Here is a 115,275-nt window from a genome sequence, read left to right on the forward strand (position 1 = left end):
GGTTTCAGGGCAAAGAACACAAAATTAGACATTCATAATTGCTTTGTTCTAATCTAACCAGTAACGTGAAATTAGTTTTGTTTTTTCATGCCTTTGCAAAGTATTACTGCAGCCAGAATATTACATTGATTCATTTATAAAATCTTCTCAGGGCACAGGTTAGAAGATTGAGATTAGAAGATGACATTCTGCAAGAGTTACAAAGTTAAGTCCTTTCTAAACTAGAACAGGAATGGTAGTCAGAAGCTTTGACAGATGTACACAATACACTCAAACAAATTGCTGGGGAAACAACAGGTCTGGCAGCATCTGTGTAAAGAAAACACAGCCAACAGAGTTCACTGACCCTTCAGAACGTTCTTCAGCTTCCTCTGTTCAGACCGGTCACTGGACTCAAAAGGTTGGTTCTGTTTTTATTGATTTCACATTACTGGCATCACACTTCCTGTAGCCATGACAGACCACAGCTGCATCCATTGGTTCCCTACTGGGGACAGCGAAGTCGCTACAGCCTCTTTCTTACCTTAAGGTTTTAAGGGGATCTTCAGCAGTAGCCTTCTCCAATTAACTTTACCTCCTCCCACCCCGCGAGACTTCCCGTCATCTTTGATGAATGCACTAACCACTAATTTGAAAGTGCAGCTGAAGCAAAATAAAAACCCCAAAAACTCTACTTTCCACCGTAACGAAATACTCGATGGAAGTAGGCAGTTTATAAACGCAAGTGCACCTCAGGAAATTTTAGAATTACAGAAGTCATGATGTTTAGGACAGACAGCGAAATCAAGCTTCATGTTTATAATCTTCCTCAAGTGTACTGATGAAGGCTACAGTTCCAAAACACTTGCAGAAATCTCCCCTTTTTACGATGTAGGGTGAACTCTATAGACCAACATTTTGTAGCTGCTACACTAATAAACCGACTTTCAAGCAAAAACTGGAGTCTGATTATGTCGCTGTTATCGCACAGGGGAATTCTACACATTCGCAATTTACTCTTCCAGACTGGATCAGATGCACGGTTATGAAAGTTGCAATATTTATCTTTATGTTTAAGTTTTGAAAACGCTTCAAATTTTAATTTAATACAAGATTAAACATAATCCCACACCCAGACAGAATAAAAACCATACTCACTCAATACAACGGCAATCAGCGCCGTGACCACAACAATGAACGTTGAGACTAAAATCGCTGCAAGTATTTTTAAAGTTCTAGTAGTCGGTATCAATGTCTTGACTTTCTCAGGTCGCGGAGCTTCTATATTCGTAATAATCATCTTCGCTGTGGGGAACAAATTCTGAGCGAAGACCCAAATATACTTTTAGGCGTTTTCAATGTAACTGCTCCTCTCAATGGAGAACGATCCCTACAGATGCTGCATAGGTCTTATTTATAAAGCCTGGAATTGCCTCTAGCTGTAGGTCACGTTGTGAAACTTCATGTTGAACGTAGTTTCCGGTTCGGACTTTGCCTGTTAAGTTTCAAAGCATCAACAGGTTTGTTATCACGAAAGAAATAAAAGCTGGTAGAACAAGTTAGGCTTTTTAAAAAATGAAGTATAATAATGCACCAGAACTCACATTGCCAGTACTTTAAGGGGAAGTATTGTCTGAAAATGACACGAAACTGCGTGTTACCAATTAAAACCGAGAATGTGGTTCGATACTCGATATAATGAGGGGCATAAAACAAATCCCATTTTTATTTCAAGTTATAACAACTTGAACATCATTAGAGATAGGATATTTTTAAAGCGTGTAATGAATTTGATTCAGAGATGGTAGGAACTGCAGATGCTGGAGAATCTGAGATAACAAGGTGTAGAGCTGGATGAACACAGCAGGCCAGGCAGCATCAGAGGAGCAGGAAAGCTGGCATTTTGGGTCCAGACCCTTCTGCAGAACGTTTCTGATTTTCTGAAGAAGGGTCTAGGCCCGAAATGTCAGCTTTCCTGCTCCTCTGATGCTGCTTGGCCCGTAATGAATTTGAATTAGTTACAGAATTGCGCGTGGAAGTTACACTTAATACGGAAATAGCAAAAACAAAACACGGCTGCTGGGAATCTAAAACAAAAATAGTGTGATTTGCTTCTTTGAATGAATCTACTGAATTTATGGTCTTCAGCGTGGTCTCCTCGATATTGTGGAGAGCGCGTATGGACTGAATCATTGTTTCGTGGAACACATTCAGCAAACAAGAATAACCCTGAGCCTCTGGCTCCTTGCCATCTCCCTATACTCTCTTGGTCTCACGATCGCATTTCTGTCTTATGTCTGTTTTAGTTAAGCCCAACACAACATAGTTTTCCAAATAGAAACTTTCCAGTATTCTGGATTCAGCATTAGGTCAACAATTTCAGACGACGAAATCTGTCCTCTAATTTGATATGTAGCTCCTCAGTGTTTGTATACTGTTTTCATGTTTTGCTTTTAATCAGGGCCGAACTTTATTCTACTAGTAACACCTATGTATGTCTATGAATTTTCTCTTTACTAAAGTCACGATTACCCTCTTTGCCTTTTGCTCTGTGACACCTTCAATCTCTCATTTCTGTCACTCTAACGTTTCCTTGACCATCGATTCTGTTCCACTTACTTTGATCTTATTGGTTAACAGCATAAAACCCAATACATTTCTATCGCTAAATGAAAAAGTTGCATTGAATTTGAAATTCACTCTCCACGGATGCTGCCACACGGGCTGAGCTTTTCCAGTGCTTTCCATTTTTAGTTTTAACACTAAATGAATTTGTGAGGGAGAGTGTGAATGGTTGTTGATTCAAACTCATTTTGAATATCTCAGCAAGGAACTAAATCGAAAACAAGTCATTGAGTTGAGAAATATAACCTTACCTAAAAAAGTCGCAGGTGTCCAGACCTTTTATGAAAGCTCTAGGATGCACATTCAAGCAAATCTGAGTGGACAGTTTACAATTTCTAGTCAATTTGCTATAAGTCTATTTATAGAAGTTAACAACATGTAGACAAGATTGATTCCAGACATCCAGGAGAAAATCATGCCCATAAAGACATATTACTAAGAGAACCCTTATTTGAGACACTTACGTCATGTACAGAAGTCTATCCAAAAATATTTCAAAATGTGAATATCACTGTTCTAGAGTAAAAGCTAGATATATGTAGCTTAACTAAAGAGAGGACAATATATTGACATAATTACTTACAGGTATGGCACAACTATGCCTTGTCCAAAGATAGCACAGGTATCTTCTGCTTCTCCTAATGGTTACACGTGTGTGCAGAATTAAATTCTGAATAGAACTGAAAATAAATTTCATCTTTCTGAGAACTCAGTGTCTACTTTAAAATGACAATCAGCTATAAATCATCCAAGAGATTATTCATGATTTGATCAATCTGATGAATTTATAAAGTACATTAATTCCTCATTCAATCTTGTAGTTGAGCACCTGAAAAGTGCAAAAGTTAAACAATGTTAAAAACTCAGATGTTCCTTTTACGACCAATGTAAAATGTGCATTTAGGCCCTGTGAGACCTTTCTCAGAAAAGTAAAACATTAAAACATTTATACTCTAAGTTGAAATACTGTACACTTATAAATTGCTAGATTAAATAATTTATGAAGTAAATCTGCAAATATAAAAGATTCCAAACTCATTCTACTCACCTCCAACTCACCATCCTTTTCTTCAACCTTCCTGCTCACCATCTCTCCTTCTCTCTCACAACTCCTCCAGCTCTCTTATTCTCCTGCTCACCTCCCATTCCCTTGCAATTCCTCTTGCTTGCTCACCAACTTTTCTGCTGCCTTGAAATCCCCTTCCCTATTCTCTTGGTCACCAGCACTTCTGTTCTCTAACCCCTTAACTCATCAACCCTCCAATTCACCCAAATTCCCTCTGACTCCCTCTTTCACTCCACGATATTCCTGCTCATTGTCCCATCTATGTGCTGTCTCCCACGCTTGTCACTTTCTGTTGCTGCTTCCACTGTCTTGCCACTTCCTTGGGCCTACACGAGGTATGGTGAGAAAGCCGAAGTAGATGATGGAGTGTGAATGGGAGAGTTGGAGAGGGAAGCGGTGGGGAGGAGAGTCAGCGAGTGGGGAAAAATGACAAGTGGGAGGGTTAGAGATCAAGAGGGACAGTGAACAGGAAAATAAGTAAGTGGGAGTAGCGCTGAAAGGGAGGGGCTGCAATTGGAAGTACCAAGTTGAATGGGATTGTGAGAGGGATATAAACAAAGAGAGAGAGCAAGGACTGCAGATGCTGGAGTCAGAGTCAACACAGTGTGGAGCTGGAGGAACAAAGCGGGTCAGGCAGTGGAATAGGAAAGCCGATGTTTTGGGTCAGGATCCTTCTTCAGAACTGGGGGGCGGGGGGGGGGGGGTTAGTCCCTTTTCCATTGTTAAACAGACACTATCCCCAACCTCTTCTCCTGTTCTATTGATGACTGTATTGGCACTGCCACGTGCTCCCATGAGGAGATTGAACAGTTCATCAACTTTACTGACACCTTTCACCCCAACCTCAAATTCACCTGGACTATCTCCGATACCTCCCTCCCCTTCCTGGAGCTCTCTATCTCCATCTCTCATAACCGATGTCAACACTAACATCTATTTCAAACCCACTGGCTCCCATAGCTAGCTTGACGACACCTCTCACCACCTTCCTGCTGGAATGCGATCCCTTACTCCCTATTCTCCCGCCTCCGCCACATCTGCTCCCAAGTTGGAGTGTTGCACTCCTGGACATCCCAGATGTCCACCTATTTCAAGGATTGCAACAACCCAATCCGGTGATCAAAAATGCCCTCATCCGCATCCCTTGCATTTTCCACACTTCTGCCCTCAAACCCTCTCCCACCAACAAAAAAAGACAGAATTCCCCTGGTCCTCGCATAATACCAACCTGCACATCCAGCGTATCATTCTCCACCATTTCCACCACCTACAATCCAGCCCCACAGCCAAAGAGATATTTCCCTCCCCTGCCTATCTGCCTTTCATAAGGACTGCTCACTCCATGACTCCCTTGTCTGCTTCACAGTCCCCATTAACCCCACTACACCTCAGCACCTTTCCCTGCAACCGCAGGAATTGCTACACCTGCCCCTACACCTCTATACAATGCCCAAAAGAAGCTTTTCACACCTGACAGGGGTTTATCTGTACATCCTCCAACCTAGTCTACTGTACCTGTTCCTCTAGATGTGGCCTCCTGTACATTGGTGAGACCAAATGCCGACTTGAAGACTGTTTCGTGGAGCCTCTGTGCTCTGTACATGATAATCAACAATGCCTTCCAGTCATTAACCATTTCAACTCTCCCTCCCACTCCCACATCCTTGATGACCTGTCCATCCTGGGTCTCCTGCAGTGTCACAATGATGCCACATGCAAATTGGAGGAGCAATCCCTCATATTCTGTCTCGGGAGCCTACAGCCCGATGGCCTTAAGATAGAATTCACCAGTTTTAAAATCTCCCCTACCCAGGCCTCATCCCATTTCCAACCGTCCCTCTCACCCCTGCCTCCTTGACCTGACTCAACCTGTCCATCTTCTCTCCCACCTAACCGCTCCTCTCACCTCACTGACTCCACCACTGCCTACCTGCACACACCTATCACTATCCCACCCAACTTTCCCAGCCCCACCCCTCCTCTCACTATTTATTTCTGAGACCCCTTCCCCCTCCCCATTTCTGAAAAACGGTCTCGACCTGAAATATCGACAATTCTGTTCCTCTGACGCTGCCTGGCCTGCTGTGTTCCTCCAGCTCCATACTGCAATGACTATAAACAGAGAGATATCGATAGGTTAAGTAAGTGGGCAAAAACTTGGGAAATGTGCAGTTGTGCAATTTGGAAAGGCCAACAAAAGAGCAGTATCATTTAAATGGAGAAAAACTGCAGAAAGTTATAACACAAAGGAGCCTGCGATGTTCGTTCATGAAGTGCAGGGAGCTAGCATGCAGGGGCAGCAGGTAATCAGGAAGGCTACTGGAATGCTAAAGGATAAAGGAAACCTGCCCTGAAGTCGCCCTGAGGCTGTCAAAGCAAGGATTTCTGGACCGGACCCACTGTGCTGCCACTGCTGAAGCGGACACTGAAGCCACTGCGTCCCGCCATAGTAAGGGCAGACAGACTGGACCGACCGAGTCACCGATGCTAAAACCATTGCCACTTCACTCACCACCCAAAGCTGCCACTTTGCTACTGTAGCCACAAGGAATGAACCGGACCCGCCATGCCACCACCGCTCAATAACTGACCAGATACACCACACTGCTGCCACTGCAGCAATTACCTTCCTCCACCACAGCTGCTGAAAGGGGAACTTCGATACAAAAGAGAAATAGAGTCATAAGGATGGACAGCATGGAAACAGACCCTTTGGTCCAACTTGACCAAGCCAACCAGAGATCCTGAATTGATCCAGTCCAATTTGCCAGCATTTTAGCCCTTATCCCGCTAAACCTTCCCTATTCATACACCCATTCAGATGTCTTTTAGATGTTGTTATTGTACCAGCTCCCACCACTTCCTCTGGCAGTTTGTTCCATATCCATACTACCCTCTGCGTGATAAAGTTGCCCCTTAATTCCCTTTTAAATCTTTCCCCTCTCACCTTAAACCCATGTCCTCTAGTTTGGACTCCCCTACCCTGGGGGAAAAGATGTTGACTATTCACTCTCTCCATGCCCCTCATGATTTTATAAACTTCTTTGAGGTCACCTCTCATCCTCCGATGCTCCAGGGAAAGTAGCCCCAACCTATTGAGCCTTATCCTTTAGTTCAAGCCTCCAAACCTGGCAAAATCCTCATAAATCTTTTCTGAACCTTTTCAAGTTTAACAACATCCTTCTTATAGCAGGGTCACCAGAATTACATGCAATACTGCAAAAGTAGCGGAAGCAATGTCTGCACAGCTGCAACATGCCCTCCCAACTCATATATTGAATGCACTGATCAATAAAGGCAAGCATACCAAACAACAGATGAAGAAACAAAACACAAAAAAGGCTATGTCCATTATTTCAAGAGGGTTGGAGTGTAAGAGTAAGGAAATCTTACTGCAACTGTACAAGGTGCTAGTGAGACCATATCTAGAGTACTGTGAGCAATTTTGGTCCCCTTAGTAAAGGAAAGATGCCCTGTCATTGGAGACAGTTCAGAGAAGATTGGCTTGGATGATCCCCATTGTGGAGAAATTGTCTTATAAGCAAAGTCTAAACAGGTTGTGACTCTACTCAGCGGAATTTAGAAGAATGAGAGGTGATCTCTTTAAGACACAAATGATTTTTGAGGGACTTGACAGTTTAAATGCTAAGAGGATGTTTCTCCTCATGGAAAAGTCTGGTACCAGAGGCTGTACTCTCAGAATAAAAGGGCCCAAATATAAGACTGAGATGAGAAGGAAATTTTTCTCTCGGAGGGTTGTGAGTCCTTGGAACGTCTTGCCACAGAGAGCTGTGGAGACAGAGTCCTTGTATATTTTTAAGGCTAAGATAAGTAGCTTCTTAATCAGGAGGGGAATCAAGGGTTATTGGGAATATGCAGGAAAGTTAAGTTGAGGAATTTCAAATCAGCCATGATCCTATAGAATGATGGAGCAGTCTCAGGGGCTGAATGGCCTATGTCTGTTCCTTTTTCTTGTAGTCATATGGTCTATGGGACAGGGTTGGTGAGTGGGAAATGCTTCTCAAAAATAGCAGAGACCCAGTTCTTTGAAGTTATCTAGACCCCACCTTGAAATAATGCTGAAGTACAAATTCCATGTTTTGTGAGCAAACCGGTTGAATTATAGATATATTTTAATCAACAAGTTCAGAAATGTTATGACATATGTCTGAACCAGGTTGGACTTAAATCCAGGTCTCCTGGCTCAGAGGTAGGCACACTGTCACTGAACCACAAGAGCCCATTATTTGCCCAATTATAACATGAGTCTAAATGAGAATGATATAACCCTGGCATGAATATACTTTTTTGAAAATAAAAATCAAGCATCTTTTAGATTTTTGCAAGTAATCAAGTCAGATCTCAGAACGAAACCTCGCTTGGTAGTTTTTTTTAGTTTGGTCAGTCAACTTGTTGGCTGATGTATGAGGTGGTAGATTTTCTTTAACAACAAACAGAATTTGATTCTGCAAAAGAGATGAAGAGAACCATCTAAACATAAACAAGAGTAAAAATGATCTAAAACACACTGATAAACAATGTTTCAATCTATATGTCAACATTATCAATTACAGAGACTCAAGTCTGAGAGAAACACTCCTCATATGTTAGCTCCTTGAGGATTCTGTTTAATGAACACTACCTGGGTTGTGAAGACAACTTGAGGAGTCCTATCCAAGTCTACTGACATGAACATTTCCACAAACGTAAGTGTATAAACTTTCTCAGTTCTAATTACATACAGATTTCTACCAAACATTGCTGGTGAAAGTATCAGAAGCTAAACCTTTCTAGTGAGGTAGCTTCTTCCCTGAACTGCTTCAAGACACAAAAAAAGTGGTTTCTAAACTAACACTGGTGTCTTTTGAACTGAACTGAAAAGCTTACTTCTGAACTAAATTTTAAAACAATTCTGTCTCATCCTATATCCCTCTAAATTTCAAACAAAGCTGCTGATTTTACATATCTACCTATTGTAAATCCTACAGTGTAAACATTTTTCTATGAACATCACGGGAGTTGGTAGTTTTCTGCTCTTTGACATACCATGGATTAAATCACAAGATCATAGGATTGTTACAAGGCAGGAGGAGACTGCTTAGCTCATTTAGACAACTGAAGGAACCAACATCACCTGTATCTATTTTGAAATAAATATTCCAGATATTGTATTTATAGATATAAATTATATACCTTACATCAAACATTCATAAATGCAGGTATCCAAAGTGTATAATTATTGTCTCTTTAATATTTTCCAAATGTAATTCTAACTTAAGTTTTGTTAAATATAGAAAGAAATATCTAGTATCAGAAACACCCAGATGAAGCTTAATTACTCCTTCAGGCTCTCAAAGCTAAAAAAAGCTTCTTCTGCTCTTCCGGTCAATTTCGCAACTTCTGCACAAATAAATTCATACTACATCAAATCTATGCCTGGAAGTTCACCTACACGAAATATTGCTGCCAACTCTGTCCTTGCTAACATCCTGTTATTCCCCATTTACAAACATGCCTAATTTCAACATCTTTCCTGCGCAGCTTTGAACTCCTCTACCTCTGTGTCCTCCTATAGCTTTGCAGGACAATTCACTCTGACTGTTCTTCTAAAACCAGCCTGCTGAACATCCCCACCATTTGGCCTCAGGACAAGCAAAGACAATCCTGGTGTTACACTTTGGAACTCTACAGTAAATGACATCACCTCCATTCTTTATAATCCTTGGACTGTTTTTAATAAATGGACTACAAACCAATGCAATGAAAATGCATGTGATCTGAAGCCATCAACATGCTGACTCCACCAACAAATTGCTTGGAAGTACAGGGCTTTCCACGTAAACTTAGGGACTATATTGAGCAATCTGTTATCAGCCATCATTATTGCTGGCTTTAACTCAAGTGGAGATTGCTTCGGGTAACCAAGGTGAGATTTATAAATCAATAAATGTTGAACAACTTTTTATGCTCCCAAAAATCAGCAATTGTCATGAGTGGAATGACCTCTTCGAATAATGTGTCTGCATTATCTCAGGAGCAGCTCTTGTAATGGCCATATATGGCCGTTGGTGGAAGAAATGATTATCACCTCACACATTCATTGATAGTTGCACCAAAAGTCACTGAGCCTGTATAATCTCCATTTGCTATTCTAAATGCAATACTTTCTGTTAGGCTACTGCTACGTTTTCAAGACAGTACCTCACAACTACATTAAAATAAGTTGGACAAGCATGTTGGTGTCCACAACCAGATCTGCTGAATGACATGCTTCAGCATAATCGTGGATACCAGGAAGACAAAACATAATCTAGACCCATTGAATCACATAATCATAATAGCATAGATTGAGGTCATTGGGGCTGTCCAGCAATGCTGACTCACTTCAGAGTGATTCAGTCAATCCCATATTCCCACCCTATCCCCATAGCCCTCAAAGTTTGTTTTCCACAACTGTTTATTCAATTTTGTTTTAAAATGATCATTTCTTCTTCAACTACTCTTGTAGTCAGTAAGTTTCATATCTTAACCCTGTCAAACAGTAAAAGACACATCCTCACATCCTTCTGCATCTCTTGCCCAAAATCTTAAATTTGCATCCTCACTTCCTTGTACTTTTGAAGAATGGGACCAGCTTTTCTTTGTGTCCTTTACCTGAACCTGCCATCATCACGTATTTGTCTGTCAAATCTCCACTGAATCTCCTGTGCTTCAAGTAGAAGGCTTTAGTTTAATAACCATAGTTTCAAAACCTAACCTTAATGTGAGCATGAGAGTGAGACAGGAAAGATTAATTGGATTCTGGATTATTTGGAATTTAAAAACACTTAAGATCAATAGACTTTTTTTAGCAATCAGGGGATGTGAAACAAAGATGGATAAATGGAGTGTCAGCATAGATCAGCTATCATCTGTTGAACGGTTGGATAAACTTGGCCTTCACCTGCTCCTAAGTTTCTACACACAATGGTTAGTTGTTTCTTTGTATTCTCAGTCAATGCCTTCATGCCCACTGACTTCCATCCTTATATCACTCCTGTTGTGATTAGAAGGTAAAGTGGCCATAACTAAAAATGGCTTTTAATTTGTATTATCTGAATAACCCACTTTAAACATTCCAGTAGATATCTATTTGGGTATAGTCTATATGCTGTGGTACTGTAGGTATCACAAAAACTGCAAAGTTCAACCTTCCAGTCATGTACTTCTGAAAGGACCTAATACTGACATTCTGTGATTTTTAGAGATAATGGGAACTGCAGATGCTGGAGAATCCAAGATAACAAAGTGTGAAGCTGGATGAACACAGCAGGCCAAGCAGCATCTCAGGAGCACAAAATGCTGCTTGGCCTGCTGTGTTCATCCAGCTTCACACTTTGTTTTCTGTGATTTTTAGATGATTTGTATTCATTCAGCGCTGCCCTCATTTATGAGGCATATGACTTGTAGCATTTGAATTCTTACGGGGATGACAAACTACAGAGAGGTCGTAATGGACAAATTGTTTTAATGTGAAGTGGGCAATAATGTAAAACTGGGGCATCCTAAAATGTGGGTTGCAATCATCAATGGAGTTTGAGTCACATGCTCCCCATCATCTAAGGCAGCAAGGATCAACGTGTAAACAAAACTGGGTCTTTGAGCAGTAAAGAAGTAGAGTTTCTTCAGAAAGGTAGAATTGAGACCAAAATGAGATTAAACACAATTTTATTGAATGGTGGAACTAGTTTGAAGGCCCATCTCTGCTTCTAGGCCATATGTTCCTATTTTTCTGAAGTGAATTCAGGTAATATGATGGAAGGGTTAAAAATTTTAAGATGGGATTGTACAGAATAGATAGAGAGAAAAGAATGACCTCATTACTTGAGCAGTCGAAAAACAGAGAACTCAGATTTAAGGTGATTGACAAAGGGACACAAAATGACACAATGGAAATGTTTCTCAGCTAGTGAGTCGATAGGATCTGAATGCAGAGAGAAGGCAGTATAGGGAGATTTAATCAAGACTTTCAAATGGAAATTGGATAAGAACCTACATAGAATAGATTTAAGGGATACAGGAAAGGGCGGAAGATTGTGACGAGAATAAATTGTTCTTGAAGAGAGCTGGGATGGACTTGTTGGGTACAATGGCCCTTTTTTCTGCACTGAAGTGATTTTGTGTTTTGCTATAAATTAATTGCAGGAAATTTAAGCAAACATAAAATATATTTAGCTTCCAAATGACGCATGAGCATTAAAAATATCAATTACTGTTCTCTTGAATGACTCACCATCAACACCTCTATTGTTCAATTTTTTTTCCTGCGTTCTTGCCATTGCTCTTCAGAAACTCACCCAACTTGCTATCCTTCAAGTGAGCCTCAATAGTGAGTATGCCCTGACTACCTAACTAGTGTGAGGCTTAACACACAAGGTACAAATTATAAAAGCACCTGATTTTATTTTTATATAATGTGACATGTAAATTTATTGAAGTTCACTGGTCAAATGATGAGTCATCCATTGTTTCTTTCATTCTTGATGTCTCTGGCTGACTTTACTTGTTTTCAAGTCAACAGGCTGACTACTGATTGTGAGGTTTGGTGGAGTTTCTGGAATAACTTCCTTTAGTGTAGGGAAGAGCAGCTAAATAATTTGTAGATAACTTATAAATGATTGTTCACTGACAGTTTTTCCTCACATTGCTCTTTCTTCATTTGCATATCACTTTAAATCTATACCCTCTCATTCCTGTATCTTCTACAAAGCACGAACAGCTTCACCTCATCTACTCTGTCGAACCCACCTCATGACTTTGAAAACCTCAATCAAATCTCCTCTTGATCTTCTCTCCAGAGCGAACAGTTCCAGCCTCTTCAACCTATCTTCACAACTGAAGTTTCTCTTCCTAGAAGCATTCTAGTAAACCACTTCTGCACTCTCTCCAATGCATTTGTATAGTTCCAAAATGTTGTACACACAACTGTATACAATACTGCAGCTGAAGTCTAACAAGTGTCTTGTACAAGTCCAACATCACCTCCTTATTCTTGTACTCTAAGCCCCTATTAATAAAATCAAGAATTTTGTTTGCTTTTATTTGCAGCGCTCTATCTCTGTCCTGCCACCTTTAACGATCTATGCACATATACACAGAGGTCCCTCTGCTCCTGTACTCTCTTTAGAATTGTAACCCTTATATTTTCTTGCCTTTCAGTATTCTTCTGACCAAAATTCAGCACATCACACTTCTCTGCATTGAACCTCATCTGCCACCTTATCCGCCCATTTCACCAAGTTGTCAATGTCCTTTTGGATTCCACATTATTCTCTCCACAATTTACAATTCTTTCAGTTTATTGTCAGCTGCAAACTTGGAAATTGTCCCCTGCACAACAAGATCCAACTCATTAATGTGCAATAGGAAAAGTAATATCAAGCCCTGGAAAACTCATCTGACCCGTTGCTTTCTACTTCCTTTCACTCAGCCACTTTTGTATCCACATTGCCGCAGTTCGTCTTATACAAGTTCCATCACAAGTCTGTTATTCTGGAAATTCACGTATACCTTTAAGCATTAAGCACTTTCCTTATCAACCCTTTCTGCCACCTCTTCAGAAAACTCCAAGTTAGTTAAATACAATTTCGCCTTTTGAAATCTGTGCTGAATCTTCCTGATCAATCCTCTTTTTCCACGTGACTACTGATTCTGTCTTGAATAATTGTTTCCAATGGTTTGACCACTACTAAACTTAAACTAACTGGTCTATAGTTGCTGGAGTACAATCTTTCTTCAATAAGGTATTGTTTGCATTATCATGTTTGCAATTGTCCAGTCTCTTCTGACACCTCCCCGAAGTCCAGGGAAGACTGAAGGATTCTGGCCAGTGCCTCCATAATTCCTAGCCTCTCTATCTTCAAAATCCTTGGAAGCATTTCAGCTGTTCCTGGTTCCTCATTAACTTTGAGTACAAAAAAATCAATCCAGACTTCTTCCTTATTAATTTTCAACCCTCATAGTGACAGAATTATCTCCTATTTCACCATTACCTGGGCTGTGTCCTCCTCTTTTCTGAAGACTAAGAATTATTTAATAGCTCAGCCATGTCCCCTGTCACCACCTGTAAATCCCTTTTTAGGTCTCTAATAAGCCCTACACTGCCTTTAACCACTCCTTTGCTGTTTAAATGCTATCAGAAGATTTGGGATTCTATTCTACTCTAGCTGTTGTGTTTATGTGGCATCCTGTTTTACTGTAAATGTGGCAAACAAGTTGAGCATAGGAAGCTGCCAAAAGTAACAATGTGGTAATTATGATTAAGACAAATACTGGAAATACTTCATGGGTCAGGGAGCATTTGTGGGGACAAGTAGAGTTAATGTTTAATTTTAAGACAACCTTAAACATAATTGAAGAATGATAGAAATGAAACAGTGTTCAAAACAGATGGGAACACCCATGGGATTGGATTATGATATACGGGGACCTCAAGACATTTGAAGCTTAACAGGCCCTACAGTATGAGATAAAGCAGTATTATTGAGGTTGTAGACTTGCTCGTCGAGCTGACGTGTTTGATTGCAGACATTTTATCACCCTGTTAGGTAACATCATCAGTGCGCCTCTGGTGAAGCATTTTGGTGTTCTACCCCACTTGTTATTTATATACCTTGGTTTGCTGGGGTGGTTGGCATCACATCCGGTTCTGTTTCTCAGTGGTTTGTATATCTGGTCCAGTTCAATGTGTTTTTTTGATGGGTTCCAGTTGGAATGCCAGGTCTTGAGGAATTCCCTGGCATGTTTCTGTTTGGCTCATGCTACTATGGATGTATTGTCCCAGTCGAGCTACAAATCTTCCCAAAAACTTTAAACAGTATTTTTCTAACAGAAAAATCAATTAAATTTGGGGCAGCACAGTGGCTCATTGGTTAGCACCTCACAGTGCCAGGGACCCAAGTTTGATTCCATCCTCGGGTAACTGTCTGTGGGGACTTTGCAAGTTCTCCTCATGTCTGCGTGGGTTTTCACTGGGTGCTCTGGTTTCTTTCCACAGTCCAGAGACATGTAGATGAGTTGGATCGGACATACTAAATTGCCCATAGTGTCCAGGGATATGTAGGCTAGGTGGATTAGCTATGAGAGATGCAAGGTTGCAGAGGTAGGGTGAGATTCTCTTCAGTGGGTCAGTGTAGATTTGTTGGGCTGAATGGCCTGTTTCCACACTGTAGGAACTTGTGAAAAAAAATTCTGAAAAAATAGAAATACAGAAACTTTCTAAATGTATACAGATGAAGTTGTGACAAAAACTAGCAATCTAACAAACATAAATCTTGCAAAAGGTCTATTTGCATTAAATACTTTAAAAAAAGATTTTATGATTACTTAATTAGAATATATGAAATTTATTCTACATTTTAATTGGCAATAACAGAAGAATATTGATACAGTTCAGCACATACGAAATAGAATCATTTAGTTAACAGGGTGTTTGTCTGGGCATGACTCCTGACAGGGTTCCTGTTTTAACTGGTTTGGAGTCTAAGCCAGGATGTGTTCACTGGGTCAGAATATCGATTTAAAAGCTATGCCATTGACCAACATTCTAAGCCAATGTGAACTAAGGAGAAGCAGAGTATAGTTTAGAGAAGAAACTGAAAACCCATATGAACTGGTCAGAAACAGGTCATTCCACTGTCACGTTAACTCCATCTTTGATCTCCTCCCTCAGTAACCAGCCCTTTTACAGAGCCTGTGGGTGGCTTCGATGAGCAGTTTGGAGAATAGATTTACACCTTGAACTGGATTAGCAGCACTCTCAATAAATGGATATGAAGGGTTTAGAAGGATATGGGTCAAGTGCAGGGAAATGGTGTTAGTAAGGATGGACATTTTGGCCAGCACGGACCAGTTTGTGCCAAAGGCCCTGTCTTCCTGTTGTAGGACTCTGTGACTCTATGACTCTTAGTGGAAGATTACCTCTCTCAGTATCTTTTCTCTCATTGCAACTTCCAATCCATCAGCTATCCCTCTGGGGATATCAGGGTAACAGTTCCAAGTTCTGCAGTGATTCCTTATCTCTACTGGAACTCATTTCAGTCTTAACTCTCAAGTCATGAGCAAAGGCATTGGGAGCAATTGCAACAGTTTTTCAAAGAAATCCAAGAACCACAAGACTGGTCGGATCATGTGCTGATTGGAACTTTAAACCCTATCCCTGAATGATCACTTAATACATCAGTCTTAATAATCTCCGTAAACATCCACAACTGCTTTTCTCTAATCATACCTTTAAATATATTTATCTCAGTAAATTTAAGGCAACTATTGACTTCAAACTTTTGTAATTGGCTTTATTTAAGTTTAAGACACTAGTTTAGGATTCACATTTCTTGCTGTCAAACTGACTGTAAAATTATCTCATGTTATGGTCATTCTTACTGAAGTGTCCTTTACAATGAGGACACTTGTAATAATCATTAATAAATCCTACCATGTCTAACTTAGCTTCCTTTGCAGCTGTGTAGTTGGTCACATAGTGTATTATACCACTGTCCTGAATATATTCCATAAACTCAACTTCTAGCTACCTTTATAACAAAGTGTGAAGCTGGATGAACCAGCTAGAAACTGATGTCCATTTCAAGCCCACCGACTCCCACAGCTACCTAGAATACACCTCCTCCCACCCACCCTCCTGCAAAAATTCCATCCCCTATTCCCAATTTCTTTGCTTCCACCGCATCTACTCCCAGGATGAGGCATTCCACTCCCGCACATCCCAGATGTCTGCGTTCTTCAAGGACCGCAACATCCCCCCTGCAGTGGTTGAGAACCCCCTTGACCGTGTCTCCTGCATTTTCCGCAACACATCCCTCACACCCCGCCCCCGCCACAACCGCCCAAAGAGAATCCCCTCAGTCCTCACATACCACCCCAACAACCTCCGGATACAACGCATCATCCTCCGACACTTCCGCCAACAACAATCCGACCCCACCATCCAAGACAATTTTCCATCCCCACTGTTGTGAGGAAGTGCTACACTTGCCCCCACACCACTTCCCTCACCCCCATCCCAGGCCCCAAGATGACTTTCCATATTAAGCAGATGTTCACCTGCACATCTGCCAATGTGGTATACTGTATCCAATGTACCCGGTGTGGCTTCCTCTACATTGGGGAAACCAACCGGAGGCTTGGGGACCGCTTTGCAGAACACCTCCGCTCCGTTCGCAATAAACAACTGCACCTCCCAGTCGTGAACCATTTTAACTCCCCCTCCCATTCCTTAGACAACATGTCCATCATGGGCCTCCTGCAGTGCCACAATGATGCCACCTGAAGGTTGCAGGAACAGCAACTCATATTCCGCTTGAGAACCCTGCAGCCCAATGGTATCAATGTGGACTTCACAAGTTTCAAATCTCCCCTTCCCCCACTGCATCCCAAAACCAGCCCCGCTCATCCCCTCCCCCCACCGCATCAATAAACCAGCCCAGCTCGTCGCCGCCTCCCTAACCTGTTCTTCCTCTCACCTATCCCCTCCTCCCATCTCAAGCCGCACCTCCATTTCCCACCTACTAACCTCATCCCACCTCCTTGACCTGTCCGTCCTCTCTGGACTGACCTATCCGCTCCCTACCTCCCCCCCATACTCTCCTCTCCACCTATCTTCTCCTCTATTCATCTTCGGTCTGCCTCCCCCTCTCTCCCTATTTATTTCAGAACCCTCTCCCCATCCACCTCTCTGATGAAGGGTCTAGGCTCGAAACATCAGCTTTTGTGCTCCTGAGATGCTGCTTGGCCTGCTGTGTTCATCCAGTTCCAGATTTTGTTATCTTGGATTCTCCAGCATCGGCAGTTCCCATTATCTCTCTGCCAGCTATCTTTGCCAATTTGATTTCATATGAAAATTAAAACTGCTAATAATTATTGCAGTGCCTTTCTTACAAGTTCCCATTAATTCTCAATTTACAGCTCACAGTGTGGTCTGGGAGAAAGTAGCAAGGTGAAAGCTGAAGTCTGTGAAACACCATCAAGAGAGGGAATCCTTAGTAGAAGTAAAAGGATTGAATTTAACTATTGGAAGCATTTATATGGAAAGTGATATCATTGGAAGAGATGCAGTTGAGAGGGAGAAAATGGGTGAATGAAATAAAGGCTTTTTCTTTATTCATTCAGAGGATATGGGCTTCACTAGCTGGGTGAGCATTTATAATCCCTCCCTGGTTATCCTTGAGAAGGTGTTCGTGAGCTGCATTCTTGATCCGCTGCAGGCCATTTGATTTAGATGCCCCCATAGTGCTGTTAAGGAGGGTGTTCCAAGATTTTTACCTAGTGTCAATGAAGCACTATATCTCCGAGTAGGATAGTGAGTAATTGGGAAGGGAACTTGCAGGTGCTGGTGTTCCCATGCATCTGTTTGCTTTGTCCATCTCGATGGTAGTAGTTGTAGGTTTGGAAGGTGCTTCGAAGGACAGGAAATGGAATCGAAGTGTAGCTATGAGATTCAGTGGGTTTAAAGTTGACATTAGTCGAGAGCCTGTCCCCAGAAATAGAAAGAGGGAAGGCAAGAAAGTAGAAAGAGAAGTCTAAAAAGGACTTTGTGAAGGTGATGATTTGGTGGAATTTGGAAGCAAGATCGATAAAATAAATTTCTGTGCAGAAAGAGCTAGAAACATCATTCATATAGAAATGAGTCATTTTATTCATACCAACCATCACTCCATTTTAAAATGGTTGAAACTTTCAAAAACAATTATAAAACATATAAACATTCAGATATTGTCATAAACGTTTAAATACATTCAATGCTTTTAAATACTTTAGCAAACTTTGACTGCCCAGTGACTGCTCAGGGGAATATCTTGGACAAACTGCTTTGATTTCCAGTAGGAGCTGGGAGCCAATAGTGAACTTTAGAAATTAGAATACTTAGAACAGTCAGAGAAAAGAGTAAGTGAAATCAGACTTCATCTTACATGAGTAGCACATTAATGTTCTTCCCTCTCACCTAGCCTGGGACTGTGCTTAAACCTTGCAGATTGTGACATGACTATGGCTTTAAGAGGTGTATTTTTTCTTGTTTCTTTTGAAGAGGTTTTAAGACAGAGGGACTGAGCAGTCTCCTGAGAGCTACCAGAATTAGAAATTTATGAGGCCTGTGATTTCGGTTTAAAATTGGAACAATAGAAGCCTGGGGTGGGGGTCAAGGACCCAGAGATTCGGGATTTTTAGTTTTAGTTTTTCAGTAGAAACTACTGGTGTCTTAAAGCTGGATGTGGAAGCTGTGTTTCCTCTTTCAGTTATAGCTAAAAGCTGGGGGTTCGTCCCTGCTGTTGGAGTTGAATGTGAGACAGTCTGTTTTTTTCTGAATTTACGTCTGTCAAGGATGTGTTTATGGGATGTTACTGTATTGGAACAGTGTCTGTTTAGTAGTTAAATAAAGTATTATTCAGAGACAGTAGGAACTGCAGATGCTGGAGAGTCCGAGATAACAAGATGTGGAGCTGGATGAAGACAGCAGGCCAAGCAGCATCTTAGGAGCAAGAAAGCTGATGTTTTGTGCCTAGACCCTTCATCAGAAATGGGGGAGGGGAAGAGGGTTCTGAAATAAATAGGGAGAGGGGGAGGCAGATTAAGGATGGGTAGAGGAGAAGATGGTGGAGAGGAGACAGGCAAGTCAAACAGGCGGGGATGGAGCCAGTAAAGGTGAGTGTAGTTGGGGAGGTAGGGAGGGGATAGGTCAGTCCAGGGAGGATGGACAGGTCAAGGGGGCGGGATGAGGTTAGTAGGTAGGAAATGGGCATGCGGCTTGAGGTGGGAGGATTGGATAGATGAGAGAAAGAACAGGTTAGGGAGGCGGGGACAAGCTGGGCTGGTTTTGGGATGCATGGGGGGAGGGGAGGGGTGCAGTGTAACACGTTAGCAGATGTGCAAGTGAACCTCTGCTTGATGTGGAAAGTCTTCTTGGGGCCTGGGATGGGGGTGAGGGAGGAGGTGTGGGGGCAGGTGTAGCACTTCCTGTGGTTGCAGGGAAAAGTAACGGCTGTGGTGGGGCTGGAGGGGAGTGTGGAGCAGACAAGGGAGTCCCGGAGAGAGTGGTCCCTCCAGAAAACAGACAAGTGTGGGGATGGAAAAATGTCTTTGGTAGTGGGGTCGGATTGCAGATGGCGGAAGTGTCGGAGGATGATGCATTGGATCCAGAGGTTGGTGGGTGATATGTGAGGACTAGGGGGATTCTCTTTTGGTTGTTGTTGCGGGGACGGGTGTGAGGGTTGAGTTGCGGGAAATGCGGGAGACACAGTCAAGGGCGTTCTTGACCATTGTCGGGTGGAAGTTGCCGTCCTTGAAAAACAAAGACATTTGAGATGTATGGGAGTGGAATGCCTCATTCTGGGAGCCAATGTGGTGGAGGCAAAGGAATTGGGAATAGGGGATGGAATTTTTACAGGAAGGTAGGTGGGAGGAGGTGTATTCTAGGTAGCTGTGGGAGTTGGTGGGCTTGAAATGGATATTGGTTTCTAGGTAGTTGCTTGAGATGGAGACAGAGAGGTCCAGGAACGTGAGGAAGGTGTTAGAGATAGTCCAGGTGAACTTGAGGTTGGGGTGGAAGGTGTTGGTGAAGTGGATGAACTGTTTGAGCTCCTCGTGGGAGCACGAGGCGGCGCCAATACAGTCATCAATGTAACGGAGGCAGAGGTGGGGTTTATGGCCAGTGTAGGTGTGGAAGAGGGACTGTTCCACATAACCTACAAAGAGCAGGCATAACTTGGGCCCATGCGGGTACCCATGGCCATCCCCTTTGTCTGTAGGAAATGGGAGAAATTGAAAGAAGTTGTTGGGGGTGAGGGTGAGTTCGGCTCAGCAGAGGGGTTTGTTAGTGGAGGGGGATTGGTCAGGCCTGCGGGACAGGAAGAAGCAGAGGGCCTTTAGGCCATCTGCATGGGGAATGCAGATGTACAGGGACTGGATGTCCATAGTAAAAATAAGGTGTTGGGACGGGGAATTGGAAGTTCTGGAGCAGGTGGAAGGCTTGGGTGGTGTCATGGAGATAGGAAGGGAGTTCCTGGACCAAGGGGGAGAAAATGAAGTCCAGATAGGTGGAAATGAGTTTGGTGGGGCAGGAGCAGGCAGAGACAATGGGTTGAACAGGACAGGCTGGTTTGTGGATTTTGGGAAGGAGATAGAGTGGGCGGTCCAGTATTGGGGAACAATGAGGTTGGGGGCTGTGGGTGGGAGGTCACCTGAGGTGATGAAGTTGTGGATGGTTTGAGAGATGATGGTTTGGTGCTCGGGGGTGGGGTCATGATCCGGGGATGGTAGGAAGAGGTGTCGGAGAGTTGGCATCTGGCCTCGGCGATGTAGAGGTTAGTGCGCCATACTACAACTGTGCCTCCCTTGTCTGCGGGTTTTATGGTGAGTTTGGGATTGGAGCGGAGGGCTGCACATTCTGCGGGGGAGAGTTTGGAGCGGGTGAGAGGGGTGGGGAGGTTGAGGTGATTGATGTTTTTAGAAGTTTTTATAAGTCACTTCAAACACTGCATGCAGTCACCAAACGCCAACTCTCTGACACCACCTCCTACCGCCCCCTCGATCATGACCCCACACCCGAGCACCAAACCATCATCTCCAACACTATTCATGACCTCATCACCTCAGGGGACCTCCCACCCACAGCCTCCAACCTCATTGTTCCCCAACCCCGCACGGCCCGTTTCTATCTCCTTCCCAAAATCCACAAACCTGCCTGCCCTGGTCGACCCATTGTCTCAGCCTGTTCCTGCCCAACCGAACTCATCTCCACCTATCTGGACTCCATTTTCTCCCCTTTGGTCCAGGAACTCCCCACCTACGTCCGTTACACCACCCACGCCCTCCACCTCCTCCAGGACTTCCAATTCCCTGGCCCCCAACACCTCATTTTCACCATGGACATCCAGTCCCTATACACCTGTATTCCGCATGCAGATGGCCTCAAGGCCCTCCGCTTCTTCCTGTCCCGCAGGCCCGACCAGTCCCCCTCCACCGACACCCTCATCCGCCTAGCCGAACTCGTCCTCACCCTCAACAACTTCTCTTTTGATTCCTCCCACTTCCTACAGACAAAGGGGGTGGCCATGGGCACCCGCATGGTCCCCAGCTATGACTGCCTCTTTGTAGGTTACGTGGAACAGTTCCTCTTCCGCACCTACACAGGCCCCAAACCCCACCTCTTCCTCCGTTACATTGATGACTGTATCGGCGCCACCTCTTGCTCCCCAGAGGGGCTCGAACAGTTCATCCACTTCACCAACACCTTCCACCCCAACCTTCAGTTCACCTGGGCCATCTCCAGCACATCCCTCACCTTCCGGGACCTCTCAGTCTCCATCTCAGGTAACCAGCTTGTAACTGATGTCCATTTCAAGCCCACTGACTCCCACAGCTACCCAGAATACACCTCCTCCCACCCACCCTCCTGCAAAAATTCCATCCCCTATTCCCAATTCCTCCGCCTCCGCCGCATCTGCTCCCACGATGAGGCATTCCACTCCCGCACATCACAGATGTCCAAGTTCTTCAAGGACCGCAACTTTCCCCCCACAGTGGTCGAGAACACCCTTGACCGCATCTCCCGCATTTCCCGCAACACATCCCACACACCCCGCCCCCGCCACAACCGCCCAAAGAGGATCCCCCTCGTTCTCACACTCCACCCCACCAACCTCTGGATACAACGCATCATCCTCCGACACTTCTGCCATCTACAATCCGACCCCACCACCCAAGACATTTTTCCATCCCCACCCTTGTCTGCTTTCCGGAGAGACCACTCTCTCCGTGACTCCCTTGTTCACTCCACACTGCCCTCCAACCCCACCACACCTGGCACCTTCCCCTGCAACCGCAGGAAATGCCACACTTGCACCCACACCTCCTCCCTCACCCCTATCCCAGGCCCCAAGATGACTTACCATATTAAGCAGAGGTTCACCTGCACATCTGCCAATGTGGTATACTGCATCCATTGTAGCCGGTGTGGCTTCCTCTACATTTGGGGAAACCAAGCAGAGGCTTGGGGACCGCTTTGCAGAACACCTCCGCTCGGTTCGCAATAAACAACTGCAGCTCCCAGTCGCAAACCATTTCCACTCCCCCTCCCATTCCTCAGACAACATGTCCATCATGGGCCTCCTGCAGTGCCACAATCATGCCACCTGAAGGTTGCAGGAATAGCAACTCATATTCCGCTTGGGAACCCTGCAGCCCAATGGCATCAATGTGGACTTCACCAGCTTCAAAATCTCCCCTTCCCCCCACCGCATCCCAAAACCAGCCCAGCTCGTCCCCTCCCCCCACTGCACCACACAACCAGCCCAGCTCTTCCCCTCCACCCACTGCATCCCAAAACCAGCCCAGCCTGTCTCTGCCTCCCTAACCTGTTCTTCCTCTCACCCATCCCTTCCTCCCACCTCAAGCCGCACCTCCATCTCCTACCTACTAACCTCATCCCGCCTCCTTGACCTGTCCGTCTTCCCTGGGCTGACCTATCCCCTCACTACCTCCCTACCTATACTCTCTCCACCTATCTCCTTTTCTCTCCATCTTCGTTCCGCCTCCCCCTCTCTCCCTATTTATTCCAGTTCCCTCCCCCCATCCCCCTCTCTGTTGAAGGGTCTAGACCGGAAACATCAGTTTTGTGCTCCTGAGATGCTGCTTGGCCTTCTGTGTTCATCCAGCCTCACATTTTATTATCATGCAGTCACCCAGCCTGGGTGTGACACTGTAGGTGTAAATAAATGTGGAGCTGGAAATGCACAGTACACGAGGAGCAGGAAGTCGATGTTTTGGATCAAAATCCTTGGGCAGGACTCAAGATTTTGTCTGACACCCCAGGGTCAATGGACAATTCTGGAAGGGATGTTTGGGGTGGGGGCGGCGACAATGGGGGCAGGGCTTGGGTTGACACTGGGGGTGGTGCCCCGTGAGTGACAATGGGGGGCGGTCCTGTGGGAGTGACAACGGGGCGTTCTGCTGCGAAGAGTGACATGTGGGCCGTGGCGGGGAGAGTGGCAATAGGGGGCGCTGCTGGGGACGGGGGGAAATCGTTGACAATGGGGGGCGGGGCCGAGTGAGGGACCGTCGCGCGGGGATGAGGTTGGCGGCGGGTCACGTGCCCATTGTTGGGGAACGTGGTGGGTGCTGACGTTGCTCTGCCCGGTGAATGGGAATGTCCGAGGTTCCGGGAATCGAACTGATCCTAAACCGGGAGGCGGAGGCCTGGGCACCCCACTGTCCGCATGGTAAGGAGGGACGGCGGAGCAGTGCGACAACGTTCCGCAAACTTGGTCTGATGATTCTATGCACGCTGCAGGCCGCGGAACTGCTGTGACAAATGACGAGTAAAACGCGACATACCCTTAAGCGAAAAGTTACAGAGACAGTTGTGTATTGCTAATTAGGTCAGGTAGCATCTGTCGAGTTAACTGCTGTGATCTTTGGTCAGACTGGCAGCCTGTTATGAATTGAACTGCTGCCTTTACTTTCTGTACTCTGCACAAAAGTTGCCTGAGCTACTGAGTAGCATTTTGTCTTCAGTTAGAAACAGCAGCCTCAGTTTGTAAAAGTGAAATTTTCAATGTGTGACTGACATAATGTACATATATAGAATCATAGTGTGGAAACAGGCCATTCAGTCTATCAAGTCCACAGCAACTCCGACCCTTCCTCCATATTCTTCATGGCTAACCCACTGAGCTTGTACATCCGTGGAAACTGATTTACCCTAACCTCCACATCTTTGGGCTGTGGGATGAAACCCACACAGACATAGGGAAACTCCACATATACAGTTGCCCAAGGCTTGGATCAAACCTGGGTCCCTGGCATTGTGAGGCGGCAGTGCTAACTACTGAGCCGCCATGCTGCTTTTTAAGGCAGCCCTCTCTACAACAGAATGGCAAGAGATAAGGTGTAGAACTGGATGAACACAGCAGGCCACGCAGCATCAGAGGAGCAGGAAGGTTGATGTTTCGGGCCTAGACCTTCCTTCAGAAAAACTGTGTTTATGTGAAGCTTCAATAACAATCAAGTTGACTGTAGTTCAGTTGGTCATTCAGTTGAAGTGAAATGGTTTTGGGTTCAATTCTTGACTTAAATTCAAAATTAAGGTTAGCACGTGATATCACTATTGAGGTAATGGAGCACCATTGGAAGTGCTTTCTTGTGGATCATAAACCTGTCCCTCTGGTGGATGTAAAAGTTCCCATATAATTATTTTGAAGAGGGGCAGAGCAGTGACCCTTTCTGATCTGAATAGTATTGACCCCTCAGTTAGAATTGCAGAAACAGATCAAGTTATTGCTGTTAGTGGATATTTTTTGTATTGGCCGTTGTGTTTTGTATAGTATAGCAGTGACTACACTTCTAAGGTACACCAGTGGCTGGAAAGTACTTTGAGATATCCACTGCAAAATGTAAGTTTCCTTTTTAAATTATTTTTCTTTTTTTAAGACTAAGTTGAATGAAGCTCATTGCCAGTGACAGGTGTCAAAACAGTGGAAAATATCTCTGTTTAGGTGAACTTTGTACTTTATCCACACATGTCAAACCCACACTAAGCTGCTAAATTCTTGAATTAATTTTTGATAGACAATTCAGTAGTTTATTTAATTCATTTATGGGATATAGACATTGTTGGTGTGGCCAACGTTTATTGCCCATTCCTAGTTGCCAAGAGAAAATGGTGGTCTGTCTTTTTGAACTGCTACAGTCCATTTGATGTAGATAGACCCACAATGTTGTTAGGGAGGAAGTTCCAGGATATTGACTCAACAACACTGATGGAACAACGATATATCTATTAGTCAGGTCATTAGTGGCTTGGAGGGAAACTTGCAGGTGGTGGTGTTCCCATGTATCTGCTGCCCGTGTCATTCTCGATGGAAATGATGTGGGCTTGAAAGCTACTGTCTAAGAATCTTTGGCGAATTTCTGAGTTGTCTCCTGTGGATAGTACTGCTGCTACTGACCACTAGTGATAGATGCTTGTGAATGTGGTGGCAAGCAAGTGGCTGCTCTGACCTGTGAAACTTCTTGACTATTGTTGAAGCTGCTCCCATCCAAGTAAGTGGGGTGTATATTATCACACGACTCATTTGTGCCTTGTCCATGGAGAACAAGCACTGGGGAGTCAGCGCAGTTTAGTGATGGTAGCACCACTAAATGGGTAAAGGTTGGATTCTCTGTTGTTGGAAATAGTCATTGCCTGGTACCTGTATGGCATGAATGTTACTTACCACTTGTCAATGGTGGCTCAGTGGTTGGCACTGCTGCCTCACAGCACCAGGGGCCTGGGTTCAATTCCCCTTCAGGCACCTGTCTCTGTGGAGTTTGCACGTTCTCCCTGTGTCTGTGTGGGTGTGCTCTGGTTTCCTCCCACAGCCCAAAGATGTGTGGGCTAGGTGAATTGGCCATGCTAAATTGCCCGTAGTGTTCAGGGATGTGTAGATTAGGTGGTTCTGAGGAAGGGTCACCAGACCTGAAACATTAACTCTGTTACTTCCTTCACAGATGCTGCCAGATCTGCTGAGCTTTTCCAGCGACTTTGTTTTTGTTGTTATATATTGGGTGGGTTTAGAGAATGGGGCTGGTGGGATGTTCTGAGGCTTGGTGTGGACAACTTCAGTATTTGAGGAGTTGTGAATGGTGCTGAAGATTGTGTGCAATTATAAGCTGAGTCCATCAGGAAGGTTGCAAGCCCGAGAGCAGTGACTCTCCCAGGCAGTGGAGGACTGCAGGTCAAAGCCTCCCCTGTACGTGGATGACATCACTGTTTTCTGCTTGGATCCACTGTCAGTGAACAGACTTGTGAGCATCAGTGACCAGTTCGAACTGGCCTTGGGAGTCAGAGTAAATGGAAGCGAGAGCGAGGCCATGATCTTTGGGAACTGTGCCCACTGATTCTTTATCCCCTTCACTGTCAGGACAGATTACCTGAAATTGATGGGAATATGGTTGATGGGAAGGTGTTTGGGCAAATAATTGGGAGGAGTGTCTCGCTAAGGTGAGGCAGTAACTGGGTTTTTGGGAGCACTGCTGCCTCTCCATTGTGGATAGAACCCTTGTCAGGTGTGAGGCACTGTTGGTTTTGCTGGGTGTGGTGCCGTTCTGGCCCATTTCCCGACACTGCGCACGGCAGTCACTGAGCCATCTTCCACTTATCTGGAGGTCAAAGCTGGACCATGTCTGCAGGGAAACATTGCAGACAGCTCTGGATAGGGGGAGGGAAGACATACCCAACTCTGGTCTCATCCTGATGGCTATCTTTGTATGTGGCTGCATCAAGCCGTGTGAAGACCCTCAGTACGCAAACACCAAGTGTCACAATGTGGTGGTTTCTGCCTGTCCCTAGTGTTGTGAAGGATGGAACTGGCCTTGGCACCGCAGAACACTCCAAGTTGTTGGACTGTTCCGTTTCACCTGTCCTTCATGAAAAGTTTGTCAAGGCATACATATCTATGGGGCCAAATGTTGGAATACGGCATTGGAATAGTTAGTGGTTGTTTTTGACCAGCACAGCCAGTTTATTGAAGGGCCTTTTCCTGTGCTGTGGACCTTTATAACTCTGGGTCCAGTGGCATCGGTGAATGATAAGCTAAGTTAATGTTTTGGATTGGTGATCCTCTCTTGGGCTCAGTGTGTTTGTTTCAGCATAGGAATTTGCATGAACAAACTGAGTAACTTGTTAATTGATCTTATTGTTGTGACATGTACCAAATATTGTAACAAGTCTTGTTAAGCATTTATACAGGCAGATTGTGCTCTCTAAACTACATCAAGGTAGTGGAACAGAGCACAGAAGCAGCTGTAGAGAAGACGCTCTCTCACGCACTCGTTCTCGCATGCACTCGCACTCACTCTCTCTCACGCACTCGCACTCGCACAGACCTGATAACATCAGGGAAGAAGCTGTTCTGGAATCTATTTGTAAGTGTATTCAAATTTTTATATCTTCTGCCTGACGGTAAAGGGTGCAAGTGAGTATAACTGGAGTGGGAAGGGTTCTGATGATGTTGGGTCTTTGGTTATGTTAGTTGCTTTTGTGAAGCAGTGGGAAGTATAGATGGAGTCAGTGGATGGGAGGCTGGTTTGTGTGATGGACTGGACTGTGTTCACAACTCTCTGTAGTGTCTTGCAGTTTAGGGAAGAGCAGTTGCCAAACCATGCCATGATGCATCCAGTTAGAATGTTTTCTATGGTGCATCTATAAAAGTTGGTAAGAGTTCTTGTAGACATGCTGAATTTCTTTAGCCTCCTGAGGAAGGAGAGATGTTGTGCTTTCTTGACTATTGCGTTGATGTGGTGATCTGAAATATAAATTATGGACTGGGTATCCAAAGAATTAACAGTTAACCCTAACTGAAATAATGCTCACTGGAGAAAGTGCCTACTATATTCATTTATCTGTCAGGATTAGACACATGCTCATTTGTTAAGATTGTAGCTAGATTTAATCTATATACAGACAAAAATGTGGAACACACTGTGTTATTACTTTGGATAAGCAAAAGCATAGCCAAGTTAAAAGAGATTGTTATAACTTGGACACAACTGGTAGCTGTAGTTCATTGTGGAAAAGTGAATTCTTCCTTTTGGATTAAATTGGAATTTGGACGAAAAGATAATGTTTTCCAAATGGTGAGAATCATGAACCGTGTTTAGTTGTCCATTTACCGAACTCAAAGCAAACTGGTAACGGTAACATACAAAAGAAATTAAATGTTAATTGAATGCGTGCTTCCATCTCAAGGAAGCTGGAACACTAAGGGATGTGGTAGATTTCATGTTAAATTGGATTAAGCTCTACTTAGACTGAAGGCCTATCTCCGTATTCAGTTCACCCATGAGAAGGATATTTGGGCCCCAAAGGGGATAAGGCACTGATCCACAGATTGTTACCATAGTGAACTTAAGGGGTATGGACCTAAGGCAGGTCAATGGAGTTGAATTGTCAACTGCAGTGGCTAGTGAACCAGCTGAGTTTTCCGAAGAGCACAACAGCTTCACAGTCACTTTTACCCTTTGCAGCGTTGTATTTTCAGATAAAGATTCTCAAATTTTCAGAATCCTTTACTTTTATAGTTAATATGGTATCGATGTCACTGCCGAAACTGTAATTTATTGCCCAGTCCTGATTCCCTTTAACTAAGTGGTGTGCTCGTTCATGTTAGAAACCTTTGGTTTCTTTCCCGATCTTGTCTTCTTTTAGGGTCACTCAGATTATGTGACCCTCTGTTGCGCTTGTCTGCTATCCCTTATATGCCAATCATATTAACAACAGAATGGGGACGTTGAATATTTTTCACTTTGCTAACTAAAGAAAACTGTTTTATGAAAAATAAAACAAAATAATAACCACTGATAAACTTGAATCACAGGAAATGGGCTTAAACTGAATTTTTTGAACACTGCATTCATTCCAAAAACAAATCCTGGAGATGATGAAAATCTGGAATAGAACAGGAAATAGCATATGAGGAGAGAGAAACGGAGTTAAAGTTTCAGCTTGATGACTTTCCATCAGAAGTGAACTTTTTCCCTCCAGATTAGCTTGCATTTATTGTCATAAGCAATTAACGTATTTGAATTCAAAATACTTTATTTAAAGCCAGCTTGTGAATGTTAAAATTGCGCAAACCTGTGATGATACCACTAGATTTGATTCAGTTGGCCTCTGTTTTACTTGTTCTCATTTTTTAATAGGTGGAATCTGGGCAGAATACTTGCTACATTTGACATGTACTGGGAAAAACCCGTAAAGTGTTTGACATTTTTCAGATGCTGTTGGACTTGTTGTCGATGCACAGCCTTAGGTGTACACGTAGATTTCTGGTATTCACTGTTTGTTTTCATAGTCTTGTTTTATTGCTTAATACTGATTATTTGCTGCTTTGCAGGACCTATCCCTTTAGCTAGACAAAGCTATGCTCAACGGTTTTTGAAGTACAATGTTAAGCTGTCAGACTGCTATAATTCCTAGGGTGTGTTTAAATGTTACTCCCTGTTATTCATTCATCTTACTGTAAATGTACTTTCCCAAACCAGTAGGTAGACAAAACAATTCAATGTATGTCATGAATAATATTCAAATATTCAATTGTTCGCTGTTGCCTTTCCCTTCACCAATAGATTGTGACAATTTATATGCGGCAGTTGTTTAATATCTTTAAAGGAAGCTGCTTATGACTTTGTTTACAACATAATGTGAAAATGCACATTTGATTTATTTCATAAATTGTTGGATTTCTGAAACATCTCAAAGCACCTCACATATAGTGAACTGTGAAGTATACTGACATTTTTCATTAGTGGTGAACCAGGGAAACTCCCCATTTTCGAATTCGATTTTCATCCCGACAGTTCTGAAACCTGGAGACCTACCCTGTGTCTAAATAACGGAAGAGCACGTTTAGCAAAAGCAGCTCAGGAGGAGAACCTTTTGTAACCCACTACCCACAAAACCATGCTGAGAAACTGCCATTTACTCCTATTAACATACCTTTAGTCCATACACTTTGATATTGCACCAAAAAAAAATTCTAACAATCTCAGGCTTGAAAATTTCACTTTTGACTCAATCTGCTGACAGTCTTCTGGAGAAGCCTGTACCTGATTTCACTACTTTGAAAGTCATGTTGGCTGCTTCCAATTATTTTAGTTTCATCTTATTGCAAGCTAAAATGATAGCTTTCATTTATCTCTCTCCTAATTTAAACACACGTGTTTTTAAATTTGAAAGCCAATCCACTGCATTGTGCTTAAATATTTGTGTCAGTTGTATACAATTATGTAGATTGTTAAGAAATTAAGGAAAACAAAGTTAAATTGCGTAAGCCAAGAATGTTAAAAAGTGTAAAATCTATTCCGAAACACAATATTTGAACTTGAAATCTGAGCACACAATTGCAGACTAAAAGTAGAGGTAGGCAAATTTGGTCAAAAACTATTTCATGGGAAAATGAGAGCTTATGGCTGGTATTCTGGTCTGGATGGAAGCTTTTTCAGGCTTTTGGTTCACATCAGAGACAATGTGCAAAAATGTGGCAAAGTTTATAGGCCCCTTTTCTTCAGGTAACACTGTAGAAGTTTTGAGGCTTTTTATGTTGAATTCTTTACTTGCTTGCAGGGAGGTGTGTACATCTCACAACTTGGCAAACAGGTTTCAAAGCTAAGCAAGGAAATGGAGAGTAAACAAAAGCTGGGATTGGAATGGGAGGGCAAGAGTGAATTTCATGGAAATGTATTTATTTGATGACATGATTAGTTGTGGTTTAACTGAAAAAGCCAGTGTTTAGTTTTGCTTTTCTAAAATCCCTTACCTCCTGAAAGACTCGTTGACATTTACAGCACAGAAGAGACATTTGGCCAGTCATGTCCAAGCTGGGTCTGACTGCATTAATCATTTTCTGCTGTTCACCCATATGTGGTAACCTGTGTGAATATCTAAGTTCTGCTTAAATATTATAAGAGTTTTTAATTTAACCACGCTTTCGGCCAGTGACTTTCAGATGTCCACCACCTCTGAGTGGTGGGGAAACAAGTCTCCTCTATTCCTCTCTTAGTCTCTTCTACCCTTACTTTAAATCTACACTCCCTGCCTACTGTCTCAATGATGAAGTGCTAAGTCTCGCTTTTATTTCTCAAGTAATTTGAACTGGTTTCTTGGACTGTTTTGATTAGGCTGTCAGTCTGTTACATGGTGCATTATTTTACTAATATTAGCCTTCAAACTGTCATAGATGCACTTTTCTCATTTGTACGTTTCACTGTGGGAGACGTGAGTGTCAAACTTGCACTTACAAAGTACATATTTACTGTTACTTTGAGTGTTTGTCCTCTGATTTGTTCCAGGTCCAACTTTGTTGTTTGTGAAGGTAACTCGCAAGAAACGGGAATCCAGGAGGTTTTATGCCTGCGCAGCTTGTAGAGATCGCAAAGACTGTAACTTCTTCCAGTGGGAAGATGAGAAGGTATGAAGATTCATTAATAAACTGTAAAACAACAGCGTTGTCTTGGTTATTGTAGAATTAATTCACATTCCTTAACCCAGTAAGATGGAATGCCTTGTTTTCCGCCTTACCAAAAGTCCGTCGACATGAGAACCCAAAATTGAGCCATCTGGAATGCACTAAGATGGGAGGTTGAATTGTCAACCAGATATTTCGCACAAGAAGACGACAGGGGTTTGGCGGGAGAGGATCAAAGTTGTTCTTGTGTACCTCCTGCTTCTAGCTGCTGAACTTTGACAGCCATAAACCAGAGAAACCATGTTCATTTGTAAGTAATGTATTACTTAGCGATTTCAAGTTTTCCTTGTTCCTACATAGCTCAGTGTTTTGTTGTTGACAAGTTTGAACATATTCTCTCTTCTGAGCGGAATCCTTCTCCACTCCTTGCTTTTGTGGCCTCTCTGTTTCCTCTGTCTGTGATTGGATGAGCTATGCTTTCTATTCTATTTACGAGAATAGCTTTAATTTGTTTGGTCATTCCTCCGAGTTAGTTTTTCTGGGTGATATTTTCTGGGATTTAGAGATATATTCATCTGATTCCCTGTTTATTTTTAAAAGAATTTTTGTCCTATACCGAGTCCCATCTTCTTATTATGCTGGCTTCACAATCCAAATTTGTTTTTAAAAATCCCAGCCTCAAATTTGTTATGGTCTTTGTCAATCTCTGTAACCTCCTCCAGCCTTTTATCTCCTCCTGAATGATTCAGTACTCCTTTTGATCTTTGATGTATCTTCTGCCTCTTCTTGATTAATTCGAAGGCAGAATCTCCAGGTGCCTTAGCCTAACTCTCGCAGTTCCCTTCCTTAGACTGCCAGCTTGGAGTACCCACATGCTCATCTGCTTGCTTCTGAGTCAGAAAGTTGTGGCTCCCTTTCCATGGCTTTGGGGATAAACCTTAAGTTGACACTTTAGTTCAGGACTGAAGGAGCTTGGTATTGGAGCGGTGTTAAGCCGAGGACCCATCTCTCCTCTCAGATGAAAGTAAAAATCCCATTGTGTTTATTTAAAGAAAGTAGACAATTTCTCTCCCATTCTTAATCCTCATCCAAAAAAAAAGTCGCAATAGCCATATTACTGTTTGTAGGAGCTGGCTGTGTGCAAATTGTCTGCCATGTTTTCTGTATTTCAAATGATTGCACTCCAGAATTTCTTCAACATTGCTATAAAAAGTGCTATACTCTGTTTCGTAAAACTCTCGCTTCCATCTCTCCTCCCGGGGTCTAGATTGCTCACTTGGTTAGATGTGTAATGCTCATTTATGTGTGTTACCGACCATCATTAATAAAAGCCTCTGCTCAGAGTTGGGTGAATTCTGCAAATGTGGTTGCTGGCTGAACTCATTGATGGTTGGAAATCAGTGAGAGTGGACTTTACTGCACAGAAGCAAGGAGGTGCATCTGTAGCAGCAACATTGTACACAAAATTCCACATGTCTCACTATTGCTCTGTATAAATAAGGTATAACCTGCTTACTTTTGCGTTCAGTTTCTCTCATCATAAACAGTAATGTTCCAGCTGAACCTCAGTACCAACCTTTTCCAATTTGTGCATGAGGACACCCAGGTCCCTCTACCTCTCAGAGCTCTGTAACTCTCACCGTTTAGACAGTATGCTTTTTTTATTTTTTCACTTAACGTGGATAAGTTGATATGGATAAGATATTTTCCCATGTTATACAACGTCTACGAGATTTTAGCTGAGTTACTTAATTCATTTTTATGCTTTTGTAGTCTTTTAATCTCTTCACAATTTACTTCCCTACCTGTCTCCTTATCATCAATGAATTTAGACGGTTGGATATAAGAACAGAGTTAAATCATTCGGTCCTTCAAACCTGCTCCACCATTCACTCATGGCTGATATGTTTCTCAATCCCATGATTCTTGATCCCCTTACTAATCAGGAGCCTATCTATCTCTGTCCTAAATACACTCAATGACTCAGCCTCCATAATCTTTTGTGACAATGGGTTCCACAGATTCACCACACTCTGAAGAAATTCCTCCTGACCTCAGTTATAAAAGTTCGTCCCTTCACCCTGTGGTTGTGCCCTTGGGTCCTAGTCGCTTCAAAAAAAAAGGAAGCATCTTCTCCACACCCATTAGATCCAGACATCTCAAAATTTTGTAACTTTCGATGAGATCTCCTTCATCCTTCTAGATTCCATTGAACATAGACCCTGTCCTCATATGACAAGCCCTACATCCCTGGGATCATCCTTGTAAACTTCCTATGGACCCCTCCAATGCTAGTACATCCTTCCTTAGATATGGGTCCAAAACTGTTCACAATACCCCAAATGCGGCCTGACTGGCGCCTCATTTCCCTTATATTCCAGCCCTCTTGAAATGGATGCTAATTGCATTGCCTTCCTAACTGCTGACTGAACCTGCATGTTAACCTTAAAAGAACCCTAAACCAAGACTGTCCAGTTCCTTTGTTCTTCAGATTTCTGAAGCCTTATCATATTTAGAAAATTCTCTACGTCTCAACTCTTCCTACCAAAGTGCATGGCCTAATAATTTTCCACATTATATTCGATTTGCCACTTCTTTGCCTACTCTGCTAACCTTTCCAAGTCTTCACCAGCCTCCCTGCTTCCTAAACATGACCTACCCCTCCACCTTTCTTTGTGTCATCTGCAAATATAGAGCAGTAATGTCCTCACTTCCTTTGCCCAGACTGATAATGCATAATTTTGCAACCTTAACTCAGTTTTGTTCCCTTCATTCAAGCCATTTATACAAATTGTAGGATGTTGAGGCCATGTGGTGCATTACTCATTATATCTTGCCAACCCGAAAATAAGTCACTTATGGCTTCCTGTTAGCCAACCAGTCTTCTCTCCATACGATGCGTTACTCCTTACACCGTAAGTTTTCGTTGTCTGTAATATCTTTAGTATTTGATAGGGTATCACATCAATGGGGAAATCAAAGTACAGTATTGATTCCCATTTATCTATAAATTTTGCTTCTTTGATGCTATCCTCAACTTTTCAAACAAACCACAGATAGTGGATCAATTTGGAATATTTCTTTCTTATTGGAATGTATCAATCTGTATATCCTTAAGTATCCCCTTAAATGTTTGCCACAGTATTTCTGTTATCTGAGGACTCGCAAATGGACCTGAATATGGTGTAAGAACCAGTAAACTTCCTACATTTTGACCTTCAATTGGAAGGAATATTATTGCTCAAGCAGCTGAGGATGGTTGGGCCTAGGACACTAGCCTGAGGATCTCCTGCAGTGATATCTTGGGGATAGGCGACGTTTGGCCTCCGTCAACCATAACCAGCCTGCTTTGTGCCATAGGTGCACTCCAGCATGTGGAGAGCTTTTCCATTGATTCCAATTGACTCAGTTTTGCCAGATTCCTTAACGCTACACTTTTATCAATGTTTAACTGTTGCTGTACCTGTTGAATTCCAATTCTTTTGTCTGTGTATGGATTATGGCTGTCATGAAATAGTTGCTAAGTGGTGCCAGTGAACTGAGCATCAGTGAGTAGATCTAGCAATATCTGTGAAGAAAAATCAGAGTTAATGTTTTGCGTCCGGTGACGCTTAGCCCAAAACAATTGCTTTGCTGGCAGTTTCTGTTTTTGTTTCTAATTTACAGCATCCAAAGTTCTTATGGTTTTTATCAGTGAGCAGGTTAGTGCTGAGCCGATGCTGCTTGATGGCACAGGTGACAACACTTTCCACTACCATGAAATGTTCTATTATTGTCTCTCAGTAGGTTGGAAAGCCAGCAACATTGCAGATGTTGCTCCCCATATTGAAGTTGAGCCACACCATGACAAAGGAGTCTGGCTGGGCTTTGGGTCTGAACATGATTGAAGCAGCAGCTATTGAGCTGATGCTCAGCCTGACTTGTAATTGGCTTCACTTTCAATGTTTTCAAATCAGAAAAACAAATCAACCCTGCTGAGTCTGGTTCTTTGTCCATTTTTCTTTTGAGCAGGTTACCAGATTCACAGGTTGTGAGTGTGCATGCCTGAATTGACTGACCTTTCTTCTTTCTCCCTAGTTTTTCACTTTGCTGGACAGTGATGAAACATTGACTTCTGGCGTGTAGCTTGAATAAGAGTGGTTCATCTATTGCTTCATGTGTGATATTAACCACTGCTTGTGTCTCACTACCATTACCAGGTGTCAGAGGCCCGGCAGTTAGCAAGAGAAGAATTGAATCGAAGACGACAGCCACAGTTTACTCATCAGCAATATGTGGAGAGGTAATGAGCCAGTACTGTATGCTAGTCAGCTACATGGTAGAGAAGCTGTAGATTACTTTATTTAATCATAACCATTCTGAAGGAGAGTATAGTAAGTTGAGGATCCAAATGAGTATATTGGCTGATCCAAAATGCGGACAAGCTAATGATGTGGAGGTGCCTGTGTTGGTCTGTGGTGAACAAAGTCAGAAATCGCACGCCCACCAGGTTTATAGTCCAACAGGTTTATTTGAAATCGCAAGCTGACGGAACGCTGCTCCTTCAACAAGTTGGACTATAACCTGGTATAGCGTGACTTCCAGCAAGCTAATAAACTAGCCACTGCAACAGCTGAAAGAAGAAACTTTGTTGAAACCTTTTGTCTTGCACTCATCAGGATAATGCACAAGAAACATCAATGTAAAGGTAAAAAAGCACTTAAGCTATGTGAGAGGAAAGTCCTGATTAATTAGCAAAAGCTCTTTGATATGCAGAGATGCTTCCATGGAGAAGGCACCAGTTTGATGATGCCTGATAGCTAAATACCAAGCTTTGTTTAAAATTTGAGTAATAGGTGAAAGTAGCTGTTGCATGCAGCTGCCATGCTGTGGCAACAAGAATGCTGTTTTTCACAAACAGGATGCTGTAGTCAAGCCAAAAAGACATGATGAGTCACACAAATGAGTTACGTGGTTTGAGTTTCACTGTTGGTGTGATGCACTTTATGTAGGCAGTATACCCAAAGACTAGCAGATTGTGTCAAATAGTACATCCATTTGGCTATTTGTTACAAGTGAGGTGCTGATTGTTCAACCAGTCCATGCTTATAAAAGTGTCCAAAGTGAAAATAAATATGTTTCCATGATTGAATAGCCTTTGCTAAATAATCCCAAGTGTGTTAATAGTTAGTGATAATGGGAACTGCAGATGCTGGAGAATTGCTCTCTGATGAAGGGTCTAGGCCCGAAACGTCAGCTTTTGTGCTCCTGAGATGCTGCTGGGCCTGCTGTGTTCATCCAGCCTCGCATTTCATTACCTGGGTTAATAGTTACGCTGGTCATCAATTTAGCATTGTCACTGGGCTTGCTGAGTGGCATTCTTGCCCTTAATAGAAGTTGCACAGGCTCTGTTCTTTGCAGACTGAAGTAACATGTAAATAAATAACATCATGTACAACTCAACAAAACAGGTGACAGTCAGTCTCTGGTTCATTCCTCATAGGAATGCTTTGAAGGATTGGAGTCATCTGCCTGGTTCAAAATTTAAACGAAGCTTAGCAGCTGACTGTCAATCTCTAACTGGTGCATTCTCCATGGCATTGCCTCTGCCAGCCCACTTGCCAAGCAATCATCACTCTCCTCTTATACAATCTAACTGTTGTTTTCCCTGTACATTGGTATTTTTTGTGAAGTATTGTGACGAGAGCCTAAAACATTTAACAAAATATCTTTTTATTCCTGGCAGTATTTGACTTTTGTGCTACCCACCACTATTTAACCACTGTTAGATCTGCCCTTGACTGTTAATCACCATGACAGTTCACCCTGCTGGAATTGAGAGAGGGGTGGAGAGCAGGAATGTAGCTCCATCTACAGGGTATCTGGGACTTGAGTGTTCAGGAAAAGCAAGTTTAGATATCTTAGGATTGTGAAGGGAGTTAGATACATTAAACAAAAACAGTTGCTGGAAAAGCTCAGCAGGTCTGGCAGCATCTGTGGAGGAGAAAACAGAGTTAACATTTCGGGTCTGGTGACCCTGCCTCAACTCCAGTTCTCCTGCAGTTCTTCCAGCTATTACTTAGATACGTGAAAGTTGTTCTTATCTTTTATCCTGATTCAAACCTGATCTTTCTCAAATTGAGAAAATAAGATGTCAAGAGAGAAGGCAGGAGTGACAAATTGAGGGTAAAGCAATTCAAGACTTGAATTGCAGACATGGAGAGGAAGACCGAGAGACATTTTGAGTCTAGATGACTCTTCCTCCGCGCTCTGATGAAGCGCCATCTAGGCTTGAAATGTTAGCTTGCTTTCTGTCCATAGATGCTGCCTTACCCAATGTGATCTTCACATTTGTTTTCAGAACAGATTCCAGCATTTGCAATAATTTGCTCCTACAGAGATTTTTATTTTGTGAAGAAATCTTTAAGAGGCAAGAGATAGTAGAAACTAATTTCTGAAGAAGAGTCCAACCCGAAATGTCAGCTTTCCTACTCCTCTCATGCTGCTTGGCCTGCTTGTTCATCTAGCTCTACACATTGTTATCTCCTATTTTAAGAGGCAAGACTTTTTATTTCCTCCTAAGCCTATTTTGAACTATTTTTGAGTCAGCTACGCAAATGGCAATACCTCTGTTCTGGCTGTCTCTGTACATTCAATGTGACTGAAGTTGGGGTAGATGCCCCTAAAGAGGACATGGGTTATTGTTTATGCAGATGAGAAACATTATGCACTTAGTGTGTTGGAGACTAAAAGAAAGCAAGTAGAAAACACCATGTTTGTTGAGTATAAGGGGAGCTTTGAAACTCGGCAGAGATAGTAGGAACTGCTGATGCTGGAGTCAAGAGATTAACACAGCGTGCAGCTGGAGGAACACAGGACACGCAGCATCAGAGAAGTAGGAAAGTTGACGTTTTGGGTCGGGACCCTTTAGCTTCAGCTCTACACTGTGTGTTATATTTGAAACTTGGCAATTGTGCATTTGGAGTCAGTGACTGAACTAAGCAGGGATGGGATGAGTGGCAAAAGTTTTGTGTATCTAGTTAACATGTAAAACCTAGGTTATGTTTGGTAAAAAAAATCTTCAATGGTAAATTGCAGATTAGCAATCTCACTGGGGAGAAGCAGGATCTCTCTTGCAATGAACGGTGTGAGTTGGAGAGTTGGCTTACTGTCAGCCATCTTATACCTGTCTCCAGGTTTGGCTTGACCGCAGGTTTGGGGAGAGAGAATTCCTGATGCAGTGAGGAGAAACTTTTCTTTATCGTCACTGAACTCTTCACTGCCGCTGAGTGGATTTACAGTTTGGCACTTTTACCTTTTGTAATACATATTTTTTATTTGGCCCTCAGTCACTCTACAGTCATGTGCCCTGTGGGACTTTGGAAGAAATAAGGGTGGAGTATTCAGCCTCTCAAGCCTGCTGTCCCACCCTCACCCTGCAGGCCCAGTGCAATGGAGGCAATACGGGTTCTCCCAGCAGAAAAGATTCGTATTTCAGGCATTAAATTCTGCCATCTGTGTGAGGGGGCGGGGGGTGGGGGGGAAATTTGCTACCTGCCATCCCTCTCTGATGAAGGGTCTAGGCCTGAAACGTCAGCTTTTGTGCTCCTGTGATGCTGCTTGGCCTGCTGTGTTCATCGAGCTTCACACTTAGTTATCCCTAAACAGCCTTACTTTCATCATAAGGCTATGACTCCTTTTTTTTAATTGGATATTCCACCACAGAGGATAGTTTCCTACTGCTCACAATATCATCTTCACTAGTCATCTTAAACACCTCAATAATATATTTTCTTATTTATTCATGGGATGTGGGCATTGCTGGCATAGGTCAACATTTATTGTTCATCCCGAATTGCTCAGAGCGCGTTTAAGGTCAAGTGATTACAAGACTTGACTGTGAAATCAATCCTGACAATGTACTGGATGGGATTGTATGTCAAACCAATAGTTTTACGGTTACTGTTTATTCCAGATTTATTAATTAAATTTAACTAGTTGAAAATTCCCTCACCTGGTTTGAAATAATGTCTGTAGATTATTGTCCAAAAGTCTGGATTCCCAGACTAGTAATGTTGTGCTGCAGTTTCAAAGTAGAATCAGTCAGTCCTTTTCAAAGGGAAAATTGTATTATGAAGGGATTTGCAGAATTATTGGGAAGAGCTCCAATGTCTTGAGAGAAAAACCACCAGTAAGTGTTTGATAAACTGAGTGGGCTCTTCCTTTGCAACTAAATTACAGTAATTTTATTCACGACAAGTGGCATCAAATGCAAAAGCAGCAATGCAATATTTTATATGAATTCTACAGGGTTTTTAATTTACCACTTTAAAGGTTACCAGTTTGAATGGGGGATGTCTTCAGCAAAGTTCTGAGGTAGGGGCAGTTTCTATAAGACCATGTACATTTGATTTCAAATTTTGAGTGATTCTAACTTGATAGAGTTCAAACGCTCAATAGGAATTAATGTGCATAATCTCTGCATACATTTTGACTTTGTTTTTAGCTATTTTCTTTCAGTTTGTAAAAGGACACTTCTGTTGAAAAAACATTTAATCTGCATAGATTATTTGCATGTTTTCCTGCAGATACCAACGATTTGTGTCTTTACCCTTGGCAAATAGAACGTTCTGTACAGACTGTCAGATTTTGCTACTTCCCGAGGATTTGGACCAGCATTCAACTCATGATCAGCTGGGACATGTCGCTCTCTGTCAACTGAAAAGACCCAGTCTTTTGCTGCTTCCACTAGAAAACAAGAAGACCAATGCTCAGTACCTGTTTGCTGATCGCACTTGCCAATTCTTGTTGGATTTAATTGCTTCATTGGGCTTTAGAAGGGTGCTGTGTGTTGGAACACCACGGTAAAATATTTTAAAAACTTCCTTTACTGCCATGAGTTCAACCCAATCAAGAAGCTTGTAATTTCCCGGAAAGCTCTCCAACTTCATATTTATGATTTTGTGAACCAGTAATATCAGCTGATATAAAGCCATTGAACTTTTTTCCCTGTACAATATTTCCAAGACAAAAGTGAAGCAAAAATATATTTAACTTTGGCAAAGATTTTAGCTAAAAAATTTTGAACTGTGGTTATGTTGTGCTCAAGGTGGTAGCCCTAATTTGCTGGATTTGCCAAGACTCTTCACCATGAAGACCCAGGTTTAAGATACATGGGAATGCGAGTTACAAGTGTTAGTTAGTCTCAGTGACTGACATATAAGCAGCTTCACTGATGGCATCCGATAGTTGTTCCTGACTTGTGTTGCGTTTCCAATTTTACTGTGAAGTGTTGTTGTGTAGAGGATGGGTACATATTCACACGTACAAGTTAGACAGTCAGATGGATAGATGATCCTTCTGGTCCATCTGGAGCGTTATTGTAGAAACTCAGGAAACTGTTGCAAGGCTGGAATGGGCTAGGAGGAAATCAGTAAGTTATCTCACTGTTCTCTTCCTAACAGTGATGACTGGTATAGGGATGCATTTACTCTGGCACTGGATGCCTTCTGGCTCACTCATGAGCTCTTTCTAAAAGTGTAACCGAAAGGCAGCAAGCCTTTTGACTGTGTTATGGTGACACAAATGAGAAATAGAATTGAAATATTTACTCCAAGGAAATGAACAAATCTGGAATAGAACGTGTCTCCAACTCCTACAAATCGTTTGTAATAATTTGCATATAAATTGTTTTCATATGTTGCTAATGGAATTATTTTGTGAATTTTCTTTTATGTTCAGTTTTGTCAGCGTGCGTCTCTGATATCAGTATTGCCTTTGTGATGAGCTTTCACTGACACCTGAATTTTATTGCCCACAAAGAAGTAGGTTGGACCAGTTAGATTTTGCTTCTGAACCTTAAAATCAAGAAGCTTCCAAAATGCCCACTCCTGGGTAGAACAGAGGTTAGATAAAGACATAGTTTGGCAATTTAAGTATTCCAAAGAGGTCAACAGCCTCGTTATTTTACGTTTGCAGGTTTCCAGATGTTGGAAAGCCCAGAGTCTAAAGGCAACCATAATTTTGAGGGGAAGATAAAAGTCTTTACAGCCCACCAGCAATGGTTGTAGATTTGAGGGAGCAGGAGAACTTTTATCCTCCTTATCCTTGCTCTCATCTGCGCCTGTGTCTTGCTTCCTATTCTTGCCCTGGTTTTGCTTCCCATCCACAAATCTTCCCTCCCGCATCCTCTGGATTTGGAATGCCTTGAGAGTGGGGATCAGGCATTCTTCAAGCTCTCTGGTCATGGATTGACCCCACTTACTCCTGAATTCTCACTGTCTAATTGGAGGTCAATCCTACTGGTTAGACTGAACATGTCAAACATATAAAATGTATGCAATAAAGTGTATGCAAAACTCCACTGTGTAAGGGAAACTCAAACTTGAGGGTTCTTTTCTGAAACCTTTCTTCCCATCCTTAAGCAAAAGTAATACACCCCTGTGAAATGTCCAGATTTCAATTTACTTTGTTAAGTAGGACTAATATGATTCACGAGTGTAATACAAAATTGGATAGTATTATTGAGTCTATTTGTTAACGTATGAACATACGTTCTGCTATATAAATTTAATGAGAACCCTTTTGATTAATTTTCAGCCTACATGAGCTAATAAGAGTGCGCCAGTCTGAAAATAAGGAACCGTTTATAAGGAGTCAACTTCTGGATATTGATTTCAGGTAATTTTTATTTCCATTTTTGAATGTTTAGAGTTAATTTTTGTGATTTCCACATTGAAGCGTATCCGTATTGGGAATACTGCACTTCTTTCTGCTGTCACCCATTTAAGCATTGAACACTCCCAGTTAGCACTAGCAGTTATGGTGGAAGAGGAGGCCACTTGGTCCATCATTTCTACATCAGCTTGCTGAATAAGTAAAATTATTTGTTTTGCTGCAATGTGTGCACTTTAACTGAAGCCTTGGAAGATTATCTGAATTGGAGATCAGTTTTTCCACAACCAGGTAACTTTACAATTGCTTTAAATTCACTTAATAGTGTTGAATTAATTGAGCAGTGTACCAACAGGGAATTGTTTTGAGAACTTCTAATCTTAACTAATGCAGGAAGTTCATCAGCTGAGAAAAGAGAATTATGACATTTATCCCGAGCTTAGGCTAGATCTGAGCAGGTTGTAGATTGGAAATGTTATTCTGAGAACTCACTGTGCATTTCAACTATGTCACCTGCTGAGGTTTGTGTATATAGTTTTTTTTGGTGGGTATTTAGGCTAGCATTTATTGCCCAACTCTGAGCAGTTAGAAATCAACCATATTGCTTTGGGTCTGCAATCACATGTATGCCACACCCAGTACGGATAGAAGTTTCCTTCCCTAAAGGTCGTTGGTGAACCACTGATATTTTGTCTGACAGTTAACAATGGTTTCACGACTCTTAATTCCAAATTTTTATTGAATTCAAATCTGACAGTCTATCCTGGGATGGTTTATAACCCAAATCCATAGATCATTGTCTGGATCTATGGATTAGTAGTCTTGTGATAATGCCACTAGGTCATTGCCTCCCCCATTACAGCAGTGTGCATTTCCATTGCACACGAAAGAAATTTGTGGGAACAAAATTTCAAAATCTGTCAAATTGCCAATAATGAATTTGAGTTTGTTGACAGTTGGATGCAAGCACAAATTTTATTATACAGCTTTGACAATATAAAATTCTAAATTTTTGTTCCCGTTCCATTGTACGAAAGAAATATTTCAGTTGTATGCTTTGTTATCTTTAGTATGTAAAAACTGCAAAAAAAAGTTGTACTACAGAGCTTGGGTACTATCCTTCTGTATTTCTTGTCTAAATGCAAAGGTGATCAAAATTTATTGATAAATCGTACTGAGTTTATTACAGACACAAAAATATGTCCAGCAGAATTTAACAAACAAATTTTAACAAGAACAGCAACTGTGTTAACATAATGTCTCTTAACAGATCTGGATTATACCGAGAGTATTTAGGTTTGCAGGTTGCATTAGTGTTTGTTGATGAGGGAACTTATTTATCTTTATTTTTCTTGTTTAATAAATTTGGCAAATGAAAGAAATTGAGAAAAATTCAAAGAAAATTAAAATTAAAGCCAAATAAAGTAGGACACTGAAATTCCAAAGTAGGAATATGAAGTTAACCTGAAGCTAGAAGTCACAAAGTTAGTGAACTGAGTCCATGTCTAGGCAGAGGAGCTCCACAGGTTGAAAGAAAGGAGTGTCTAGGATGAAACCAAATGATCTTTAGAACCAGCAAACATGCTGTTTTTGAGATATGTACATGAGACTTTTTTTTAAACAGTATTTTAATATTGTAGCAATTCATTGCAATTGGATAGTCTTTAAATTTCAGGTGACTGTTAAAGCCCGATGCAGGTAAGATGCTTCCAGCAAACAAGTCAAAAGGTTTTATTTTACACAAATCTCACCGATTTTTAAAAAAAATTAAATTATAATTATTAAAAAGCAGAATAATGATGTAATGGGAAGTGTTTTTTTTTTCAAAAAGCATTCATTCAACAATGGGAAGGTTTTGGTTGATCACGTCTTTATTCATACATGAATAGGGCCTGTGGGACACAGGTTTGATTGGTAGGTAGGAGGCGGGGATTTGTACTGCTGCATTCTGCGAATAAATCTGCTGCATAAAACATTCTGTACAGTTTCATACTTAACCTAGCTTGGCACCATTTAGCCCCGATTACTACAAACATTACAGTATTGTTCTTCTTACTCGAGCAGTAATATATCTGCCATGTCTGCTTTTTAAATTTCTAATTTGCATATCTCCAACTTATCAAAGTGGGTAGGACCAGCAACAAGTGGAAAAAGACGAAAAGCAGGATAGATTGGCTCAGTGAAATGGTGGTGCATTCTGTCAAAAAGACTTGATGTGATGTTGGAGAATTCTTGAATCAACTTCATGCTATTTGCATTGTAAAATGCAGCAAGTCCTTTTTCATAGTCAATATACACTCCCACTTTTTCCAACTTAGAGGGTTTCATACTACAGTTGACATTTCTACCGTTATGCCAAGCCAAAAGTTGGTTAGCCTTTAGTTCAATGCACCATGATTGTCTGTTTCTTCCCAGTTTTGTGGACTTGTGCTTCCCTTTCCGATCTATGGATCCGTATGCAATTCCGACACACCATTGTGCAGAAGACTTGATGTCCACCTCCCAGTAATGCTTTCCTCTCATTAGACCTTTGGCAGCTAAGACATTACAGACCTTGTCAAATCGCAGAGGGCTCTCGGGAACGTTTAGTGACTCGGTGCTTACGGACATGCAGGTTAGGTCCTTTGAAACCAGCATGTTTTTATGTGCTGATGCAGTGTCGAGGAAAACTGGCGAGTACTCTAGGGATGCAGAAAAGAAGTTACAGTCAGCATTTCCAGCAAGAGTAGGTATCTGATTATATGGCTTAAAAATCAGTTCTATTATTTTCTGTATTTGAAGTAACTAGTATTATGTGATCCTTTTTAGAAAATAAGCACATTGATAGTCACGGATCTTTCAGTCTGATATTCCGTGTTTCAGTGTTGGATAACGTGAATTGTTTTGTAGATTTAAAGTTGAAGTAAATAGTATCCTCCAGCTTGCAATCTGATACAAAAAGATAGAACTTTTTTGAGTATGCAGTCAAACTAAAATATGCAATGTTTGAGAGTTGTTAAAATGAATATTTAATACTTTGCTTCTAGAAAAGCCAGAGTTGATATCAGCACAGTTGTAAGGTCTGAGAGATAGAACAGTTTCATATGCTGTTTAGAAATTACTGCCCCCGCCAAGGTTGTTGTATATGACATGTTTTGGTAGTGCCATGTAATGCTTTGTTCTAAGTTGTCTTTCTTTTATAATAGACAACTTGTAAGAGCGTAAAAAGCGTTATAATTGTAAAATAGTTCTTAGACCTGAAATACACATCGCTTAGAGATAGCTCTCAATTTATCTGTTGTTTTCACTGTATCCAGGTACCTGTGACAACAATAAATCAAATCAAAAAATGCAGAATCACATTTAATTGTCCTTTCGAACCCACATTTGTTTATTCGCTCATGGAGTGTGGGTGTCACTGGCATTTATTGCCTATCCTCATTGCCCTTGAGAAAGTGGTAGTGAACTGCCTTCTTGAATTGCTGTCATTCATGTGACATGATTTCTGATTCACTGGCCTTTAATGGGTAACTTATTTCCATAGACTGTTTCTTGATGAAAGAAATTTTCCACCTCATTTACTGTTACACCTGATTCATAATTTTGAACCTATACCTTTGGTGTTTGAATCTTCTATGCCAATGAATGACTTAGCATGAACAATTTCATCAGATCCTCTTCCTAATATTAAAAAAATTTAGTCAGTCTGCTTGGAAAAAGGTAAAGAATGATGCAGTCCATTTGCAATACAGCAGCCTTGCATTTTAACACGAGTGTTACCATTTCTACATGTTAATTTTTCATTGACAAATAGACAAACTATATAATGTTATAAAACAGGAGTTTTTTTATATTTATTACAGAATGCTAGAAAAGTAACAGATATTCATTACTGGATTTGGTTGAATTGGCCTCAGTAAGATTACTGGAGAATTACTTTTTCTCTGTTCTTTTTTGCTGACCAGGCTAACAAAATGTTTGAACTGAACCTTATCTGCAATTTGTATAAATATATACAGCATAAACAAATAGTAAAGAAGGTATAAGTAGTGAAGATATAGCACACTGTACCTAATAAAAATGTCTTTCTTAGCAGTTGCGAATATAAGTCTGTTGAAATATTCCGTATGAGCTTTGATAACTTCTGAAATCTGACTTCATCAATTTTAATGGTCTGGATTTCATTCTCTGTTTTCTTTGCATAACTTGGAATAAAAAGGACACAACAGATTCCATTTGGTGATTTATCAAGCATCAAATGAAAACCACTAGTTTCTCCAACAGCATCTTTCATTGCTTTCTGAAGCAGAGCAAATCTCCTGCCACAATCGACTTTCGTTTATTTGTTGAGCAGAAAGTATTTCACCCAGAAGGTAGTCGGGGGCTTTAAATTTATTATTTGAAAGTGAAATAGAGGAAGAATCACTCATCAGATTTCAAAGAAAACTTGGTTTTAAGCTCGAGGTACCATAACCTGAGAAGCTACAAACAAACAGCTGGAAAATGAGACTAGGCTAGATGTCTGTTATTGTTCAGCATGGACATGATTGAAACATAGAAGATAGGATGAGGCCATTCGGCCCTTCGAGCCTGCTCTGCTATTCTTCACAATCATGGCTGATTGTCCAACTCAGTAGCCTAATCCTGCATTCTCCCCATAACCTTTGATCCCATTCGTCCCAAGTGCTATATCCAGTCACCTCTTGAATACATTTGATGTTTTGGCATCAACTATTTCCTGTGGCAATGAATTCCACAAGTTCACCACTCCGTGGGTGAAGAAATGTCTCCTCATCTCAGTCTAAATCGTCTGCCCTGAATCTTCGTCCCTGGTTATGGACACACCCACTATCAGGAACATCTACCCTGTCCGATCCTGTTAGAATTTTATATGACTTTGAGATTTCCCCCTCATTCATCTGAACTCTAATGAAAACAGCTCCAACTTAGTCAATCTCTCCTCAGATGTCAGACTTGCCATCCCAGGAATCAGCCTGGTAAATCTTCGCTGTTCTTGCATGCTCTCTCTCTCTCTCGCGTGCTCTCTCTCTCTCTCGGGAGAGGGAGAGGGTGAAAGTCATCTTTCCTCAGAACAGGAGACCAAAATTGCACACACAATTCCAGGTGTGGTCCCACCAAGGTCCTGTACAACTGGTCCAGTGACAGCCTGCGTGACATATACTTGCTGTTCCGATCAGTATTTACAATATTAAATTGCTTCCTAGGATTGTTCACCTCTGTCCCAGTTTTGCTACATCTGGGCATAACAGAAATAAGTACATTTAGATGGGAAGTTTATTTATTTTACAGGGTATTCCAATACTTGGCTTACCTTTACCGCTAATGTCCCCCTTCCATTGCTAACAGTAGTCAGCTTTCATATTAATTTTTGATATCTCTCACCTTTTATGAAGTAAGCTGCCTAATTTTTCATTATTTAAAATTAATTTTGAATTGACATCACGTCCAATGCTAATAAACTAAACAGATGAAATTGTTTTACCCACTTTTTGACCATAAGCTGTCTCTTTTACTTCAATGCATCCTCTATGCATTGGCCTTTTCTATCTGTCTAGTTTGCCTCATCTATTTCTTTTTTTCCAACTCTGTTTGTCATTTCCAGTTATATCACACTATAACCCTCCCAGCAGAACACATCCTCCATTAGTTCAACCGCTTGACAACTATTATGATACAACTGATGTGATTGATTCTTTATGTGGATATAGATAGATAAAATCGTTTCTGTTGCAATGCGCAGGATTAATTTCTGCTGTTATGGACAATGCCTTCACCTTCTAAGACTCTCAGATTTTACTGGATAACCTCCAGTCTGTCAAATGTTATTTCTGCATAAATATCTGTGTTGCAGTGATCTTTACATCTCCCACCACTTGTCATAACTGGTGTCATATTAACAGCAAATTAAAGAGTCTGCATGAACATGGTTAAAAGCAGTTAAATTCAGAAGTTACTATCAATACTTCTATAGTTATTCATAGAGAGCATTGTTGAAATCCCTCCAAAGTACAGTAAAATATAAACTGTTGTTTGGTACTTCAGAATTTGTGTGCTTTGGGAACTTGCACTGGGGACCAGAGTTCAGTTCCAGCTTTGTGTGACTGTAGAGTTTGCAGGTTGTCTCCATGTCTGTATGGCTATCTGCCAGGTGCACTGGTTTCCTTCCACAGTCAGAGATCTGTAGCTTAAATACATTGGCCATGCTAAATTGTCTGGGGATGTGTCGACTAGGTAAAAATGTGGGAATATGGGGTTAGGGCAGGGGTCTGTGTCTGACTGGGATGTGCTTCGGAGGATTGGTGCAAACCCGATGCCGAAATGGCCTGTTTCTGCCTAGACCCTTCATCAGAGAGGGCCTCTCTGATGAAGGGTCTAGGCCCGAAACATCAGCTTTTCTGCTCCTAAAATGCTGCTTGGCCTGCTGTGTTCATCCAGCTTCACACTTTATCTCGGATTCTCCAGCATCTGCAGTTCCCATTATCTCTGGCCTGTTTCTGCATTGTACAATTTCTGTGATCAGGACAGTTTGCAAAAGTACCAATTTATTGGGGAAACAACGTTTATATTCCTCCGGTAGAGTAAAAGTATTTTTTTTAAATTTAAGTTTTTGTGTGTCCTTGCAAGACAAAAAGCATTGACAAAATGTACCTTTTTCCAGCAATATTAAAATTAAAAATCACTGTACTAAGGGGAGCAATTTCTTTTCGACAATTAGCAGTGCTCTGAAGAATTGCAGAGTTAAATCCAATGTAAGTTGGTTTTAAATTATATACTAAACAATTTCATTGCCCCTGTAAACCTGATTTTATATTTGTAGAATGCCAAATTTCTCCACAATGAAAAGAATTATTTTGATTTTACTTTAAAAGGATTCGTTTTTGGTATTTCCTCTCCTAACTTAATCCAATATGTAAGGTACCAATTATTTATTTCATTCATTACATTTTTAATTAAAAGTGAAAATAAGTTCACGAGTAGATCTGTTGCTCGCATGTGAACTAACGAACCAGCTCGGCGAGTGAACCAAACAGTAAAAGTGAAAATTTCAGTGTTTTTTTACTCCCTGGCTTGTGAGAATGCTTCAGGGAGTTTGGCTGGCTACCTTGTTTGAAGACATTGCTGCTAATGGTTGACTAGAAGTCCCTATGATTGGGTGTCAGATCTAAATTGATGGGAATATCCCAGACCAGAGATTGCTGGATCTTTCTGGGCAGAGTTTCTTTGTGGTCAGTGGTGAGTAGAGCTGTTTTGCTGCTCGCAGTGAGATCAGGGCCATTAGTTATTTGCAGAAACACCACAAGTGGGATGCGATGCAGTGTTTAAAGATAGTGTTACCCACCACCAACATTGCTAGGTTTGAGTTCCACCTGCACTGAAATATGTCATGATATTTGCAAACAGACTGATTTAAGATAGCTAAAAAACTGTTAACAGTGTCAACCACAGGCCAAGCAGATACTAACCAGAATTCTGTGATCTATACGAATAATTCCTGTTCCCAGGTACTGCTGAACTAGAAATCGTGAAGTTAACAAATAATTCAATCAGTTGTATTTTTAAAAAAAGGCTGTGTTTGGATCATTACCTGTATTCACTAAGTTTGATATCCTGCAAAGAAAAGACAAAAACATATTAGTAGAAATGTTGAAATATATTTTTATAACAAGCAATCTCTCACATGCTTTATTGTAACCTGTAGGTGATGTTATGAACCAGACCAAACCTCCTCAAAATACCAAGGAGACCCTATTTTGTTCAAGGGCAAGTGTAAGGTACTGCATTCCAGATGTGATTCAGTTGGTCAAACTACACAGCTTTAAGCAAAACAGCCTTTATTCTTCCTCCACAGTTCATATATAAACAAGAAGAAAGAAATGGCATAATTTTAACTGTCAAAGTACTGAACAAAATACTACATTATTTAACTACTATTCATCAATTGTCCCAATATAGCAGCATCCCCCAGCAAAGGCAAATTCAGCAAAATGTATTTCCCACACTTTTAACTCCTCTAGTCCAGGAGAAGCAACACTGTCGGAATGAATCTAGCAGCAGAGAGAGAGAAAGAGAGAGAGAGCTGCATTTTGCAACTTCAACACTAAAAACCCCTACTTCAACAACTGTAAGTAAAAATTGAAACACTGGCTATGTGGGAGCCTGACTCTACTCACTCATGCTTCCTTTGTCTAATCTAATTTTTAAAAAAAACCCACACCTATTTACCCTGCCTTCCATAGAGCAGACATGTTGGCAGCAGGTTTACAAAACACCTATTCAAGGGAAACAGGAGGGAACAACTCCCTCTTCAGGTTCGTAACATCAAAGTGTAAATAATTGAATGTAGTGAGTGGCCAGATTGAGTTTATGGAAGAACAGCTCTACTCAGCGGCCTCCTATCATGAAGGAATGAAATTTATCAAAGTTAAATGGCGTGACAGGCATTTGGAATGGGATTTGTGCCAATAGATTTTTCTGTCCCGTTTTAGGTTGTGACGGTGAACATTCAGCAAAAGGTGAGAAATGCTTCTGTGGTAATCTGTTGGAAATTTAGAAGGGTGTTCAGGGTGCAGTGGGAGGGCTGTGTAAACTGGCTAATGCTGAATTCTACCAGAAGTCATCTTCTGGAGATTAAGAAATAGTGGACTGGGAATCCATTAACTTGGTCAGCTGTTTGGTGAAAGGTTGTAACTGACACTGATGACAAAACTAACCTAATCAGGAGATCCCATTCTCGGGACAGGCACGGAATCCACATGACTTTCCACAAAGCTGACAAGATTGCAAAACTTGTCCATTTTTTTGCTTCTTTAGTGCATTCTTACAGCACAAACGATAATTATGGAATTATTAACAAGGGAGTTGCAGGTTTGCTTTCCCAAACATGCGTTTTGTTGTAAAACTAGAGACCAGAGCATGTTCACTTTGGACCTGAGCCCCCCAGTAAATTCAGCTGTCTCAGATGAGCAATCCTTCTCCACCTGAAACCTGGAACTGTTCTGGAACTCCTGAAGGTTTATTAATTTACACTTAATTTCGCAGATGAATTCGAAGATGTTCCTGACTGAATTATTAGCCTTGGCCCTCAATAAATAGTGTTTGAAAATAGTATAGAAAGCAAAGGAAAATAATTCTCTTTATGTTCTCTGTACCCAACGAGTGATGTTGCCACGTTGTCCGATATGGTTAGGTCAGGGCACAAATGCCAGTTCTGAAGATGGGTCACTGAAGTCAGGTGAAGCCTGAAAATTAGGTGTTACTATTATTTATGCTATTTGCCCTATAGTTTAACATAGTTTCTCATTTAGTCATTGCAATAATTGATAAAATATTGAATTGATAACAGAATTCACTGAATGGACTGAGGAATGCATGACAAAATTGGCAAAAATGGGACCTTACTGTCGTTTGACTTGATTGCAGTTTGCTTTCTTCTTGAGGTTGACATGACTGAACTTTACATTCTTCTTGGTCAACAACTTTTTGAGTTGCTTTGATGGATTTATTTATTTGATCTAAGTTGCTGGTCCATTCTTTGATGATCTTTTGGAGTTTTCCCGAAGCAACCCTCCTTTCAATTTCAATGAGTTCCAGTGAAGCTTTCTCATCACTGTTCAGGATTTTTCTTAATGCTTCATATTGTTTGGAAATCTGTTCTTTGAGGTTCTCTGCTGACTTCTGCACAATTACAAGCATGTGAGTTTGTAGCATCAAGACAAAAAACTGAGTCATTAATGAAATATAATCGAATCAGACATAGAAAGGTTGCCAGTGTAATTACATGCAGTTAAAAATCTGAGACTACTAGAATTTTTGTTTGTTTTTGTTTTACTTGCTTGTTTCATAAGTATGCATAATATCCAAGCTCTTACTGTAAGAACAGTGTTCCTGTTCTTCAAGGACTGCACATGTGCTTCTACTTCATCTCTTTTAGTGTAGAGATCATGAAGAAACTGCTTTGGTGTAACCTGCAAAATAAATGTAAAGAAAAATGATCAAACTGGCATTACCTTTGTGCTTGAATGTTTTTTAAACTGTGGTTAATTTTACATTAATTGGCTTTAAATTAAAACGAAATTGTAGTCGAACCTATCAGATCCATCAAAGGTTCCAAGCCTCAAGTAAAATCAAAATACTGCAGATGCTGGAAACCTGAAATAAAAACAGAAAGTGCTGGAGAAATTCATCTATGTTGAATGAATCCACTCCAGTTTAACCCTTTTCCTCAGACTTGTGATGATTATTTTCCAGCCCCCTCAGTCTATTTGATTAAGGAAATGAACAGTCACTCAACTTGTTTACACAGGCAGTTGTCTGGTTTTCCTTCACTATTTCCTTACCTACTGTTAGATAGATGGTTCTTCCAGCAACTCTCCATGAAAACGAAGTGTAAAAAGCTGACTGTGTGAGGGCAAGTTTCACTAACAACGGGTAATGTTAAGCTTTTCCCACCAACAGTTTTGGCTTACTCTTATTCTGGGGTATGACTATGAGATTATTAGAGGCAATGCCTTCATCCTAACTTCATCTAGATCTTTCCTACATCATTAGGTTAGAATTTGGGCTGTTCAACTGCTCATTTCACTCGCCAGTGTTTGGATTATGAAGTGGTCTGTGCTTTCATGCAACAAGATGTGGATGACATTCAGATTTGGCTGATAACTGACAAATAATTTTGCAACAGACAGATATCAGATAATAACCATCTTTGACGAGAGAGTCCACATAATTTCCCTGTGACACTGAATTATGCTACTATGGTCGATACCCTGAGATCAACAGTTCTCAGAGTTGTGAGTCATAATGGTCAGAAACTAAATTAGACTGACCGTGTAAACGATATAGCCACTTCAGGAAGGATGTTATTAAATTGGAGCAATTTCAGAAAAAAAAATTACCAGGATATTGCCAGGAGTGTATGGTTTGAGTTATAAGGAGAGGTTGGACATACTGGGACTTCTTACACTGTAGGATGTTGACGGGTGACCTTAGCGTTTATTTTAGATTAGATTAGATTCCCTACAGTGTGGAAACAGGCCCTTCAGCCCAACAAGTCCACACTGCCCCTTGAAGCATCCCACCTAGACCCATCCTCCTATAACCCTCACACCCCTGAACACTATGGGCAATTTAGCACGGCCAATCCACCTAGCCTGCACAGCTTTGGACTGTGGGAGGAAACCGGAGCACCCGGAGGTAACCCACGCAGACACAGGGAGAATGTGCAAACTCCGCATAGACAGTCGCCCGAGGCTGGAATCGAATCCGGGTCTCTGGCGCTGTGAGACTGCAGTGCTAACCACTGGGCCACTCATAAAATCATGAGGGGCATAGATAAGAGGAATAACAAAGGTCTTTTCCCATGTTGGGGGAGTTCAAAACTAGGGGGCATATTTTTAAGATGAGAAAGATTTAAAAGAGACCCTGGGGTAGTTTGTATGTGGAATGAATTGCCAGAGGAAATGCTACATGCGGGTACAGTTACAACATTTAAAAGACATTTAGATAGGTACATGAATAGGAAGGGTTTGGAAGGACATGGGCCAAATGCTGGAAAATAGGACTATATCAGTTTAGGACGGACGAGTTGAACCGAAGGCCCTGTTCGCGTGCTGTATGACACTAACTGTATAATAAATCAAACAGACTGAGTATTTTACAGTTGATGCTTCATCCTCCTCTTTTGCTTTTTGTGGAAAGTACACAGGTGGATAATTTTCCATATTGCTGCATAATGCCAACATTGGAGCTACACTAGAACAACTTGACTGGGGCACAGCTAGTTCTAAAGCACATGTCTTCAATACTATTGGTGAATATTGTCATGACCCCCAAAGCCTCTGCAATATCCAGTGCTGTTTCTTGCTTTCTTGCAAAGTGAATCAAATTGACTGGAGACCTTGGGTGGAGGCTAAAATAGATCATTGATTTGACACTTCTGGTAGGAGATAGTTGCAAATTGTTCAGTCTTGCCTTTCACGTTGGTGTGCTGATCCCTTACCATTGTGGATATTTGTAAAATGAATTTTCTAATTGTCCACCGCTATTCACATCCGAATGTGGCATACTGCAGAGCTTTGATCTGATCTGTTTGTTGTGGAATTGCATAGCCCTGACTATCACTTGATGCTTCTGCTGTTTGGCACGCAAGTATTCCTGTTTAGATGTTTCACCAGGTTGACAATTCATTTTTAAGTATGCCTAGTGTTACTTCTGGCATGCCCTCTTCTTTGTTGGACCAGACTTAAACCCCTAGCTTGATGGTAATGATAGAATGGGTGATATGTCAGGCTGTGGGGTTGCAGATGATGTTGGAGTACAGTTCTGCAGTTGATGGCCCACAGCGCCTCATCGATGCCCAGTTTTAAGTTGCTAGATCAGTTTGAACATGTTTAGCACAGTGATAGGGTATGCTAAATGTGAAGACAGAACTTTGTCTCCACAAGGACTGTGCTATAGTCACTTCTACCAATATTGTGATGGACAGATATATCAACACCATGCGGATTGGTGAGGCAATATTGTAATTTCTCTCCTGTTAGTTCCATCATCTCCAGCCACAGACTCAGTCTAGCAATGATGTCCTTCAGGATTTGGCCAACCCAGTCAGTGATGGTGCTGCTGATCCATTCTTTCTGCTGGATATTAAAGTCTGCCACCTAGAGTACATTCTGTGTTCTTGGCACCCTTTGTGCTTTTTCAAATTGGTGTTCAACAAGGAGGAGCACTAATTCATCAGCTGGAGTTGGAGTATAGATGGTAATCAGTCTGACATTTCCTTGCTCATATTCAACCTGATGCTTTGAGACTTAATAAAATCTCAAATCAATGTTGATAACTCGTAGAACAAGTTTTTATCAACTGTGTACTGATGTGCTGCCACCTTTGGGTATGTCCATACAATGTCAGTCTTAAGGCATATCCAGGGATCATGGTCGCGTGTGGGACGTTGGCTGAGGGGAATGATTCCAACAGTATTACTGCTGGGGCTGTTAAATGACAACTCTCCCAATTTTGGCACAAGCCTCCAGATGTTAGTAAGGAGGACTTTGCAGAGTTGATAGGGTTGTATAAAGTTGTCATTTCTGGTGCTTAGGTTGATACTAGACAATCTATTTGGTTTTGTTTCTTTTTGATCTTGTAGCAGTTTTATTAATTGGAGATGCTTGCAAGGTAGGTCAGGGCACTCGAGTCAACAATTTTGCTGTAGAACTGGAGTCATGTACACATCAGACCAGCTAAAGGTGGTAAAATAACTTCGTTAAGAACATGAGTGAACCAGGTGGCTAGTTAATAGAAGTTCCATGGTCATTGTTACTGAGACAAGTGTGACGATATTATGACTTTAAGAGGTGTACTTTGTCCTGACTTCGCTGATGAAGAAAGTTTGAAATAGAGGTGCTGATGAATAGTCGGCACAAAGCAATAAAGCAAACAGGGTTGTGAGGCCTTTTTTTAAAAAAAAATGTTGGAACAATGGAAACAACTTCAGTGGGTGGGCCAAGCTTTCACAAAGCCAGGATTTTTAGTTTTAGCTTTCTACAGTTGCTTGGAGTTTGATGCTGGATGTGGAAACTCTTATTTCTCTCTCTGTTACAGCTAAAAGCTAAGGTTCTGTTCCTGCTGCTGGAATTGTATGAGAGACAATCTGTTTTACTGAATTTCTTTGCCAGAGGTCTGTTTATGGGATATTACGAATATCGGAACAGTTAATTAGTAGTTGATATATCTATTATTTTGTTAAGCATTTTGATAGACTTACAGTTAAGCCAATTCTTTATTTTTATTTTGAATTTTAACTGTGGTGTAAAAATAGTGTGTTTTGCCTAACGTTGTGTAGTTTGACCAATTGAATTGCATCTGGTACACAACACCTTTACACTTACCTTTAAAATAAGAAAACGTTAGGGTTTAGACGATCTTCCAAATATATTTTGAGGGGGTTTGGGTTTTTAATTCCAGATTTATTAATTAAATTTAATTTCCACCAGTTGCTTTTGGGGGAGATTTGAACCATGTCCTAAAATGAGCCACTGAATTACTAGTCCACTGGTTTTACTACTACTTCAACCCCGCCTTATCCTCTGGGTGGGTGGAGCTGTAACAATACTTGGGAAGTCTGACACTGGTCAGGACAAAGTAGTCTTGTTGACTGATGTATTCTGTTCATCTGTTTAAACGTCAGTTCACTATGTTGCTAATGTACAATGGCCACCATGAGAACTGTTGTCTGAACGCTTTGCAACATGTCCTCACGGTTTTTCACTGCTAGTTTTCATAACTGGGACCTAAAATGATTGGGGTAACAGCATGTGCTTACAACAATTTATCAAGGGCAACTTAAGATAAACATCAAAATCCAAACCTTTACAGCAACACCTATGTTGCCAGAATAAAAAAAAACGATGATTTTGATTTTGGTATCAAAATCATCCATTTGAAATCAGGTTTTATTTCTGCAGAATGTTAATGGTAATGCATGGAATTCATTAGTTTATGTTTTCTTTGCTGTACCTTTGCATGTATTACATGTGCAAACTTGTCATGTTGCATACTTGACAGTACTGTTCTGATTAGCATTTATCTGAGTCTGGACATGCTTTTGGAAGAGGTGTAAAACTTAGAAAACGGCTTATGATATTGTACAAGGGAAAGTCAACCAGATGTAGCATTGTTGTGAAGAGAAGTTATAGTGATCAGGATGTACGTTGTAATTCAATCCTCATTTTAAAATTGCAATTCTGCTCAGAACAACACTGCAGATATATTACTTCAGTGCTTTAAAGAAGTCATATCATTTTTTGGAGTAAATACGTGTAGAAATATTTCATCACACTGATCCCAATGGAATTGATTACTGAGTTGTCTCAAATGTTCTCTGCTCAAACTGCAGGGTTTAAAACTACTATCTTACACAGTATGTTAGGTAGTTTGTACAATTCTACCTACATACTTGTAAGTCAACACCTTAAAGCAAGGTTCTTGCCTAAAGCAAATGTATGGTTATTTCACAACTATGCAAATTAAGGAAAACATGAAATCCGACCTTTATAAAATAGTGTTTATACCTGCTTTTGTATTTCAAAACAGCATGTGTTTTGCATGATATGTTTATCAGATGTTTTTCCTGCAATAATTTAAAAGGGCAGTTGCTTCCTTTTGAATGGCTAGCCTTTGGTTGACCATATGACACAGTAAAATAAGGCTCACCAACATATCAACACATCACTTGCACATTGCGACATGATAAAAATTATGCATTTCAAAGATCTTTCCAAAATAATTTTTTTTAATGGTGATTAAAAAAATTAAGTTTGCTTGCATAGTTTTGCGTTGCCTAAAGGAAAGGATAGCAAGAATGGGTATTATTAACAAACTAAAATTGAGACGCTTTTGGCTTCTGTACTGCCAAGAAAGAGATTTTTTTGAAGGAAACAGTACCTGTAGTAATGGCTGATCTTCACTCCTTTCAGTTGCAGTCTGGGTTAGTGTTGCGGTTGTAGACTCTTGAAGTTTTTTGTCACCTGAATCTTGGTACCTTATTAGTTCTGTATTGACTAGAGATTTACTGTTTTCATTTGGTGTCTTTGCACGTGTGTTAGCATCCAGTACTGTAGTAACATTTGAACAGATAGCATGTTGCTGCCGCCCAGGGCTAGAAGGAAACGGCTGTGCGCGTTCTGCCATTCGTGTCAGACTGAATGCAAGGGAATCAATAATAACCTGCAGAGTTTGAACAAAAGGTAAACAGAGCTAGCTGCTGTCGGAATCATTCATGATAGAGGTGTGTAAGAATAAGTCAGAACAAAAACTCTTTCTTTTTAATGTTATCTTTCTTCAGGAGCTGTTTCTTTAATTTATCATTAGATGTTTACAGAATAAATTTGACCAGAATTTTGTACTAATTAAATTTGTATATGTGTGTTTCACCTCCCTTTACCCCTTCAAAAAAGTGGACTAATCCAGCTTGAATCCTTGTGGTGATAAGCAACCAGTTAGTTGGAACAGAATTGTACGCTGTTGAAAATATATTCAAGCATAATTTCTGCAATGTCAGCAAATGATGGGACAAGTTATGTTTATCTATCACAGGTTAATCAACAACATTTCCTGTGTATTTTCACTGTAATTATTTAACTTTTCACAGGATTATGCAGTTGAGAGACTGTTAACCTGGTTCTGAAATGATCACATGCCTCTGAAAAATTATTGACAAAATGATCATCTGAAAATATTAAATCAAATTTGAGATGGTAGCATTGAACAGATTATTGCCATATGAACAAAAGTCATTTGATTTTACTTCGATAGGAGTTGGATACAATTGCACTTTCCCAGACAATAATCTTCTCCTTATTTCTTTGTCAAGTTAAAAGCTTAAACAAAAACAAAGTTACTGGAAAAGCTCAGCAGGTCTGGCAGCATTTGTGAAGGAATAAACAGAGTTAACATTTCAGGTTCGGTGACCCTTCCTCAGAATTCCAGCTCTACTTGCAGCACTAACCAGTTGCTGTTCTTTTGTTAACTAGCAGTTAATCAAGCCAATACAAAGATGAAAATCCCAAATACTAACTGGAGAAGCCTTTGAATTTAGATTAATTGTTGGGGAGCATCTTTGGAAGAAGTATAGTTGGCTAATTTTCTTTTCTGATGCTTAATTAATAAGGCAATTGTGGATTAATATTATTGTTCTTTTGTGTTGTAAAGTTAAACCATAGAAATTTATAGCACAGAAGGGAGGCCAGTCAACCATTTTCCTGATCATAACAATGAAAGAATTGTTTACTTTGTCAATTTCCCTTGCTGTGTTCTCATACTTAATTATTTCCTTTCAAACATTTAATTTGTTTCCCTGTTAAAGGAGGTCACACCTTTAGAGGCATTGGAACATTCCATCTTCTAATCATATTGTGTATAAAATAGAATCTCCTAACTTCTACCTTAACTATTTTGGTGAATCCTTAATATGAAGCTTCCTATTTGTTGCATTGCCCAACACTGAGATTGTTCAATAAATTTTACTTTATTAAGGCTTCTCATAACTGTTAGTGTTTTGAAACAATGTTTATTTAACCTTCTTTGCTTTAGGAATAGGAGTGCCATTTTTTTCTCATTCTGCCTTTCTAGGTTAACGTATCACATCCTTGGTATCATATTGAATCTCTTCTGTGCTCAATTCTGATCTTGAAATCCTGCTAAATTACAGCATTTAAAAACAGAACACCTCTTTCTAGCTAACTTAACCAATGATTTGTACGTATTTAACAATACCTCTGCTTTTTTCACTCTATCTTGGTTTTCACATGAATGCCATTTTTTACATTCCTTTCATTCAAACATACCTATTGGCCACAACAGTGTTTTCTTCTTTGACTGATTCACTGCTGCCATAGTGCTTGTAATACTGTGTGTTATTTTTTACAATTACTTTTCTGTGGGCGTCAAAACTTTCTTGAAAACCTATATGAGTAAGATCCACTCCTATCGTTGATCAGTATATTCCATTAACTCTGCAAGTTCGTGCTGCCAGCTCTAAATAAGCTCTTTTGTTTGTGCAATTTAATTTGCACGTGTGAGTTTGATCTCTTTTACACCTTAAACTTCTCTCAGTCAGATTGACTAATCTGTAGTTATTTGGTTTATTCCCTAGTAAACAAAGTTGTCATATTGGCATCTCTCCAAGCTTCCAACAAACTTTAATATTAATGATCTTTGAAAGATTGTGACCCCCCCCCCCCCCCCCCCCCCAACTTATAACATTGATCTCTGCTGGCATTCTAGGAGGCATGTCATCAGGGCGTGAGCAGAGATTATGGGAGCTGCAGATGCTGGAGAATCCAAGATAACAAAATGTGGAGCTGGATGAACACAGCAGGCCAAACAGCATCTTAGGAGCACAAAAGCTGACGTTTCGGACCTAGACCCTTCCCGAAACGTCAGCTTTTGTGCTCCTAGGATGCTGCTTGGTCTCCTGTGTTCATCTAGCTCCACACTTGGTCATGTCATCAGGGCATGTTGCTTTTCCATTGTGTGTCACCTTTTGTTTTAATACTGCTGTGTTACAACAGCCTGTACTAGTCTGTGATTATTTTTTCCAGCTACACCATCTCTTACTGATGTCATTTTTAAAAATCATTTTATTTTATATATGCTTATAAAATCTTTACCATTTTGCTTTATTTTACCCATTAAACTTCTCAAATCTCTTCTATTAGCCTGGTTAATTCCTTTTTTTAAGTTAAATTGGTAGAAAAGTCATTTGATTAATATTTAACAAACCAATTGCATGAAAACGTATTCCTGCTTTTTGGGAAAGCTCTGAATAAGCATTGTTGTTCTGTTGATGGCAGGCTGTGGTTGAATAGGAGTTTTGATGATGGCTGGATATTTTGAAGTTTGATTCGTGAGTCTCAGGATTAATTAATTTTTACATTAATCTAAGGCATTGTGGATATTTTCAAATATCCAGCCCATCTTTGCAGCATAGTATGAAGCCACAGACATAAAGCCGCAGTGTGGCATCAAAGAATAATATCACACTGAAGGAGGACATTGCTCAGAGGGTAGCATTTGCATCCGTAAGCCACCACATCCTGACTCAACAAGAGTAAAAGCTTGACCAAATGCCCTCCAATTTCCACCTTTACTTTTGTCAGCAACAGATGATACATTTCAAAGATCATTGGATCCAGTATCTCTGTACCTATTTTCACCTTATTCCATTTCCTTTACTGTTTCCTGTTCCTTTATTCTGACATTTACAAAGTCATTTTTCATCAGTGAAAATGGATGTAAAATGTGCTGTCAATTTCTCAGCCATGTCTCTGCCTACTGTTATTTATAAAATACTTCTGGATTCCATTTTATGCCTCCCACCAATCTATTTGCATACGTTCATGTTCCCCTCCATTTCTTTGTTCTCTGTCCGTGTACTTCTGGTACTCAGCTTGGTTCACTAATGAATAAGTCATCTGAAATTTATTATCATTTCTGAGGAAATGGGTTCAAGTCCTGCTATGCCAGCTGACGGAATTTAAACTCTGTTATATAACAAAATCTGAAATTGAAAGCTAGTCGCAGTAAAAGTGATCTTTGGAGCTATCATCAGTTGTAAAAACCCATTTGGTTTAGGAGAGGAAATCTGCCATCCCTACCTAGTCTAGCCTACATAGTAAAGTTGTTGTTTCTCAACTGCCCTCTGAAGTGGCAGGCGCTCTGTTTTACATGCATTGGACAAATGGAGGCCTCTGATTAACATTTCATCACTGGATTATTTATTCAGCTCCTAACGAATAGATTGTTACAGGCAATGAAGCAAAATGTGACAAATAGTAAGCTCTGCATATTGACTTTTTTTCAGTTTGATGCATGCAGAAATCACCCTTCGTTCTTTCCGTTTGTTCTTAACTGTTTATAATCTAGCTTTCACATCCCATAGTCCCATGGACAACTAGTAAGAATGCCTGTAATAATAAATATATTTTGTTTTCACTTCAGATATTCCCAGTTTTATTCAGAGGAGGAGTTTTGCCACTACAACATGTTTAATCACTATTTCTTTGGGGGAAAGGTAAGTACCAATACTTGGTACGATACTAATGTAGTTCCTTTGCTCCAGATAGGAACAAGACAGAAAGCAGGAGCAAACAGGCCAATTAGCTTAACATCTATTGTTTGGAAAATGCTAGAATCTTTTATTAAGCAGAGCACTTAAAAAATCTTCATGCAATCATTCTGAATCAATATGGTTTTATGGAAGGATATTTATGTTTGACAAACATATTAGAGTTCTTTGAGGGTAATAGGCTTTTCCTTTAGGATTGTTATTCTTTGGAATTTTCTTCAGAGATAGAGTTGCTGATTATTTTCAAGACTGAGTGAGATTCTTGATTGACAAGGGAGTCAAGGAGTATAAGGACTAGATGTGAAGTAGAATTGAAACCACAATCAGATCAGTCATACTCTTATCAAATGACAGAGCAGGCTTAGGGACTGAGTCAACCAGTTTTTCCTCATTTGTTGAGTGACACCTCATATTCTGCCTTGGGAGCCTACAGCCCAAAGGCCTTAACATAGAATTGAGAGTAAGAACTGCCGATGCTCGAGTCAGAGATAACACAGTGTGGAGCTGGAGGAACAAAGCAGGCCAGGCAGCATCAGAGGAGCAGGAAGAAGGTTCCCAACCAGAAACATCAGTTTTCCTGCTCCTCTGATGCTGCCTGGCCAGCATCACGTAGAATTCACCAGTTTCAAAATCTCCCACCCCCGGCCTTATCCCTTGCCCTACCTTCCCTCTCGTCCTTGCCTCCTTGACCTGATACGACCTGTCCATCATCTTGCCCACCTATCCGCCTCACCTTTCCCCGCAACCAATCCCCACTAGCCCCTACCTGCATCCGCCTATCGTCATCCCACCTACCTTGCCCTACCCCCACCCCCTCCTCACTCTAATTATTGCTCAGCTCCCTTCCCCTACCCAGTCCTGATGAAGAATCCTGACCCAAAATGTTGACTTTCTTATTCCTCTGATGTTGCCTGACGTGCAGGGTTCCTCAAGCTCCATGCTGTATTGTCTCTGACTTCAGTATCTGCAGTTCCTGCTATCTCTGCAATGCAAGAGAAATCATATTTAAACCAGTACCCCAGAGCCCACTTCACAGAATCACAGAATTGTTAGAGTGCAGAGGAGGCCATTCAGTTCACCGATTCTGCACTGGCACCCTGAAAGAAAATTTCACCTTATTCTGCTGTCTCGGATTCCTGCAACCTTGCACCTTGCTCCTTTTCAGATTGTAACCTAATTCCCCTTTGAATGTTTCAATTGGTCTTGCCTCCACCACACTCTCATTCAATGCATTCAAAACTGTAATCATTCTGAATGTTAAAACAATATTTCAGCTATTGCTTTTGTTTTCACTCATCTGGATGAAGGGACTGGGGGCATTCTGGCAAAGTTTGCCGATGATACAAAGATAGGTGGACAGGCAGGTAGTACTAAGGAGGTGGGGAAGCTGCAGAAAGATTTAGACAGTTTAGAAGAGTGGTCCAGGAAATGGCTGATGAAATTCAATGTGAGTAAATGTGAGGTTTTGCACTTTGGAAAAAAGAATACAGGCATGGACTATTTTCTAAACGGTGAGAAAATTCGCAAATCAGAAGTGCAAAGGGATCTGGGAGTGTTGGCCCAGGATTCTCTAAAGGTTAACTTGCAGGTAGAGTCTGTAATTAAGAAAGTGAATGCAATGTTGTCGTTTATCTCAAGAGGGTTGGAATACAAAAGCAGCGATGTGCTTCTAAGGCTTTATAAGGCTTTCGTTAGGCCCCATTAAGAATACTGTGTCCAATTTTGGGCCCCTCACCTCAGGAAGGACATACTAGCCCTGGAGTGTGTCCAGTGGAGATTCACACGGATGATCCCTGGAATGGTAGGTTTAACGTATGATGAACGGCTAACGATCCTGGGATTGTACTCCATGAGAGTTTAGAAGGTTGAGGGGAGATCTAATAGAAACTTACAAGATAATGTATGGCTTAGAAGGGATGGACACTAGGAAGTTATTTACGTTAGGCGGGGAGACTAGGACCATGGGCACAGCCTTAAAATTAGAGGGGGTAAATTTAAAACTGAAGTGAGACGAAATTTCTTCAGCCAGGGAGTGGTGGGCTTGTGGAATTCATTGCCACGGAGTGCAGTGGAGGCTGGGACGTTGGATGCCTTCAAGGCAGAGATCGACAAATTCTTGATCTCAGAAGAAATCAAGGGCTACGGGGAGAGTGCAGAGAAGTGGAGTTGAAATGCCATCAGCCATGATTTAAATGATGGAGTGGACTTGATGGGCCGAATGGCCTTACTTCCGCTCCTCTGTCTTATGGTCTAATAATTTGAATCTGTGCCCTCTCATCCTAAATCCCTTCAAGAATAGGAACAGTTTCTTTGGATTCATTTTGTCCAGACCCCTCGTGAATTTGAATACCTTTATCAGAATCCCCTCTCAGGCTTGTTTTCCCCTAGAAAGGCAGTCCTAATTTCCCCTGTTTGTTGTTATAACTGAAGTTTGTCATCTCTGGAATCATTCCTACACATCACTGTACTCTGTCCTGTGTCTTCAGATCCTTCTTGCAGCACCAAGACCTCTAACTGACGCCGAACCAGTGTTTGTATAAGTACAGAATAACCTCTTTATTTTTCTACTCCATAAATAAAGCCTCGAATACTGTATACTTTATTAACTGCTCCCTCAACCTGTCTTACCACCTTCAATTATGGATACACCAAGGTGTCTCTGCTCCTGTACTGTCTTTTGAGTTGCGCGCTTTTTTAATCGTGTCTTCTGCATGTTCTTTCAGCAAATTGAATCACCTCACATTCCTCAGCATTTAACTACTACTTCCTCTTTCGTGGGATGAAGGTATCGCTGGTGGACAGTGTTTGTTGCCCTGTAGAAGGTGGTGGTCAGCTGCCTTCTTGAATCAGTACAGTTCCTGGGGTCCAAGAACAGTGTTCCATTATTTTGACCTAGTTACAGTGAAGGAACAGTGATATATTGCCAAGTCAGGATGATATGAGTCTTGAAGGTGTGGTGTTCCCATGTGTCCACTGCCATTGCCATTCTAGTGGGTAAAGTCATGGTTTGGGAAGGTGCTGTTGAAGGAGCCTTAGGAGTTACTGTAGTGCATAATGCAGATGGTGCATGCTGCTGTCACTATGCTTCAGTGCTGAAGAGAATTAATGTTAAGATGTGAGTCAGTTGTTGATGAAGTTGTCAAGCTTCCTGATGATGTTGGTGCTACTGGTCCAGACAAGTGGGGAGTATGCTATCACACTCCTGACTTGTTTCTTGCAGATAGTGAACAGGATTTGGCCAGTAAGGAGATGAGTTACATGCTGCATGATTCCTAGCCTCAGACCTCCTTTGAAGGAATAGTTTTTGAATGGTTAGTCCAGTTCAGTTTCAGGTCAATGATAACCCCTAGGATAGTGATAATAGGGGATGAAGCAATGGTATTGCCATTGAATCTCAAGGGGAGTTGATTCGATTCTCTCTTGTTGGAAATTGTCATTGCCTTGATACTTTGGGGTTACTTTACCCCATTTGCTCATGTGACTATTATTGTCCTGAATTATTCTAGAAGTCTCCCCACCTCCGAGGTTAAACTGACTGGCGTGTAGTTTCTTGTCTTTGTTTAAACCTTTTATATAAGATTACAGTGTTTGCAATTATCCAGTCCTCTGGCATTGCCTGAATCTAAAGCAAAATAAAAATTTATGATTTCCATTCTCACGCCCGTGGATGAACCTCTATCTGGTTTTGTAGTCTTGTATCACAATGTATCTAATACCTCCTGTATGCCAATTTCCAATCCTTCTAGCAACTGAATTACCTGTTCTTCCCCCATAGTCTACAGCACCACCTTACTTGATAAAGACAACTACAATGTATTCCCTCAATAACCTAGGTATGCCCATTGCTACTATATGTCATTCTCCAGTTTGTTCCCTAATCAACCACGCTTCACTTTTCCCCATCTTTGTACTATTGAATCCCCTTGTCTGTCAGCCAGCCCAATAAAAGGGAGCAATTGTGAAGTGTTTGCCATCAAGTACTAGGTGTTGGAGATTTGATTTAAAGCTGCCACATCCCAGGGATATTGACATTGAAGCTGACCAGCAACTTACCCAAGCAACACTCAAGAATTAAAGGATATGTTTGAGTCACTGGTTCTCCTGTGGGCTCCAGTGCACAAGTTGTTCAAACCACTTATTCGCTATAGTTGTTTCTTCAATCCTTGAATATGTTGTTTGAATCAAAGCCTTTTTCAGCTAGTAGTTGTTTGTTTCAAATACATTGCCTGCAAATGCTTAATTTTTTTGGTGAGATGTTCTTCCACCCACATTCTATAGTTACTTCTCATCTTAGAATGATATCCCTCACTTCATGAAGCCTTATCATGTGATACTACATTTTGATTTTGTTCTCTCTGTCACTCTTTTACAATCCCTTTATTTTGTCTTGCTCTCATTGTCTTCTTTCCTTTCTTGTAGTTTGGTAAAAGTGATAATTATCTGTTTGTGCACATACATAATTTATTTAAGTTTGTTTTATGCTTTGAAAGCTATTTACCCTTTTATCTAGTTTATCTTGACCGTTTAGCTTCATTTTACACCTTATTGTTTGCTGGGTAAACCAGACAAATTGTTGATTAACTGGTGCTCAAGTTCCATGCTATCTATTTAGGTCCTGATTTAATTAGAAACAAAATTAAACAGTACGTAATTTTTTTGTGTGTGTACCTCTACCACTTCTATACTGGCAGTAAGTGGCCACTTTTCTCAGTTTGTTTCATGCTGTCACAGCTGAATATACAAATTATCTGTATTCTGTGTGGCATTGAATTTAAAAGTTTGTCTTACCACGTTCCCTTTGTTGCTATCTGGTTTTCGGAGATCCAGATCTCCTTTCTGTTGGTCTTGAGATGAGTCAATTATAAAACCATTCTGTTCAATGCAAAGTAGACAAAGCAAAGGCTGTAGCTTCCTTATCCCTGTATATTTGCTTGATTTCTATTCTGTTGTTCCTGTTTTGCTCCTCTTACAATTCCTGAGATCAAAGGGAATATTGAAATTAAACCAATGTAAGTAGGTTGTGTTAAACACTAAAGAGGTTTATAAGTGAAAGATTTCCTTTTCAGTATAGTTAGAACTGAATCCATATGGTAAGCAGCATCAAGATGGATATTTTGAAATTAAAGAAGGAAATTTGAAATTGATCCATAAACTAAAGAATGAGGCCATTCAGCCCATCGTGTGTGCTCTCTACTGAGCAAACTTGCCATCCATTCTAAACCCACTTTCCAGCACCTGGACCATAGCCTTGCAGTACTTCAGATGCAGATAAGTGGAGGGTTTCCACCTTAACCACTGCATGGGACAGTGAATTACAAACACTCAGCTCTTTCTGGTGTAGAATTTGTTGTCTTTACTATTGCAGTCCATTGCTGTAGGTAAACCCATTGTATTGTTACTTGGAGTTCAAGGATTTTGACCTAGTGACCCCGAAAGAAGAGTGATGCATTTCCAAGAAGTGATGACTTGTAGGTGGTGGTATTCCCATGTATCTGCTGTGCTTGTCCTTCTAAATATTCATGGCTCTGGGTTTGAAAGGTGCTGTCTAAGGAGCCCTGGTGAATTTCTGCAGTACATCTTGTAGATGGCACATAACTGCTACTGCTGAATGTCGTTGGAGGGGATGATAGTCAAGCAGGCTGCTTGGTCTTGATAATGTCAAGCTTCTTACATGATGTTGGAATATTCTATAATACTCAGGACTTGTGCCTTTTAGATGTGTTACTCGCCACTGTATTCCTAATATCTGATCTGCCTTTGTAGCTACTATTTATAAGTCTAGGCAAGTTCAATTTCTGGTCACTGATAAACTTCAGAATGTCAGGATGTTGATGTTTAAATCTCCCCTCAACCTTCTCTGCTGTAAAGAGAATAATTATTGTTTCTCTGGGACGTGCCGCATAACTGAAGTCATGTTCTATTTCTGACTTCTCAAGAATTGTTGATCCCTTCCTTGCTTTCACATTAATTGTGACCAAATGTCCAGTCTTGAGGCTTGAATGTGTTGCACAAAATCACCACGTTGCATAAGAAGATCCCTAAAGCTTCGTGCTTTCTGTGCCTCAAAAGGAGGGAGAAGTCAAAGCAGCACAATTCAACTTGAATTAAACTAAATTGGATGGAAGTGTATATTTTCATTAGTTTTTTTTTCCACACCACTCCCTTTTATTTATGCCCAGGGGGAAGTTTAAAAATATCTCCTTGTAAGTAAGGACAAACATTCAGATATTTTCCTTAGTGATTTCATTTGCACGTGGTGTTACATTATTTTGTGTGCTTCTAAAAAAAATGCATTTTATCTGGCTGTTACAAGAATTACTCTATACAAAGAGAAAAACTTTTAGTTTTATGGTGTATTTAACAAGGTATTAATGGTATTGTCCAGTTAAAAGGCAAAGCCAATGGTCATAAAATTATAATAGTTGTAAGTCAAAGCATTATGGGATTGTACTCATGAGAGTTTAGAAGGTTGAGGGGAGATCTAATAGAAACTTACAAGATAATGTATGGTTTAGAAGGAGTGGACGCTAGGAAGTTGTTCATGTTAGGCAGGGAGACTAGGACCCGTGGGCACAGCCTTAGAATTAGAGGGAGTAAATTTAAAACGGAAATGTGGAGACATTTCTTCAGCCAGAGAGTGGTGGGCTTGTGGAATTCATTGCCATGGAGCGCAGTGGAGGCCGGGACGTTGGATGCCTTCAAGGCAGAGACCGACAAATTCTTGATTTCTGAAGGAATCAAGGGCTACGGGGAGAGTGCAGGGAAGTGGAGTTGAAAGGCCCATCAGCCATGATTTAAATGGCAGAGTGGACTTGATGGGCTGAATGGCCTTACTTCCACTCCTATGTCTTATGGTCTTATTATCATTTTTAATACTTATTTCATGTATCTATTTTTAAAAAAAAGTAGTTGGCTATACAGCTTACAACATGTTTGAAATTGCTCATAACTTTGGAAACTGATTTACTTTAATTACCTTTCATAGCCAGACTTTGAAACATTCCGAACGTTCTTATGTCAGAACAAGGGAGAGTCTGTTGTTATGGTGACTGACCCACCATTTGGCGGCCTAGTGGAGGCTCTGGCCCACAGCTTCAAAAAGATTGTTGGTGAATGGAAGACTTCACGGAATAAAAGTATGGAATCTCAGTACAATGAGTATTTAAAGAATGGAATAGGAATATTTTTTTACTTGAGAATATAGAAACATCTGAGCCCGACAGCTCCTCAACCAATCTCATCATTATTTAATTTGTACAATGAAAGAGGGTATCTTAGATAGCCCTGATCATCATCTCAATTCCAGTTATGTGCCTTTACTCCATATCCACATCCCTTGATCACCAAACTTCAAATGTATCTGTCAACCATAGTTCTTGGAAACTGTTAACTGTTGTCACATTAACAAATTTTTGGGGCAGTGAGTTCCAAGATTTTGACTACCTTTACGTCAGAAAGTACTTTACTCCTGAATGGTTTAGTCTTATTTTTAATATTTTGTTCCTTTTGTTGTTTATTTCTGCACCAAAATTAATAGGTTCTCCAGATCTATCTAATCAAATGCTTCTATGATTTTGATCACATCTCTGCTCAATCTACTATATTTGAGCAACAATAAGAACATTTATGGAGTCTGTATCTAAGACTTATAAGTTTTTAGGGCACAGGAGGAGGCCATTCAACCCACTGTTTCCAAGCAGGTCAACAACATCTGACTGCGCTAATTCCATTTTCGCACACTTGGCCCATGGCTCTTGTGGCTACAATAAGACAAATGAATATCTAAATATTACTTAAATGTTACTGGAGCTTCTGATTCACCCACCCTTTCAAGCAGACTTTCAGGGTCCCAATATCCTCTAAGTGAGGGAAAGAAAAAATTCTCTTCGATTCTCTTCTTAGCCTTCTATCTATTATTTTAAATCTGTGCCCTCTGGTATTGACCTGTATACTAATGGAAGTGCCTTCCTAACTACCTGTCTATGTCCCTCATAATCTTAAGTACCCTCTTAACCATTGCTGCTTTCAGGAAAACAGCCTCATCTTATCCAATCTCTCCCATAGACCCTTGACCCACACAGCATCCTGGTAAATCTCCTTTGCGCAATCTCTTAGTATAATCATATCCTTCCTATAACATGGTGACCACAACTACGCACAGTATTCCAGTTGTGGCCTAACCAGTGTTTGTTTATACAGTTTTAGCGTTGTGTCCTTGCTCTTGATTTTCTTTGCCTCAGCTAATAAAGGCAAGTATCCCATGTGCCCTCTTAACCAACTTTTCTACCTGCCCTTCAGTCGGAGGTGGTGAATCTGTGGAACTCAATACCACAGAAGGCTGTGGAAGCCAAGTCTTTAAGTGTGTTTAAGACAGATACAGGTAGGTTCTTGATCAGCAAGCGGATCAAGGATTATGGGGAGAACGCAGGAGAATGGGGTTGAGAAACATCAAGTTGGATCAAATGGCCAAGCAGACTTGATGAGCCAAATGGCCTATTCCGTCCCTATATCATACAGTCTTGTAATATGATGGCCTTGTGGAATTCCAAGTACATTACATCAGTGGATTTCCCTTTATCCACAGTGCAAAGAATTTCAAAAAGTTGCTTTGGTTTAATTTAGTTTGTCTACAGTTATTGAAGAGGTAATATTTGTCCCACTTTCTTGTTCTTTGTCCATAGCCCTGCAACTTTGTCCATTTCAAGTGATTATGCAGTTACCTTTTTAAATTTTTCTGTTGAATCTGCTTCTTTCATCCTTGCAAGCAATGAATTACAGACTTACTAACTTGCTGAGTTTAAAATGAAATCTCAACTTCTGCTTTGCCCATTTCCCTTTGAAAGAAAAATTTTCAACTTCTCAGCCTTTATCAAATCACAACAGTCTTCATAATTTAATCTTCTAAGCCCAATTACAAGGAACCCAAGGCTATTACAGCTTAATATCACACCCTGCGCACATTTACTGAAAGAATGTGGTATAGTTACTATAATTTGTGTTGATCTTAGTTTTAGTTGAAATCTATGCCATCAGTAAATATTCGTAAAAAGGTATTGACTAGTAAATAAAACAGACTGCATTATCAAATGCCAGCTGTAAAGAAAGTAAGAATAATGGGCAGTGACGTCGATAAAGGACTATTGCTCATTTGGCTTTCATTCTGAGGAACCTGGCACTTCAATATCTTCCACTTTTGTTTTCATTCAGTTGATGAGGAGCTGCCAATATTTTGGATTTTTCCATACTTTTTTGAACCTCGTATTCGGCGGTTTTTCCCAACGTTGAACATGTTGGATTACCAGGTGAGGAGCTTTGCTGCATGTTCAGTATTCTCACTATTTGTAAATGAGATCAGTGAAAAACTGCCACACAATTTAATCTGCAACCAGGATAGTTTTGATGGCCTCTGGGCTTGCAACATTTATAATATGTTAGAGAAGTGCAAACTACCCTTGTACAGTTTTGCATTTTTAAGTGAGGCTGTGGACAGAATTACCCACTTAGACGCTGAGTTCTTTTAGCAACACAAGTGTTGAGTTTGTTCACATTGTATTCATACTTGGTATCACTTTACCTCCTGGCTTGTAAAGTGATGCACCATACAGTTTGCCTGTGGTAGATAGATATCAGAAGAGTCCTGTGCCAGAAGCGGCCTGACAAGGAAAATAATACTGTGTGCACGCCTCAAGGACCAAATATACTAAGCTGGGCCCGCCAGGAAATCTTGCCCCTCTCATGATAAGCTTTTCTTTTCTTTCCCTCCCTCTCCTAAGTGATGCCTGACTACTTTAAATGTGAGTACTTACCTCCAGGCCCAGGAGATTTCCCATGGAACCACCAACAACCACACCGCCCCCCCACGCCCCCAAATTCTGCCTTCTGCCAAATCCTGTTCTCTAGTTTAGGATTAACGGGCTGGGAAATTTTTAATCAGGTCAAGTAGAGGTATAATGAGGTTAAAATGGCTTCTACATCAGACTGATAAGGCTGTAGGGGTTTATTGTTTCATGGACAAGTCCTGTAACAGTATTGCAGAATTGTTTGACACTCCTGGGCTCAGAAGTTAATGTTTCAATTTCCATTTCAGCTGTTGTTTTAACCTTTGCAAGTAAAATTCCTAATAGTTGTTGACTTAGGAACAGTTTTGAGCTGGGGTTTCTCGGGTGGTTTAATATTGTGGATATAGACGTTTATGCTAAGAGTCTGTTCTCTGCTGTCTCCTCTGTTGGAGACCCTGCCCTCCATTGCTTTTGATCATTCTTCATTTCTTCCTATGTGGAACTTAAGGCTACGGAACTACGACAACCCTCAAAGCTTGGATTTGGCAATTTAATACACTTCTTTTTAAGGTGTGTGGAAGAACCAGAATTTCTTCATAGCCCTTGTCAATTTAAGAAAATATTTAGTGTTTGCCTGGGGCATATTTGGCTTGGGATTGCAAGATATGATATGAGTGCAGCTTTTAAAAGATTGTAGTGTGCTCTTAACAAGGGAAGCTATGGTAGGAATCGAAAATATTGACTCAGCTGTTCAAAATAATAGTGCTACATGCAATCGCTACTGCAGTTTCATGCTTCAGACCTGGAGGATAGCAAAGAAAATTTTTATTTGAGGCTGAGTGTAAAACTGAGATAACAACTGCATGGCTGGTAGGTCGTGACTGAGTCAATTCATTCATTTACGGCTGATTATAGATAGGAAGAAATTTGAGGGATACCATAAAATGTTGCCCTTCAACATTGTTTTTTAGATTCCCTACAGTGTGGAAACAGGCCCTTCGGCCCAACAAGGCCACACCATCCCTTGGAGCATCCCACCCAGACCCATTCCCCTATAACCCACACACACACCCCTGAACACAATGGGCAATTTAGTGTGGCCAATCCACCTAGCCTGCATATCTTTGGACTGTGGGAGGAAACCGGAGCACCGGGAGGAAACCCATGCAGACACGGGGAGAATGTGCAAACTCCACACAGACAGTCGCCCGAGGCGGGAATTGAACCCGGGTCCCTGGTGCTGTGAGGCTGCAGTGGTAACCACTGAGCCACCGTGCCACCCCTATTTGCAGGAGTCAGCTTGCTGGTTTTCAAATAAAACCTAACCAGGCGAAGTCTTTTGGCAATGTAGACATTTTTCTGAATTCTCAGAATCTGGAAAAGAAAATCCTAAAGTGTTTTTTACATATATAAGGAGCAGAGGGTGGCAAGAGAAAGAGTTGGTCCACTCAAGAACAAAGGAGGGAATTTATGCACAGTGCCAGAAGAAGTGGGTGAAGCCTTTCATGAATACTTTGCATTGGTATTCGCTTAGGAGAAAAACATTGGTAGATGGTGAGTCTTGGGAGGGGTGTGGTGATGTTCTAAATCTTGTTAGCATAAAAAAGGTGGTGGTGCTAGGTGTTTTTAAAGTATTAAAGTAGACAAGTCCCCAGGACCAGATAGGATCTATACTAGAATGCTGAGGGAGGCAGGTGGGGAAGTTGCGGAAGACTTGTATGAAATCTTTGTATCTTCTTTCGTTACAGGAGAGATCTCAGAGGATTAGAGAGTAGTCAAAGTGGTTCCTTTGTTTAAGAAGGGCAACAGGGATAATCTGGGAAATTATGAGCCATTGAGTCAGTAGTAGGGAAATTTTTGGAGAGGATTCTTAGTGATAGGATTTACTCACATTTGGAAAAATATGGATTTATTGGCAAAAGGCAGCAGGGCTTTGTGCAGGAAAAGTCGTGTCTTACAAACTTGATTGTGCTTTTTGAGAAAGTGACAAAGATTATTGACAAGGGGAGAGTGGTAGATGTTGTCATGTACAGGTATTTCTCCTCTAATATGACTATTGCGTGCATGTGTGACCTCGAGCTGTAGAAATTTGCATCATAGGGAAATCACTATACCTGTACAGCTGGAAGTTTGCATTATCCTAACAGTGTCCACTATCCATCAATCGTGTTACAGCCAATTCACATTAACAAGACATGTATTATAGCAGAAATACCTGTATATGGACTCTAGTAGGGCTTTGACAAAGTCCCTCATAGCTGATACAAAACATGAAGTCACATGAGATCTGTGGTAGGTTGGTAAGATGGATTCCGAACTGACTTAATCACAGAAGACAGAGAGTAGAGGTGAAAGTGTGTTTTTGAGACTGGAGATTTGTGGCCAGTGGTGTTCTGTAGGGATCAGTGCTTGGACTTCTTGTTGCTTGTAATGTATGTTAGTGACTTGAAGGAGAAGTTGTTGGCTTGATTAATATGTTTGCAGACAACCCAAAGAGTGGGGGAGCTGTGGATAGTGAAGAGGATTACCAGAAGACATAGCAGGATTGAGAAAGGCTGGCGATTTGGGCAGAGATGTGACAGATGTAATTTAATCCGTACAGATGCGAGGTGATAGATTTTGGGAGATCTAATGCAGGATAAAAGTAAACAGTAAATGGCAGAATCCTTCTTTGCTTCAACATTGAGAGAGAGATAGGTGTATAAATCCACAGTTCTCTGAAAGTGGAAACACAAGTGGATAAATTGGTCAAGAAGGCATATGGCATGCTTGCATTCAACAGTCTGGGGCATAGAGTATAAAAATTGGCAAGTCATGCTACATTTGGAAAGTGTGAAAGCTTTGGACATGGTACAGAAATGGTTTACCAGGATGTTGACTGGTTTGGAGGGTAATAGTTATGAGGAGAGATTGGTAAAACTTGGTTTGTTTTCACTTGAACATCGCAGGCAGAGAGGCAACCTGATAGAAGTCTGCAAAATTTTGAGGGGCATGGATAGCATGGTTAGTCAGTTTTTCTTTCCTCCAGATTAGAAATGTTAGTTACTAGGGGACATAGGTTTAAGGTCAAAGGGGATAAGTCTAAAGGAGATGTGAGGGGGGCAAGTTTGTCATACAAGAGGATGATAAGTGCTTGGAATGCGCTGCCAGAGGAAGTAGTTGAGTTGGATACAGTCACAATATTTAAAAGATATCTTGCTAGCTATCTTTAGGCAGCGAATAGAGGGATGCAGACCGCATAGAGGCAAAAGGCATCGTGTGTTGGCACAATCTTAGTCGGCCAAAGAGCCTGCTCCTGTGCTGTACTGTTCTTTGATTTTCTTTATGTAGATTATATGCAGTTCCTTTTGGGACACTAGAACAACGAGTGTTCATATTAGCCACAGTTCAGTGGTAAGCACTGCTGCCCCACAGCGCCAAGGACCTGGATTCAATTCCATCCTCAGGCGACTGTCTGTGCGGAGTTTGCACATTCACCTCGTGTCAAGATGGATTTCCACCAGGTGCTCCAGTTTCCCCTCTCAGTCCAAAGATGTGCAGGCCACATGGATTGGCCATGCTAAATTGCCCATGGGTTCAGGAATGCGTAGATTAGGTGTGTTAGCTATGGGAAATGCAGGGTTACGGGGAAAGGGTAAGGGGATGGGTCTGGGTGAGATACTCTTTAGAGGGTTGATGTGGACTTGTTGGTCTGAAGGGCCTGTTTCCACACTGTAGTGACTCTGTGATTCGTAGAGGAATTCAGTTCAGATAAACTAAAAGAATGGAAGGTACCTGAAAGTTAATAATCATGATTTTATTTTAGGTGGATTATGATAATCATGCATTGTATAAACATGGAAAAACAGGACGTAAACAGTCTCCAGTTCGCATATTTACCAACCTTCCTCCTAAAGATATCACTTTGCCTGCAGAAGAAGGGTACAGGTGAGTAGCAGCTGGTGAAATGTATATGTTCTAATACACTGCCTTAAACTTGGTTGTTCTGAATCAAAGTGACAAACTGAGGAAAATTCTTCTTACAACAAACTCTTCTAACAAAGTGTCAAACAATTGTAATTGAAGTGTTTCATATGAAGTGTTTCATATGCTACGTGAAGTAACAAATATCAAGACAGCAGCTTCTCATTTTTCCAAAAAGGGTTCATATGTCCTTGCAACATATAACAGTGGCTTACTCTGAATTGATAGTGGGGAAACAAACCAAGAATTAGACAGGAAGACTTATTCCTTCTATGTTTGAATATGTGATAATATGTACATATATTGTGTTACAAGATCAAACAGGCAAGAATTTAGTACTGTCATATGACAATTTTGTATCTACTTCAACGACAGCCAATTGTCTTTGTGACTCATAAATTACCTTTAACCAAGAAACTCAGTCTGTTTTGCTCGAGGTGAAATATTTCAGGATTTAAAAGGTGTAAATGTGTATTTTCTGGTTTTAAAGTTGCATTTTTACAAATTCCAGTCTTTTTCTCTAGGTTTTGTTCACTTTGTCAAAGATATGTATCCTCAGCAAACAGACACTGTGAGATTTGCCAGGCCTGCACATCTAAAGTAAGTAAGCTTTTACCTGTGTGACACTGGTTTGGAGATAATTTTAGTTTTTTCATTATGTTTTAACATATTAAACAATTTTGTTAAGTTATCACGGTGAATAAAGCAAAATACTAAGAACCTAGAATGTTGTGATATCTACTTTGGCAAATCCAGTAGACAGAAGCTAAAGGACTGACTTTTGATACTTTGGTGCTTTGTAAATGTTCTTTTTTTTTTAAAAAGTTTCTCTGGTCTTTGCCATCATGCCCTCTCGTGTGACCAATGACCTGCTCTCGTAGCCCTATCTTCAATAAATACTGACCACCTACATATCCCTGGCTGCTACATTAACAGATATTGTTAACTGTTTTCTCTGTCAAATGTTGTCCCTCCCCCCTTTAAATCTGCTGTCACAATCCATCTCCACAAAAAATCAACCCTTGACCCTGCTGCCCTTGTAACTTAGTGCCCTATCTCCAATCTCTGTGTCCAGTCTTTTGAAAGTGTTGGTCTCCAAATCCCTGTGCATCTTCCCTAAAGTTCTCTGTATGACTGTACTGAAATGGCTCGTCATTGTAACTTTGATATGATGTTCTAAAGGTAAACTTTCCCTTCTCATCCTTCAAGATCTGTCTGCAGCATGCAAACCATTTGACCACCCTGTCCTCCAGTGCCTGTTTAGCTGGGTAGAATTATAGTTGCCTGGTTTCATTCTTGCTGGTCTAATGTCAGTAGAAAATAACCTGCAATGGATTCTGCATTGTTACCTCTGGTATACCCCACTTCCCATTTCTCATCAATGTATTATCGCTCTGTAACATCATCAATAAACTCAGAAAACTGGGTCAATATTTGCACATACACAGACAACATCCAATAACAAATAAGCAGAAATTTTCACAAACTAAATATCAAACGAACTGAAACCTATTGTCCTGCAGGCCCCCTCCAAAACCTGTTCCAGAGCCAATGACTCTTATCTTAATCTGGGGCAACTATCTGATAGCTGACCTGATTTGAAAGCATGATTCACCCGTTGTCTTACATTTTACTTCGGAATCATGACAGTGTGGAAGCAGGCCATTTGGCCCATCGACCCTCTGAAGACCATCCCAACCAGGCTCACCCCACTACCTTATCCCTGTATATCTGCATTTTACCACAGCTAACCCACTTGGCCTGCACATCCCTGGATAATATGGGCAATTTAGTAAGGCCAGTCCACCTAACCTGCACATCTTTGGACTGGGGGTAGAATCAAACCCAGGTCCCTGGTGCTGTGAGGCAGCAGTGCTGACCACTGACTCACTACTACCTTTTAGGTTCTCAATGTGATTTAAAACCCATGGCACAAGCCTTCAAAAAGAAAACACTAGTAAAATTATTTTACTGCATCTGAGCTGATTGATTGCATCCATTAGTATTCCTTTAGAATGCATTTAGTCATTTCATCTGGGTGGTGCAACCAAAGGCTCTGGACACACATACAATGTGGGCAGTGTTTGGAAATGGGTGTACAGTTCTGTGAAAATGTTTCTGCTATTTCTTTCACTGCGAGTGTTGGGAATATTTCCATTAAATTTTAAGCATTTACTTTTGACACTTTACATTGTACTCTGACATTGCAAACTAGGGGCTGAAGCTCTGTATCGTAGAGCCAGTGAAAGGGTAAATGTGCTTTTGTTGTTTGTGGCTATGATAACTGGTTTTGAGTTTGATACGTTGGTAAATTCAACACTGAAATGCAGCGTGATCAGTTATCCGAGTTCTACAAAACAGCCAGTGTCCCATGCTAACGGGCTGCAGCTGCATGATTAATGTAAGTTGACCTTCAATCAAAAACATCTTGCTATTTCTACGATTTATTTAGTTTGGTTTGCTCTACCAGTTATAAATGATCTTCATTATTTACCTGAATTGTTACTGAATCTGTGCTGGTTAAATGCCAAACAATTATAACTGATAGTAGAAATTAATTATTTGGCATGAATGGCATTCTCTGTGATGGTCTCAGTTTAACTGGCCTCTTTAAATAGTCCCCATTTAATATTTGCACGTCGTTTTCCTTCACAGGCGTTCCTTATTTTGCAGATACTCTAATTTATTCTGAGTACTTAACCCCATGACCATAACCTGGAAAGTTGTGGTCTGTGCCACCTGTGGTCCTTGTTTTCACTTAAGATTTACCTCCTCATTGCAGAGAATACTTGATCCATGATCCAAGGTCTGATCTTTGTGATTTTGAATTTACAATCTCCCATTTACTTCTTTTCCAATCATGAACCTAATCATATTTTACTTGTATTTTAGCACACTTTCCTTTTTATACTTTTTCTCACTATTTCATTCAGTAGGAAATGCATATTGCATAGTAAAAAGTGGTGCCCAAGGTCACGAGTGAAAACACTCAGTGGGGACGTATTAGCTTAAAGAAAAACTTTCTGACAGGTGTTGCATTATCAGTAATTTTTAAATCTGGAATTAATTTTTTAACAATGCTTTGGAGTGCAAATCACACTTTATTTTACAAAATAATACTTTTAATAAGGTTCATTCACAATTCAAATGTGTTCATTTTAAATCTATCCATATTAAAATTCCTCAGGTAGCCATCACACTCACCTTCGACCTGAATGCAAATTTACCCGGGGAAGGTCAGGTTTGCACCAGAGGCCAGAAGGAAATAACATGTCTGGAAAAGGAAGGGAAAGTTAGAAAAGACACTGTAAGGCACACTTGTGTCTGTCTTCAGAATGATGTGGGTGATGGCTTGGAATAGCTAGCTGTCACTTTGGTTGCAGCTTGTGTGTGGACAGAGAACTTTCTGTATAAATTACATCTGAGGTGTGAATGGATAAATTTCCAACAATGGAGTTGTAAGTATGATATTCTCGGTTTTGTGCTGCTAAAGAGATTTGCAGGTATTGTTGAGGTAAGGAATTACTTTACTTAAGAGACACCATATGATGGCTTAGAGAGAGAGAGATTGTGATTTTGCATCACACAGACAGACTGAATCCCTTGTTCTACACTAACCAGAGAAATTGTGCAGTTGAAGGATCATCTTAGTGTTGTAAATTTCTCATTGTTTTTAATCTTATGATTGGGAACCTAAACGATAGCCTTCAGTATTCTGTTCTAAAATGTATTTTTATAAAGTTTCTGGTTTAGATTAATGTTGTTTTGCTTTCCTAATAGGATGGTAGACAATGGAAACACTGTAAGACGTGCAACAAATGTGTAAAACCATGTGAGTAGAATGCCATATCCAATCATATAGTTTCCCAATTCTGCATACTAGATGTGCAGTATTCAACATACAAGAATATTTAATCTGCACGAATAACATGACTAACAAATTGGCTATCTAGCTCAGGAAAATTTTATTGATTTCTGTTCAGAATAATGCTCAGTTTTTTTTTCTTTTATTAAGGAATTTTGTTACTAATTCTTGTAAATTAATCTTCTTGTTTATTCTTGGGAATGTGGGTTGTAGTAATGAGGCAGAGTTTGTGTTGGCCTGGAAAGTTGGTGATGTGTCTTCTCACTGCGTTTGTCAACCATGAAGTAAAGCTAGAGAGGCTGTTAGATAGGGAGTTGCTGGATTTTGACCTGGTAGCAGTGAACCAGTGACAAAGTATATCCACTTCAGGATGGTGACTCAAACATCATGGTAATCCCATAATCCTGCTCCTGTCCTTGAAAATAGAGATTTCAGCCTGGGAGGTGCTGTTGAAGTCACTGATGACTTGCACCATGTATTGCACATCTTGTAGCAGCAGGGTTCTGTTGATTTGCGTGAGAACATCTTAAGTCCAGAGGCTGGGAACCTAATTTAATATGTACCATTTTGGTTACAGGAGGTAAGTGTTATATGGTGGAGGATGGGGTTAACACTATACCTGATACAGAATATCCACATTTGCCTGAATAAATAGCACATAGAATTCATCTGACTCCAAACCTTGATACTGAGTAACAGAATATCTTAACAATACTTTACAGATAGCTATATCATGGATAGGATGAGGTCTTAGTATAGATGAGAACCAAGTTTAAAAAAAGTTGCACCAAAGTTAAATTACGGAACCTTAATTATACTTTACTTGTATTTTAGCGCATTTCTTTTTCTACATTTTCTCCCTATTTCACACAGTAGGAAATGCGTATCATGATGGGAGTAAAACATGGTGCCCAAGGCCACGAGTGAAAACACTTACTGGGGATGTACTAGTTTAACGACGTTTTCTGACAGATGTTGCATTTCAATAATTTATTATCTGGAATTCATTTTTAAAATGCTTTGGAGTGCAATCACACTTTATTTTTCAGAATAATACTTTTAATTAGGTTCTTTTACAATTCAAATGTGTTGATTTTAAATCCATCCATGTTAAAACTCCTCAGGTGGCCCTCACACCCACCTACAACCTGAATGTGAATTTACCTGGGACACCAGTCACAAATTGTTTAAAGTCCACTTTCCGCACATTCTTAGACTTGAGGTTGGCAGGAGGAGATCCGGGGCAGGAGGAACTGTCAGCAGGCCACCCTGCTTCTCAAATGGGAGCAGTCTACCATTAGAAAAATCCTGCACCAGACAATTTGATGTCACTGCCACACTTGAAGTGACAAGTGCTTATTAGACTTTCACCATTGAAACAAAACCCTGTTTTGAACAGCAGGATCTTGCAAAACTGGTTTTTATATCTATCAGTTATTAAAAAGGAAAACATGACACAGCATTGTCAAAATGATGATGTTATTTTTAAATTACAGCTTCATACCATTCCAAGCAGTAATTTTGTTTTTTCCAGCCTGGATTCACTGTGACACCTGTTGTCGGTGTGTACTTAAGGAGCACTCTTGTGGGAAAGCTGGAGGAGGATGCTTTATTTGTGGAAGCTCTGAACATAAACGCAGAGAATGTCCTCGCACAGCAATCCTAAAAAGGACCACTTCGTGAGTTGTCAATGTTCCTCGACTTTTTAAAATATTAATATAATTAAATAAAAAGGTGATTTGTCATTTCTTGTTGTCCCAATAGTCACAATTAAATGGCTGACTGACTCATGAACGTCATGGACTACTATAGTTTTATGGAGTTTTGCAGGTCACAATAGCAAAGTAAACATATGGTTTATTATTCCCAATATCGTTGCTGTGTGTTAGACTCCTATCTATGCCTCCATCCTCAAATGTGCGTTACACTCTGTCATGCTTTATAATTTTGTTTTCAGTAGAAACCGTCTATATAATTCTTCATTCTTCAGTTCTAAATTATTTAGAGTGTAAACCAATGCCACGCCATTGCACATCCCAAAATTTCATCTACTGTCCATTTCCTATCAATTTGCTGAACACGTTTTAGCCTTCCATTTTGCTTGCTAATCCCCTAAACATCTCTCTAATCATACGCATTTCTTGGGTATGGGTCACCCATGATTCTGTAAAGAAGTTAGTTTCCATACATCTGCTTCCCTTGTCCTAATAGAGATTGTTGTTTTGGGTATACATGTGGCCACACTGCATTTGTGGTGAGGGGAGTAAATGTTGAAGGTGGTGGATGTGGTGCCAGTCAAGCAGGCCGCTTTGTTCTGAATGATGTGAAGCTTCTTGATTGTTGATGGAGCTGCATACGTCCAGGCAAGTGGAGAGTATTTCACCACGTTCCTGACTTGTCTTGTTGATGGCGGACAAGCTCTGGGGAGTCGGGAGGTGAGTTACTCCCTGAAGGTTTCCTAACCCCTGACGTGCTCTTGTAATCACAGCACTTATCTGGATAGTAGGAACTGCAGATGCTGGAGAATCTGAGATAACAAGGTATAGAGCTGGTTGAACACAGTAGGCCAAGCAGCCAGCATCAGAGGAGCAGGAAAACTGATGTTTTGGGCCTTGACTCCACCTTCATTCACCCATCTACTGTTCATTTACCTTAGATGTATCTTACCTCATTCTGCTTTTGGGTTGTTAAAACTGTCAAATTATAACATCATAACCACTTAAGGGTATCTTCACACTAGGCTAGAATTGATCTCCTTTGTTATGCAAAGATGCATTTTACTTACATCCTCATTAAACTTCCTCCTGAATGGTCTGTCCGACTAGCCTCTGATCAGAGCCAGTATGAATATTATCTGGTCCAAAATAAATACGTAGAGCCATTGGTTTTTTTTTTATATACTACAACCCCTGGTGGATCCAGTGACATGGCAAATGCAAAGACCTAAGTTATAAGTTTTTAGCAGAACTAGTGCAAAGTAGGTCATCTGTCTGCATCCTCGTTCCACATGCAAAGTACCTGATAAATGTTTGCCCAAGGTCATAATTTGGCTTTTGTGCACTAACTGCAGACATGCACTGTGCGGGACCAGCACAATTTAGAATTCTTACGGGTATTGGACACTTCTTCATTGGGGCGGCATGGTGGCTCAGTGGTTAGCACTGTAGTCTCACAGCACCAGGGACCTGGGTTTGATTCTAGCCTCAGGTGACTGTGTGTGGAGTTTGCACATTCTCCCTGTGTCTGCGTGGATTTCCCCCAGGTGCTCCAGTTTCCTCCCACAGTCCAAAGATGTGCAGGTTAGGTGGATCGGCCATGCTAAATTGCCCGTAGTGTTCAGGGGTGTGTGGGTTATAGGGGAATGGGTCTGGGTGGGATGCTGCAAGGGGCAGTGTGGAATTGTTGGGGCGAAGGGCCTATTTCCACACTGTAGGGAATCTAATCTAATCATTATACACTTTTTCTTCTGCATACAGTGAAGGGGCAAAACCACAGAAAAGAAGGTATTTGAAGGCAGAGAAAGAGACTACTGGAAGAATAGCTAAAAATCTAGCACAAAAGATGAGTGTCCAAAAGAAGAAAACAATGAAATTGATGATCGGGAAGTTAAAAAGGAAACAGAAGAAAAAGAAGCAGCAGCAGTTAAGGGGACCGACTATGTCCTGTGTCAGATGACATAGCTTTCCTTGACAAGCACAACCTAATTTCTGCCTAATTTCGGCAGTGAGTACTGTCTGTCAATGTAGGGCCATTGAAATTTGTCCATAAGGTACTTCTGAAAAAAACCTTGATATAGCTATAAATTATTTATATTGCAATGAAGGAACATGTTAATTTGAAAGAATAACAGAACATTGTATATCCAACAATATTTCAAATGGAGCAACCAAACCATTCCATTGCACTATTCCAATGTTAATGCTTTATTTCTTCGAAATTTTGGACACGTATTTGATAACATGCTAGAGAATATTTGTGTTCCTGTGGCCTCATCTTACTAGTATAGTGCCATGTTTAGAATCCCATGTTTCCCACTGTATATTCCCATTTGATTTGAATGGTAAGTTTGTGATTGTTTTCAACAATTTCTGCATGTGCAATAGGTCAATAAAACTTTTATTTTCCTATAAAGAGAGTTTACAGAAGCTGTATAGTTATGGATTAGATTTATTCAATTAATTTTAGTTTGGTGAGATTGCATTTGATTTCGGAAGAAGAGCACACAAGTTGCTTTCATTTCTTTTCCTTTGGATTAATATTGCATTCACATTCACAAAACAGCTCACTTGATGGCTATCAAAGGAACCACATCAAAGAAAGGGCTCTTCTTTAGCTCATGTGGCTATCAGATAGAAAAGAAAACTTTGCAATTTAACGTCTAACACAACATGCATCCTGTTGTTTTGAACACACTGCTTTGTTCTTTTGTTTTCTTTGCAATATAAATAATTTATAGCTGCAATGAAGGGACATGTTAATTTGAAAGAATAACAGAACATTGTATATCCAACAATATTTCAAATGGAGCAACCAAACTGCCACACTTAATTATGTCGCATGTGAAAGACTAGAATGTGATTTACAAATATGTTGGATGTGAAATGGGAAATATTTAAATAAGTTATTCATTGTAAATTATTTAGTCACAATGCAAACTTGCACAGCAGGTAACAGGATGTACGAGTTGATAACACAATTTTCTTGAGTCCATAACTTGGTTTCGTTTTTTTCAGAAGTACCTTAATATTGTTGAGGTTCTTATCCATTTAGTGGTGCATATCATTAATGTGCCCAATATTAACTGAATAGAAAGCTTCTGAAAACTAAAGCCTAAATATTTTGCTCCAAGTTTGGGAATAGAATTAGAGCATTCAAAATGTGGCTCAGCACTTTGGCTTTTGTATTGGTGGGTCATATCTACAAGGTGGGGTGGGGTCTGTGTAAAAGCCTTTCAGCTGTCACTCTTTGCAGCATTCTATTTGTTTTAGCCTCTATGCCACTCATCCAGCATCCATCACTTGCAGAACTCAGACCATGTTGAGACTTAAAAAAAACTAAATATCCATTAATAAATTCATTATTCAAAAAAATTAAAAACTCATTTGTTACATTTAACTTTATTCCCCTTTTAAAAGGCAAATTGATGCTCTGCCCAGGTTTATAAGCCGTTTGAGCTGATTAGATCTCTTCTCTCAAACAACACAGGCGATCCTCCAGTCAACTGGCATATGATGACACCCTAAAATAAATTATTGTGCTGATATATCTTATGGTACCTTTAACACAAAGTAAAACTTTGCAGTGTTATCAACAATGTTTTGCTAGTAAGCCACACAAGAAATAAGAATAGGTGAAAAAGGCTTGATTTAATAAATAGTATCAGAGATAATGGGAACTGCAGATGCTGGAGATTCCAAGATAATAAAATGTGAGGCTGGATGAACACAGCAGGCCAAGCAGCATCTCAGGAGCACAAAAGCTGACGTTTCGGGCCTAGACCCTTCATCAGAGAGGGGGATGGGGGGAGGGAACTGGAATAAATAGGGAGAGAGGGGGAGGCGGACCGAAGATGGAGAGTAAAGAAGATAGGTGGAGAGGGTGTAGGTGGGGAGGTAGGGAGGGGATAGGTCAGTCCAGGGAAGACGGACAGGTCAAGGAGGTGGGATGAGGTTAGTAGGTAGCTGGGGGTGCGGCTTGGGGTGGGAGGAAGGGATGGGTGAGAGGAAGAACCGGTTAGGGAGGCAGAGACAGGTTGGACTGGTTTTGGGATGCAGTGGGTGGGGGGGAAGAGCTGGGCTGGTTGTGTGGTGCAGTGGGGGGAGGGGATGAACTGGGCTGGTTTAGGGATGCAGTGGGGGAAGGGGAGATTTTGAAACTGGTGAAGTCCACATTGATACCATATGGCTGCAGGGTTCCCAGGCGGAATATGAGTTGCTGTTCCTGCAACCTTCGGGTGGCATCATTGTGGCAGTGCAGGAGGCCCATGATGGACATGTCATCAAGAGAATGGGAGGGGGAGTGGAAATGGTTTGCGACTGGGAGGTGCAGTTGTTTGTTGCGAACTGAGCGGAGGTGTTCTGCAAAGCGGTCCCCAAGTCTCCGCTTGGTTTCCCCAATGTAGAGGAAGCCGCACTTTACTCTCCATCTTCGGTCCGCCTCCCCCTCTCTCCCTATTTATTCCAGTTCCCTCCCCCCATCCCCCTCTCTGATGAAGGGTCTAGGCCCGAAAAGTCAGCTTTTGTGCTCCTGAGATGCTGCTTGGCCTGCTGTGTTCATCCAGCCTCACATTTTATTATCTTGATTTAATAAATGTCTCTTATTGAAAGAAAGAATTAGAGATATGGAAATGTTTTGGGAAGAAAATGGCAGAACCCTTGGCAGCTGAATAAACAATTGAAGGAATGCTGAGACCCATGAAGGATGTGAAGAAAGAGGGACCCTGACCAGGAAAAGGGGATGTTCATGCTCTGACATTGAGCTACAGGAAGCAACAGAGAAACAAATTTTTTTTTCATGTACTCGTACTTGTTGAATCAGGAAGCTTCAGCTTACCAAAACTAAGCACTACACTCTGAGGTGGTAGCAAAATGGAGTTGAAAACATGCACCCAAATAATAAAAGCAGGTATATAAAAACCTATTCATCTTTGAGAGAAAGGACACATGGACTGTATTACAAAGTGGACAGATGGATCAACAGATAGGGTGGCACGGTGGCTCAGTGGTTAGCACTGCTGCTTCACAGCACCAGGGACCCAAGGTCGATTCCACTCTTGGGCAACTGTCTGTATGGAGCTTGTACATTCTCCCTGTGTCTGCATGGGTTTCCTCTAGTCTCCTCTCTCAGTCCAAAGAAGTGCAGGCTTCGTGGATTGGTGTGCTAAATTGCCCGTAATGTTCAGGGATGTTTGGGTTAGACATGCGGAAATGCACAAGTAGGGGAATGAGTTAGGGTGGGCTGCTCTTTGTAGGAATGGTGTGGACTTGTTGAGCTGACTGGCCTATTTCCATACTGTAGGGATTCTATGAACCACAGCAGGTGTAAAAGCACTTCTGTGTATAGAATTTTAAAAATTCACAATAATGGAATTGAAATAAAATGGTTTGCCCAAGCACATAACAACTGCTAATGTAAGTGAAACACAGCGCACAGTTGAACTATTTAAGGCTCTGGTTAGATTAGTCATTTTCCCCCTCCAGGTAATCCTGTGTTAGAACAGATGGGCATTATGTTGACGCCAGTCCTGTTCCCATTTTATTTTTCAGTTTGGATTTTTAAACTATTGGCCCATTCTTTGGTGTTCCTGCAGTGCCAGATGGTGAAATTGGAGCCTACAGCTGTGAGTCCTTCCCAGGGTCCAGTATTAACGTGCTGACATAGAGAAAAAACAAGTTTTAAAAAGAGGCTGAGGCTTAGACCTAGGGTTGACTTTGGGCTTCATGGCATGACCATCATTATCTACACCATGGTCTGGAGACAAGCCAATGCTGAAAATTACCTCTGCTATGCAACTCCACGTCCTGTACAACACCCCAGGAAAGGGTGACTGTGCATTGGAAGCATTTGTCCACCACTGCAGGCACCATTCAACAACTCCAGGATTTAAGTCCTTTTGCAAAACTTGTAAGTGTGCACTTTGCATAAATTTGAAGAGTCCCTAAAATTGATGGTAACATATCATTTCTGAGTTTCTTGAGAATACTTCTCTTTCTCTGTCACATGGAGAGCTGGCATTGCCAAATCACTTCTATCACATCGTGTAATCACAAACCAGATGCTCAAAGTTTCTAAGGTACTTACAAATAAGTGTTTTTAAAAAAAAGCATTGTACCAAAACTTAGTTTTTACAATTGATGAAACATTATATACCTTGTTTTAGGTATACAGAAAGCAATGAGAAAAGTTGTCTAGTTATGTGGCAATGAGCAGGAAACAAAGTTGAGAAGGCTGTGCTTCAAAACAAATTATTGACTCCAAATACCTACCTAGTAAAATATTACAATTTATTTTCCACTTTAAAACTGACCTCATGTTGGTCCGTTCATTGCGTGATAAATTGTTAACAAAGTGCTTGGGACATCCTGTGATTGATTGGGAAAGATTACATTTTTATACCAATATTTGTTTCCAAAACTGCATTTACAATATTGAATGCAGGGTATGTTATGCAAACCAAGAAACAAAAAAAAAGGCTATATAGGATAATTTGTCTTATTTTACAGTAGTAGGTCAGTTGACCATTTTTGTTGATGAAAATTTTGAAAACATGACATCTGTTTTATTTAAATAAAAGAACTGCATGTATCTTGCTCGTCATTTTCTTGAGGAGTAGATTCCACTCTGGTGCAGCCACAGTGTTTCAATGACTCAACTGACTTCACTGGTGATAAGTACATTAGCCCAAGGAAGAGAGTGAAGAGTGCAGCTGCAGCAATAATTACAATAGCAGTGACGCCTGATAAAACGCAAAAGAAAAATCACCTGCATTGAAAAAGGCTGCTGTGAAAGTTCAGCAATCATACTTAAAATGTAAAGAACTAGAACAGGTAATTACCTTTTCCTAGAAATGAACGAACAAGACTAGTTTTGTTTGCTTGAGATGCTTTTGGTAAAAATGCAAAGTTAGGCTCCTTTGAGCAGTTAAAAAGAGAAAGTGACAACTGGCTCATCCAGCGCCCTTTGAAGCTGTCAGGACTGTTACACAACATATCGAGCTGTACCTGCAACCATGAAAAGCAAGTGTTCTAGATTATGGTCTGTATGAAATCAGGAATATACATAATCAGAGATAATGGGAACTGCAGATGCTGGAGAATCCGAGATAACAGTGTGTGGACCTGGATGAACACAGCAGGCCAAACAGCATCTCAGGAGCACAAAAGCTGACTTTTCGGGATTGGCCCTTCATCAGAAAGGGTCTAGGCTGGAAACATCAGCTTTTAGGTACTGCTTGGACTGCTGTGTTCATCCAGCTCCACACTTTATTATCTAGGAATTTACATGGTGTTCATTTGTGACTGGCTTATTTTTCGTAGTATTTTACCAAGGGATTGGTTCTACATGATTATTTTCAAGAAAACAACTCTTTTATGCCTGTCTCATCCTAATACTCTACAAAGAAGGTAACAAAAATCATTGCACAGTCCTTCTGAATCTTTAAAATAAAAAATATTTTATGACAGCATATAATGTGATAGAAGATAAAGTTCAGGAGCACAGCAGACTTGTATAATATGGCTAGTGCATAAAATTAGAAAATAAGGAATTTAAAAGCAGGAAAGGAGACTGAAAACATTAACAACAAAGAAAATTACAGCAGAGGAACAGGCACTTCAGGCCTCCAAGCCTGCACCCATCGAGATCCTCTATCTAAACCTGTCGCCTATTTTCCAAGTATCTGTTATCCCTCTGCTCCCTGCCCGTTCATGTATCTGTCTAGATACATCTTAAATGACGCTATCGTGCCCGCCTCTACCATCTCTGCTGGCAACGCGTTCCAGGCACCCACTACCCTCTGCGTAAAAAACTTACACGCATATGTCCCTTAAACTTACCCCCCTCACCTTGAAATTGTGACTCCTAGTAATTGAGTCCCACACTCTGGGAAAAAGCTTCTTGATATCCACCCTGTCTATACCTCTCAAGATTCTGTAGACCTCATTCAGGTCTCCCCTCAACCTCCATCTTTTTCAAGTAAATAATCCTAATCTACTCAACCTTTCTTCATAGCTAGCGCCCTCCATACCAGGCAACATCCTGGCAAACCCACTCTGCACCCTCTCCAAAGCGTCCACATCCTTTTGGTAATGTGGTGACCAGAACCGTACACAGTACTCTAAATGTGGCCGAACCAAAGTCTTATTCAACTGTAACATGACCTGCCAACTCTTGTACTCAGTGCCCTGTCCGATGAAGGAAAGCATGCCATATGCCTTCTTGACCACCCTATTGATCCGCGTTGCCACCTTCAGGGTACAATGGACCTCAACACCCAGATCTCTCTGTGCATCAATTTTCCCCAGGGCTTTTCCATTTACAGTATTAATTTGATGACGGAGGACAGAACTGACACCAAAATTGATGAGATAAGAAGGTGTAGAGCTGGATGAACACAGCAGGCCAAGCAGCATCAGAGGAGCAGGAAGGTTGACGTTTCGGGCCTAGATCCTTCTTTTGAAGAAGGGTTTAAGCCCGAAACATCAGCCTTCCTGTTCCTCTGATGCTGTCTGGCCTGCTGTGTTCATTCAGCTCGACACCTTCTTATCTCAGATTCTCCACCTTCTGCAGTTCCTACAATCTCAGAACCAGAACTGATGATACAGTTGACAGTGAAGATGGTTATCTAAGATTGCAAAGGGATCTTGCTCACTTGGGCCAGTGAGCTGAGGAGTGGCAGATTTTGAGAAATGTGAGATATTGCATTTTGATAAGACAAACTTGTACAGTTAATGCTATGGTCCTGAGGAATGTGATGGAACAGAGAGACCTAAAGCTGAGTCATAGGTAGACAGAGATAATGGGAACTGCAGATGCTGGAGAATCCAAGATAATAAAGTGTGAAGCTGGATGAACACGGCAGGCCAAGCAGCATCTCAGGAGCACAAAAGCTGATGTTTCGGGCCTAGACCCTTCATCTGAGAGGGGGATGGGGTGAGGGTTCTGGAATAAATGGGGAGACGGACCGAAGATGGAGAGAAAAGAAGATAGGTGGAGAGGAGAGTATAGGTGGGGAGATAGGGAGGGGATAGGTCAGTCCAGGGAAGACGGACAGGACAAGGAGGTGGGATGAGGTTAGTAGGGAGGAAATGGAGGTGCGGCTCGGGGTGGGAGGAAGGGATGGGTGAGAGAAAGAACAGGTTAGGGAGGCAGAGACAGGCTGGGCTGGTTTTGGGATGCAGTGGGTGGAGGGGAAGAGCTGGGCTGGTTGTGTGGTGCAGTGGGGGGAGGGGACAAACTGGGCTGGTTTTGGGATGCGGTGGGGGAAGGGGAGATTTTGAAGCTGGTGAAGTCCACATTGATACCATTGGGCTGCAAGGTTCCCAAGCGGAATATGAGTTGCTGTTCCTGCAACCTTCGGGTGGCATCATTGTGGCACTGCAGGAGGCCCATGATGGACATGTCATCTAAAGAATGGGAGGGAGAGTTGAAATGGTTCGCGACTGGGAGGTGCAGTTGTTTATTGCGAACCGAGCGGAGGTGTTCTGCAAAGCGTTCCCCAAGCCTCCGCTTGGTTTCCCCAATGTAGAGGAAGCCACACTGGGTGCAATGGATACAATATACAGGTTTGGTAGATGCTGTTTGAGAGGCTTTGGTGAGTTATTTGCAGTACATCATATAGGAGGTATACACTGTTACCACTATGTATCAGTGGTGAAGAGAACAGATGTTTAAATTGGTGGAAGGGGTCCCCAGCAAGTGGGTTGCTTTGTCATGATGAATGATGAACTTCGAGTGTTACTGGAACTGCACTCATTCAGAGAGGTGGAGACTAACTCATCACACTCTTACATGGTGGACAGGCACTGGGGAGTCAGCAAGTGAGTTAATCACTGCTGAATTCTTAGCCTCTGAGGTACTCTTGAAGCCATGGGAGTTGTATAGCTAGCCCAGTTCAGGTTCTAGTCAATTGTAACCAAGAGGATGTTGATAGTGATTATTCGTCAATGTTGTTGAATGTAAAGGGGAAATGGTTAGACTCTGTTGTTTAAAGATAGTCATTAACTGGCATTTATGCAGTTCAAATGTTACTTGCCAATATTGAGCTGAAGCCTGAATATTAGCCAAGTCTTGTAGCATACGGGCAATGATTACTTCAGTATGTGAGAAGTCACAATTAGTGCTGAACATTGTGCAATCATAAGGGAAGGTCATTTATGAGGCAGCTAAAAATGGTTGGTGTAAGTTGCTGAGGAATTCTCGACAATATCCTGGAGCTTAGATGACTGAGCTCTAGCAACTACAACCATCTTCCTCAATATCAGGTATGATTCCATTTAGGGGAGAGTTTTCCCATCTGAATCCCATTGATGTCAGTTTGCTAGGTCACCTCCGGAATCCAGCTCTTAGGCCCCCCATTGGATCAAGACTGCTTGAGATCAGGAGTTGGGTGGCCCTGGTGGAATGTTTTAATATGCAAACTTTCAAGTTAGCTCATAGCATTTTCTTTTTCAAAAAGATAACTTAATTTTCAACAGTTCCTTTAAATTAAATGTAAATGTTCTATTAATTCTGAAGCTAGGCAGCAAAATTGTACCTTTACAGAATCCAACCACTTCTTCATGGTGCACATCCTAGCATCACAGTGAAATGGGTTTTGAGTCAGTTTGATGTCCACAGCACCACCTACTGATTGAATGATGGGATTTAGGATCTCTCTAGAAAAGGCGACTAGTTTATTCCTGGACAAATCCAATAATCTCATATTGTTTTGAGAGTTGAAGGCTGATTTGCTTATAAATGTAATTCCCGAACCTGCAAAAACAATTCACAGATTTGTAGTGAGTAAAAATTAAAAGAAGATTTTTTTTTGTACATAAATTGAAAACACGTAAGGATTCAAGTGTCAAACTGGGTTAGGGACAGTTGGCAGATTTTTTAAATAAAGTAGTTAATTCCTAATACGATCATATTTATCATACCTTGATCATAAACATTAATCATAGATTGATTAGACTAAGTGAGTAAATTGTTTTCATAAACCATTAGTTAATAAACTAACACACAGTAAATACTTTCTGAAAAGTTTCATCAGTCAATGAATACAAAGATTCATCAGGCAGACAGGATGACATTTTCTACATGTTCCTCATTGTAGTGGTGATTGCTGTGTTAGATACTGACTCAATATCAAGCCCCTACACTTATTGCTGCCTACTGACCTGACATCAGAATGTTGAATTTTTCTCAAACCTGTTTGACTAAAGGAAATAGAGAGGAACAAATGACAGGTCTTTCAAGATTTGTTCTCACCTATAATTCTGTGTTGCACAACAATAGCTCATATTCCTGTCGAGCTTCTAACACAGAATAAACCAGCCCAAGACACTTCATAGGAGAGTTATCACACTCCATTTTACATCAAATCTGCTTGATGAAAGCCCAAAGCATGGAAGTAAATGCACCAGAGAATACATTCCCTTATGAAAACCTGAATAGAAAATCGTTATATCTGTTAAACATTACAAACAAAATAATGTCATGCTAGAAAAACATACTTACTCTTTTAACAGATCAGCACCTATGAAGAGGAAAAGTTACTAATTTGAGCTGAATTTTGCAGAATTGAAAACTAAAGTATAAACACGCATTTTAATAAGGGAGCGAAACAAAATGATTTATATATTTGAAGATACTGATTTAAATTACCGAATGCCTACTTAAAGGAAGGCAGGTAATTAAGATTATAAAATTTGAAGGAAGGCATTTTCTGCTTCTTGTCATTTATATAACTGATTTGGATGTATGTTTACCAAGTTTGCCTAGGACACCAAAACTGGAGGCATAGTAGACAGCGAAGGGTACCTCAGAGTATAACAAGATCTTGATCAAATGGGCCAATGGACTGAGGAGTGGCAGATGGGGTTTAATTTAAATAAATGTGAGGCGCTGTATTTTGCTTGGTTATGTACCCTCTATGCCTTGGTACTGAGAAGGTTGGGCACTACTGATCAACAAGATGAACAGCAGCAACTTTCCAAGGCTCTTTGACAATATTGTTGCAGGTGCAGTCAAACAGAGTCCACACTTCACCGTGTGGTGACTAGATCTTGTACGGTCTGGATGTTTTGTCTTCTTTACGATCCTAAAGTGTTCTGCAGCAAATCCATGGGACAATACCATAACGAGTGGTGCTTTAGGCACTCCTCAGTATTAACCTTTCAGACTATGCACCCTTAGAACAAGCACCTTCAAACTCGTGACCTTTATGGCTGAGAAGGAAAGGGCAGCAGATGCATGGCAACACCACCACCAGCAAGTTCCCTTCCGAGCTGTACACACTATCCTGACTTGGAAATATATCGCTGAGTCAAGTTACCGGAACTCTCTTCCAAAGAGCACTGTGGATATACCTATTAAACATGGATGACAATGGTTCAGGAATGTGATTCATCGACTATAGATTCATAGAATCCCTACAGTGTGGAAACAGGTCCTTGGGCTCAACAAACTTCAGAGCATCCAACCCAGACCCATCCCCCTAATAACCCACCTAATCTACACATCCCTGAACTCTATGGGCAACTTAGCATGGTCAATCCACCTAACGTGCACACCTTTGGACTGTGGGAGGAAACCGGATCACCCAGGCAGAAACCCACGCAGAAACCATCAATTTCTGAAAGGGAATGAAGGAGAGGAAAATAAATGCTGGTAAAACCAGCAACATTTACACCTTGTGAACAAATTCAAACGCATCCACTGCACTATTCCCAGATGACCTTCCATGTTTAATAGGTATATCCACAGTGCTCTTTGGAAGAGAGTTCCGGTAACTTGACTCAGTGATATATTTCCAAGTCAGGATAGTGTGTACAGCTCGGAAGGGAACTTGCTGGTGGTGGTGTTGCCATGCATCTGCTGCCCTTTCCTTCTCAGCCATAAAGGTCACAATTCTGCATTCAGCCCATGGATTTATACTTTTAATCACTGACCTTCTACTATCCAACTATTCTCAATCCCACTGTTATAAAAAACAAAGAGGGTCCAGAAGGGAAGAGGAATCAACAGAATGGGAAATTAGGTAGGGAGTGAATCAGCTGGTCGGTTGCTGACATCCACTTCCTACCTGGTGGGAACGGTTCAATTATAAGTGCAAATTGCTGTCTCAGTGGACAGTACTGTGGCAAGAGGTAAATGAATGTGTTATTCTTATTGCAGGTGTTGATAATAAGAAGGGAAGCAGAAACTTTAAGTAGAGATAGTGGAAGACTAAAGAATGTTTATGAGAGAGAGCAGTATCCTGAGTATAGAGAGCTGAGGGGGAAGATGTGGTGGGATTCTATTGCAGATGATGCATTAAGGATAATAGAATAGCTGGTGGGATAAAAGGTGAGAAAAAAGGGTTAATAAAATTGAGAACTGACGCAATCAATGACACAGTGACTACTGAGGGGAAATATCAACTGTGGAAGAATGACGGTCTTAAAATGCTTGATGATATTTTCGTTTTCAGCTCTTTACTCTTATCAAAATCTGAACCTAATGTTTCATTTAGTATCCCCACACTGTTTTTGTTATTAATATCCCTGTATACTTACTAATCTAAACACTGTGCAATGAGATGGTTATTTTCCTTTGGAAAAATTTGCAATCAAATAATTTCAATGCATTACAGCTAAATTAGAAGTACTAAAACAACACTTAAAAACTTTTAGAAATGAGCATTTATCATTTAATTGAAACACTCAATAGTGTACATTATTACCTGATAATCGCAGTGTTTGTAGTTTGGTCAGTTTATAAAAGTACTGCGCTAATATCCGATCAATTTTATTATTGGATAAGTCCAGTTCCTGAAGCAATTGCATTTGATTAATAACTGGTACAAATGTGAGGTTGAGGCCTCTGAGAATCAGCACCTGAAGGAAATAATTTAACGTGTCAGTATTTTTTTCATGCTCTGTATGCTCAGAGATATTTTCACCAATACTATTCAGCCCCAAGCATTTACTTGCTTCATGGAGAAAATTCCACAGGGTTGGCCTCATCGCCTTCCTGCATTCTTGACTGTAAATGTATTTGCGTTTGCTTCTTGATTTTTGACATGGAGGTGCTGGTGTTGGACTGTGGTGGACAAGGTCAGAAATGACATGACGCCAGGTTATAGTCCAACAGGTTTATTTGATGAGGATGTACTAAACAAACCTAAGATGCTGTTAAATCTTTAATCAATTAGAAGGTTTTAATTGATTAATATGTATATTTAAATCCCTGAACTCCTTTCAAGTCCTTGTCCTGTGAGAACTAAAGGTCTTTATCGGTGCACATCCTCATCAATGGTGTGACCCTTTTATCTTTTACTTATAAATTCTGTGTCTGATATCACCTGTCTCACTAACACCTGAAGGAGTAAGGCTCCGACTGCTTGTGTTTTCAAATAAACCTGTGGACTACAACCTGACGTTGTGTCATTTCTGACCTTCGTGACTCTTGATTTTTAAAATTGCTTGACTTCAGCACATCTGGTTTGTTAGCTTTATACAGTGCTTTCTTGCCTGTTGTGCTGATTACAAATGCAAGTTTCAGAGACCTTGGAAAACTGAACCGGTACAAACTAGACTTTAATCAGTAGGATGCTTGCAGTCATAATGACCTGCATAACAGAAATGCTTCATTTGGGCTACCATTTCCAAATTCTCAGAGCATTAGCTACATTGATGATAATAGAGTAACTCCCCGTGGGTTCACTTGGCAGACCTCCATTGGAAACAATGCTACCATCAAAAGCGGTACCTTCATCTTTGACTGCTGGACATTAATCATGGACCTACCTATCATAGGAGCAGCAATTTTCTTTTCTGTGTTGTGAGGCTATTGTTGGTTTTAATGCCTGAACCCCATTCTGTTCTGATAAGCTTGTGCCTTAAAAACTTTTGAGCCCCTTCTCTCCAAATGAACTAGCTCAGACCCAACACCGCGTCAAATTGGGTCCAAGTCAACAAGATTGAGATGTTTGTTGAGCAGCAATTTTGTAGGAAAAATGCATGTTTGCAATTATGAATTGTTGCTGGGGTGCTGGGGGGTGGTGGTGGTGGGGAAGGAGGTTGGATAAAACATAGTTGAATAATCCCAGCAGACGAGAGGGCTGGGTTAAAAATCAGGAAAAACCCTTTTAATTTAACGAGAAGAAAGTTTTAAAGTTTTGTGTCCAATACAAATGTTCACTCACTTCCCCAAAGAATGTCATCCCTGACTGAGATTTAACTTGGTAAATTAAATCAAATCAGGTTTAGGTATGCATCTCAAGTTGAATTCCTTCTTACTTTCCATTTATTTCCCCATGGGCTCCTCTTGAGATATTCAATTTTCTTTTTTACTTAACCTACTTTTCTAATCAACCTGTTCAGAGATGTTATTATGCACCTCCAGATCAAGTGAGTTGTCAATCCAGGCCTCCCGGTCCAGGGGTAGGGACATTACCACTGCACCACAAGCTGCCCCTCGAGATATTCATAAGGACTAAGTTTTCAGGAGTTGTAGCTGTGTTGACAATTATGAGGGAATTCAGAGCTTTCAGGGTTTCCCTTTTCTTCTCGCTATTATCTTTATTAGATGATACAGTCCCATAGTAACATCACCTTTTTTACGAGAGTGTTTTTTGGGGTAATTGGACAGCAAGTAGCATAACTGGAAGAGTTTGACAATATACTCTACAATATTAATTAAATTGGAAGGCACAACATACAAGGAAACCATTAATTTCATAAATCACAGGTTTTAAAATTGACATAAAGTAGCAGACATCATTTAGCAACAATTAATCTTTAAAAAAAATTAACAGACTTCGACACACAAGAAGCCAGCATCATAATCACACTGCTCACAGTCTGGTGAAGTGGTGTAAACAGTTGCATGTCTCTCTCTAGAACAATCACTGCACTTCAAGTTCGGAGGAAGGGTCATTGGAGCTGAAATGTTAATTCTGATTTCTCTCCACAGATGCTGCCAGACCTGTTGAGTTTTTTCGGCAATTTCTGTTTTTGTTTCAGATCTCCAGCATCTGCTGTTCTTTTGGTTTTTATTTAGTACTGCACTTCGAGTACTTCATATATGAGATGTGATAACACAAATGTAAGCCTTTATGAAATCAGCATCAACTGATCCAATTGAAGTTTCATGACAAGAGTACAAAGAAAGAACAAAGAGAACAAAGAAAATTACAGCACGGGAACAGGTCCTTTAGCCCTCAAGCCTGCTCCGATCAAGATCCTCTGTCTAAACCTATCATCTATTTACTCAGGGTCTGTATCCCTTTGCTTCCTGCCCATCCATGTACCTGTCCAGATACATCTTAAAAGACACTAACGTGTCTGTGTCTACCACCTCCGCTGGCAATGCGTTCCACCACCCTCTGTGTAAAGAAGTTTCCACACATATCTCCCATAAACTTTCCTCCTCTCACTTTGAACTCATGACCCCTAGTAATTGAGTCTCCCACACTGGGAAAAAGCTTCTTGCTATGCACCTTGAGTATACTCCTCATGATCTGGTAGACCCCAAATCAGGCCCCCCTCAATCTCTGTCTTTCTAATGAAAATAATCCTAATCTACTCAACCTTTCTTCATAGCTAGCGCCCTCCATGCCAGGCAACATCCTGGTGAACCTCCCCTGCACCCTCTCCAAAGCATCCACATCCTTTTGGTAATGTTAGTACAATCCACAATTGCATAATTGAGGGATCCAAAACTCTTCTCTACCCAAGAAAGCTCCTCTGCCCCTTTGCTATCTTCCCTTGCCCCAGCCAATTTGATAGCAACAATTAAAACCATCACATTCATACATTGTATTGTTTGTGTTAAGAAACAGGAGATATGGGCACAAATTTTCTGATAGTTGGATAATTGTTTCTGAAGTGTAGATGGGACCTTCATGTGGGAACCCTGTGGAATTTCCATTGTAACAGACTCGAAAGGAATTGTCCAGGAAACTGAAGATGCCCCTGAACAACATTGAAACTTCCAAAGTTCTCCATTTAAGTCACAAAATTCAGAGGGTTTCACTGCAGTTAATTAAATTGCTGCTCGGGATAAGTTTTAATTTTGTATACATTGTCTAATCCTGAATAACTATTAAAACTGACCCCCAACTAACCTCACTTACTAACAAAAATAAAACAAAGAACTGCAGATGCTGGAAATCAGAAACAAAAACAGAAATGCTGGAAAAACACAGCAGGTCTGGCAGAATCTGTGGATGTAAAGTAGAGCCAATGTTTCGGGTCCAGAGACCTTTCTTCAGAACTTCTCTATGTTGAGCTTTATCTGTCACCCACAGAACATAGAACATAGAAAAGTACAGCACAGTACAGGCCCTTCGGCCGACGATGTCGTGCCGTGGAATAATCCTAATCCAAAAATAAAATAACCTAACCTACATTCCCCTCAATTCACTGCTGTCCATGTGCATGTCCAGCAGTCGCTTAAATGTCACTAATGACTCCGCTTCCACGACTACCACTGGTAAACTATTCCATGCGCTCACAACTCTCTGGGTGAAGAACCTCCCTCTGATGTCTCCTCTATACCTTCCTCCTAACACCTTAAAACTATGACCCCTCATGGCAGTCAATCCTGCCCTGGGGGAAAGTCTCTGGCTATCGACTCTATCCATGCCTCTCATTACCTTGTACACCTCAGTCAGGTCAGCTCTCTTCCTCCTTCTCTCCAGAGAGAAAAGTCCGAGCTCAGTCAACCTCTCCTCGTAAGACAAGCCCTCCAGTCCAGGCAGCATCCTGGTAAACCTCCTTTGCACCCTCTCCAAAGCCCCCACATCTTTCCTATAATAGGGCGACCAGAACTGGACACAATATTCCAAGTGTGGTCTCACCAGGGTTTTGTAGAGCTACAGCATAACCTCGCGGCTCTTAAACTCGATCCCCCTGTTAATGAAAGCCAAAACACCATATGCTTTCTTAACAACCTTACCCACCTGGATAGCAACTTTGAGGGAGCTATGCACTTGAACACCAAGATCCCGCTGTTCCTCCACACTGCCCAGAATCCTGCCTTTAATGCTATATTCAGCATTTAAGTTCAACCTTCCAAAATGCATCACTTCTCATTTATCTGGGTTGAACTCCATCTGCCATTTCTCAGCCCAGTTCTGCATTCTGTCAATGTCTCGCTGAAGCCTGCAATAGCCCTCGATACTATCAACGGCACCTCCAACCTTTGTGTCATCAGCAAACATACTAACCCACCCCTCAACCAAGTCATTTATAAAAACTACAAAGAGCAGAGGCCCAAGAACAGAGCCCTGCGGGACACCAGTCAGCGCTGACCTCCATGCAGAATACTTACCATCTACAACCACTCTCTGCCTCCTTTCAGCCAACCAATTCTGAATCCAGACAGCCAAATCACCCTGTATCCCATACCTCCAGCCCAGTCTACCAAAATATCACTATCATTCTAAATTTCAACACTTGACTCATAATTTACTGTTCTGCCAAGGTTTCTGTCATCTGAAAACTTTGAAATTTTTCCAAACACACAGGATCTAGCAAGGATCCCAATACCAATCCCTGCAGAACTTGACAAACATTCACCCAGCCTGAAAAATACATATCAACCATTACTTTCTATTTGCATTCCTCAGTCAAATTTTGTATCCACATTGCTACTGTCTCTTTTATGTCACTACCTATTACTGTTCTCAAATCTCTGATGTGGCATGACATTGAATGCCTTATGAAAGTCCATTTACACCAGATCAACAACTTTCCCCTCATTAAGCATCTCCGTACTACTTCAAAAGCTTCAGCAAGTTATTTAGATACAATTTTCCCTTTTTAAAAAATCCATGCTGACTCTTGCATATCAATTCACATTTTTCGATGTGACTGTTAACTTTATCCTGAATAGTTGTTTTTGGAAGTATTCTCACCACAGAATGAAAGATAATTGTCAGTATTTCCACAATTTGCACTCTGACTTCCTTCAAATATTCTTGGATGTCATCCCGTCCTAATGCCTTTTCAACTCGAAGTTCTGACGGTTTACACAATATCTCATCAATTTTAAATAATAGTGGGAGGTGACATCAATTAATGCTCATCAGCCTCAACAAACACCTCACCCAGACCAAATAGAATGTAATAATCATGGTGAGGCTTGTGGCTTGGGAAGAGACAATAAGCAATGAGCTCCAGTAACCAGATACATCCTACGCTTGAAATTGAAGTTCATACAACCTGATGTCTCACTGGAAGTAGAAAACCCAAAGGCACTGGGCAGCGACCAAGTGTCAATTATGCACTCTCAGCAAAACTGACAAGCAAGAACAGTAGCAAGTCTGTAAAGGTACTGCTTTAATAAGCATTATTTTATAACTTAAGTAAAGTTTCCTGAGTTACCACAGGAAATTGTCTACTGTTACCTGAAACAAATAACTATTGGGATTGGAGACCAGTTGTGACCTAAATCTTACAACTATGCGAAATAAACCTAATCAGACATTTCTGGAATTTGCGAGGCAAAAATAAATGCAGAAATCTGTGGTTTCAATCACGGAAGTTGGAGACACATTTTAAGAACACGGGGTAATCGTGATTGATGAATTGCAAAATAATAATCTGGTAACACTGAAGACTTTATTAGATGAGCATCAAGTATCAAAGATCCTAGATTTGGCAGTTCTGGTGGCTAACTTTGATAAATATTAATGATTTAGATAAATGTAATATCTCAATGTGTGCATGTGACACAAAGTTGAATGGGAAGGATGCAGAGATGCTCCAGTGTGATTTGGACAAGTGAGTAGATGAATATATTACAGATGAAGAATATTGTGGATAACTGTGCGGTTATCCACTTTGATAGCCAAAACTATTATCCAAATGGTGACAGCTTGGGAAAGAGGAAGTGCAATGAGACCTGGGTGTCCTTGTTCACCAGTCACTGAAAGTAAACATTCAAGTGCAGCAGACGGTGACAGATGGTATGTTAGCCTTCGTAGTGAGAGGATTTGAGTACAGGAGCAGGGATATCTTGCCGCAATTGTACAGGGATTTGCTAAGACCAAACCTGGAATATTGTTTGTAGCTTTGGTCTCCTTATCTGAAGAAGGATGTCCTGACTATGGAGGGAATTAAACAAAGATTGATCAGACTGATTCCCAGGATTGCAGGAAGGGTCGGGAGGGATATGGCCCCAAATGCTAGCAAGTGGGACTCGGTCAGTATCGGATGCCTGGTCGGCATGGATGAGTTGAACCGAAGGGTCTGTTTCTGTGCTGTACAACTTTATGACTTAAGATAACAGACTAGATTAAGTCAGACTATATTCACTGTAGTTTAGAAGAATGAGAGGGGATCTCATTGAAACACAAAATTCTAACACAACCTGACGGGATAAATTTAGGAAGGATATTCAGACTACTAGGGAGACCAGAACTAATGGTTACAGCTTAAGGATACAGGGTAGTTCATTTATGCTTGAGGTGAGGACATAATTCATCACCCAGACAGTGGCAAACCTGTGGAATCATAGAACATAGAACAGTACAGCACATTACAGGCCCTTCGGCCCACGATGTTGTGCCGACCTATTATCCTAATAAGATCAATCTACCCTGCAAACCCTACATTTTACTATCCTCCATGTGCCTATCCAAAAGTTGCTTAAAAGTCTCTAAAGTAGCTGACTCCACTACCACTGCTGGCAGCACATTCCACATGCCCACCACTCTCTGTGTAAAGAACCTACCTGTGACACCTCCTCTACACCTTCCTCCAATCACCTGAAAATTATGCCCTCTCGTAATAGTCATTTCTGCCCTGGGAAAAAGCCTTTGACTATTCACTTTATGCCTCATCATCTTGTACCCCTCTATCAAGTCACCTCCCCTCATTCTTCGCTCCAATGAAAAAAGCCCTCGCTCCCTCAAGCTTTCCTCACAAGACCTGCCCTCCAGTCCAGGCAGCATCCTGGGAAATCTCCTCTGCACCCTCTCTAAAGCTTCCACATCCTTCCTATAATGAGGTCACCAGAACTGAACACAACATTCCAAGTGTGGTTTAACCAGAGTTTTATAGGAGCTGCAGCATAACCTTGTGGCTCTTAATCTCAATTACCCTGCCAACAAAAGCCAACACACCATATCTGCCATAAAGTAGTTGAGGCCAAAACATTGAATTCTTTCTAGGAGGAGTTGGGTATAGTTTTTAGAACTAAAGCGATCATAGGATATAGGAAGAAGTGGGAACAGGGTAACGAGTTGGACAATTAACAATGATCATCTTGAATGGTGGAGCAGACTTGAAGGGCTGAAAGGGCTTCTCCTGCTCCTAATTTTTATATGTCTAGAATCTAAAAGGAAAGTAAAGAATGTAAAGAAAATTGTATGTTTACATTATAATATGGCAGGCATACCTAAACCAATTGCTAGAAAGTAAACTGAACACCTACTGTAGTTCTAGGAACACCTAAAGAATCCTTGTAGTTGTACGAGGAAAGGAAATGGCTACTAAAACTGTAACAGTGAAATCGGCGAGGTGTGTTTCTTCACAACCTACTAGGAATAGTGTGATAGCTCAGGATCATCAACAGAACTATTCCTCAACTATTGCAGAGAAAACATCAGACTGCTGGAGGTTCTAGATATGTTAAGTCAAACAGGGAAATGTTCCCTTTACTCCCAATAAGATAAACAAAATAACTTTGGAAAGGTTTAGTGATTTTATTTATGGAACAAAGGTATTCTTCAGAGACATACTAATAAAGATTTATTTACTTGTTCATGGGATGTCATGCCAGCATTCATTGACAATCCCTAATTGCCCTAGGAGTTTTAAAGTGACCCATGTTGTTGTGGGTCCGGGAACACATGTAAGTAAGTCACTCAGAGTGTGCATGGCATGTTTCCTTCCCTAAAGGATATGACTGAACCAGGTGGATGTTGATGGCATTCAGCAGCGGCTGCATGGCCTTTGAGAGATGCAAACACACATTATAGCTTGTGAATAGAGCCTATTATCAGCTTTGTCTTAATGATTTGTTGTTAAGAGTTGCCATTAGGGACGTCCCCAACGAGTTCACAGGATTCAGTCCTTTTGACCTGATATATGAACATGAGATGCAGCCCCCATTAAATTAAAGAAAAAAAAATACAAACCAAAGCTCTGAGACTACAGTCCCAAAATATATGTCAAGTTACCAGGAAAATGATCCAACTTATGCAAGATTACAAAAAAAGCATTTGAAAATTGTTCAACAAACAAGCAGCTGGAACAGATAAAAAAGAAAGTCAAAGCTCAAAGTTGTGTCTCTGCAGACAAGATGATATTATTTGTACTTGTCTCTAGGGATCCACAGAAAAGAGAATTCACTGGACTTTATCATCAAAAAGAAGCTCAATGATATAAATAATGTAGTGAGTATTCAGACATGAGGAAAAATCAACAACTGCGTCATGTTAATATGTTCAAGTGAAATTGTGACAGAAAGCATAGTCAGAAGAGTGCATTGACAGCAGTGAAATGAGTAGGAAATGAAGTAGAAATATCAGACTGATTTCTGAATGAATTAGAAATTGAAAACTAAAATCCACCCTCCAGTAATTAGACTGAACAATATAGTATTGCTAAAATGCCAGATGGATTTTATCAATGTTCACAATTGAAACATTGTTGGTGCATTTTCAAGAATAATCAACAAGGTGTTTGCAAATGTGGAGAGACTCGATTGAGTCAACGGCTACTTCTGCTCCTACCTGATATGGCCTGGTACACATTGGTGGTATTGTTGGGTTAAGTCAAACCTGGGAAAAATCTTTATAGCACTTGAACAGACTGTTTGTTTGGCCACAAAGAACCATGCTGGTTACAAACTAGGCAAAAAGCGAATTTACCAAAAGGAAAAGTAACTTATTTGGACCACAGTGTGACAAGGCCACATAGCAGAGAAGCAAAAATAATGGCTATATTGAGTGGTCAGTACTTAAGACAGAGCAAAAGGTTTTGTGCTACATAAGCATGAGTGAATTCTACATTGCTGCAATTTTCAGTACTATACTGGCTCCCCTGACAAGGCTGTTAAAGAAAAGGAAGAACTTTTAATGGACTGAGAGTGTCAGAGTGCCTTTGATATCTCTAAACTGTATGACTACTGCACCAATTTTAACAGCATTGAACTATGCTCAATCATTTAAACTGGCAGGTGAAACCAGCAATGTATGTGTTGGCATGCATTTTAAATAATAAAAAATGAGATAACGTTGAATGCCTACTCAGTTACTCAAAAAGCTGAATGCTTGCCAGCAGAAATAGTCAACTGTAGAAAAGGAGACCTTGAGTTTGGTGTTGATCTATGTCATTTTAAAATTTACTGTCAAAGAAGTGCGAGACTGTCATTTATCTGGAGCAAAGTCCTCTGACTTTCTGAGCTAAGTATCATAACAAGAATTGGAGACAGTTTCTTGACGTTTAATACTACAATTGTACAATGTGAAAATTATTGATGTCGCAGAAAAAAACCAATATCATAGCTGGTGCTTTATCAAGACCAAACCTTAAGTAAAATGAAAGCTGTGTTCAAAATGGACTTGTGAGGAATGATTTTTATGAAAGGTCTTTGTGTATTTGTTGTAAATAATTATTACTTCCACTGTAAAATCTGTAATAATAAAACAGAAATAATGAGCTCATAATGGAATAATGAACATGTCTTTTAAAAATGTGTTTTCATCTCTATTCCCCTCAAGATGATGTTAGGAACAATGTATGACTTTAAGTTTAATTGATATAGTACATCTTTGAACGAAGAATGGGGCTCGTGATTTTTATTTTTAAAATAAAGCGTTGTTGTTGTGGGCTGAATGTGGGAGATCTGGAGGCTTGTCTGTAGACCTGCATTTTTAATAAGAATTTTCAACCCACAGAGAGAAGCAAAATGGTTTAGTACATTAAAAAAAAAGAAACAAACTTCTGTTGTCTAGCAACAGGGGTCCTAGAGCACTTGAAGAGATGAAACAATGCAGAAATCAAATAGACAGTCAGTGGCTATGTGCCAAAGAAAGACTGCTGGGAACGGGATTTCAGGAAATCATGTTCGTTGGAAGTTAAAGCAAGTACTGATTTTATAAAATGTCTCCATTAAAGATGAAGCAGAAAGCATCGAGTGAATGTATAAAAAATTGTCGGAAGAAAATGTGTGGCTGTGGCAGCCTGAGCAAGAAATCTTAATATGGGGACAGTGGTAATTCTTCACTGGGCTTTCAGTGGTGGTGTGGATATTGTTGGGACAAAATTGCTGTGATTTCAATCCTTCTCTGATGTCACTAAAGAAATCTTTCTGTAAGAATAAAAACAAAGGGCAAATGCTGGGATGTCTGAAACAATCAGTGCTGGAGAAATCCCCATGTCAGGCAGCATGTGTAGAGAAAAAGTGTTAATATTTCGAATCCAGGGACCTTTCATCAGAAACGATTTCTAATCTTCTTGACTTTTGCAATGAAGTTCATGTTGTACTTGTTTAATAAACATTTTATTTTTTGTTAAAATTACACTGGCAGTCTTTTCGCGGTCAGGTGCAGAACATATTTACATATTTAAAAGAAACGAAGTTAGGTTTATGAAGTAAGGTGTCACTCTGAGATCTAACTTGTTCAGTATTAACACCAGCTGGGTTCACAACACTCTGCAGTCCATCTCACTCCCATTTTGTTGCCCAGCTCCTATCCTCTCCACCACCAATTGCACTCAGGGGTTCAACCCCAACCCCACATTGCAGCTCCTGGTCTTAGCAGGCAGACATCCTTCCAAACCTCTCTGTTCCACCCAGGCCACCTTGGGCTTTGACAGCCCCCTTCCTTTGGCAGGCCTGTTCATTGTTAACACAAATCTTCTCACTGCTCTTCCAACCACACGGAACTTCTTCCTCTGTTCCCTGCTCGTAGCCAAGCAGAGAGTCTATCAATTGCAAATATGAGAGAGAACTAGCCTGTGATTGAAAGGTGAGGCCCATGCTAATTCTTACTGCTCCAACCATGGGGGTGACTCTTCTTTGATTGATCATCCCTATAAGACTATAAGACCATAAGACATAGGAGCAGATGGAGGCCATTTAGCCCACTGAGTCTGCTCTGGCTGACCTGATAATCCTCAACTCCACTTTTCCACCTTTTCCTATAGCCTGAGATTCCCTGACTGATTAAGGGCCTGTCTATGTCAGCTTTGAGTATATTTGAACCCAGCTTTGACACCCTCTGAAGTAAAGAATCCTACAGATTCACTACACTGACAGAAGGAAACTATCCATCATGGGTCAGTGAGGGACTGGATTGACATTTGTTAACAATCATCAAGGAGAGTCACCAAATGTTCAGGTGTCCTTGGACTGGAAATATGGTGCTTACATTTTACTAGGAGAAAAAAATCCCAGATCAACAGTTTTGCATCAAAATGTGGTGAAACTGTGGGATAGATTAACAAGAACAGATTTAAGCATGTGAATCGTCCAGTGGATTGCATGCCTCTGGAGACAAAAGCTTCTGCCTGAGTAATCACTGCAGAAGTGAAGTGTGGAAATCTGTAAGGTATGCTTTTAGATTTCTAAAAGGCCTTTGATAAAATTCCTTTAAAACTGAAACCCAAATAGCAGGCAGGATTGGCTGGAAAGAAGTAAACAGTGAGTAGTTAAGGAAATGACAAATGGAAGAGGAATCAAATGGCATTGAACATAGATATCTGACTTCAACATCTTCTCAAAGCACTGTTTGCTTGTTGAACTTTATTCTTACCTTAATTTTTCTCAGAGGGATTAATGCTTGATACTGAAAATCCTGAAACTGTGCTTGGGGTCCCAGATATAGTTCCCTGAGCTCCTGCAAATGCTCAAATGCGCCTAATGAAAAACAAAGTCTGTTTTCAAAATATTCCTTTAATATCAGTATGCAACATGTTAAACAGCATTGGGCAGGTTTTTGACTTCATAGTTAGGCATTAATCTGACAGATTTCCCTACTCACCGAAGAAACCACATGGTTTTCATATCCAGCTGGTGCAGATCAAAGTTTACCCTACTGCCTGTGAGCTTGAAACAAAGTTCTTTCAAAATATTAGTGATGTATCTCTTAAAGAGAGGTCTTACAAATTTGCACTTCTCGTGTGCACCTTTGAATTTCAACAGTGCATGTTGTAAAGGTCTCTGGCTCTCATCCAACTGCAGAAAATGAAGCAGAGTTTGTTATCTTCCCCATTTATCACTTCTCTATGTGACCTAGTACTGCCTTACTCAGCAAAGTAACATCTTCCTATGATGTCAGGAAATAAATCAAATTGTATTTTTAATATTTAGTACTCTGTACTTCAAAAGTTCTTGTTAAAATCATATTTAGAATCATAGTTGATCAAATGAATTATTAACAATTCATGTACAAATTCTTGAGCTGTGATCCAATCTGCATTTCCTAGTGTCTATGGCTATTTTTACAATGTACAAAAATTGTTTGGGTCTTGGTCAAATTCACTCTGATACCATGTGAGTGCTCTATACTTTCAGGTTCCGAGCCACAATAGAGCTGAAGTAATTGATTATTCATGCTGTTCTGGGTAAAAAATAGGTGAGCCATAAAAATGACAGCGCAGGAAAGAAGCTAGGAAGAAATACTGGCCCTGTTCTGACTTTTTTTTTTCTTCACAAATGCTGCCAGGCTTGCCGAACTTCCAGCAACTTCTGCTTTTACTCAGCCCCCTTGTACTGGTGCTAATTCTTTAAATTTTCCCCACACGAAAGGCAGAGATGTTACTAACTGGCATTACTTTCATCACAAAAACAGCATAACTTCAATATACCACGAATGAATGGGTGACATATAACTGATATATTAAACATAAAATATTACAAACCAGATGACAGCAGAGGTCATTTGGCCCCTTGAAGCTTGCTGCGCTATTCAATACGATCATGGCTGATCCAATGAGCCTAACTCCACTTCCCTATCTCCTCCTGATTCTTAGTCACTGCTTTGGTCTTTAAAATATTTGGTGGCCCTGCCTGCACTGCTCTCTGGGGGTAAAAAAATCCCAAAACTGCAAGGAAAAGACTGCTTCGCAATGTGCCTTCATTGGGCATCACTTTATTTGTAAACAGAGTGCCCTTGTCCTAATCTATCCCACAAGGGGAAACAGCATCCAGCCTGTCAAGACATTATACTTTTCCAATAAGATCACTTCTTATACTTTGAAACTCCAATGGATAAAGGAACAGCTTATTCGATCTTTCCTCTTGAGGGAATGTGTACTTTTTTGGGGGAGTGGGGGACGATCAGGTATCATTCTCATTGAAACAATTCAGAAATGATTCAAACACGTTTTCATCCTTTATAAAATAAAGCGGCCCAAACCACGCAGGGCACTCTTGCCAACACTATACAAATGTGATAAGTGGCAAACAATCCCCTTTTGTATTCATTCCTCCTACAATAATTGTCAAAATTCCACTCACCTTCCTAATCACTTGTTGTATCTGTATAACCTTTTGTGACTGATGTTTCAGGATACCCAGATTCCTTTGTATAAAGTTCTGCAATTTCTACTTATCTTTTTTCTATTCTTGTTGACAAAACAGATAAGTTCACATTTTCCATTATTATACTCCATTTGCCACTTGAATATCCATTTGTAGACTCTTTATGTCCTTTTCACTTATTTTGGGGAAATCAGCAAATTTAGCAGTGAAACTGTTCAAATTCCACCACGGAAGCTGCTGCGACTTCATTAATGCAGTTTGGGGAAAGAATTTTTTTATCATTATCTGGTGTGCCTACATATGACTCCAGACTTTTAGCAATGTGGTTGACAGGTCTAGTAAGCCACTAAATTCCAGGGCAATTAAGAAAAGGCAACAAATATTAGCCTTGTCAGGAATGTCCACAACCCAACAAACAATTAAGAAAAATAAATATGTCCTACCAACATCCCACAAACAGTACAATATTACATAGTCAGTTAATTTGACGGCAGTATTGGTTGGGGGAACAGCTTGTAATGAAGTCCCTGTAACTCATATCATGAAACTTAAACTATTTGTTAATGTAGATGGGAAAAAGAAAAAAAATACCTGATTTAATTTCCTTGATGAAATTGTTGCTGATAAATAGAACTTCGAGGAAAGTGAGTGGTGCCATTGGTTTGGAAGGAAACGCGACTAATCTGTTGTCATGAAGGTAAAGCTGTCGAAGACTGGAAATATTTGAAAATGCTATATCTTCTACAGTCTCTAAGTTAGTACTATTCAGAAGTAGCACCTGGAATCAAACATTAAACAAAGTTATTTGATTTTAATTATAAATTTGATCAATGTTTCGAACTCAGCATCAACTTTTGTTGCTCAGGAGAACTATGTGGGTTATTTATGATTTTGCTGTGAGGGTTACATAATGTAATGTTGTTGTAGTCATTTATTACCATTCCTATGAACAGTCAGATAAATACTGAATACACTAGAGAAACCTGGTGTTACCTGATGGCTGTGATGGCGCAAATGTTTATTTCTGTATTGTGAATAGCCCTCCGGCCCAAGGATTTCTGTTAAATGTTCTCGGCACACAAACTCACATGTTACAGCAAATATCTACTCTTGTAAGTCACATTGACCTGCATTAATTGTGAGGCTTGGAAAATTTGATACACTAGTAACATTTACATACGCGTTTACTTACTAATTATAAGTTTGCCAATTCTAAAGTGCAAGTTAAAATTTCACTGCAATTTAACCTCAAATTTTTATTCTGTGCAAAATCCATTTGACAATAAATTATCTCCAAACCTCTTTACATGAAATTCTTCCTGTAGTCCCCAAGCTTTATAGGCACATCGTCCTGTTTGTTTTAAACAGAAGATGCAGCTATTAAAATATTGAGCACCAAAGAACAGCTATATCTTCTAGGAATTAAAAAAAGACACATGTTGGGTTTTTGAGTAGTTAAATTGACACTTCATTTTGAACAGAATAAGGAGCTTAGGTTTAAACTGCACAATACAGATAGAGCGACATTTACATGGTTCAAAAATATGACACATTTCATTCCTTGAATAACATCAACAAATCTCTACAGTGTAGAAGCAGGCCATTCAGCCCATCGAGTCCACACTGACCCTCTAAAGACCATCCCACCCAGATTCACCTCCCTCTAGCCTACTCTGCATTTCTCATGCCTAGTTCACCCTGCACATCCTTCGACACTATGGGCAATTTAGCATGGCCAATCCACCTAATCTGCACATCTTTGGACCGTGGGAGGAAACCCATGCAATTGTGGGGACAATGTTCAAACTCTACATAGACTGTCACCTGAGGGATGAATTGAACCTGGATCCCCAGTGCGGTGAGGCAGCAGAAATAACCACTGTGTGACTGTGTTTCTGGAAAAAGGATCATATTCTGAACACAGCTGGTCAGTAGTACAAGATAATAAAATGTGAGGCTGGATGAACACAGCAGGCCAAGCAGCATCTCAGGAGCACAAAAGCTGACGTTTCGGGGTCTAGGCCCGAAACGTCAGCTTTTGTGCTCCTGAGATGCTGCTTGGCCTGCTGTGTTCATCCAGCCTCACATTTTATTATCTTGGAATCTCCAGCATCTGCAGTTCCCATTATCTCTGGTCAGTAGGACATATTTGTCTTTGTCTTACTGAGTAACAACTAATATTTTGTCAGAAGTATCTTGTTTATTGTAAATGCCGCCGACCTTGAATTTAGAAGAATACAAATGGTTTTTGAAGAAGGGTCCAGATCCGAAACATCAGCTGTCCTGCACCTATGATGCTGCTTGGCCTGCTGTGTCCACCCAGCTCTACACCTTGTCATCTGTGGTATTCTAAACACATGTCTGATGTCACTTAATTTCCTTAAATTACAATTACAGAAGAACAAGTAACTCAATTTGCTTTAAAGGAAGAGGTCATAGAACAGGGAAGCAGGCCCTTTGGTCCAACCAGTCCATGCCGACCATAATCCCAAACTAAACTAGTCCCATCTGCCTGTGCTTGGCCCATATCTAGCTAAACATTCCTTATTCATGTACTTATCCAAATGTCTTATAAACACTGTACCTGTTCTGCATCTGCCACTTCCTCTGGAAGTTCATTCCACACACGAACCATTCTGTAAAAGAAGGTGCCCCTCACCCTCCACTATGTCCTTTATAAATATTTCTCTTCTCACCTTAAAAATACTCCCACTTGTCTTGAAATCTCCAATCCCCAGGGGGAAAAAAACACCTACCATTCACCTTACCTATACCCCTCATGATTTTATAAACCTCTATAAAGGTAACCCTTCAAATTCCTATGGTCAAGGAAAAAGAAGTCCCAGCCTCTCCTTATGCCTCAAACATCTTTTCTTCAAGTCTACTTTGATAAAAAAAAACTAATCAGTTAAGAGTAAAAATTCTAGATTTTCACCTGTAATTGTTTGTAGTTCTTCAGGCAGTCCGGATAGTTTCTTCTGAGTCTGGGGCCACTGAAGTCCAGAACAGATGTATTTTGTGTCATGCAGCCATTCAGTTCTCGTGGGCATGGAGCTGAATATGTCACCAATGGGGTTTCCAACGAAGCAACATACGAAAAGCAGGCAAATGTATAAAAACTGAGAGCAGAATCCATGTTCTTGTCTGCCTTTTCAAGTCAATAGTCAGAATGATCGGAAAGTTTTGCAAAACAATAATACATCCAATTTTTTTTACTATAACTTTGGCTTTATTAGTTTTGACTCGATGGTAACCTTTCACTTGTCTGAACTTTTTGATGTTCCAGGACTCTTATCCAGTCTGTTTAATGTAACAGAGATCACAACTCCAATCTATAAAACCAACGGCAGTGTACTGAAACTCTATACAAGTAAACTATCAAAGTAGACTCTCAGCAGCCGATGCAGCTGACGTTGCATAACTTGATAAGCAAATCTCCCTCATTAAAATCCACTGCTAAAGAACAAAGCTCTCCTGTTTGAAGCTCAGCTGGTGACCTTCTACAAATCCAAGAAATGGGAGTGTTCTTAGGCATTAAAACCAATAATTCTGAATTTCTTTCATTTGAAATGTTCCTGATAACAGCTTTGAAGCTTGGCTCCAATATGCTCTTCTAATTGCATATAAAATGCCTATCTGCCTATGGGTGTTTATAATATTTCTGGTATTGACTAATTCCACACCAACTTTTACATTTTGTTTAACCTTCACTCTGGCAGTTACAAATGACAAGTAATTTCCACATTTTGGCTGAAACAGGGCAGATGTAATCCAGTATGGGATGGCGCCTCGATCAATCCATCACGATTACTTACTTCAGGTGATATCAAACAACTGCAAAGACACGCTGATAAAGCGTTATTAGAAATATATGGAGCACGTGCATAATGTCTGATGAATAAAGGTGACCAAGAACAAAATTTTTGTCAAAACATTGGACTCAAAAACACATTTGAATACAAACTAACTGAGATCTATTAAAACTTCTAAAGAATTTGGGATCCATTGTATTTGAGAAATGAAAAGACAGTTATGCTCAAACTTTTGAGACATGCTAAGGAAGAATCGAGGGTTCTGCCTTCTGAATGGAATCAGGATACTTGCTGTTGTGGCTTCCGCTAGTAGGTACATGGAACGACACACATAATTCAGCATCCAGTTGCACAAGATGCTTACAGTTTAACTAGTTGATCTGTAGAAAATGACAAAGTCCAATCTTCACCTCCTTGTCAGGGCCAAATGCCATGCTCTCACAACCTAAAGAAAAAATCTCCCATTTTCTTTCCTTGTTCATCAAATTACAGTCCTCTATGTTTGCTCTTGTTAACCAGTGGGAAAATATTTTGGTTTTATTACAATCTTACAGGACTTTTATACCATAACTCCTGACTCTGCTTGGAAGCTTTATTTGCACACCACAGAGGTGGCAGTGAAGTGATCAGAATAGTGTCAAGAGTTAGAAGCATCCTAACTGAATATTGAATTGCTAACTCAAATGCTGACAAATCAACAATGGAGACGAAGTCACAGTCAGATTAGGTCAAAATTCCACCAAGGTTTAAAAAAAGTCGTCCTCTATTTCTTACCAGCTCCTTGAAACTCTGCAGCCCTGGTTGAACAGCTGACAGTACAATAAATGGTGGTAGAGAAGGTAAGAATTTTATTAATGAAGTGAGGGAAAACACATGGAGGGGAGTGGGCCTTTAGTTCAGGTGAGCAGTTGTCATAGGGTTGACCCTGCGACAACTGCTCACCAGAACTAAAGAACAACTCCCCTCCATGGACAGGGCCAATGTCAACTACAAAATCCCCTGCAGTGACTGTGAGAAATACTACATCAAACGAATAGGAAGGAAACTAACAACAAGAGCACATGAACACCAACTAGCTACAAAAAGACATGGCCGGTACTCACTCATCTCATTCACATGGACAATGAGAACCACCATTTCGACTGGGACAAGACCAAAATCCTGGGACAGGCTAGGCAGAGACAGGCACAAGAATTCCTAGAAGCCTGGCACTTCACGAAAAATGCTATTAATAAACATATTGAATTCGACCTGATATACATTCCACTACGGAGGAAAACCAGAAGTGAGGCAATCCATCTCAACGGACCCCAGAGTTTAAAAACCAAGCGGGAGAACACACCACCGCATCATCGGAGGCCGCACTGAGGATGTTACCCAGCATGGTAACGAGACATCTGTGAAACAAGAAACTAGCTCGGCGAGCCAACCAACCTCAAGTTAATCTGTATTTTTACCTTTCACAAATTCTAAAATATTTCAGAAATTTCATTACCAGATTTTTATCATGATTTCCACCTTCATTCTGCCAATGACCACTTCTAATTTCAATCACATTATTAATCTCTTTAAATTAAATATTATCCACATCATTATTCAGATTTTGATGAAATTTCTGATCCAGCCAGACAAGACATTGCTATTATCTCACTGATGCAATCTGCACATTTAGGAAATGCAAATATACAAAATATGAGCAGCAATAAGTCATTTTGCCCTTTAAGCTTGCTCCACAATTCTCTAAGATTGCAGCTGATCTGTTTGTCTTCTGAATTCCATATTCTCATTTATCCCCGAAAGCCTCTGATTCTTCTGTCTGACGAGAACCTGTTGACATCAGTCTTAGAAAATGTCCAATGGCCAACCCCTCCAACCCTTGAGACAGATAGTGCCATGACACACATCTGAGAAAAAAATTCTCCTCATCCCTGCCTTGAAAAGGAGACTCCTTATTTTAAAATGGCTCCCCCTTGTTCTGAACTGACCCACAGAGGAAACATGCCCAACTTGTCAGACTGTTCTGGAACTTATACACTTCAATCAAGTCGCTCTTCTAAACTCCAGTAGAAACAAGCTCAGCCTTAGCAAACTATCCAATAAGAGAATTCCTTTTGTCAGGTATCAGTCCAGTAAACCTCCTCTGAAACAGCTCCAATGCATTTACAACCCTACCTCAACTAAGGAGACCAAAACTGCACACAGTATGTGAGATGTATCTCACCAATTCCCTGTATAAATGAAAGAGAATATTCTTGCTTTTCTGTTCAATCCCTCTCGTATTGAATGATAACATTCCATTAGCCTTGTCGATTATATACGGTACCTGTATTCTAAATTTTTATGACTCTTTCACCAGAACACCTAAATCCTTTTGCGCCTCAGAACACATAACCGTACAGCAAGGAATGGGCTCTTCTGTCCACGATGTTGTGCTGGACATGATGCCAAATTAAACTAAACACTTCTACCTGCCCTTTGTCCAAATCCCTCCATTCCATGCATATTCATGTGCTTATCTAAAAAATCCCTCAAATGCCCCTATCATATATGCCTCCATCGCTACCCCGGCAGCATGTTCCACAGACCTACCACTCTCTGTGTAAAAGAAATCTTGTCCCTCACATCTCCTTTGAACTCCCTCCCACCCCCAACCTTAAGTGCAAGCCTCTACCATGAGACACTTCAATGCGGGGAAAAAGATTCTGGCCGTCAACTGAGCATAAGCATTTCTTA

At 40.7% G+C, this 115,275-nt stretch overlaps 3 protein-coding genes across 6 annotated transcripts; 1 reads left to right on the top strand and 2 right to left on the bottom strand.

The window, feature by feature from the left end:
- The first annotated feature begins 23,790 nt into the window (after positions 1-23,790).
- zcchc4 (zinc finger, CCHC domain containing 4) lies at positions 23,791-84,972 on the top strand. 3 transcript variants are annotated; one of them, XM_048557399.1, is made up of 13 exons: positions 23,791-23,937; positions 31,547-31,665; positions 35,862-35,944; positions 40,230-40,505; positions 42,241-42,321; positions 61,810-61,882; positions 68,922-69,072; positions 71,144-71,238; positions 75,521-75,642; positions 76,203-76,278; positions 79,459-79,510; positions 81,078-81,222; positions 83,020-84,972. In XM_048557399.1, the coding sequence occupies exons 1-13, from the start codon at positions 23,859-23,861 to the stop codon at positions 83,216-83,218; spliced, it is 1,551 nt and encodes a 516-aa protein (XP_048413356.1). In that variant the 5' UTR covers positions 23,791-23,858; the 3' UTR covers positions 83,219-84,972. The 3 variants fall into 3 exon arrangements, with proteins under 3 accessions (XP_048413356.1, XP_048413444.1, XP_048413270.1); XM_048557487.2 differs by lacking the exons at positions 23,791-23,937; positions 83,020-84,972 and adding exons at positions 27,471-27,622; positions 72,224-72,285 and having other exon boundaries at positions 81,078-81,194; XM_048557313.1 differs by lacking the exon at positions 23,791-23,937 and adding an exon at positions 27,473-27,622.
- LOC125464772 (nuclear factor 7, ovary-like) lies at positions 43,307-58,038 on the bottom strand. 2 transcript variants are annotated; one of them, XM_048557624.2, is made up of 6 exons: positions 57,754-58,038; positions 52,185-52,280; positions 51,715-51,990; positions 49,901-49,923; positions 46,366-46,499; positions 43,307-44,996 (listed from the first exon to the last, which is right to left on the bottom strand). In XM_048557624.2, the coding sequence occupies exons 1-6, from the start codon at positions 57,997-57,999 to the stop codon at positions 44,404-44,406; spliced, it is 1,368 nt and encodes a 455-aa protein (XP_048413581.2). In that variant the 5' UTR covers positions 58,000-58,038; the 3' UTR covers positions 43,307-44,403. The 2 variants fall into 2 exon arrangements, with proteins under 2 accessions (XP_048413581.2, XP_059502998.1); XM_059647015.1 differs by lacking the exon at positions 46,366-46,499 and having other exon boundaries at positions 44,846-44,996; positions 57,754-58,035.
- A 2,435-nt stretch (positions 84,973-87,407) lies between the features above and the next one.
- On the bottom strand, positions 87,408-112,100 carry LOC125464847 (SLIT and NTRK-like protein 4). The gene is made up of 7 exons (XM_048557725.2): positions 111,666-112,100; positions 109,322-109,508; positions 107,001-107,104; positions 94,968-95,121; positions 91,797-92,014; positions 88,098-88,263; positions 87,408-87,998 (listed from the first exon to the last, which is right to left on the bottom strand). Exons 1-7 carry the CDS (start codon positions 111,864-111,866, stop codon positions 87,826-87,828), a joined length of 1,203 nt encoding a protein of 400 aa, XP_048413682.1. The 5' UTR covers positions 111,867-112,100; the 3' UTR covers positions 87,408-87,825.
- Between the last annotated feature and the right edge of the window lie 3,175 nt (positions 112,101-115,275).

Source organism: Stegostoma tigrinum, chromosome 1 (genome assembly GCF_030684315.1).
Source record: "Stegostoma tigrinum isolate sSteTig4 chromosome 1, sSteTig4.hap1, whole genome shotgun sequence".
Taxonomy (NCBI): Eukaryota; Metazoa; Chordata; class Chondrichthyes; order Orectolobiformes; family Stegostomatidae; genus Stegostoma; species Stegostoma tigrinum.

Excerpts from the sequence above, each read along its gene's own strand:
- zcchc4 (XM_048557313.1), top strand. The coding sequence starts at position 27,538 with ATGCACTCGCACTCACTCTCTCTCACGCACTCGCACTCGCACAGACCT. Across the intron at positions 40,506-42,240 it reads CTGTGTGTTGGAACACCACG|CCTACATGAGCTAATAAGAG; the intron begins GTAAAATATTTT and ends ATTAATTTTCAG. Across the intron at positions 71,239-75,520 it reads TGAACATGTTGGATTACCAG|GTGGATTATGATAATCATGC; the intron begins GTGAGGAGCTTT and ends ATTTTATTTTAG.
- LOC125464772 (XM_048557624.2), bottom strand. The coding sequence starts at position 57,999 with ATGGCAGAACGCGCACAGCCGTTTCCTTCTAGCCCTGGGCGGCAGCAA. Across the intron at positions 51,991-52,184 it reads ACAGGAACACTGTTCTTACA|AAGTCAGCAGAGAACCTCAA; the intron begins GTAAGAGCTTGG and ends GTAATTGTGCAG. Across the intron at positions 46,500-49,900 it reads ATCAAACTTAGTGAATACAG|TTATGCAAAGAAAACAGAGA; the intron begins GTAATGATCCAA and ends TTTTATTCCAAG.
- LOC125464847 (XM_048557725.2), bottom strand. The coding sequence starts at position 111,866 with ATGGATTCTGCTCTCAGTTTTTATACATTTGCCTGCTTTTCGTATGTT. Across the intron at positions 109,509-111,665 it reads AGAACTACAAACAATTACAG|GTGCTACTTCTGAATAGTAC; the intron begins GTGAAAATCTAG and ends GTTTGATTCCAG. Across the intron at positions 92,015-94,967 it reads ACAAACACTGCGATTATCAG|GTTCGGGAATTACATTTATA; the intron begins GTAATAATGTAC and ends TTGTTTTTGCAG.